This window comes from Ornithodoros turicata, unplaced genomic scaffold, assembly GCF_037126465.1.
Source record: "Ornithodoros turicata isolate Travis unplaced genomic scaffold, ASM3712646v1 ctg00000914.1, whole genome shotgun sequence".
Taxonomy (NCBI): Eukaryota; Metazoa; Arthropoda; class Arachnida; order Ixodida; family Argasidae; genus Ornithodoros; species Ornithodoros turicata.
In genome coordinates this window covers 259,516-403,694 of record NW_026999416.1, presented here as the reverse complement: position 1 = coordinate 403,694, position 144,179 = coordinate 259,516, and the positions used below count along the sequence as shown (strand labels likewise).

Here is a 144,179-nt window from a genome sequence, read left to right as displayed (position 1 = left end):
AACCGGTAACTGTTCCAGGAACCGCACGGTGGCCAAACAGACAGTCGAGAGCTCAAATACTTGCGTTAACCTATGCCACAGCAAAACGAGAACGTGGCAACGCCTAAAACAGTGCTCGACCGTTTCACACATCCTTCAAGACGAGCAACCGTCAGTACGTGAACAGGAAGACGGCGCAATCGCTGATAAAGAGGAAGAAGATCGTGGGCCAACTTCCACTGACTGGCCCGGCGGGAATCTAGCCACCCCGCAGTGATTCGACGAAGGCAGCTTCGTCGGCACCAAAGGGGCTGGTGGACTGGACTCCAACTCCTGATAGCTGTATCAAAATAGCTGACAGCCCCTAACTAGCGTTCGGAAGTTGGAGTCGTAAAAGTCTTACAACATCAGCATAGGTACTGTATTGACGAGGAAGGACTTCAGAGCTTGGCCGAAACCTAGGGCTGTGAACGACCCAACTGGTGGTACATCGCAGAGAGCACTGCACTAATGTGCACGCTGGGTGTTTGGGAGTGTGCAACGCCTCGCAGTAAATGCGCGGCTAAAGTGCAAGGCACTTGTCGGGCACCAGCGGCAAGGCTAAGCCGCCCTGGTCTCGTGTCAGTGATCCTGCTACCGTGTTCCATTACAGCCTGCATTGGTGGCTGCGCCGAAGAAACATGTTTGGAGTGAAGCCTTCGGGAGCACCAGGCTTCATTCTCAGGATTATATTTTGCCGCCAAGTACCTCACTGGCTCGCACTGCACTTCCATCAGGAGTGCCAGGCAGAAGAAAATGTCACACCGGGAAGAAACCCAGTGTCGGTTTACTGAAGTTGACGCAGATGTGCCTGGACTTTGAATGTCAATGCACGCTTCTCGTGGGCCTGTTTCTGGCCCTCGGCTCTCCGACAGTTCCATGTGTCATGTTTGTGCATCTATAGCCTCTGGCAACACTGCAGCTCCAGAAACATTTTTGTGTACACCCGATGAGATATCTTTCGCATCAATTACACCGTTGAAGACACGTCCACTATGAAACTGTAAGCTCCAATGAAACAGTAAGGAAGCTCATATCAATAAAACTCCCCCGACTCATCTGCTTTATTTGGCCTATATGTATTGGTAAGTCTAAGCAACGTGCCATCACTATCTATGCCTACGGTTACTATTCTCCCGTGCAGGTCTTCCTCAAACTTGATAACTTTTACCTCTCTTGGTTTTAAGGAGATAATGCCGACTCCTCTTGAGTTATGGGTTCCGTAACTTCAAAAAGACAGCGCGTTGAAACATCCGTCAACTTCTTTTGCCTCCAGTTGTTTGCGCCAATGCGATTCTTAAATGAATATACAATTCACGCCTAAAAGCCTGGCTAGGTATATGACTTCGTTCGTTTGACTCTACTTCTAAAACCCCCTTAAATTAAACGCTAATAATTTGAAAGTCATTGACGAAGTCGGGGTAGGTTTCATGGAAAACGTAACAGACCGGGGAACAGCAATCTCATCTAGACACGCACCTTAGGCGCATTTACTGTCTTTCTTCCTCCTCTTCGGTATCCTCCTCCTTTTTCATTGCCATGCCTCTATCATTCCTGTCACAGCTGTTATTCACACGTCCTTCACTTGTTTATTGATTCTTTTATTTATTTAATTAGTTACATCAAATTACCAAATATCAAGGCTTTACATGAGGGGTGGGAAATAAACCGACACAGAATTACACAAAAAGAGACACCACATTACACAAATACTAAGAATCACACTGAAGAAAAAGCCGACACAATTACCTCCAGAACTGTTTTCTCTCTGACAGGTTCACAATATGATCTGGAAGGCGCTCCAATCTCCGATTGCGGTGGAAATGCACGAATGGAAATGAAGACCAGAACGTTCTTTGTGTGGTCTATGCGGTCGGAAACGTAGTCCGGAGAAGAGAGTAGTTTGTTGCCAAGAGTGGGGTTTTATGAAGCAAACTTAACTTCTAACTCTATTCTACGTCTAATGGAGAGAAGAGGAATATTAAAGTGCGACTTCAGACGCTAACCTCCCACGAGTAGGATGAAAAGATGATGCGGACAGCTATGTTCTGAATCGACTCTAGTGGAGCGATCACGTAATGCTGGTGGGGACTCCAAATGGTCATAAGCATATTCAACCTTCGATCTAACAAAGGTTTCAAAAGCCCTCTGACGTATACGCGAAGCGCAAAAGTGAAGATTATGCTTTAAGTGATCCAGGGTTTTGTTGCCTTCGGAGGTTACGTTATGTATATGGGTTGATCACTTCAAGTCTGATGTGAAAAGATACCCGAGAGATACCTTTCAGATACCGGTGTAGCTACGCTCTCTCCACTACCCGACGTCTCGTTTTTCCACTGAGGAGACGCACAGAGCGTTGTCGTGTTTGATGAATCCGACATATTCCCACGGTCACACTAGAGCGATTTTTGAGCACCTCAACCATTCTTGATGCCCACCCTACAACAGCGTTCCATATCCTCCGGCTCCTCCTCTAACCTGCTTTTCGTCATCCTCAGCTTGTCCTGATGCTAAACCTTGCGGCATCTTGTATGTAACGCTGCTTGGCATCCTGACAGTCAGGATCAGATAAGATCGGCTGCGGCCGTCACAGGGGCGGTGGTTTTGCTACTTAAGCAGGTCCTCCTGCTAGCTTCGCTCCCTTTGTCCTGTTGCTTGTCCTGGAGAGGACTGGGTGCTCTTGTCAGAGGTGAATAAACCTATGTTGTTTGTTTGAATCTGCTTGTTCCTTTGCGTACGGAACGGACGGGCTGACGCCCCGAGATTGTGGAAACACAGGTTTCCACAACTGGCGCCTACTGGGGGGGTTCGAGCTCGTCCGCCCCGTGGCGGGGAACACGCGGCACTGTTCGCTTGCGTTGTTTGTACTAGTGTTTAGGTTAATTCATAGTAGTTGTTTTAGTTCGCGGTTCAATTGTTTGTGTTTCATTGCTGTTTCTTTTTTGTGTTTGCGCGTGTGTTTTTTCTTCGAGGTTTTCAGCTCCCACCCGGTGGACAAGCCCTCGGGACTGATGGCTGACAAGCCGAAGGTGCGCACGCCGCAGTCAGACGCCATCGCAACGGCAGAACTCATGTCACGCATGACGGGGTTGTTCTCGTTGGTGGTTCAACGCCTGGATGCCGGGTCGGTGTTGCCGCCGCAGGAACAAGCACCTCTACGACTCAACTTACCGGTGCCTACCTTCTCAGGTTATACCGATAAGAAGTTTGTTGCCGATTTCCTGGACGACCTTACCGCCTATCAGACGGGTATGGGAATTTCGGACGAAGTTGTAGCACAACGCATCCTGCAGGTTGCTTTGGTCGGAGACGCCGCCCGCTGGCATCGGTTGCAATCGGAGTTTACGACTTTCAGGACTTCCAGAATCTGGGACTTCATCCTGTACGCGTTGGTGGTACCTCCTGATTCAGGACACCAGACTCCTTTGCAAGCGCCCAAAGCCTTCGTTCTGAGCACAGCCAGATTTACTCAGGATGAGTATACGGTAGCTGTTAAGGCTTTGTGAGCTGGTAGGTCTCCCGGCTCTGATGGTCTCCCTGCTGAATTCTGCAAGTGCTTCTGGGGGGTACTTCGACGCCCCCTGACCGAGTTATTTAAGCTGCTTGGCTGCTGGCTTCCTCTGCCCTTCCATGAGACAGAGTATAGTGTCTATGCTTTGCAAAGATCCCACACGAAGTCGCGACCCTAATGCCTTCCGACTGGTATATCTTCTAATTACAAATTACAAGATCATTTCTACCACAATTCTAAATCGAGTTTCTCCAGTCCTGGGTTCTGTCATCCCTGTTTCACAGGTTGCGCCGTCCCTGGGCGGTCCCTTGTGCTTCACACTCAGGCTTTCCGAGACGCGATTTATTGGCCTCATGGTCTCCACCAATCGGCAATGCTGATTTCTTTTGACCAGAACAAAGCTTTTGGGGGCTGTCGGTTTTGATCTTGCGGCGGTATCTTGGATAAGAGCTCTCTATGCTGAGGCCTTCGCCTGCATTGGAGTCAATGGGGCAATATCTGGTACCTTTTCCACCAAATCGGGGGTGCGACAGGGTTGTCTCTTATCTCCTGGTTTGTATGCCATGGTCTTTAGCCCGCTCTTGGAAGCTCTGGCAACCTCGCTTTGTAGTCGTATGCTATAGCTGCCGGGTTCCGTGGCTCTTCCGTTGTTTGCATATACAGATGACTTATCCTTAATCCTTAGCTGTGACGGCCCGATATGTCCAGTGTTATCCATCCTGGGTGTCTACGGTGGAGCATCGAACGCGCGGATAAACAGGGATAAGAATGCAGTGCTCTTTATAAATTCTGTTCGATCCCCCCCCCCATGTGGGTCTCCATTCAGGATACTTGTTAAACTGAATTACGCATACTGGGCTACTATTTAAATAGTCGCGGCGTATCATCGTGGACGCGCATGCACCAGCGTACCATTCCTGTTCTCCGTGAACTGAGGGTTCTGGTTCTTCCACATACTTGTATCGCCCACTTCCACTTCTTGGGCTAGCGGCGTCGTGGTTCTTAAGCAAGTACTGGTACCATGGTACCATATCACTTCCACCACGTCAGGTCTGTCTTACTGGGACCGGTATTGCTTTTCAGTTCATATAAGGTAACTTATGTGAAATGGGTGTCACGCGCGCGTCTGTACCAGTCTGTACCAGGAGGTTGGTGGCTTGCGAATGCCACATGTACAAGTGAAGTGTTTATAGTCTAGTTGCTCATGCGCCATAAAAACTGCAATCATCATCATCATCATCACAAGTGAAGTGCTTTGCTTTAGGTATAAATACCATTTTTGATGCCCTGAGTGACCCTAACCATCGTGCACACGACCTTTTGCACTACCTTCTTGGCCCGGAGATTCGTTTCTTTTGTTCCTTTCAGCAGAATAGGCCGCGCTCAGAGTTTACAACTCCCTACTTAAAGGAGTACGTGTGAGTCAGTGCCCGTCCGTCGCCTCCGCGAGAGCCACGTGGACGCTGATCTTTCTCTTTCAGTGAGGCCGTTCTATGTGCTCCTGCTAGGCTTAGTTCCGGCACCCACGGGCATAGCTGGGCAAACTCACTCATGAGGGCCCTCATGAGTGCCCCTCACCCTCACATCACGCCTTTGAGGTGAGGGTGAGTGAGGGCAAGCCCGCGATCAGGCCATCCGTGAGTGCACTCCTGAGGTTCTTAACCCTCACGAAGTCTCCTGTGAGTGCACTCATGAGGTTTTGCCCCTCATGAGACCTCCTGTGAGTGCACTCATGGGGTCTGAGGGGCGCCAGGTGTGTGTGAGTGAAGTCACTGGTGAGGCCTGAGGGGTGTGAGGTCAGTATGAGTGCATTCATAAATGGGATCAAATGACGCTTACGAGACGTGGGCAAATTATGAAGGCACTAGTGATATGGTTTCAGCGATCCAGCTAAAGGCTGAGGTTCCCGTTTTTAGCAATTTCGTCTACGTCGCGCTGGGTACACAGCCAAGCGTCCTGAGCTCACGGTTTAGTTGGTGATGTGGTTCCAGCGACCCAACTACGCGCAGTGTGCACTTTAAAGAGCTGGTGTGCCCGTTTTTAGCAATTTCGTCTACGTCGCGCTGCAACACAGCCAAGCCTCCTGAGCTGACGGATTAGTTGATGATATGGTTCCAGTGATCCATCTACCGGCAGGGTGCACTTTAAAGGGCTGGTGTGCCTGTTTTTAGCAATTTCGTCTGCGTCGCGCTGGGAACACAGCCAAGCGTCCTGAGCTGACGGAGTACTTGGTGATATGGTTCCAGCGACACAGCTACACGCAGTGTGCACTGTAAAGCGCTGGTGTGCCCGTTTGTACCAATTTCGTCTACGTCGCGCTGGGAAGACAGCAAAGCGTCCTGAGCTGACTGAAGACTTGGTGATATGGTTCCAACGACACAACTACACGCAGCGTGCACTCTAAAGGGCTGGTGTGCCCGTTTTTAGCAATTTCGTCTATGTCGCGCTGAGAACAGAGCAAAGCGTCTTGGCTAACTGATTACTTGGTGGCATGGTTCCAGCCACCCAACTACCGACAGGGTGAACTTTAAAGGGCTGGTGTGCCCGCTTTTAGCAGTTTCGTCTACGTCGCGCTGGGAACACTGCCACGTGTCCTGAGCTGACTGATTACTTGGTGATATGATTCCAGCGATACAACTACAGGCATGGTGCACTTTAAAGGGCTCGTGTGCACGTTTTTAGCAATTTCATCTACGTCGCCCTGGGAATACAACAAAGCCTCCTGAGCTCACTGATTACTTCATGATATGGTTCCAGCGACCCAACTACCGGCAGGGTGCACTTCAAAGGGCTCGTGTGCACGTTTTAGCAATTTCGTCTATTTTGCGCTGGGAACACAGCAAAGCCTCCTGAGCTGACTGATTACTTCGTGATATGGTTCCAGCGACCCAACTACCAACAGGGTACACTTTAAAGGGCTCGTGTGCACGTTTTTAGCTATTTCGTCTATGTCGCGCTGGGAACACAGCCAAGTGTCCTGGGCTTCGCTGTGTTCCCAGCGCGACATTGATGAAAATTCTAAAAGCGGGCACACCTGCCCTTTAAAGTACACCCTGCCGGTAGTCGGGTCGCTGGAAGCATATCACGAAGTAATCAGTCAGCTCAGGAGGCTTTGCTCTGTTCCCAGCGCGACGTAGACGAAATTGCTAAAAAAGGGCACACCAGCCCTTTAAAGTGCACCCTGCCTTTAGTTGCGTCACAGGAACCATATCACCAATTAATCAGTAAGCTCAGGACGCTTTGCTCTGTTCCCAGCGAGACGTAGACGAAATTGCTAAAAACCGGCACACCAGCCCTTTAAAGTGCACCCTGCCGGTAGTTGGGTCACTGGAACCATATCAGCGAGTAATCAGTCAGCTCAGGACGCTTTGCTGTGTTCCCAGAGTGACATAGACTAAATGTAAAAACGTGCACACCAGACCTTTAAAGTGCACCCTTCCTGTATATGGGTCGATGGAATCGTATCGCCAACTAATCAGTCAGCTCATGACGATTTGCTGTGTTCCCAGCGCGACATAGGCGAAATTGCTAAAAGCGGGTAACCAGCCCTTTAAAGTGCACACAGCCGCTAGTTGGGTCGCTGGAACCACACCACCAAGTAATCAGTCACCTAAGGACGATTTGCTGCATTCCCAGCCAGACGTAGACGAAGTTGCTAAAAACCGGCACACCAGCCGTTTAAAGTGCACCCTGCCTGTAGTTGGGTCACTGGAACCATATCAGCGAGTAATCAGTCAGCTCAGGACGCTTTGCTGCATTCCCAGCGAGACGTAGACGAAGTTGCTAAAATCCGGCACACCAGCCCTTTAAAGCGCACCCTGCCGGTAGTTGGGTCACTGGAACCATATCAGCGAGTAATCAGTCAGCTCAGGACGCTTTGCTGTGTTCCCAGAGTGACATAGACTAAATGTAAAAACGTGCACACCAGACCTTTAAAGTGCACCCTTCCTGTATATGGGTCGATGGAACCATATCGCCAGCTAATCAGTCAGCTCATGACGATTTGCTGTGTTCCCAGCGCGACATAGACGAAATTGCTAAAAACGGGCACACCAGCCCTTTAAAGTGCACACAGCCGCTAGTTGGGTCGCTGGAACCGCACCACCAAGTAATCAGTCAGCTAAGGACGCTTTGCTGCGTTCCCAGCGAGACGTAGACGAAGTTGCTAAAAACTGGCACACCAGCCGTTTAAAGTGCACCCTGCCGGTAGTTGGGTCACTGGAACCATATCACCAAGTAATCAGTCAGCTCAGGACGCGTTGCTGTGTTCCCAGCGCGACGTAGACGAAATTGCTAAATGCATGACCTCACTTCTGAATGTCCTCATAGTGACCTCACACACCTCAGGCTTCACCAGTGATTTCACTCACAGAGACCTGGCGCCCCTCAGACCTCATGAGTGCACTCACAGGAGGTCTCATGAGGGGCACAGCCTCATGAGTGTACTCACAGGAGACCTTATGAGGGTAAGACCCTCATGGGTGAGGGCTTTCGTTTGTGAGTGCCGTGAGGGTGAGGGCGAGCGAGGGCATGTGCCCGTCAGGGTCGTGAGGGCGAGGGCGAGTGAGGGCCTGTGCTCGTGAGGGCAGTGAGGGTGAGGGCGAGTGAGCGCATGTGCTCATGATGGCGGTGAGGATGAGGGCGAGTGAGCGCATGTGCTCGTGAGGGCGAGTGAGGTTTCACCTTCAATCGTTATGTTATCGTTATCGTTATATTCCTTAACTTGACGCAATTTCACAAGCATGAGTTGGTATTGCACAAGTTCTAGTTTTAGTCCTAGCTTGTTGAGATAGTTATATGGGAGCCAGTATTGACTGGTCGTTTGCCTCAATGCCAATACACACACTTTAGTGTTTCAGTGGTTTCGTTTTGGCACTTTTGTGGGACTGCCTCGCACTAGATTCTTGCTCTTCGTTCTTAGGGCGACTGCAGTACCATGTTTGAAATGTGATGTGGGCGAGCTTTCACTTGTCCCATCCTAGGGTAGGCGACTTATCTTTCGCCACCCAGGCAGATAACTTGTGGAGAACTTGCCTTACGTGTGGGCAGTCAGCGCATTTTAAAAAGTCCTGCTCTGTGCCTGCGTGCTCTAGATGTGGGGAGGTAGGTCATGCTACCTGTGAGAAACCCTGCCGTAGGTGTGGAAGAGACCATACTGCTATTGCGAAACAGTCTCTCCAGCTTCTGGTGAAAGAACCTTTAAGGGTGAAGGCGCGGAGCCATGTTTATGTGAGTTTTATTCTGGGAAACAAATTGCACACAACAAAACCTTTCGCGATATTCGGTAAAATTACACACACGCACACACTTTCTTGAGACGTATTAATCAGATTTTTTTTATGGCCCTCTGTACTCACACAGTCAATACAATAGACTTTCTTTACAAAATCATTTCATATTTTAGTAAGGGATGGGTAGTCCAGTCATGTCGCATAGTCCATTCCCGCACTTGGCTCCTGCCAGACATTGGCTGCACGGCTTGCCTTCCTTGTACACAGCTTGCTTGATCAAGTTTCCACTGGACAATTAAAAATACGTTATCTTAGTGAACATCCTTACGAGTATAACGCTCTTGTCAACGTATATTCCCGCACAAACTCCAATGACATCTTTCTTTGTTGTTTTCATTACCTTATTTGAGATCATACTTATACCATTTTGCATCGTAGGATATTCAGGTGTTTCTAGAGTGCATCGACATTAATTTTGGTGTCGATACTGCTTTGGGGAGAAGCAGAATAATGCCCTTCCTGTAGCCCCGTGCGTCGCAGGATCGTAAAGAAATATGGCTTGGAATGTAAAAAAGTATATATGATTTGCGGGTATAGCGATGGCGATTCTGAAGGTCTTTCTGCGTCTCACTTTGCTCGGTTGATAGATAGGAAGAAAGTTAAGTGTCGCTCGCCAGCGGCGACAGTTGCGATGCATTCTCCAACTTAGAGGTAACATCCATCATGTAACCGACTCCTCCTTCTGTTGATCTGTATAGGTTTCACTGTGTATCACCTCCTTAGAGACTTTTTTTTCACGCTGTCTTGTTGTACAAATCTGTAAGTCTAGTTCCAAGGAAATGGCCTCACATTTTTGCGTAGTTGCAGGTGTACAGCTTCTTGTAAGGTAGATCCTGTAGGTAGTTCCTGTAAGGTTCCTGTAAGGATCCTGTAAGGTTCTTGTAGGTAGTAAGGTAAGGTAGATCCTGCATTGGAGCTATAGCTATTATAGCCACAGCCCACGAAACGAGTCTTGGCCCAGACAACCTGTGATAGAGAAAACACTTAGGCTGTTAATGAAATTGTCCGTTGTAATTGGCTACCCAGCACTCTGACGGTACCTGAGAAAAGTGTCCGATGGGACGTCCTTGCGTCGGAAGAAAAGATTGGATAACGCTAACTGGTGCGTATTTGTACTCCCTAAACCACTTCTTGATTACAGCGGGCCAATCAGACGTGTCGTTGGCTCTGGTACTCGAACGTGTAGCTAAATTCTGCCCAGTCAACTTGAACTGTGCTGCAACGTTGAAGTGACATTATGAGGGTCGATATACACTTCCCCACTCCCCCCCCCCAAAAAAAAAGAAAGAAAGGAAACGAGGGGAAGCGCCATACTTGTGAATCTTTCCTTTACATTGTCGTGTGCGTAATTGCACAATGCAGCGTGTGCCTGAGCTATCGCAGCCAATTCATCGTTCCATTCCTGTGAAAGGAGAAAATGCGCAACATTTGAGTAACACCAGATGATGGCAGATGGCCACCGCTATTAAAATACTACAAAGATTATGCGCGACATTAAACTGGCGGTTCGTTATAAATGCTCTCTTGCTTCTGCACATTGTGTCGTACTGTTAACTGTCGCGACGTGGGAATGATAATCTCGTTCAATTTGCATATTAGCAAGTTGCTGTACGTCAGGCAACTAAAAAAGTATACGCAACGCAAGGACCGCTCCCGATTCGCGCGTATGCACTGCTCTGGCGTGAACTCGTAGTGTTATATTTTGAAGTTTGTGCATCATTTCAACGACATACCTTGCGAGGTTTCTCACGAAAAAACGCATGCAGACACCCGATACCCCCTAATATATCTGTTATGTCGTCCGAAAAGGCATTCCGCTGACGATAGGCATGCCTCTCTTCTTCTCTATAGAAAAATACACGTCAATTTAAGCACGGAGCGCATAGTTGGCACGTGTCGAGCATCTTCCGGGCTTTTCTTTTTCTTTTTAAGTTAATCTCCGTGAAGCAACTGTGGCTATGAGCGGCAGTAAACCGTGGACACAGGAAAGAGTGAGAGACTTGGGCGTGTTAGTATGTGATGCGGGGCCAACTTCATGGGCAACGTCTGCTTTCTGAAAGATCTGCCGGGACACAGGAAAAACCTGAAACAGCACGAACGAACCCAGCAGGCGTGAATCTGGGGGGGTCCAGGAGTCCGGACGCCCCCCTCAATTCCAAACTTGAACATATAGGGTTCAATGGACCAAACCCAGCATGTACCTGCCACATGTCCATAGAGGACCCCCCCACCCCCTCTGGAAAATCCTAGATCCGCCCCTGGAACCCAGCACCTCCCACACTCCTAAAAACGAACTTCACCGCATAGCACGTTCCTAGCCAACCATCATTTCGAATGATATCGTTAGCTGCCCTGATTTGTTGAAAACGGGAGGTGTACGCCTTTTTTGTGACACTTATGCTGGTCATCATTGTCACAAAAAAGGCGTACGCCTCCCGTTTTCAGAAAATCGAGGCAGATAATGATATCATTCGAGATGATGGTTGGCTAGGAGCGTGCTATGCGATGAAGTTCGTTTCTAAGAGTGCAGTCTTCAGCGTGACCTCGGAAGCAGTTCTACCAACAAGCGGATGTTGTTGTTGTTGTTTGTTTTGTTTTATTCTTTTGTTTTTAGACAGATAATGAAGGATAATCCAGATAATAAGATAAGATAATAATTAGAAAGATAATCCATTCGGCCATGCCGCTGGTATGTGTACGAATACGGGTCACCAATAGTTGCATGGAACCTAAGAGCGGTACCTGGGCCTATACCTTATACTTATACATGAAAAATCGTATCAATCAAGCGTAAATATGACGCGAATAATCGTTGTGTACTGAAGTTTGTTCTATACTCTTTTTCCTTCGAGGACTAAACGCAAGGGCAAAAACCTCCACGCAGATGTGCGGTAACGCCAGAGTCCAACGTTGACTGATTGATAGTTACAGGGGAATCACTTCTGCCAAGACAATAGAGAAAGTCTGTTCGCACACCGCTCAGAAACGGCGTAAAATATAATAAAAACAGAGGTACTGGCGTGTTCTCCTTGCTTTACCCTCGTCAACGGCACATTTTGTAGAATTCCAGGACTATCCGTTGATTTGTATTGAGCCCGAATTCGCAAATATTTTAGAGCGCGACACTCTATCGAAATCGCACCGGATGTTCGAGACCCACCAAACCTTAATTTATTAAAAATCAACGGCTCAACCTTCTCCCCTGAAAAATACTTCATTGACTAAAGCTAAGAGAACACTTCGATACCAGTTTAGAGCTAGTTTAGAGTGCTCACGTGTGTTGTGCGAAAAAAAGTAGCCTTTAGATTCCTGAAGAAGTGATTTCCCCTTTAAAAAAAAAGAAGAGAAAATACACGCCTCCGACAGTCGACATGTTCTAAGTAATACCCACCAGCTTTATCATGTTCGCTGCCTGGGGGAACTGTCCAAGCTGTCCTCGAGCGATATTGCTTCGTAGTTTGTTATGAACTCGTAGAATGGTCTCTTTCTCCTGCTCGGACACTCCAACCTTTCGCTTCTGACAGGAATCGCTGTCGCTGCCAATAATCTATGTTTCCTTCGGTTTCAGACTGCTTGTTTCAGACTGTTCTTTTGCTTGGCTCCGGTGCAGGTGTAAATCGGGCATTAGTCACTGACCACGCGCGTCGGTTAACGGAATGATCCCTATATCTTGCGAAGACCGGATGAACAACCGGGTCATCCCCGGAGGTTTCGTTAAATACCCCTGAGTACGGTCATCGACGCTCGCACTGACAAGACGGTGCAACACAATCGCTTATATTGTTATTATAATTATTAATGCATTATTTTATTAGTATCGTGTTGTTTATTATTACCTCGTTGTCTGTTAGAAACAGCTGTTGTAATGTTAGAATAGCAAACCATTCAAAACGTCTTACAAGTCGATTACGATTATGCTTTTTATGGGTTTGGTTTACCAGTTTACCCTGTAAGGTTACGGTAAGCGGCGCTAGCTGCTGGCTAGGTGCAGAGCCATTTATAGAGAGAGTTTGGCTATTGGGAGGAGCCTAACTTAAAGCGCGTCATGTGACATCACGGCTGAACGACCTCCCTCGTCGCGCTCCATTGTTATCCAGTCGTCAACCGGTCGCGGACGCCGTACTGATGTGTACAATCCAAGGAGAGAAGACATGTGCGTACTTTTTGCTTCCAAAGCCTTTCGTCTTTGGACTCTTTCTGTTTGGCAACAAAGCCCTTTTATCATTGGTGCCAGTGGGTCGTCATAAGCGGGCTATTCCTCTAGATTACATTCAACGCGACCATGAAGGTGTCGACCAGCTGGCGGACAGCATCAATATGACGCGGATTAGATGGCTGATAAGCGGATTCCGCTCGGATTCAGGCTTTTTGGGCGGCGCAATGACGACTCTGACGTCAAAATAAGCTCCTCCCATGAGGCGAGTAGTAGGGACCTATTACGCACAACGACATCCTTTTTCTAATCCAAGATGGCCGATTCTAATCCAATTCTAAGCCAAAATCTAATTCTAAGCCAAAATCCAGTTCTAAGCCAACACAATCCGCTTGTAATCCAACACAAGCCAAATCCAGAGCCAATCTGATTAGCCGCCATTAGCTCCGCCCACTTCACGTTGATTGGCCCATGCTAAGCCTACTGATCTTTGATTGGCTGACCGTAGCTCCGCTCCTTTATGCTAATTAGTTGGCTGGGCTCCGCCCAGTTCACGCTGAATGGCCCGTGCTAAGCCTTGACTGATCATTGATTGGTTGACTGTAGCTCCGCCCCTTTATGCTAATTACTCGGCTCTCTATTACACGCAACGACGTCCTTTTTTCTAATCCAATTCTAGGAATTCCTGTTCTAATCCAATTCTAAGCCAAAATCCCCTTTTAAGCCAACAAATCCAGTTCTAAGCCAATCCAATCCAGTTGGAATCCAACACAAGCCAAATCCAAAGCCATCTGATTGGTCGCCATTAGCTCCGCCCACTTCACGTTGATTGGCCACCACGCTAAGCCCACAGATCACTGATTGGTTGACCATAGCTCTGCTCCTTTATGCTAATTAGCCGGCTCGGCTCCACCCACTTCACGTTGATTGGCCACCACGCCACTGATTGGCTGACCGTAGCTCCGCTCCTTTATGCTAATTAGTTGGCTGGGCTCCGCCCAGTTCACGTTGAATGGCCCATGCTAAGCCCACTGATCATTGATTGGTTGACTGTAGCTCCGCCCCCTTATGCTAATTACTCGGCTCTTCACGCTGATTGGTGCACACGTATGGCTGAGCACGCCCCCGTTATGCTAATTAACCGGCTCCGCTGATTGGTCCATTCTAAGCCTACTGATCACTCTCCCAGCCCCCCATCTGATTGGCCGCCACCGCCGCCGCCCGCCGCTGAAACACACCGCTGCGGCCTCAAACTTACCCGGGCTAGCGGGTGGCCCGCCGCCGCCAGATGGTGCGCGGGTCGCTCGGCGGCGGCTTCAGATGGTTCTAACCTATCTCAGATAGCTCTACGAGAACAAACAGACAGGGGAAAAATACCTTTCAACGTTTATTGAGTACATGTTTGAGGAAAAGCATGGCAGTCTTGGAGAGGTTGATTTCCTTGATGCTGGGCATGGTTCCACGGAAGTGACGGATCATGTAGACGTCTCCGGGACAGCGGCCGAGAAAAATTTCGTCCTTCGTGAGTTGGCACTTCCGCATGCACTGGATATCTTCGTAGCTGTCGCTTACGTCCAGCGAGTGAAGGCACGTACGCAACGATCCAGTAGCGTTCCTGTCCAGGTTAATGCCGGACCGCATAGGTACCACGTGCCACTCCCTGATGGCCAAGATGTCGCCGGGGCATTCGTGCGCGTACGTGTGCTTATCCTTCTCCAGCTTGATGCTCGCCGTACAGTTGCCGGCGTCCAGCGCAAGTGCGCACGAGACGAGCGAGAAGAGAACAAGGTGCCACATCCTTCCAGTGACGCAGGTCAAATGACACTACTCCTACTCATCCTCTGCATTATCTGTGCGGTGGGGGAGAGAATGCCGGGTGAAATCCCGCTATCTACGTCATCCACTCGAGCTTACCATATTCGCAGCTTCCATACGGGTAGGAGTCTACGTCATTGTAGAGGTATCGTTTGTCGTCGTACGCCATCAGACTTCTTTTTACATTTCTGATGGTGTACATGCACTGTTTCTTTCCCACTATTGACACCTGTTCGTTCGATACGCTAGCGTGCTTGAATAGGGTATCGCGGTACGTATCATGGAGGAGGTGTTTGCGCACAATGTTCTTTTTGACCCCTTTAGCTCTTGCAATTTGTTTTCCCCAGGCTAATTTGATGGAATACATTTTGGCTTTCAGGCATATTACTTCCTCGATGGGTACGCTACCCGTTTCACTTTTGAACGCGCCAAGCCTACCGCGATTCCTCTCGCTGTACAGTGGATGATCACGATCGAAGGAAGACAAGTCTAAATGGTCGTCGGCGATCGCACGTAACTGATCTTCGTAGTCCTTGCAGAATAGGCCGAGGATCAGAGAATCCATGTCAAAGTAGCAGGTAATCACCGGACAAGTGAGCTTGCTCAGCAGGGTTTCATAATAGAACGAGTACATGGTTAACTTACTCAGTTCTAAAATCGTGAAGCCAATCTGCAGGGGGAAATCGCATCGCACTTTTCGCTTGCGCATTTCGTACATGACACAATCAGGGGACAAAATTTCCATTCGCGCGCATTCCGCCCGACTCCCGAGGCGACTCGCCGTCTCCTCATCGAAGGCTACTCGAATGTCCCGCATATTAAATTTATTTAGCAACGTACGCCCGAAGACCGCATTATTTGAGATTTTATAGAAATTTTTATCGAACGTCGTGCTCGAGGCGACGCGTCTGGAAACATTGTCCTCGATGTAGGGACGCAGGAATGGTGCCTGACGAAATTTTAGAATTCTGTGAATTTTTGTCACCCGCATGCCCAGTCTACAATAGAGCGCGAGTAGCGCGTAATGAACAACGTACTCGACCTTGTCCTTGCACGGGAGAAGCAGCTTTTTGCTGTTCGCCGGCTCATACATTAACTCTTCGAGGAGCCCCCGCTGAAATGGTGAGAGCCATTCCTTCGGGACGACCGCCTTCTCGGGAGCCAGGGGGAAGTACCGCGTCAGCGCGTGGATAGATTTTGGATACTCCAAGTCGCACACGTACACGTATCCCACGTCCGAGTCCGTGGGGTGACGCATAAAATCCACGGAGCTAAAATCCTCGACCCATTCGAAATCGCCGATGGGGAGGTGCTTTATCATACTGAATCCGTAAAGATTGTTGCAATCTATGTACGATATGTACACCTCCTCTTTATCGGGATCGTAGCCACTGCACAGCGGATTGTTAGCCCGTAAATGACGTCTGCTCGCCTGACAGAGCCCGCCTCTAACACCCGATTCGATGGTCCGGTACATGTCCTCGTCGATGATCAGTTCCAATTTTGCCCGCGTGTAATTTAGAGCGCACTGCCACGAATAGGATGCCAGAGAAACGCAATGAAGCAATTCCAAACCGCGCGCGTCGTAGCACAGGCATCGGAAGTGCTGCATTACGTCAGCATGTAACAGGGCATCCGTTTTCAGGTACAATGCATTATAATCCCTCAGATTCGAGCATCCAAAACGTTCAAATACGTGCAGCGCGTACTGATAGTCTTCGTCGCTTATATCCTCCCCTGTCAGATCGTTTCGGAAGGCGGATTTTGCCGGCAGAGCCAATTCGTCGTAGACCGCGAACGAGCTAACGTGGCTGTACGGGAATACACCTTTACGAAGCAAAATTTCGTAGTCGTCTCCAAATACCTGCTTCAGGCATTGGAACGCCTCTGCGCCCCCCATGGATTTGACGGTTTCCACGAGCTCTCCCAACGACGAATTTAGGTACTGCATGGTGTCTCTGAATAGGAAGGTGCCAATTTCGAACGATCGGATGTTTCCATGGAACTGGCCACGATGAAGGGAGCTCGCTTCCACCTGAGAAGGTGAAATTCCCGCAGCAGCCCGGCCAAATCGTAGGCCAGATTGTGCACCATGATGGGCAGTTTTTCCCGCGTCGTGCACGCCACGTTACAGGGGTTGCACAGCGTCGCGATGTAATTTGTCTCGCCGGCAGTACAACGCTTGGAATGGTCGTGGTGCCGGACACGGGGTAGATCTTGCGCGAACTCCCGCCCGCAGTACGCGCAGTGGGTGGCGGCTCTGTGCCGTGCTCGTTGCTCATCATTCAGCACCATTTCCGCGGGGCAGGCGTTCAGGGTGATCATCTCGTCCCGCATTTCCATCAAAGCTCTGACGCACTGCCTCGCGGAATCTTCACCGTGGTGCGTCCTGATGCGCATCACCTTGGAGTCGTGAGTGCGCACGAGCACAGCGCAGAAGCTCGAGGTAACGTGACGCTGCATGCCAACACCACTGGGCGCGAGTACGCTCTCCGTGTCCAACGCGACGACGTAGTTGTACTGCTGCTTGTACTGTATTTTAGTAAATTCTACAAAGTTTTTGCCCGGTTCGCAAAATTCCAATATGATTTCGTTTACGTCCGCGCACAGGCGACGATGTTTCGCCATGCTCTCTTCCTTCAGGAAAGAGCGCGTGCAACGCTCGCACACGAAACGGTTACTTCTGGTCGTCAACAAGCGTTCGAGGGACTTGATTCCAAAAAAATGTTCATCTACAGCCAATAAGTGAATTTTCTTTTCATACTCGAGTTTTGGAGGTCGCGACACGTGCACTCCCTGATCGACGTACTCGTATACGTACACGGATATCCTGTTTTTGTCTTCGAATTCGTCCAGATCGGAGTAGGAAACGGGGAAGCGACTAGGCCACCAGTACTCCGCTGCGTAGTTTTCACATTTTTTCCACGAATTCCTTTCCTGCGGGTGCAGGAGGGCAAGCGTATTGTATTTAAAACACTCACCCTCCTTACGTGCTGGTAAATGAATATTCGTTAGCACGTTCCTGCGCTTAGCCAAATGATCGGGAAGTGTCCCATTGCATCCGAATTTTTTCGTTTTCACCGCGGAAATACATATTTGAACATTTTGGACGTCGGCGGACACGAACCCACTCCCTTCCCGCTGATAATTTTCGACGCGCCCCGTGGACTCCTGAATCGCGTCCATCAGAGTATTCGCGACGGCTCCGTCGCTGTGGACTTCGCGAGCAAACGCCATAAAGTGGGCTATGTGCGCGGTTATCTCCCCCCGAGTTTCCTTTACCATTAAAACACCGGAACAAATGCAAAACCTAAAGGGTATTCTTTGCGCTCTCAATATGGCGAGCATATCGTGAAAGTGACTCATTAAATATTGTCGCAAGTCCTCTACTCCCTGATCGTGAACAGATGCCAATAGCGTGAATCTTTTGACGATACCTCTAAATGCGGCGTCAGTCTGGAAGAAGAGCAGGAAGGATGTATCCACGTCGGGGTGCGATCGCATCACGTGAGCAGACAGTGTAGGAGGTGCGCCGTCCCGAGAATCGTCGTCGTCGTCGTCTGATTCATCCTCGATATCATGAGGATCAAAAAAGCAGAACACACACCGAGGCACTGAAAATAAACGCGCATCAGTAAGAAACGTGCAACAAGTAAAGGAGGGAATAACTTACTTGTGAAGCGAGTGAAAGCAGACTGTTCCCCCCCTGAGGCGATCGCGCGGCTTATAAACCGGCATCCACGCTACATGCGCCAACACGTCGGGGCTCGCTTGTTTCCACGCGGTCGTAAATCATGTGGCACCTCGAGGATGAGGCCGCGTTGGGGCCATCTGTTTAATATCAGAACGCACGCAACCGCAATGGTGAGCTTTCACCGTCGAAGAAAATGTTGCGTCAAGGTGATGTAAATAGGTCTTCTCCGAGAAATTGGGTCACCTTGAGTCGGTTGCATGTTCCAACACGTTGGGGCCGCCTGTTTTATATCAAAATGCGCTTCATGGCCGAAATGAGTTTATACTATAGAACGGTGAGCTTTGTTTTATTCTCGGGGAAGTTGCGTCAAGGTAATGTAACGAGAAATTGGGTCACCTTGAGACAAGCCCCAACACGACGGTGCCATCTGTTTAATATCAAAAACGCACTTCCACCCATCCTGGCGGGCCCTAGCGAAAAAAATGTTGCGTCAAGGTGATGTAAATAGGCGAGAAACTGGGTCACCTCGTAAATCATGTTTTCCGAGGCCACACGTATTAAAACCAAAAGTAAACTGTTATGCTTGATGAGACAAGTCTATCTGAAGGAAAATATCCCTATGAGCCCACCCGCTCATTGCCGAAACAAGCACCAAAAACAAAGGGTTCGCTTATGCAGTTTCCAAATGTCCTTCGCGCGCGCGCATCGGACCCAAGCGAAAAAAATATTTCAAGGTTTCTCCGAGGAACTGGGTCGCCATTGGGCCAATTGTCCAATATCAAAACGCACTTCACGACCAAACTCTGTGGCGAGCTCAGTCGCAGAAAATGTTGTCAAGACGGTGTAAACAGATTTCGGTTTCAAAACCTAGAAGGCCGGCAGACGATCCACATTTTTATATCACAGCACCACATAAACAACCATCACGAACTTTGTGCGTTCAGCGTGTTCAAAACAAGTTTGCGGATTCAGACGAAACAAGGTTGTGCGAGCGTGGAAAGGAGGGGTTGCCTACAAAAACGATCTCGTGAGCCCAGACCTCATCCACTGCTCACCCGATTGCAACCACCCCAGACTGAAATCGTAAGTACTGAATAGATTACACGTCATTCAATGGGTATAGCTTTTTTTCACGTGTTTCAGATGAACTGTCCAACCTGCTCTCGGCCATTACCGGAAGGATCGCACTTCCGCGTTTTGGTCATCGGACCTAAGGTACGGGACACAACATCACCACCACCGCCACCACTGCAGCCCTCGCCGGAGCCGGAATATATATGCATTGATTTGAATGCGCTCTCGCCGATGCTGCCACCAACACCGCCCGACAGCTGAGCCATCAAGTGCACGTGCTACCTTCTTCTTCTGTGCTCAACCATAGCTGGACTATAGACCGGTCATAACATCGCTTCTACGCCTTCCTCTTTGTTCTACTGAGTGCCATCACAGCCAACAGCTGAGCTCACGTCGCCCGCTTCGAAGCCATGTATGTTTTTTTTTTTTTTTCTTTCGCGCTATCATCTACCGCTTAATAAACGTTTCCAGCCAATGCCTATAAATCGTAGTTGTCTGTTGAGGAGGGGTTCACGCTAAGTGGAACGACGCGCTTGATCCGGAAAAAAAAGAAGAAAAAAGAAAATTCCCCTCGCGAAGTTGTAAATCTTTATACTCGGTGGGGGTGGTTCGCGTTACCCGCCGCAGTCTCACCATCGAAAGAGCAACCGTGAGTACCAACTTATTTTCACTCCAATAGCTATAGACTTGCGCACATATTTCAGATGCAATGCCCAACCTGTGGTCACCGTTTGCCGGAAGGGTCGCATATCCGCGTTCCACCTAGCTATTTTGAAGAGCAGCGCGGAAGGGGTCGCGGACGCGGTTTGCTGTCTGTCACGCCGCAAACGAACGACCAACAGCAACCATTTGCCGTCGCTGGTCGAGGCCAGCGACGCGCCTTGTAAACAAAAAGTTAATAAAACACGACGATAAAAAGAGTGTGTTCTATGCGTTCGCGTGGGGGGAGAATAAAGGACACCGGGCGTTTTTAAGCGACAAACAACTTTTCTAGCAGCTTTATTGATTTTAGGTCATTAGCGGCGAGATTATCGGAAAACAGGGATACAATGCTCTTCAGTGATTTCCCTTTCGCCAACAATGTCGCCGCGATACAACAGTACACACCACACATTGGAGAATACAGGCTTTGGATACAGACATCATTATATTCGTCAACGGCGAGGCGTTTCAACTCGGGTTCGATGGGCGGCAATCCGAAGGAATCAAAGTAGATGAGGTCATCCTTCATTTTCGCGTACAAAATCCAGTGCTCCCCAGCTTGCTGTCGCCGATCGGTGTTCACCACGATTATACCCGGTCTATCCAGTGCGGGCAGACGGCCGTCTCGAGCGTATACACCGCGAAAGAGCGCCGAAGTGTAATCGTTGTACTTCAGGAGTCTCTCGATATCTTGCTCGAACATTGCTAATCCAGTGTGACGTTCCTGTTCTTATCGATGGACATAATTCGCACACTCTCGGACAGTATCAATACGGTCGTGTGTTCGGCTAAGGCACGTCGGAACTTGAGTTGCAGACGAACGTTTCCACGCCTGATCGGTGACAGGTGGACGGAGGATTGATCCGGATCCAGGTCGTAGTACAGTAGGAACTTGTTTCCAACGTAGTGGTCGTATTCGTAGGAGACGTGCTTCTCACACAGCTGCTCCAGGAGGTTGAAGTAGCTTCGGTGGTTCAGGTTATTGTTGAAGTCGAACGTGTCTATTCGCTGCGTCCCGTTCACGGTGAGCGTAGCCGACTCAATGTCGCAGTTCTCGAATCGGTGCGGGTCCCGATTGAATGCTCCCTGGTAGGCTAGGGTGGGCACGAATGCGACCACCACCTTAGACGGTATCTTCTCAGGAAATAAATCTTCCAGGCATGCATCCAGGTTGCCAACTGGTAGCGAACGAATACGCGATTCACTTCCGGCCAGTGTGTAGAGAGCCTTGCGCTTCTGCAATTCCGTTTCGTGTCCGAGGAATAGGCTGGGAGACACGGTGATTTTCTTTATGTACAAGGTGGCACTCATGATTTCCACTTTATGCGTGTGCTGCTCCTGACCGGTCTTCATAATGCGGAACGCGTCAGAGCCTTGATAAAAAACAAGCCTAATTTCCACTCCCGATATGAGTAGCTTAGGCTGCAGGAAAATGTCCGAGTTGATCTTGGAAACCAGGTCGATGGTCTTGCCGCCGCGTGTGAGGTTGTATGGTTCGGCCGGTCCACGAGCGCGAATGTTGTTTTCCGTATGACGCGCTTCTTCTTGCGTGTACAGACCTGCTTTATGCACGGTATTTTGCTCCGTGGTGCTGGCGTGAAGCAAAATATCCAAGTAGCTTCTATAGCTATACAAATCATTATTCGTAATCATGGTCTGATTCAAGAAGACGGCTACGTTCTTGAAAAGCGAGCTGGCGAACGCGTTGACGGGGTAGACCTCGTCGTAGGTCGTCCGATCGCCAGCTTGTGTTTCCGGTAGCGAACCATCGTCACGTACGATGCGGACTTTCGTCACTATGTACGCGGAGTTCAAATCGAGATAGTGGTGCCCCAAATTCGAAAGCTGGAACTCTATGATGGAGGATATGTCAGCGACCGGGTAGAATACCTCATATTCCCCCTTCAGTATATGCCACTGCGTTCCCGGCACGGAAAATAACTGTGTTTCCGACTTATCCAACAGAGGAGTGTCGGGATGTACGACGTTAATCATGTCCATCTCGCAAACTAAATTGTGGCCGCGCAACCAGCGTGATTTATGCCGTCGAAGACGTCCGGTTTTCTCCTCTTTCTTCGCACGCCCGCCCCTCCGAGGTCGCGGAGAATTTCACGGCCCGTATCTTTCGCCGATCTCTTAAGCGCACTTCGGAAAGAGTCTCCCTCCGACAGATTTTTGGCCACGCGCTTAGCGGCCGCAACAGCCGTCTTTTTTAAGTATGGCGATACGCGTTTAAAGAGTGGAATAGCGAAACGCCCGAGCTGAGAAAAGAAATTGCCTCCCCTCTGGTACAGGTGCGACCTGTATACCGTTGGAACGCCAAATCCGTAGATTGGTACCGCTTTAGTGTACATGCTTAAAGTGCAGCGTCAGCGTCGATCTACCGCGATTTTGTAGCGGTAGCTTGCGACCCGTGTCGTCGCGTATAGAGACGGTGATTGAGGAAATTTCGCGCTGCACTAACTTAAAATACTGAACGGGTAGAAAGCTGAAACTCAGTTGTTCTTTCGTTCTATCGTATACGAATGGAATTAATTTCAGTATCGGATGCCGACCGTTTCCCACTACGGAGGGCGTGACGAGATCCGTGTATATCATAATACAGTTAATGGGAAGATCTATGGTCACTTCGTCGACGCCCGTATCGTTTTCCGTAAATACGGTTTTCGCGCCGAAACCCAGTAGGTACGCAAAGTAATTGGATAATGTAAGCGACACGTTTTCCCGCAAGCTCAACGAACACTTCCTCGCCCACGCATCGTACGTGAGGGAAGCCTCCGGCTGCAGACGCTCATGGATGGCGCTTCGGGTGTTTCGTAGTAATTCGGTGGAAGTGAAATGCGCCGACTTTCCGTCTCTTGAGTGTTTATGTGGACGCGGTACGTCTTCACTATGGGATTACACGTGATGCGCTTTCGGGATCCTTCAACATGGATGTGCTTCACCTGAATGAGGTCCAGGAACTCGGTCGACAAGTTGAAATTCGTCGGGAGAGAAAGCGAGTAAGTGTTGTCTTTGTATTCCACCCGTGATTCTGTATCGTTCGTCGCTCTGAAGAATTCGTTGAATGTGTCGGTAATGAGCGATCGGGGTTCTAAAATTAGATCGTTATTGATCACTATCACCCGGCGAACTCGCATCATAACGGCTCTTTCCTCCGCGAGCGGTAACACGTTTGGGACGGCGCGTACTTTACCGCCCTCCCGGTGATCTCCATCGATGTCGACGATTCCAAAGGCGAGATGCAGCGGTCTGTCGATTAGTTTCGCCGAGCGCACGCGCGACGGTAGCTTAAACACGTAGTGATCTTCCTCGTAAGTCCACTCTATCCCATATTCGGGGAATATTTTATTCAATAGCGTGTCCGTGTCTTCGAACGTGAGCTGTTTTGTTTGCCACTTCTCCGTTGATAGCGTTATCAGGTTATCAGGCGCTTGGTTCACGTTCAGGAAGCTGTTGGGAATGGAAAATCCCTCTAGACCGACGACGTACGAATCATCCAGGTGTAGTGGCTTATCTAACGCGATCGTGAAGTCATTCAGCGTGTTGGACGGGTACAGGTCCATGCTAGCGTTCGAGAGCAGATACACGTAAAATTCATTTTCTGACATCGCTGGCGGGCACCCAAGAATCGTGATCTTTGGCGTATCCAAACCAACGAACCAAGTAGTGCAATACCCCGTTAATTTTCTTCTTTCTAATCACCGCGGATATGAGTCGCTTATCGTACGAGGAAAGATGGTGGACGGGCTGCAGCTCCTGCTCGTAGAATGATCCCAGTATTTCTTTTCCCGTCGAATCTTTCACGTACACTACGGGCGGATCGGTCTTTCTCGTTCGCGACACCTCGAACACTTCGGCCGTCCACCTTTGATCGTAGCCTTTGGCGAACACACCGCGATCTAACGCGAGCCTCACCTGGTCCCCTGATTTATACTTGCTCTCGCGCGGGGTCGTCTTACGATTCAATCTGTTGAACAGAGCTACTTCATTTCCGGCGTTCACGTTTTTCGGCTTTTCGCCCGTGACGGAGTGTACCGAGTCGTTATAGTCGGCCACTATCTTCGGCAGCGCGTTGATATAATTAAACTTCCCCGTACTAGTGAAATGCCTGGCTATTCTTTCTCTAATTGTTCTCTGCACGCGTTCACAGGAGGCCACTTTCATTCCGCTTTGTGTGCTATAGTGATTTAGTAGCGACTGAAAGTACTGACGAACGGGGGAACCCCAAAATTCGCTCCCGCGATCAGTGAGCAAATTCTTCGGAATTCCGTGACGGAAAACTCGTTGGAAGGCTTTCTTTACGTCTTGCGGGCGCTTTGTGCGAATGGGGACCATGTACAGGTACCTCGATAGCGTATCTATGACCGTTAGGATGTACCTGAAGCCCTTGTTAAATTTCTGATATTTGCGCATATCCAGAAGGTCTGCCTGATATAAATCCCGCACGTGAGTTGCGATGATGGAGCGCCGCTTAAATTTTTTCTTCACTGGCTTGTGAAGGGTGTAAGCATCTTCTTTTTTCAGCTGTTCCACGGCTTCTGCGCGCGTGAGCTTGTGATACCGTCGGTACCGATCCACTCCACCTAACCCTTTCTCCTTGATCTTTCTATAGGGCCCCATATTTGCTCCAGCGAGCAATGCGGTGTATTTTCAGAGCGCTTATAACTTTCGATACTTTTTTGTACCAGCGGGGTTTCTTGATGAGCGCGCTACGACGTGCTAAGTAGCTCACGAGAGCCACAATGTTTGAGCGATTGATTCGCTTCCCTCTATATACTAGCACATTATCTGCCTGCCAGGTGAAAACTTTCTTCAATTCTTTTAGCACAGATTTCGCGCGTGCTTTATCAACGCCGGAGGGTAGAAGATTAAAATCGAATGGATTGGGTTCCGGTTCGGGCTCCGAATGGACAGGTTCCAGAGGAGGAGGAGGAGGAGGAGGAGGATGATAGTGAGCTCGCTTCAGCAAGTAATAGAGGGCTTCCAGTATTTTGCCCACTTTTACATCGTCCGAATCGTTAGATTTCAGAACTTCACCTATTTCTATTCTATGAGCCATGACCGATGGCTTTGGATATCGCTCGCCCGGCGACTCCCGCCACGAGACTTGATAGCCCTGAGAGGAGCAGTGGAAGTATGGGAATGAGACCACCTCGTTGTCCCCTAATATATTTCTTCAACTGCCGGGGGCACTTATGAAGTGACTTGTAGGCGAGGAAGCGGAGGATTTTTTTGTGTTTCTTCAGGTTTTTATGAAGTTCCGTCGAAAGTGGGATATTTCCGCGTAGAATATTCAGACAGATTTCCGAAAGGATTCGAATGTCGTCGCAGCTGAGCTCTTTAAGTAACTCTGCGCGGTGCGTCGGTTTGCTGGCGGCCAATACTTTGAGGAGCGTGAGATGTCTTCTAAGATCGGCCGTCATTTCGCGGGCGTAAACAGGAACTGCCGGTCGTGCGGTAAAATACCCGTTCGCAGGCTACGAGAGGGAGGTGTTTGCGCGTGCAGATCCACAACTAAATAACCGTGCGCCTTCTCCGTCGCCTGGTTATATGCGTCGAGAAAATAGGAGAGCCCCTGTTTCCCGAATACCTGACGTCCGAAGGTTTCGATCTGTTGTACGGACCGCGCGTTCCGGAACAATACGATATAACTGGCGTTCAGCGATATCGTTCGAAAAGCGGCATTGTGATAGAACAAGGCTTGTGTGATCAGGATCACGGACGCATTCTTATGGTGGCTACCACGTACAAACAGCGACTCTACCTCCGGTAGAACCCCCTTTTCCGTGATTTGATCGTCAATAACTATGAGAGTGGGATATCGCTCATCCCAATCTGCGGGTATCCTGTCCATAAACTCCACACCGTCGAAATCCTTTTCCAAGCCGGCTGCATACTTTCGTACGTAGAGTATCTTCTGCGGTGGAATGCTAAATAATTCGGGATGTCTCATTATATTCTGCGTGAGCACCGTCTTCCCACACATGGACGCGCCGGAGATGAGAATTCGAGCAGGGTGCTGGAACTGCATGCGCATCGTGGAATAACTCGAGCAGACTGTGTAGCGAGGTGTGATGCATCTTTATTTTCATCCATAGCTCCTAGCGCGATTGATGATCGTCTCCAGGACTGTTATTTCTTCCTGACATAGTTCCTGAAGCTCGCACAGTGATTGCTCCCTGTAAGCCGACAGGTACTCGTCCAAGATTTCGCGTATGATTTCCCGCAACTTATTTGCGGTGATACGGGAGCGCAATATGTGGCAGCACATCTCGACGAAGTTCTCTCGCTCGTGTGACGCCTCGAAGCGGAACAGCGCGGAGTTGATGCACCTGAGTCGCGCCATCTGGTGGCACGAGGTAAGTTTGGATGTATGAGATAGAGACGTTGGGTTAGAACCATGCACCTGAGTCGCGCCATCTGGTGGCACGAGGTAAGTTTGGATGTATGAGATAGAGATGTTGGGTTAGAACCATCTGAAGCCGCCGGCAAGCGACCCGCGCACCACCTGGCGGGCCACCCGCTAGCCCGGGTAAGTTTGAGGCCGCAGCGGTGTGTTTCAGCGGCGGGCGGCGGCGGCGGCCAATCAGATGGGGGGCTGGGAGAGTGATCAGTAGGCTTAGAATGTACCAATCAGCGGAGCCGGTTAATTAGCATAACGGGGGCGTGCTCAGCCATACGCGTGCACCAATCAGCGTGAGGAGCCGAGTAATTAGCATAAGGGGGGCGGAGCTACAGTCAACCAATCAATGATCAGTCAAGGCTTAGCACGGGCCATTCAGCGTGAACTGGGCGGAGCCCAGCCAACTAATTAGCATAAAGGAGCGGAGCTACGGTCAGCCAATCAGTGGCGTGGTGGCCAATCAACGTGAAGTGGGTGGAGCCGAGCCGGCTAATTAGCATAAAGGAGCAGAGCTATGGTCAACCAATCAGTGATCTGTGGGCTTAGCGTGGTGGCCAATCAACGTGAAGTGGGCGGAGCTAATGGCGACCAATCAGATGGCTTTGGATTTGGCTTGTGTTGGATTCCAACTGGATTGGATTGGCTTAGAACTGGATTTGTTGGCTTAAAAGTGGATTTTGGCTTAGAATTGGATTAGAACAGGAATTCCTAGAATTGGATTAGAAAAAAGGACGTCGTTGCGTGTAATAGAGAGCCGAGTAATTAGCATAAAGGGGCGGAGCTACAGTCAACCAATCAATGATCAGTCAAGGCTTAGCACGGGCCATTCAGCGTGAACTGGGCGGAGCCCAGCCAACTAATTAGCATAAAGGAGCGGAGCTACGGTCAGCCAATCAAAGATCAGTAGGCTTAGCATGGGCCAATCAACGTGAAGTGGGCGGAGCTAATGGCGGCTAATCAGATTGGCTCTGGATTTGGCTTGTGTTGGATTACAAGCGGATTGTGTTGGCTTAGAACTGGATTTTGGCTTAGAATTGGATTAGAATCGGCCATCTTGGAATAGAAAAAGGATGTCGTTGTGCGTAATAGGTCCCTACTACTGAGGCGGTGAAAGATAAAAGAACGGCCAAACTCTCCGTATAAATAGCTCTGACTAGGTGGTGCAAGTAACGCCTCATCGCGGTTGTCAGTACAGAAATGTCTGCCCTCTTTTTTTTTTCTTTTTTCTCGGCCAATGCAGTCACTCTTTCCTATCACCGAACATAATTTGTCTTCCTTATTTTATTTATTTCTATTATTCTTTGTAGTTGATGGACAGACCAGGTAGGAAGGACAAGACCGCTTTTATACCTCTTGCCACCAACTACCAGGAAAGGGATGAATAGGGCTCGCAGGCACCGGTGGTCTGCAACATGCCCCCCTCCCCCCCTCCCCCTTGGAGACAGTGCCAAACTGTCCAACCATGTAATGGGCCGACGTCGTTGAAGGGGGAACGGAACGTCGGGGAGACCCACGACGACTGGAGCAAGCTTCAGCGTAGACCGGCTTCAGACGGTCGACATTCAAGTCGTCAAGTGTCGTTCAAGTGTCGTGAGTCCCGTTGAGATTGACACGGTAGTCCTTGCCGGCGCGACCAAGTACAGGATGAGCACCGGAATAAGGCGGTGTCAGGGATTTCCGTATAGCGTCACTGCGAACGAAAACGTGGGTGGCGCTCTGGATGTTTTGTGGTACGTAGGGCCTGTATGATGAGGATGGACGAGGCCACACAGGGCGAATGGAGCTGAGAAAGTCGTGAAGGTGTCACACAAAGTCTGATGCGTTAGGTTAGGGGACACTTTCAAACTGTCTGCCGCGATCAGTAGTGACCTGAGACGGAACGCCGAATCGGGAGATCCATGCCGACAGGAAGGCAGCGGTGACAGTTTCGGCAGTCATGTCGGGCATGGGCACCGCCTCGGGCCAGCGGCTGAACTGGTCGATTGCTGTCAGTATGTACCGAAAACCGGATGACGGAGGCAAGGGGCCCACTATGTGCAGATGCACGTCGGAGCGAGTGTCGGGAAGGGCAAACTGGCCATGGGGGGGGGGCGAACGTGTGGCGGTACACCTTTGATCGTTGAGAGGGCAGGCAGGTGCTGACCCAAGCCCGAACGTCGGCACGTATCGAGGGCCAAACATAACGTGCGCTGGTCATATGCTGCGACGCGCGAACGCCGGGATGCGCAAGGTTGTGCATGGAATTGAGGAGCGTTCGTGCGAAGACCGGCTGAAACGAAAAGCCTGGGCTGGGCCCCTTACGTATCGCAACACAGCGTCAGCGCAGAGTCGGGAATGGCGACGTCGGTAAGCTTCAGAGAGGTGGTGTTGGAAGCGCGCAAGCGGGTGCGCTTGTCATCGGAGGTCTGGGACTGGGCGATGAGCTCAGGGGAGGGTTATGGGTCGATGGTGTTCAGGTGTGCAAGCCTGCTCAATGCGTCGGCCGGAGAGTTCTCCGCCGTATTGGATGTCCGTGGAAGACTCCGCGATGTAGGAGAGATAGCGGATTTCTCGGGAGGAGTACCGACTGCTGGCGGAACGGAAGGCATGAGTCAAGGGCTTGTGGTTGGAAAGGATATAAAAACCGACGGCCTTCCAAGAAATGCTGGAAATGCCTGACGGCAAGGCAGGGAGACAGCAGTTCAGGTGCAAAACTGGTGTAGTTTCTCTCTGAAGGTTGGAGGGCTTTGGAGAAGAAAGCCGTGTGCCGCCAATCTCCGTCGATCTGCTGTTGGAGGACTGCCTCGACGGCGACCTTAGACGCGTCGACCATTGGTACTGTTGGGGCGCCATGCTGTGGGTGATACAGTAGCGTCGACTGGGCGAGGTCGCCTTTGATCTTGCTGAACGCAGTTTTGGTTGTCGGTAAAGGAGACGTGTTAGATTTACCGCCGGCGAGCAGTTCTTCAAGAGGACGTAGGGTCTCCGTGCAGTGCGGGATAAAACGCCGGTAAAAATTTATAAGGCCGAGAAATAGGCGCAGATGTCGGAAGGACTCAGGACGGGGGAAGTTGGTTATGGCCTCGACCTTGCCTTCCAAGGGGGCTATGCCTTGAGAAGTGGCTCGGTGGCCTAAGAACTCAGTGGAGGCGACACCGAATCCAGACTTTGCCAGGTTCACCACGATGCCGTGGTCAGCCAGGCGCCAGGCGTGGTCAGCCAGGCGAAGGTGGCGTCCGTTTTATGCAGGTGAGGAGCTTGCGACCAAAATATCATCTATATTAGCGAAAACAAAAGGAAGTCCTCGGACGACGCAATCGATGAAACGTTGGAACGTCTGAGCCGCATTTCGTAAGCCCAAGTGCATGCGCGGAAACTCAAACAGCCCAAACGGTGTCGTTATAGCTGTCTTGTTGATGTCCTCTGGAGTGACGGGAATCTGGTGGTACGCTTTCGTTAGATCTATTTTGATGAATATTTTGGCGCCGTGCAGGTTTCTGGTGAGATCTTGAAGCCTGGGAAGGGGATACGAGTTGGGTGTTGTGACCAGGTTCAATGCACGAAAGTGTAGTGTATCTGTTGTATGTGTTGTTATCTCTCGGTTATCTGGTAACCCACACGCGCGGGAGGCATCGACCTGTCTTATTTTATTGCGTAGTGAACATCGCGTGTAGTCGGGTTGTTTTGCCTTGGCTGATTCTGCGCAGAGCAACTTCCTGTGCGTTATTTAAGGAATGCATGATCCGCATAGAGGAACTCAGTTCTTGCCTGCATCTTGACGTGACCACGTCGGTCACAAGTTCTTGCCTGAAAGACGGAATAAAGTCGTTCCGTATGTTACCACCCGTTGTGAGCTTTCTCCCGTGAGGAAGCAACATGTTTCTGGCGACGAGGATGGGATGCCTGGGTGGACTAGCCTGCAAGAATGGCTACGGGAAGCGGAACGAAGTCTGAAGACCATGATTTAACGGGTAAGCCCCCGGTTTTGCAAAGTGGGGAAGTGAGAAAAGTCAAGATGACTGTTATTGGACAAGTCGAGGCATTCGATGAGTCGAGTTTGGATTGGGAATCCTATGAAGAAAGGTTAACGGCCTTTATTCGCGCCAATCAAATTCCGGAAACTAGTAGGGTGGACGCATTTTTGAGCATTATTGGTCCAAAAACCTACAAGTTGTTAAAGAACCTTCTAGCACCCGAGTCGCATACAACTAAATCTTTAGAAGACCTTCAGAAAGTGCTTCGGGAGCACCTGTCGCCGCGTCCCTCAGTAATAGCTGAGAGGGCCAAGTTTCATAAGAGGGTGCAACAAGAGGATGAGAGTATATCCGACTTTGTAGCCGAGTTAAAACGTTTGGCGGAAACTTGCAAGTTTGGTAACAACTTACAGGAAGCCTTACGGGATAGGCTTGTGTGTGGATTGCTAAGACTGGATATCCAAAAAGCTCTCTTCATGGAAGATGAGTCTCTTACCTTCAAGAAGGCGACCGAAAAAACTCCCTCTTTGGAAATGGCTACTAAAAACGCCACAGAGTGTCATGCGAATAACGTCACGCAGCCGGTTATTCAGACACTACACTCTTAAAAATAAGGTCGGTACGCTTACTAACTAAAAACTAAGCACTTACTTGTCACACCAGCCACTAAGATCTTAGTAACGGTAGGTAGTAAAAGTGGCAGTAGTAACATTTACCAACTGAGGAGGCTAGTAAAGAGCACTACCTCCATCAGTCGGTCTTAGCTGATAGCACTGACTGTGGCTAGTAAAAGCGCGACCTTCACCTAGTGAAAATAACAAAGTGTACACTGGTTAAAAAAACAAAAGAAAAAGCATACACGGCTTCCGCATAATTTCGGAAAAAGGGAATGCTAAATTTTTTCAGCGCCAATATATTTCTCAACTTGTATATAGAAGTAGTCACAAACATAGAAGATCTGTCACCTTTACATGTGGGTTGGGGGGGGGGGTACGCGGGGGAGACTGCGCCTGCACAAACTCACATTCCCAAAGCATGGGCGTGAACGCAAAAGGACAGCTCATCCTAGCAGACTGCCATTTGTTGGAGAACAGATACTGATATAATGCATCGCAACTTCTCAGATTACGAAGCCGCCACCAGCCGCGAAGCGACTTCTTGGGTGTGGACGCGCACATACGGTTGTCCCAGGAGTAAATAATACGCTACCGTAGGTCTCTCCCGTATTGCATAAAATGCTACTCTACTAACACGTGTGTATTTAAATCAAATTACCGTTGAACTCGGATAATATTGCCTACATCACAAATTAACGGGCACAGGAAAGACATAGGAAACATAAGTATCGATCTAGTAACAGCTACTAAGCAAAACTTTTTGGCTAGTAACGACAGCATTTACTGCTTCCCACAACTATTAGCTAGTACTCAGCTAGTGACCAACTAGTAACGCACTTCGTGGGTAGTAACTGTAGTCGTTACTACCTTTTTACTAGCCATTTTTCTAAGAGTGTAGCACGGAAGAAGCCCTCGAAGAAACAGAATTGCTATCGTTGTGGATCAGATAAGCATATCAGTAGTGCGTGTGCCTTCAAAAGTGCTGTCTGTTTTTCCTGTAGCAAAACTGGTCACATCAAGGATGTTTGTCGCAGCAGGAACAACGGGCCTCCGCCGGCACAAGGGACACAAAGACCGACGGAGAAGAAACGTTTTCATTTCCGCAGAACGCAACCCTTCAAGGCGATGGCTGGAGTCGTCGACATTGAGCCCCCGTTGTGGCGTTTGGATAGGCCACACAAGGATGAGCCCATCAGCTTCACGGTGAATGTGCAAAACGTTCCATTGAACATGGAGTTGGACACCGGAGCAGCCGTGTCGGTGATCTCGCAGCAGGACTACCAATCATGTTTTCCGGAACTTCAGTTGTGCCCCACCTCCGTTACACTCCGTACTTACACAGGACAGTGTGTTCGTCTGAAAGGCGTTATAAACGTCGAAGTGCAGCACCACGGCCAGAAGTGTTGTCTGCCCCTGTACGTCTTAACACAGCAGGGACCACCGCTCATTGGGAGGAACTGCTTTCGTGACCTCCATTTGGACTGGAGTACCCTCCACTACATGCGCCAGGACGGAAAGGGCCTCGCAGATCTCCTAGAGAAATGCGCGCAAATCTTCACAGATGAACTCGGCGAAATACAAGGTGAGCAGGCCACTCTAATCCTTAAAGAAGGAGCAGTTCCTAAGTTCATGAAAGCAAGGAGTATTCCTTTCGCGTTAAAACCTGCCGTCGAAAGGGAATTGGAGAAGCTCGAAAAGTTAGGAGTCATTGAATCAGTGACATTGAGTCGTTATGCGTCTCCTATTGTGCCCGTCGTGAAAACAGACGGATCAATACGCCTGTGTGGCGACTACAAAGCTTCCTTAAACCCGTGTTTGGAAACGGAAGTATACCCATTACCGAAGATTGACGAGATGCTTGCGGCCTTGGCAGGAGGGAAGCGATTTTCAAAAATTGACTTAAGTCAAGCGTACCAGCAGGTTGTCGTTGACGAACAGTCAAGCCAGTATCTGACACTTAATACACACAAAGGCCTGTACAGAGTAAAGCGTCTCCCGTTTGGAATCTCGTCTGCGCCCTCCATTTTCCAACGTGTCATGGACAACATGCTAAAGGACTTAGAGGGAGTCATCTGCAACCTCGATGACATATTGGTAACTGGTAGCAACGGGAAAGACCATCTGCAAAATTTGGAAAGAGTACTGCAACGTCTAGATGAACGAGGTGTCAGAATCAAAAGAAAAAAAATGTGGCTTTTTTAAACAAGAGCTTCGTTTCTTGAGCCACGTTATCAGCGACAGAGGCATCTCGACGGCACCTGATAAAGTGAATGCCATATTGTATGCACCCGCTCCAAAGGATAAGAAGCAACTGAAGTCATTCATTGGCTTAGTGACGTATTACACGAAGTTCCTCGCTGATCTATCTACTGTTATGCACCCACTAAACAATTTATTGTGCAAGAATGCTCCCTATGCATGGTCTTCTCAGTGTGAGAGTGCCTTCGTAAAGGTGAAGCAAATGTTGGCTGCAGCGCCGATCTTGGCACATTATGATCCCACTATGCCGCTCGAAGTTGGATGTGACGCTTCGTCATATGGGTTGGGTGCAGTATTGTCAGTCATACAGAAAGACGGAACAAGAAAGCCAGTCGCGTACGCATCACGATCACTAACGCATAGTGAAACTCGGTATAGTCAATTGGAGCGTGAAGGACTAGCACTCGTGTTCGCAGTGAAAAAGTTCCATTATTACATTTATTGACGGAAGTTTCATCTCGTTACAGACCATAAACCCCTTGAAGTGATTTTTGGTCCCAAAAACGGGATCCCCACGATCACCGCTGCTCGCCTCCAGAGATGGGCTACAGCTAAGGATTCCATCCTAAGTGTTGTTCTGAAGTATGTGCTCTCTGGCTGGCCTCCGACGATGTCAAGGAAGACATTAAGCCCTACTGGAGCAGCAAGAACGAACTCTCGGAAAGTCGTGGCTGCATCCTGTGGGGTATGCGCATAGTCATCCCGACCTTTTTGCGCACAAGTGTTCTTCAGGAACTACACGAAGGTCATCCTGGGATCGTACGCATGAAAGAAATTTCACGGAGCTACGTCTGGTGGCCTCGCATCGACGTGGACATCGAGGCTGTAGTGAAAGGTTGTCCAGCATGCCAACAAGGAAGAGCTTTACCTACTCCGGCTCCTCTCCACCCCTGGGCTTGGCCAACGAGACCTTGGTCCCGTCTGCACATCGACTTCGCGGGTCCTTTTCAACAGAGGTACTTCTTCGTGGTGGTCGATGCACACTCCAAATGGCCCGAGGTATTCATCATGACATCTACTTCTACAGAACTAACTATTGCAAAATTAAGGGACATATTCAGTCGATTTGGATTACCAGAAGTTTTGGTATCTGATAACGGCCCCCAGTTTGCCAGTAAGCTCTTTCAAGACTTTGTCAAGCAGAATGGGATCAAACATATCAGGTCAGCGCCATACCATCCTTCGTCAAACTGCCAGGCGGAGCGTTTTGTGCGCACAATGAAGGAAGCAATCCGTAAAGACCACGGATGCAGACCCCTGGAAGCCAGACTGAATAGTTTTCTGCTTGCCTACAGGAACACTCCACAGGCCAGCACACAGCAATCTCCGGCAGCCCTCCTTTTGGGAAGACCCTTACGGACCCGACTGGATCTATTAAGACCAGACTCCGAAGCCACAGTTCGGTACCACCAGTTCAAGGGAAGCCAACGGAGAAGAATGAAGGACAGACAGTTCGCAGTTGGAGCCAACGTTTTGGTGAAAAACTTTAGGGAAGGACATAAGTGGCTGATGGCCAGAGTGTTATCCCGTTCGGGCCCTGTGTCCTATTTGTTACAGGTTAACTCGCCCAGAGGACCACAGCTGTGGAAGAGACACATCGACCACATTCATGCCAGATCTACGGCATCAGGAGCTGACGACCATCCAGAGGAACAGGACAAAGAAATTGTGCTTGTCGCCAGCAATTCGGGAAACAATGCCGCCAGCTGCTCACCACCCGTAGAGGAACTGTCTTCCCAGTTTTCAAGTCCAGCACGTCGAACATCGCCTAACGACTGTCTTCCAGAGGGCAGACTACCTACACCGGTTCAGAGTGTTTCTCCAATTCAGGTCCGATATCCCCAGCGAGTAACAAGACCGCCAGATCGGTATCAACCATAAGTGTGTGAACCAACTTAGGGTAGCCTAAAAACTCTTGTTTTCGATGTTATTGTAAAATCCTTTTATTCTAAGGGTCGAAAGGCATAGACTTTTCAGTGTTATTATTGTGCAATTATATGAACCCTTATCTTGCACTCAAGGTAAATTCTATATGTGCGGAGGAATGTAGTGTATCTGTTGTATGTGTTGTTATCTCTCTGTTATCTGGTAACCCACACGCGCGGGAGGCATCGACCGGTCTTATCTTATGGCGTGTAGTCTGGTTGTTTTGGCCTTGGCTGAGTCTGCGCAGAGCAACTTCCTGTGGGTTATTTAAAGAGTGCATGATCCGCGTGGAGGGACTTAGTTCATGCCTGTATTTTGACGTGACCACGTCGGTCACAAGTTCTTGCCAGAAAGACTGAATAAAGTCGTTCCGTATGTTAACACCCGTTGTGATCTTTCTCCCGTGAGGACACAACAGTATTGGTACGTGGAGGTAAACATAAAGAAAATGAAACATTTCCGTTGATTTGATGAACAATGAGATCGCAAGTGTACAACGTGGAGTTTTCAAAAATGGCTATGCAGCTCAACGGTCGCATAAATATTTCTTACACTGATTGGCGTCGGTAATCGAGGTCATGGTACCAGGAAGGCGGTTCCAGTCCAGCAACATACAGGGAGTCTCAGTTAAATCCACGGGCTAAATAATTCGAGAACTGGTGCACCAATCGAATCACTTTCTCCTTTACAAGTATCTGTCCAATACCGCCTACAAGCTGCGCACCGTGTAAGTGAACGAGAGGCGCTCATTATTTAAATAACAATTCAAATATATTTATTGCAAAACATAACTTCTAAAGCAGGGCGTCATCGGCGTTAAAATGGGTACTACCCCTTTTGGGACCTTCAGTGTACACCTTCTAGAGAAAAATCTGCCACCCGTTTCGGGTCATTTGTTGCTGTAATTAATTGGTTTCGGTTTACATATTTTTGTCGCGACTGGTCGTGATGAAGCGCAAAAGGGCACTCTTCCACTCCATCATCCACCAATGAAACGTGTGTTCTTGAGCTTACTTCGCAATGGGGAGTGCTTTACGTGAGTACGTTCCAGTACCTTTGAGGTACTCGCTTCTTTGAAGCGTTATAGATGACTTCAAAGTGACGTGCGCGGGGACCATTACAGGTATTTTTCAATGTGTATTCACAGTTTTCGGCACCTACGCGAAAATAGGCACAAACGGCGGCATTGATGAAAACGATATAGGAGGTTCCCCATTCAATTCGTGTTCCAGTATGTACAAGGCATTATTAAAACCACACGAAAACAATGGGCGTTTGCACAGTAATCGCGTTCTACTCATATAGAAGTGACGCTGGCCGTGCGGTTGTAATTACCGAATATAAATCGGGCTGACCCGTTATGTACCGTTTCTGCTGACTTTCTGCGGAAATTGTGCTTGATCAGTACGTCAACGGGAAGCTGCATATGCCACTTCTCTTATTCTCTTACATCTCTTACTCTTTTACATCGCGCAACTAGGTTGCGATATAGTTATGTGTGCTACTTAAGGTACTCATTGCCAGTCAAAAATGCCTTCACGCCAAAGCCAATTTTCTTCACGCCAAAGCCGTTATCGCGCGTTATCCTATTGCATTTGACCCATATCTGCGAAGCATTACGCGCAAGTTAAAATTATCCCCGCATTTTCTTACAAGTCGAGCGAAATTACTGCCCGTTGCACCAGCAGGGAAACCGCAAATTTTCTTTAGATGTCTAAATTCATAACCCAATCGACACCCAACGAACACTGGACATGTAGACAAGAAGCAGAATGGGACATAGTATTTGCAGGCGACAGCACACGTTTCGAAGACAGAAGGCTGTTGTTTCTGTTAGGCAAGGCTGTCGTTTATGAACCCCCGATATATATCCGAGAGGAAGTTTGCAAACGCTGAGCTAATTGGTTAGAGAGGACCAACTCCTACCATATCCGTTCTGATACGCTCGTGAACACTACGCCGGTTTATGTAACGTTGACAGAAACCACGGATGGATGCATATACACAGAAAAATGTGGGCATATAAGCTTCAGAATGTCCAGCCTAATCGATTTTATTGGCTAATTGTACAAATTTTTCAGAACTCACATATAGAAGACCGACCATTGTTCCCGGTATACCAGATATACTCCAAATTGAAGATGATTTTAGAAAACCCATTCCTGTACTTCTCCGCACATGTTGCTGAAAACACTAAAGATCGATGCTCCCTCAGGAACCAGAAAAAATAGTTCTGGAGGCGTTCTGTGGGGACTTTACATGGAAGAGGAGGATTTCCTCTCGGTTCCCAAAAATATACCAAATGTACCATTTCGGAGGGGACACCCAGAACCCCCCTCTGTCTATACGCCACTATCTAACTTTACCCCACGGTTCGCTCTGCCTTTGAACAAGGCTATCTTCTATGACCAGTTCCTTCGCCTTCGGCGCATTTCGGTGATTTTGTTGAACGTGAATCTCCTGAGGACTGCACGACAAGGTATCCATTAGACTGACCTTTTGGATAAGCGCATCCATTCTAAGTCCTATACCCCAAAACAACCGGAATGGCTTCCGTAAGCAACGCAGAAATTGTTAGCTGGAATGTTACTTACGTGGTGTGGACAAGCAGGCGCTTGTCCCATCCTACAGTTGGCAATACAAATTAATGTCCAACGTGCATCGAAAAACGTACAGACGAGGAATCCAAAAACATCTCTTCCGCCACAGTGGTATTTTGTAGTTCAACCAATATCCACGGTGTACTCAGTAGCACCGAATAGTGTGCAACACGTGTCAATTGAATGACTGGTTCACTGCAATCCAATGTACAGTCAACAGGTTTTCTGCCAATATTCGGAAATCGGCGATGGCCAACTTATCACGTGTGATATATACGTGTAGATAAATTCCGCCAATGCAAACACAGGCGATGCTATAGTCTCTGTTGAGTTTAATTTATTCGATTAGAATATCAATAATTTACTTAGGTTAAGTCAAGTTACTTCGAGTAACTTTTAGCTTTGCTGTCTCACCAGGTAATGTGGTAAGCCAATAAATTGAATTTATTTGAATAATCACTTGGGATTAACAGTGTTTGAGGCCGCGCACACTTGAGTTGAGCCGTGCACAAAATACCGCACAAAATAATATACCAAATACTAAGGGCAGATTGTAATTAAATTACAGATCAAAGTACTTGAAGACGCAATTATTTAGAATGTATTATCATTATTATTATTCATCGATCTATTCCTTTCGTTTTTGTGTAACAGACGTTGTGTCGTAAAGTGGCCTTTCCTTCTCCTTACTTTCCCCCTTCCGGTGTTCCTGAAGGCTCAGTTTTGGGGCAGCTCCTTTTCAATGTCATTATTAGCGCCTTAGCTGGGCATATTCGTCATTCTCACAGTTATCCACGACGCAAGTGCCGTTCATAAGATACAAACTGACGATTCTTCTGTGGTTAAATGGTGCTCTCAAAATGGGATGGCTATTAATCCAACGAAAACGAAACATGTGTCTAACTCAAGAATAACTAACGTATTATGCAATGCGTACATGTGTTCCGATGCCATCAAGCGGGTCGATGTACTGAAGGAAATATAAAGATTATTGTCTCAGTGTCACAGCAGTGGCCTTTCATTTCACCCGAAAATTCCCCCATAACATATCAAACAAAGATCGCCCCACGTCTCGTGTGTAAATAGATGTAAATAGCATCCGAATTTGAAAAATCATAAAACACGAAAACGAAGGACCCAACATAATCCGGTAACCCCGAGTAAGCTGTATCATTTCTTAAAATTCTTCACGGTCGCATCGTTCAGTGTTATGGCCCGGTGGTACCACTTCCAAATCACTTATATTGGCCGACAACCAAGTCTCTGTCACAATGGTAATTGTGGGATCGTGTGATAGGAAACTGCTCTCAATTTATGTGCTTAATAATGTTTATTTAATAGGCTCCTAGCATTTACATTACATACGAAAGCCAGGTTCTTCTAAAAGGGCATGTCAATAGTACGCGAGCTAGTGAATGCCATGCCCGGAACCCTCTTATTTTGTACCGATTCCCAAGAAACGATTGTTAATCATGAATTTCGTAAACTGTAGAGATTCCTTGTCTCCCCTGCATTTATTAGCAATAGCACTCTCCCGCAGTTTCTTCCGAATAAAGCTCACTTTCTTTGAGTAGTCTTTGTATACAGAAATGTTAGAACCTTTAAACTTGGAACAGTTCCTTAATACATCACATTTTACGCAGGAGTTAAACAGCTTAAGAATCACTGGGCGATTTTCCGACTCTCTACGTCGATCAAGCATGTGTATGCGTTCAATAGATGTCAGGTTTACACCCCCGTCGATCCGACACGTCCTCAGTGAGCGTCTTCTTCAAGCCTTGTACAACAACAACAACAAATAAATCATGACTATGGCCTGGGGTGATTCACCGCTTCAAAGCAGTACACTACCCCATTACACCAGAAACATGAGATGTGAAATATGAAAGTTATGTGCAAGTACAACTCTTGAACTCCGCTCCTCTTGTTGGGCAACGCTACGTCACACAAGAGGGAGAAGCACATGAAAGAAGCAGCAATGGTCCTTGAAATGCACGGGAGGACCCTACAACGTCTGGAGCAAGTCGGTGGCCAAGAGGAACACCAAGAACGTCAGAAGACCTCGACGGTGTACCACATGGCTCTGACATGGGCCAAGAATTTCAGCCACGCTCAATGTCTGTCGGCTAGCACATGCCGTGTACAGTTTCGTCAGCGTTCTCCGAAATCCTGTAGATTACAAGATTATTCCCGCGGGAAAGATTCTTCAAATCGTCAACTTTCACTTCTGGGTAGTTTATCGTGCCCTTAGGGACGAAATCTAATTTTTTCATTCATCGACTGCCCTTGCAACAGCAGTTATCTCTTCCGATGTTGTTGCGATAGCAGATAACCTCCTCTGGACGTCCTCTAACGCTCTGTCGGTGCTTTCTCTGGGAGACTTGATGCAATGAATATCCTCCGCACTTTGCTTGAGGAGACCATTTGGGGGACCAGGCTTTGATTCGACATCCTCAGATAAACATAGCAGCATGCGTACAACCTCTACAACATCCAGCGACATAACAAATAACATGTCTGTGGACAATAGACTGCTCCAACAAAGAATGATCTTATAATAGCTCATGGATCATTATAATATAATAGAGAGAATATACTGAGGCACTTTCTCTACATTCGCTTACCGTTTCGCTGGATTTTCTACGCTTAAAATCTCGTGGTTGCTCGTTGATGCATTTTATTTCTAATCTATAATCAACTGCTCCGCCGTCTGCAGGACATAAAGGTAACCAGTCTATTTCTCAACAATGTCCCTGTGTCCTTGCCTCAGCAGAAGACTGACAATACGTAGTTAAACCGTGTCAATCGTTTCTCCATTGATAATAACGCGTAAATATTGTTCCCTTCTCTCGAACGCATTAAATTCAAGTATTTCAATCGCATTTAGTGATCTTTCATTGCGTTTATTTTAGATAGAAGATGTGGTCCCTTTATGAGCAATGTAGGACGACACCTGGACTGGGTACATCGCCAGCGCGAAGTTCTCGGTCAGATGGTGGATGCCGTTGAAAGATTAACAGCATCGATTCCTTTCGAAGAGTTTCGGAAACAATTTGTACGAAGTGTCGTCTACTTCCGTTTCCTTCATATGTCATTATTACTGTAGAAGGTCATGTATTGGAAGGACATCTTGTGTTAGATCGGAATGAGAAGCAGTTTGCTTTTAAAGGAAACAGATTGTATACTCCCACTACCGCTGTTCAGGTAATTGGCGCAAAATGGTGCAATGACTGCCACGTGTGCTGTATAGAGAGAGGTCCTACACCGTAACCCTCCGGCTTTGCCGTCCTATTCAAAATTATCCCCGCATTTCAGTGGACGTAATGTCCCACGTTCAATATTGTCGGTATATTAAGCTTTGCTACGTTTACAGTCCCATTTTATAGAACGCCAGTAAAGCCGCGCTGCGTTAAAATGTAGTCAGCAAGCCATTTGAGCAGCAGAAGCACCATTGCTACAAAACAAGTATCCCGCAACGTAACACATTCATCCTGTATGATGCTTGATTTCAGCCACAGAAATGCTGCATCAGAATAGCAAGCATACATGACCATGCTTGCACGTATCTCGAGTGCGTACTCAAAACACAGTATTTTAAATACTTATCCGGTATTTTATAGTATCTACTCCATACTTTTTGCGACAAGTATTTTTGAGGTATTTAAAGTACTTTCTTCGGCACTCAAAATACTTTCCTCGCTCACCATGCCCTATCCCGCCGCATTTTCAGCTCCACTAAAGAAATGAACAGGCGCCAGAAGTTCCAGGAGAGATTACGGAATTTTGGGTCAGGAATCAGAACACATCACCAAAGTTCAAAACGCATTACTTGGCACAAAGGTCTTGCAAAAAAGGTTGGTTCCTTTCGTTCGTACGGCCACGTTAAGAATACGCCTTCCGCTTACTGCTAATACTGAAGCATTATATAGGGCCCTTCCACGCCAAGTGATCCAGAGGTGCCGCTCGACCCCCCCCCCCCCCAGAATTTCATGGGATTTTTTTTTTTTTGCGGTTCGTTATGACTCTGAAAGCAACAGAACATTGGTCTTTTCTAACGAAATAGAAATTTATATGGTGCAGAGCACCTCAAAGATGCAGTTTTTCGCAAAAACCTATGTCGTTTTAAGCAAGGATTTCGGGCCTCGTAAGGCACGGAGCATGTTGAAAAGTGTCTTATTTGATAAGGGAGAGTTCATTTTACCGCATGTAAGCAATCTTTACCATCGCTCTGGACGGGCCCGACGCTTTTTTTTGTTTGTGCAAGTTTACCTCTTTTTTTTTAATATAACATTCTGGAATTTCTTCCTGCCAGTACAATGTAAGCGGCAGTAAAAAATCGGGAAGTTCTAAGAATTCGTCAAAATGCACATTTTTGACCGAAAAATTCTGTGTGAGGAGGTCGGGATAGAAACATGATCAAGGTGACATTCGATGCATGGTCTTCCTAGCAATACGTAGCCAAAAAAATCTCAGAGGTACTTTTTGTTAAACTCAAGTAATAATTTTGTAAATGAAGGTAACTTCGCGAACGTATATGCGCACTGCGGCGCACCGTACCGAATGAACAACTGAGCGGGTCACTCACAAAACACTAGACGGAAAGAAAACACTGGGCCGTGGCATTATGGAAGAGCAAATAACAGTTACAAACACATGTTTGCCTCCCTTGAGACCCGACGGTTGTGCAGTGAGCGCACATCAAGCTGGCTATCTTGCGCTCTAACGAAACTGCTAAGGGAGAGATAAGTAAAGACATGGAGATTGGGGTCCATTCGGGCTTCATGATACCGTATAGTTGGCAGTGTGGCGTCCGGCATCCGTCAATCGAGTCGATGACATGACTAGAGTAGTCACGACATGAACAGTGTATAAGTACTGCCTGTACAGAACACAAGCGGAGAATGCTTTCACCAGTAAGTTCCTTGGATGTGCCATTGTTCCTTTTATTTTTTTGTGCATGTGTCTGTTAACTCATTCTAGAATTCGGAAGATAACCTTTTAGCTGTCCACTCATCTTGCACGTATGTAAAACTTACTTCGTAGTTGTAGATGGGTAGAAATCCAGCGAACCGCTAGGGATGTAGGAAGGGAGTTGCCTCAGGACAGAAGCCGCCGATACTTCGAACAGAGACTGTTCTTCTTCTGGGCCCGAAGAAGAACAGTCTCTGTTCGAAATATCGGCGGCTTTTGTCCTGAGGAAACTCCCTTCTTACTTGGTAGTTGGGTAGTTTCACTTAGAATCGACCAAGGGGCGCCGGTGACATTTTTATTTTCTTCGGGAAAAAATAAATGACATTCCTAATCCAAAAAGAAGCAAAACAAGCCTAGTCGCTGGTTTCTGCGATATTTCGTTCTCGGTCGGCGAGGCTCCAAGTGAATGAGCGCGATTTGGGCAGTTCCAGCTTTTCCAAATTTGGCGCGCGGGACCCTCCGAACGGCTGCTTTCTTCTGAAAGCAATTTTTTTCACTGGCAGAATGGGTGGTGAAGATTTGCTTGAGACGATTAAATTCGGTGACAAATCCTGAAAACTTTTCGAAACAAAAAATCGCGAAAACGCCTCCGATGACGTTCGTAGCGAAACTTTACGAATTTCTTATGTGATCCTGTAATTTCCGAATATGACGAAACTTATATGAGATGAAAGAGATTTTTCTACTCTTTAGTTTAGTATATAGCGCGTTATCATACCTTCAAGCATCCGTCCACAGTGACGCAGTAATCGCGAAAGGCTGCCAGAAAATCGCTGTATTTAGGATCGTTTTTCTCAAAAAGGCCATCTGCAATTTTTTTATATGTTGTGGAGACATGCCTTGGACACCGCTCTTTGATATTATGAATACAATTTCTGCTTATTTTATTTCTTATGGGCGCGCAAATTATTTTTCCGCACCCTGGTCGCTTTTAATTATAAGTGCCAGAGAATGGTATTCACAATGGTGCTCCCTTGTTTTTTTCCCTTCTTCTTCTTGCTGAAGGGTATAACATTACGGGCTGATCAGATTGGTTGACGTGCACCCAAGGATCGATCAAGGATAGTTGCTGCAAACATATATGTATTTATTGTTGCCGTCTTACAGTGCAGTACAGCCCCCAGCACCAACCGCTTATGATAAACATTAGTCCCAGGCGGCAGTGAATGTTTTTTTTTTATTATTATCGAATCTGTCCCAAAAGACCGCCGCAATTAGAGTTGTTCGCAACGTACGACACCACCAACTCTTGCCCAGGTGTATGAAGATCGCAGTCTGGGAACAGGACGGACAGCGGACCTATCACTCTCCTTTTTCGCTTCTCTGAACGCTTCGGCATCCTCACGTGGCGCATGCAGCAGCCTAAAGTTCGGTAACCTCGGGGCTAGTTTGCGCACAAGATCTTCTGCAGTGTGAATGGCTTCTCCTGGAGGCGAACGGCGATTGTGCAGTGAAGCATGATGCTTGACCACTCCGCCGACTCCGTCGCAGACATTCTTCCCGTGGCCAGGCGCGCTTCACAGCCATTTGATGACATGGGGGCTTCTCTGCAGCTCCTGAAACTGGTATCCATTTTTAAAGTGTGCTGCAGCCCCACCTGACACATACGTACATACACCGTACAAAGGTGCGACTTCATACATGTGTTTATCAATGGTTGTGATGTCCGACACAACGGTGTAGCATCGGGAACCGGACAAATGGTTCACCACGCAAGTGAATAATGTTGTTTGGTCTTTCTTCCAATGGTAACCCTGTGTTGCAGAAGGAAAAACGACCTCAAATTTTCCGCATCCTTTTAGTATCTGAGAATGTCTTCTCACTACCTATCTCATTCCGTTGAATGTTGCGCACGTAGTCATGAGTTACGTTGCGGGCTAGCCACCTTCTCAGAAGATGGATAAATTGATCAATGTTGAGGACCAACTTCTTAAGTGTGCTTGGTTCCCATATGACGACCTCGATCTCCTCGGCATCGGCGCACATCTCCAACGATTTCGCCGTCAATGCACTCTCACCTAGACACGATGTGAACCTACCGAGCTCGCACTCTCTTGTTTGCGTTGGACACAAGCACAATGATTTGAGGTACTCGAGCGTAAAACACTTGTCGGACACAAGATTCAGTGCATTCAGACATAAGTCGTAGTTGGCACAGTAAGTGCAAACGCACTCTTCCGTATAGGGGCTCATAGAGACATGTGGCAGGCGAAGGGAATAGAACTTTGTCAGGCTCATTTTGACTTCGGGATGCGCCTTCCGAAACTTGTGGTATGCCTCCGGAATTGTTCGCGATATATAGCGCATTGCCACTAAGTTGGCGGCGTGTCCTCCCGAATTTTCACATCTCGAGGCCTTGGGCTGTGAATTGTACAGTCCAATTCATCGTTCAGGTAATACTGGAGGGCCAACTTCACATTCTCGGGGACGATAATATTCGTGCGGGAATGTGGAAGGAAGCGAAAGCGCTGGGGCAGTCGTTGTCGGCGATAGTATCGCCGTTGGTGTGTGTTAGACTGATAAGGTGGGATTTTAGCGAAGATAAAATTTTCCAAAATTGTTTTGATTTATTCGTCAAGAGAGACGGGAGGTCGATGGTAAAGAACTTATGTTTCACTTCCTTGATCGAGCGCCTGTACTCCCGTTCACAGTAGTGAAATTTAGCCCATGGTACGTCGTCGCCAAGATGCTTTGCCTTCCTCAATAAACGCTTTTTCTTGGTTAGCAAGATTTTGCGACTCTTCGTGAACCAAGGATTGTGGTCATAAGATTTCACTAGTATCTTTGGAACATGGTACTCGGTAAGGTAGTTTATGTTGCCACGAAAGAGGGACCAGTTATCCTCAATGGAGCGAGGGGAGGTGCCATGAAAGGAATTTTCATACAGAGCTTCAAGACCCTCGTTGATGGCTTGGAAGTTAACTCGAGCGTAGTCGTGGTTTTATCGTTGCATTTACGAACTTTTCGGACGACTTGAAGAGATATCGAAGAAAATGGCCTTGTCGTCACTAAGCCCATCAGTGACATGCAAATCAGTGATGTGCTCAGGATGGGAGGTTAAAACCGAGTCAAGGGTTTACTGTGTGGCATGAGTTATTCGGGTAGGATGTGCAACGACCTGCGATAGATTAAATGTAAGGCATAAATCCACAAACAGTGTCTCTTGTGAACTTCGGGAAAGATTGCAGTGGAGCAAGTCCCAATTTATTGACCGTATATGTATCAGGGTTTATTGAAGGTATATATTACTGTATATGTATCAGGGCAGAGTTGAAGCTTCCTGAGCGCGCACAGAAGGTGATCTCAGTTGTCTCGCGACGTAACAGACGGACAAAGACACCGGCTGTCGCCATCCCGAACGCTATGCTCATCTTTGATGCACCCACGAATCCACAGGAAGACAGCCGAAGTTCTCCCACTCGTATTAAATGCCTGTGGCTTGAACTACAGGCAGTTTGGTGCACACTCCACAAAACGAGAAGAGCTGACTGCCGATTTGATGGGCGCGGCCATGCGAGCCGAGGAGGACAGTCCAACGGGGGAGCAATTTGTAGGTGAGTTCAAACGTTGCGCTAGTCGTCGGTGCAACAATTTCCAGAGTGAACCGACCTCGATGAGCTCAGATAACGCTTTTTCATTCTTTTTTTTATTTTTAGTATTACTTATTATTATTTTTGATTCATTTCCAATTCTAATTCCAATTCCAGTTCAACCGCTCAGCGCGCTGACACTTGTGCAACGTAGAGTAAATAAATCTCTCTTTTTTCTAAGGAGAAGAGTACTTGAAGTACAACAACAACAACTTTATTTTGGCTTTGGAGAGTGGGGAGGTTCATCGCCAAAGACGGTACTCTACCCCATTGGAAGTTTGGAAGTTTGTTTTATTTTTTTCCTACATGGAATATATACATAAACTGTTAAATAGGGACTGCTAGGCAAGCCCGAGATGCAGTCCCAAAAAGAAAATTCATTTTTACATGGAACACATACAACATACGACAATCCTGTGTAAGAGATAAAAAGGAAATATTATAAGAGAAAACACGTATACACACTAAAAGTATCATCAACAGCAACCCTAACTGACCTATCATAATAGTAACCGTCGCGTCATTAAATTACAAGGCGGTTGTTGCGAATCTGCGTTATTGGACCAGTTTTAATCTCATTATCCTGCTATCTTACATATCATTATCTTATAATATCATTACCCTGCTATCTCCCTTTGACTTTGCATGCACAAAGACCTAGCTCTCAGTGGTAAAGTATTCCCGTACTCTATTTTTAAACGCTTTGATACTTTTAATGGTTTTTACATGGACAGGGAGTTGATTCCATAATTTGGAACCGACATAACAGAAAGAGTAAAGCCCGTAATCCGTTCTACACTGAGGTAGCGTTAGGCAATACTCATCGCTGCGGGTCGCATAGTGTCGGTCACTTAACTTAAGCTCGATAAATCTTAATGTTAAATAAGAATAGTACATTTTATGCATAAGAACAGTAACCTGGATTTTGACGAGAGAAAATATGGGAATCACTCCCAAAAGGTCAAATGCAAAGGTAATAGAATCGCGCAAAGGTACATGTAACATAGCCCGCAATGCACGTTTTTGTAGTGCATAAAGCGGCATCAGAGTCGTCTTATATGTTAGGCCGTACACTTCGACAGCGAACACCAAGTGGCAGTGAATAAGAGCATGGTATACTCGTAACAACATATTCAGAGGTAAATACTTTCGCAATTTATACAGTGCGAAAATGCCTTTCGCAACTCGTTTTTTTATTGTTTGCACGTGCACTGACCACTGGAGATGCTCGTGGAGGTACACTCCAAGAAATTTAACCCCTTCTGTCCTTGTTATTGGTGAACCGCTAAGATGTACGGCATTAGCATCAATCTGAACGTTCCTTTGTTGAGACTTGAAAATAACATAACAAGTTTTACTTTGATTAAGCAGCAGCTTGTTGGCTTGTAACCAAGAAGAAAGATAACTAAGGGTTGCGTTTGCCTTTGCAATTAATTCTTGTAATGTTATAGCGTCAAGGAATATATTTGTGTCATCGGCGTACATGATGGTAGTTTGCTTAAGGTGATCAGGCAGGTCATTTACATACGCTAAGAACAGAAAAGGCCCCAAAATGGAGCCTTGCGGCACGCCAAGAGTCACCGGCATTGATTCGGATGATGTTGATTCCACTACAACATACTGGGAACGATTTCTCAAAAAACTCTTAATTAAGTTCAGCACCACGCCTCGTACCCCGTACCTTTCTAGCTTCTGTAATAATATGCTATGATCCACTAAATCAAAAGCCTTCGTAAGGTCTATAAATAAACCCATAGTAAGCTTCTTTGATTCTATGTTAGACTTTAAATATTCTGTAGTGTCGAGTAATGCCGTAGTACACGACTTCCCTTTCACAAAACCATATTGTGACGGGGTGATGATATTGTGTATCTTAAAAAATTCTTCTAGTCGCACAAGAACAGCCCTTTCAATGACCTTGCTAAACACAGATAAAAGCGTAATAGGCCTGTAGTTGTTAGTTTGTAGTCTTGAGCCCTTTTTGTGTATCGGTATTATCTTACCAATTTTCAAAGCGTCGGGAAACACTCCTTCAGAGAACACTCGATTGATAAGATATGACAGAGGTAGCGAAAGAACATCAACGAATCGTTTTATTAGATCCGCAGTTAATCCATCATGACCAGCCGACTTGGTGTTTTTTAGTTGCTTTATGATATTTGAAACCTCAGACGGAGTTACTGGGGTCAGAAAACATGTATTCGGATTTGATGGCGGCAAGATCAAGGTAGCGCTTGAACTGGGTGGAATATTGAGGTGAGCAGTAACGTTACTAAAATAACCATTTAAGGTTTCTGCTACACATTTAGCTCCCTGAACCACATCACCCTGCGAGTTTTTTATCATACTTTTGCTATGCTTGCTCTTAACATTATTTATAATTTCGTTGATTACCTCCCACAATTTAGCATTGTTGTGGGCATTTTCTTTAATTCTTTGGTCATAATATTTTTGCTTGGCAAGTCGCAGTGTTGACTTTAATACATTCTTGTATGTGCAGAACCTTGCTCTTAGTGCAACATTAAATGGCATTGCACGGGCTTTCTTGTGTAAATTATCCTTTCGTTTGATACATTGTAGAAGGCTCTTTGTCACCCATGGCTTTCTTATAGTGCTACGCTTACTGAGTATTTTCGTGACGCTGTTCCTCGTGACATAAGAGTTTACAGTAGATATAAATTGGGAAAAAAGAAGATTAATATCCTGGCAATTCTGCAAAAAAAAACATTGCTCGTTTTGCAATTCATGCTCCAGCTTATCATACTGAACAAAGGAACGCTCAAAGATAGGAACGTAGGGATAAGAGGCCGCCAAGCTTTCACCAAAAAAGACCATGTCATGATCTGCAATGTCACAAATAATACTACCAAACAATGCATGGGAGGTATTCATGTTTGTAATTACGTGGTCAAGTAAGGAAGGGTTACCGTCACTCCCCCTACGTGTAGGATCAGTGATCACCTGACTATATCCATGACTGTACAAAACATTTATATACTCAGCTGCAGTGCCCGTTCTACTCGTCAGATCAATATTAATATCACCAACAAGAAGCACATTGTATTTTGGCTCATTGAGGATCGAAAAGAGTCTTTCCAGTTGCTCCAAAAAAGCTAAAATGGAGCCACGCGGCGATCGATAGATCACCCCAATAATCAAAGGAAAACTTTTATGTTCCAATGAAGTCGGAAAAACACAATGCGAGGTTTCAACAAAAAGACTTTCGCAAAGTGACCTGTCCAGCTCTAAATCGTGTCGCACACAATAAGATATGTCCTGATCAATATACAAAGCCACACCTCCGTGGTTGTCAGTGACCCGATGTTTGTACTCGTTATTAAATCCTGGTATTGAGAAAAACTGTTCTCTTTCCTCACCCAGCCAGGTCTCTGACAAGGCAATGATAGGGGTCTTGATATTAACAGGAGACATGAATTCTAACAGCTCGTCAAAGTGTTTGTTTAAACTTCGTACATTCACGTGAAAGACGCAACAGCCATTGACTAATTTATTACATAAGTCTTGTAACAACATTTAGCTAAAAAAAACAAAAAAAAAAAAGAAACACACACACACAGAAAAGAAGAAAATGGAGTAGAATGATAAGCAGGTAACTCTGCTCTCACAGTCTAGCGAGGTCATCCAGCATTTCTATGTGGATACGATCCGTGGCGTCATTTTTCTTTGTGAAAATTTTGCCTTTCCAGACCCAGACATGATTATAACTCTTTTCTTTTGCTTGAAGACGCGTTTGCCAGAGAAGCTTCTTGTTTCCTGCCGTTAAATTCTCACAGATAAAAATGCGAGAGGTCCCATCATGCTCGCATTCCCTAAACTTCCGCCGTGCGCTCAGCCATTCGTCTCTGACCAGACGGTCTTTAAAACGTATCAAAATTGGCTGTATTTTCCCTTGCTTGGCTGGAATCCTGTGGACAGCCTCTACATTTTGGGAGGTAAGTAAAGGAATGCTAAACCGTTCTGCGTACACATTAAGCACGTCAATTGGTTTTTCAGTCTTTGTGAAAGGCACTTCGTGGACTTCTAAATTATTATAACGACTGTATTGCTCAATGTTGTTAAGTTGGACTTCTAGGAGCTTGATTTTTTTATCTTTCTCTGTTAAGAGCTCTTCATTCTTCTGAACTCGCATTTTATATTCATCAACCTCAAAGGAAAGGGCGTTTATACTCTCAGCCATTCCGTCGCACCTGTTTGATAGTTCTTGAATTGTTGCTTCTATGTTATTTACTTTCTGAAGAACATTGGAGATAGTCAATCCATTCTTTTTTATCTCAGATAAGAGGAGGCCTAGTGAAGGGTCGGTATCGTCTCGTTTCGATTGACGCTGATAAATGGTGCACGTGTTACATACCCATCCCTTAGAAGTTCTTGACTGGCTTTTCGAAACGCCAGAGCATTTCCCAATATGATATAGATGTTCACACTGGTTGCACTTTAGCGACATATCACCTAGTGACACAGTTGACATACAAGCTAAACACAGTTGTTCATCAGACATTGTTTGCAGTCCAGTGGAGGCAGTAAAAAGGAGCAAGATAACAAATATGATGAACTGCACCTCACCTAAGGAAGACAGCTCAGATTAGTGCATGTTCCGTAAGCCTCCACAGGACTGCGATGCAGAGTCGACGTGATCTTCCTTATGAAGCGTTCATTACGGAAGTGTTGAGAACGTCATATCCGCTTGCGTTGAACTTGAAAACACGTTGCTATCTGTGAATTCCGTTCGCTGAAGTGATAATGTCTGGAAGGGCCGTTGGTGCAGTATCTAAGGAAGACAGCTCAGATTAGTGCATGTTCCGTAAGCCTCCACAGGACTGCGATGCAGAGTCGACGTGATCTTCCTTATGAAGCGTTCATTACGGAAGTGTTGAGAACGTCATATCCGCTTGCGTTGAACTTGAAAACACGTTGCTATCTGTGAATTCCGTTCGCTGAAGTGATAATGTCTGGAAGGGCCGTTGGTGCAGTATCTAAGGAAGACAGCTCAGATTAGTGCATGTTCCGTAAGCCTCCACATTGCTGGTGGGAATGTGGGGAATAAAATAACGAGCCCCTTCACAATAACGATCGAAGTCCGATGGTGTCCAGAAATGTCAGAAGAGCCTTGAGCGCAGAGCGTTGCTGGGCTGGATTAGGCCAGGGACCAAGCAATTTCAATAGGGAGAAGGGGCGAGAGTCCAGCTGACGAAGAGACTCGGAGAGTGTGGTTCGGGAAGGTTGGTAGTGGGAGCAATGAAGAAGAACATGCTCCAGATCCTGAAGCACACCACAGTGGCAGCAGGTGGGAGAGTCTCAAGCGGCTTATCTCAAACGGTAACGCCACTGAACTGTAAAGGCCACATTGAGGCGCATTCGGTGGATTAATGCAGCATCTTGACGAAAGGTGTTTCGTGGTATGCGGAAAGCGAGCGTTGGATCAACTCTGCTCAACATAGAGGGGGGAAGAATGTCGGTTGTCCCTTGGCGGGAAGCCAAGGGTGTCACTAGGCGTCGGTGAATTGGACGGCGGGATGATTCCCGTATGACGACCGTGAATATACTTGAAGTATATTCGTGTTTTGTGATTCCTTTTTCCTCTCTCTACGTTCCAGAAACATACGGTTTCCGAGCCAAGACAATATAGTTGCGAGCGCAGTTGACATACAGACGTATATACAGATCCCGTACCGTGAAGACCACCACGCCAAACGTGGTTGCCACGGTTTCTGTTTTGGCCCATTTGCATGTCAAAATTCAGGGATGGATATTTTAATACATGTAGTGTTTCAAAATATTTAAACGTGGTGTGGATTCTAACTAGGACAGTCTCCCATATCGGTACCTGGCGTTTGTTCAAGACGTCCTTTCTAGAGTTAATTATGAATTTAATTGATTAGTCATCCTTATTAGTCATTATAGTCTTTCCTGGAAAATGTACACGCCCGTAGAACTCAACTGTGAAAATGACGTGCTCTCGTGACTTTTTTATAAAAATTTGTCCAAGCTGAAACACACGAACACACGCACAAAATAAACGGGAACATGTCACAAAGGCATACTTCGAGGTCGTACCCATTTTAATAAAGATTCTTTTTTAAATATAACAACTAGGACTACGTGTACATTAGTTTCGCACTTACGCGTATGCGAGTGCAGGAAAACCTTATCTGCAAGGTATTTTGGCATTCTAATTTCCATAATTCACTAAGATGTATTTTTTATGAAGCTATTTTTGTTTCTTTCGAGAAACAGAAAGAGCAGAATTGCTGGCAATCTTCCTTCTGGTTCGTTTTATATATGAGATGAATCCCTCATCTGTATGCTTCAAATTATTATCCACAGAGGTGACATTTGTTTGTAGTGCACTGCTTCAGGTTTTCCATTACGGAGATACCTCTCTCGCACTAACTCGGAAGCCCATGACGGCAAGGGGGAGCGAGCCCTAACCTAACCTAACCTAACCTAACCTAAACTAGCCCAACCTAACCTAACCTGAAGGAGAGCACTGCCGCACATGGAGTTAGGGATTGAGAAGTTCGGCATATACAAAGAGGTCCACAGGGCGAAAATTCGGGGGGGGGGGGGCAAAGCCACCGTGAAAACTCGAGGAGCGGTGGACTGTTCCCCCTGCCCCAACATTCGGATTTATACCGAAAGTAACAAGGTGCAGCTTACCAAGCTAGGGCTCCGGGACGAACCGACAACAGTAAAAAACGATAACAAAAAGCAACAAAAGACAGGAAGGAAGCAGCATAAAAAGCTATATTCTCTTGAACCGCAATGGGACAAGAACCATTGCAAACACGTTTTTCTTGTGCCGGCCATCGGCATTTAGCTGCCTTTCTGAACCCTGATGTGGGTTACAGGCCCAAATAATGACAAATGAGCAAGCAAGCATCCTCGCTGCTCACTTTTTGGTGTTTTACGTCGTTTGAAGTGCAAATTGTTGCGCCCACCACTAGCGCCACATTCGCGTTCTCCTAATATTGCTCCTCTGTTGAACTGTCCTTGTCGGCTCGCATGGCCGCGCCCATGAAGTCGGCAATCAGCTGTTCTCGTTTTCTGGAGTGTACACCAAACTGTTTACGGTTCAAGGTACGGGTACTTAATCCGAGTGGGAAAGCCTCGGTGGTCTTCCTGTGGATTCCTGGGTGCATCAACGAAGGTGGCTATAGTTTTCGGGACGGTTGTGCGTGCGACAGCTGATATCTTCCCTCTTCTGTGCCTGCGTGCGCCCTGACACATATACAATAACATAAATGTTATACTACTGTGCGCAAGTGACGTATGATGTAGGTTAGTGGTCCGTCATGACACAGTGAGAAATAATGCTTCGGACCTGACGGAAAGCACGTTAGCTCGGTTCTCGAGTGTTTGTGCGCTGAACTGAGCTTCTATTTTTTTAAAAACAACTTCAATATATTGCAGTTGTAGCGAGATAGTTTCTTTGGTTTTGTCGCATATTGCATTCACTTCATCTACTTTTTCTTTTCGCCAAGTGGCCTAACCACCGCTTTGACTATTGCGGCCTCCCTAAGGTTTATGCGTCAGTTTGGAAACACTGATATTGTTACATGTGACACATTGTAGTGTACTGGAGCCAACTTCACTGTTTGACTGATAATTTGCACGGTTACTTGTTTAATATTATTTGAATAACTTTTATCTGATATGTACCATTAAATAGGATAGGAATCTATTATAGTTTAAAATAATTTTTCCTTTGCGATGTTCCCACCGTAATCTTGGTGACAAATTGTCTCTCATGAAATTCCTGTTGAGTTGTATTTCACACTGCTTACAGCATAATGTGAAAATGAGAAAATGTATGCTTCACATGTTCTCAGCATCCTCTACAGCAACTGCTCTTGAGCTTAAAATCCAGAAACTACACACGAAAAAAAAAATAAGAAATGGAGAACAGACGACACAGCAAAAAGGACACGACAAAATGATTGGGATTGTGTTATGCTATTTTTTTTTTCTGTGTGTCGCTCTGGTTCTGCATTTTTGTGAACATGTGCCATGTCGCCGGCACCCTTTCCCTCTTGTCACAAAAACAGCCTCAGACATAAAAATGCAGACAAAAAAGTTGTGATCTCCAACTTAACATAACGAGAGAGAACAAAGATGGTGACACAGGAAGCTTCCAGAGTCTTGGCACATACGCGGTGACCCCTCGGTTTGTAACAAAAACCGTGCTTCCTCCCCGAACAATACTCCCATCTCCTTAAATAGCGACCGGTTGTGCAATCTCTCATTCAGTTTGACACTGATGATGTCCGTCGCATGACGGACGAGACGTCTGAGTAAACCTTGTTATTTTGTTATGTTAAGTCGGAGTCCTCTACTTTTTTGTCCAGTTACGTCGTCTCCCGGCTTTTGGAGTGGAGGGGGGGATATACGTTTGTTTCGGAAAGGTCAGCCTAACCGAAGGTCGGCTTGCTAATCTTAAATCAAAATATATCACACAGATGAAGTAAAAACAAACATAAGACGGTGAGGGTGGCGTGATGTGTAGATGACATGAAAGGTCAACTCATAGTTTGTTGATGAGGTCTGTCGTGTGGAGAAAGTCCAGGAAAGCTCAAGTGACGCACCACCAACGGCAGTGTCGGACAAGGCCAAGTAATAAAGGAAGGTCTATGTGTGTGTGTCCCAGAGCAGTCAGGCGTCCTTTTAGGGTGTCGCGTGCAGCGTCGTAATCTCTGCAGTGCAGTAGTTGATGTGCTGTGTCTGCTTCCACCCTGCACGTTGCGCATGCTGAGGAGTTCAGATGGCCCATGGCTTTTGGAGTATTTTTGCATAAAGATGCAGGTTGTGAGAGGCACATAAACACTGCTTACATTGCTAACCTGTCTATCACAAGACATGTGAAAGGATTGCCAAATTAAAATTCAATAATACAAAAATGATTCTGAAATACATAATTCCCATAGAAGGGAGAGTAAACATTGGAATAACAGGTATCGGTAAAGCACTGAAGTGTTGGCATTCTTCTGACGTGTATGATATAATGCGCTATTTAACCCACGACACATATCTTCTCAAACATAAACTTCTTGCATTCAACATCAAGGTGCTATACCTATTCCATCTAAGCGACTCGTCTTTACACGGACACGTGGCACACCATTTTGGCACAAAGATTTGATATCTTTGCTTGTTGGACATATCAAGCAAATACTGTGCCAAACTTGTGTTACCTACATGACATGCTCCATCTGCTCAGATACGTTACGGGAGAAATACTCCTGAAGCGATTAAAGGAAGTGCGTACGAGTACATATGCTTTGCAATGTTGTTCCAAAGTTCCAAGTAGTTGTTACAAAGTATGTTCGTGTTGAATTGGCAAAGGCATTAGTGATCTCATAGCAACGTGATGAAAGAAGCTAGTGAGAAATGCAAAGCCGCAAGCACTGTTGCATGGTCATGTTCACAATGGGCAATGACGGTTTTCACTTTGCGTACCACGGACTGACTATGCTCAATGAGTGGTTTGCATTGTTTATGACTGATGTAGGCCATGGCAACTACCGATGAACTTTGCAGATTGTGCATTGATATATTTTGTGAAGAAAACAAACCTCGATATATTCCCATGTAATTTTGATCCTACAATTAATTGAGTTGAGGGTTTCAGGTATTTAGGTGTGCGCCTCTCTTCTGATATTTAGTGGAAGTCACACAGTAGTTACGCATTCTCTAAGCCTCTTAAAACAATTGTCTTCTTGAAGTGGACGCGAAAACTACCTTTCGCAGACAGTACACTGCTACCATAGAAAACCCATGTACAAAGTGCCTTGGAAACGGTACAAATGACATCATACGGTTCATCATAAAAACAAATGACCTCATACTGTTCAACAGAGCCACCAATTTGGTACAGTTGAGCTACGCTCAAAGCTAGGGGGGACGAGTTCGCTTCTAAAAGGCACGGTCTTGAGGGGATTACGGTGGTCTCTGAGAGGGCACGCGATTTTGCGTCCTACTTTTCTTTCAAGAGGAGGCAGCGAACAAGTGCCCATTCGTGGAACACAGCCCTCCCCTTCCGATTTGTTTCGGTATCAGTCTGTCTACCAATGTCATGATGACATTTATATTCTGTTGAGTTTCTTACGTGCTGTCCGGGACATGTATGTAGGTAGGTATGCCAAGAAATTTTTTATTAACTTTTTTTGTAGTTTGAATCCCTCGAAAAACCACTGCACAACACCAGAACACAAAGGCTACATAATGACCCAGTTTCACAAACCTTTTCAGCATCTGAACTAAGATGAACGGTCATTAAACTATCTGCTTCACTAAAGGAGTTATTACTGAAATATTCACCACATCACCGATGAAAAAAAAAAAGAAGTGTCTGTTAAGTTCAAGAATTAGCAACCTTTGATATTGGTTCAGTTAACCAGAGTTGGTGTAACCAGGCCTATGGAAGTCACTGAAACATTCATCACATCACAAACCAAAGTTTGTAAAAAGAATTGAGTGCTAGCATGAAGTTTTGGCAGTTGTGAGTAGCATTTGAACTGCTGCCTATGTAGCCGCAGCATAATTACAAGTAATTCAGAAAAAGTAGTACCAAGTTTGAGGGTGCTCTGCTCTATCTTCCTCTGTATGGTACTAAAAACTCTGATGATTCCAAGTCCTAATCGTCTTGGCCCAGATTCTGTAGCATATTTATCAGCCATTTGTGTTCCTATTTGTGATAGTGTGGCAAACTTGCCACTCCACCCACAGACCAGCATTCCTAGGTTACACATAACATGTAGTTGAAGTGTATACGAAGAGGGGAGTCAAGTCCTGTAGATCACATAAACAAAAATATTCAGTGTCGGTTTCTGTATTTTGTTTTTTATAACATGTAGTTATAATTGAGTGGTTTAAACCACCTCGCAGAAGTTGCAGATGTTGTTCATCAACTTTATTTTGAGATGGACAGGAAGTTTCATTGCCTGGGGCGATACTCTACCCCATAGCTGCTTGTGGTGTGAGGAAGGAAATAATGTCCCATGGAGTCCAAAATTGCCAAAAGAGCTTTGAGAGCAGGCATTCGTGGGCTCGATTTAGCCACAAGCCAAGCAATTTTATAGAGAGGGGCAGGAGTTCAGATTATTGAGAGATCTGAAAATGGCAGTTTGGAAAGCGTGGTAGTGTGGGCAATGACACATAATCTACTCTGGGTCTTCTACAGCACTGAAGTGACAGTATCTGAGAGAGCCAACTTGCCTCAGGTGGTAATGACAGTGAGCTGTAAATGCCCCATTGAGCCACAGTCCATGAGTCACAGTGCACCATCTTGGCGAGAAGTGTTTTGTGGCATCCAAAAACCAAGGTCTGGGTCAACATTGCTCAGTATATAGACGGGAGGAAAATGTCAGTTGTCCATTGACAGGCATACTATTTATACAATTCATTGATGTGTTGGTGAACGAGATCTGCTGTCTACATGACCAGTAACAGTCCTTTGCTATCTTTCACTGTGATTTAATTAAACACCTCCCTCATGTGACGGTGTTCCCGGCACGGTTGTACCTTACTGAACCACAATTCGCGGGTCTTATCAAACATAACATTAGCGGTTCTTCGTAGGCTGAGGCTTAGGAACGCAAGAGACGTTTACATGATGTTTACGTGATTACTGTCGTGACAAATGGTTGACACAGCAGTTTTGCGGTACGTTTTGTATGTTGGTCATCCTGGACATTTTTTGCTACCCGATTTCCTGTCCAAAACACTTCACCCATGAATTCCTTCATGAGTTGCACGCGCGTGTTAGCACACCAAGTCGTTACACGTCTGAAAAGTACCTGACGAAATCGGCAGAAGAGACATATGCTTTATTAGAGCTTGCAGTGATTATCCTTTTTATGCTGCAGATCCCGCAACACCATACGGCCTCGTCGTTACTAAATTTTCTCAAATAGCCTCGTCCTCAATGGTAGTCGAACGGCCGAACCGCCGAAGCGTTGTTTTCCTAGTATTCATACGCGTAGTTATTTACGCCTGTAACTTAATTAAATTAATGAATAATTGAAAGATACATTCTGAATACGACACAGAATTGCATAATCTGACTGTGAATTAATGTTATTGAGGATGAGCTGTGGGAGTCAATACTAGCCTGTGCTAATGACACCCATAATTTCATCCCTAAGCTTTGTATTTAGTCATTTTAATTCCATACTTCAATAAACAATAAACAATAAAGACTCGTTATTCTGGAGTGTGACCTTCTTACCCACACAGCCACCAATGTCCAGAGGACGTCCTGAAATAATCAGAATATCTTTGTCGGAATGTGACGTAAATAGGATGTCTTGTGGATGTCTATTTGCAATGTCCGTTGGGACAATAAAACCATACATCCTGTAGATATCCTGCAGTCATCCTGTGGCTCATGTCTCATGAAGTTCATGTCTCATCAAACGAGAAGTTGCGATTGAAATCATGTGGTATGAATTCCCAGAGTATGTGGTGGGTGTAATGCTCTCCTGACTTGCATGCCACATTAATAATACAATGTACGTATTGTATAGCAAAAAGGCAAAATAGCTAAGCTCTATTGACATGCTACACAAATATTTTAATAATTAGCCCAAGACTCATTTTGTTTCTGATTACTTGATTTAATGTGTTTTGTGGATCTCTTGGATGATCCATTCTTACTGGCATGAAGCACGGAGTCTTGCCGCAATGTGATCTCACAATGAGTGATTTCACACTAATTGTGTGTCGTCCCAAACAGCACAGAACACAAAAGGATATGTACAACAGCATATTAAAGTGGTTAATGTCAAGTGCCACTGTGGTTGCACAGTCCTTTGGCAAATTTCACTGTAGGATTTGTGCAAAAACGTCTGAGCAGACAAGTCGAAGTTACACGGGGATTGAAGCATTTCCCGCCACTCACTCTTGGCGTATTGTGTGTGACGAGACAAAAAAGTAGATGTCATAAGACTCTTCAGCGCAGTTAGAGAGCGTGGATATCAAGTCACTTCAATTTCCCACTACCTTAGAGGGAATTCAAATACTGCAGTTATTGCCCTTTGTTTGGTTTCTGTGTCTTCAATACACTATTTAGGAAATTGTCCAAAGTGTGCAAATAATTCATGCTCAAACATAAAAATAAATAAATAAAATGATAAAACAAATAAATTAATTAACTAAATAATAAAACAAATAAGTAAAATAATAAAATAAATATATCCCAAAAGTTTACAAAGTTGTGCAGACAACTCCAAATACCTGAGTATTGCAAAAACTGATTGTGCAATACGATAGTCCCTGGCTTTAGTTACGTTGCGAGACGTGAGCTTTCCCGGTCTTTCAAACTGAAACTTAACTATAGCCACAGTGCTCTCATCGTCACGTGCGACCAAGCAGCATCGGCATCAACTCGGAGTCTGTTTTCAACTTGGAAACTTCTGTTGGCGTAGCGTCTGCGCAGCCTGGCGAATTGTGTTTCCTCCTGTCCTTCAACCCTTCAGAACGTATAAAAATGTGAACGTCTTTTCATCTGTGTAGTGCGGTGCTTCCTTATTCATTTTGTTCCTGAAGCTTTGCAGAAGCTCTATAACGGCAAAGGGGAAGCGGCGTGTGTAGAACACAAGTTGCAAGTTCCGAACGAGTAGGTGTAGTAATGACCAGATATTTATCTATAGTTATCTGAACTGCATTCATGATGTGTACTCGTGCTCCACTCGAAGCTCTTAAAATATCTAGTATTACCAACGTGGTCTTGCCATGTTTGTTTGATGCAATGATGCATGATATGCCTATGTCCTGTGTAAACACTTAGAAAATACTGATTTGCATCGCATGGTTTCGGTTCGGCTCTAGTGATCCCTGGAACAGAAGCATTGCGGTACTAGTCAATTCTTTCTATCAGTCAGTTTAACTACGTATGCAGAAACATATCAAACTAGGCGTCATATAATTACATGAGCTTATGTCTGGAGCCTGAAGGTTTCGGGAAATATTTTTTTTTTCAAATTCGGGGATGAAAAATCGAAGAAATAACCATATGCTCTAAATTCATGCTAGAAATCTTCCTTTATGCTAAAGTTCAGGAGAAATCTGACTCTATTACTGAAACAAACTGTGCAGGTTGCATAGAAATGGTGATGTAGTTGCGTTTGCTGCCAAACAAGCTAGTGTGCATCTTTTCAGTTTGTTTCCTTCGGTTTATTTTTCAGTAAGTTTCGGTGAGGGCAATTTTCTTTGTAAAAAAACTATTTTCACCCTAAACAGGCAACCTTCAATATGGATTGTAAATTCGGGGAATTAGCAGGTTAAACACTTTCAGGCTCTACTCATGTTGATACAGTATATGCAGGAAACATCATCAGACCGCAGGGACACCAACAGTCTTCCGCATAGGAGACGTAAAGTCTCAATTATGTGTTGTGTTAAGTCAGTGGTAATCTTTTCCTGTAAGTGTGATGAGCTTTTGGAACATTTCCTGCTTTCAGGTTCAAGAGCTTGATCAGCTTGGCGGTAGTGAAGTAAAGCAATCTACAAGAAAGATCCTCGAGTATCTTCTGACGAACTGCGTTGCTGCAGAGTTCAGCTGGGTTGTTCAAAAGGGCAAGCGGAGGTTTGTGTGGCAAACCTGTTTCAGTACAATTGCCTACTTAACCTATGCCTCCAATATTCCTTGGTGCCAGTTACTGTTTATACTACATGTCAGCTCTGCCCTGTGATATCTTCATGTTAGGATGCGAGCAATTTTCACGTTTTTGGTGTACCAAAGTGCCTGGGCTAGCTCGCATCTATATGAACTTTATGGTGCTGGTAACTTAATTAACCGCCTTCGTTACTCAGGATACTCACCCACTTAGATGAAACACCAGTTCCCACATCAGCTGCTCATTCCAAGAACTGATGTTAACTGGATACATTGTTAGCTAGCTCATTGCCAGGTGATACACAGATGGGTTTTTTGAGTGGCAGTACAGAATATTCAATAAAATGTCTTGTTACCAGTGAACAGGCTTGTGTGATGGAACAGCTTGCATTATAAGATGTATACACAACATACGGGGCAGGGGGGCATACTGCATTAACGTTCTGGAATGTCCAGAAAAACATCCTGAGATGCCTAGAAAAATATCCTGAAAATGTCATAAAGGAAGCCACCAGGATTGCCCAAATCAAGCCCCCGGCAGCTGCAATGGTAGTACGAATGATGCCCAATAGTATGTCATCCGGACAATCCGGGATATCTTACGGACATCTGATTGTCCAGTTGGTGACATCATATAGACATCCTCAGGATGTGCCTTGGTTATGTGGGTAAACACTGACTTTCTCACGTAAAACCATGCTTAACACTGGACTGCATAGACCCATTGTGATTTATTTTGACAGCTTGGATTTCAAAGGGTTGGAATTTGAAGGGTGGATTTCAAAAGTTTTATTATTAAGCGTGGGTAACAGGGTACACCCGTGCGCAGCGCGTCCCGCGTCCCTGCGCATTCAAATATCGTGCCGAACGCTTTCGGACGCTTTCGCTTTAAAGGGCTCTGGGTCGGGAATCGTGGTTTTGCTACCCCTGTGCCGTGACTGTTTATTGTGCCTTCCTAGTGATATATGCTTCTGTGTGTACCATTGAAGATACCTCCGGAAGCCGCTGGACTTCGTGAATTGAAGGTTAGTTGTGTGCCTGTAGTGCTGTTTCGTGAATCGTTTGCTTCGTAATCTTCCTAGCATGTGGGTTCCTATAACTTTATCTGCTCAGTGTGGTTATTATTATATTGATACATATTATCTTATCCTCTATCTTATCCTCTAGCAACCCAAGCAGCAGAATATACTGAACGTCGAGTGCAATAGGGTTGGCCGGTATGTGTTTTATCAATGCCCTTTAGTTTGACAAGTCTGTTGAAGGCCTTCCACCTACCCGTCCAACCCTATTGCACTCGACGTTCAGTACATTCTGCTGCTTGGATTCAGCGTGAAGATATCACGTGCGATGCTCCAGTGACAGTGTTACTAATGTGGAAACTACCAATTGCAGACGATGTTGAGAGATGAATTTCGGTGAACAACACAGATGAGTCATCACACACACGACGTGGGAAAATGAACAAATACGTCAATAGTTCAATAGTTTATTGAAAACATCAAAAACGTACATATGAGCAAATAAAGGACCGAGAGGGCAGGTCCTGTAAAGACGTCGTGGGGATGTTGGAAAGAGATCAAGTAAGTTAAGCTGAAGTGCGTTGCAGACCTCCTTACTGACTTGTATTAATTCCAAAACAGGTAGGGCATACACTTCACCCATGCGACTGCATTATCCATGGAACGTTGTGTGACATCCGACACTACATTTCGCAAATAAATTTCGGACATCGGAAGACTGCAGAAGAGATTGTATACAACTGATGAGAAATAAAGGTATCTATACATAATTTTCGAAAGCTCAGTCTTTCAGTTCACATACTTTTAGCCAGCAACTATTTTTCTGTACGCCATTGGCACGTACAGTCTTCGCCCCTGCTGGACAAACAGTGGCGACTCTGGTTCAGTAGTGTAGCTTAGGCAGGCAGACCTTCTGCTCTAGCAGGATTTCTGCTGGCTCACTATACCAGCAGGATTTCTACTGGTCCATAGCTGCAGCAGGATTTCTGCTGGCCAACTGCTCCAGCAGCATTTTTGCTGGTCCACTGCTCCAGCAGCATTTCTGCTGGTTCATTGCTCCAGCAGGATTTCTGCTGGTCCACTGCTCCAGCAGTATTTCAGCTGGTCCAGGTCCCAAATTACGTGTCTACCGGTCCATCAGCTTCTGACCTGCTGGAATTTTTGATAGGGCTTCACAACTTTTCCTATTGTCTTCACTAGTGGAAGGAGGAAATCTACCCGGAAATGCCCAGATACAGTGTCACGGAGAACACTAAAGGCCTGCTAGCCATAAGGCAGAGGCGGCTCAACCGCCGACGGTATGCACTTTAGAGGACTCACATTGTCAGGCTGCACTAAGAAAACACAAAAGAAATGTATTGGCATCGTCAAGAAATGAACTGTGTATTGGCATCGAGGCGGAAGACCAGTCACATGGTCTGGCTCCCATATAACTATCTCAACAAGCTAGGACTAAAACTAGAACTCGTGCAATGCCAACTCCTGCTTGTGAAATCACGTCAGGTTAAGGATTGCTGTTCATGCTTGTCGTCGCCACGCAACAGACCAGAAATGAACGACTGTACAAATGCTGTGTGCCAGACAAGCGGTTTATAAGACAACAGTCTCGGCACCCACGCCAATGGTGCATTCCACACGGAAAGGGCCACAGTAGGGGCGCCCATAACATTGGGTCAAAATGCACCTCCGCTGTCGGGATGAACTCTCACCTCGCTAGGCAGTCGGTTTCCTTCGAGCATAGGAGCCGCTCGCAGGTACTCGGCATGTATCCTTATTGATCAGTATTAAACGTGTTATGTTGCTGTAACCCACTCGGATACACTTCAGCTGCCGACGAGGATGGGATACTGGTGGCGCAGCGGCAGTACGCGGCCACACGTCACTCACCGCACGTCTGAAAACATCTGATCCGACGAGACTGCGTTTCCTTTTGTTCTCCGGAGCGAGGAAGCGAGATGGCTACTTTCGGAACCGCCCCAGCCTTCGACGCAGACGTGGAACCATGGAGTCACTACGTTGAACAGTCACTACGTAGAACAGTACTTCGTGGAAAACACGATTACAGACGGGAATCAGCGCACCGGTATTTTTCTGTCGGTTGTGGGACCGAAAACCTACGGGATACTTCGGAGCCTCCTGGCCCCGGCCAAGCCGAGTAGAAAGAACTTCGTCGAACTATAGTAGCAACACTCAGCAGTCACTTCACCCCGAAGCCTTGTGAAATTGTGTAACGTTTCCGTTTCAACTCTCGTGTCCAGCAGGAAAACGAAACCGTATCTACGTTTATCGCAGAGCTGAGAAAACTATCTGAGTTCTGCGAATTCGGAACAACTCTGTATACGATGGTACGGGACAGGCTAGTATGTGTTGTCAGGGGCATTGGCATACAAAAGCGATCGCTTGCTGGGCGGGAATTGACCCTGGAGAAAGCTACTACACTTGCGTGCGCCGTTGAGGTGGCAACCAAGAATGCCATGGAACTGAGTCAGCCTCCGGACAACTCAGTTAACCGGATCATCAACAGAAAGGGTCGACAGCGTCCGGTTGGTCAAGAGCCTAAAGGTCTGTTAAAGGTAAGCTGGTCAGAAATTTAAGTGCATACGTTGCGGAGGAAGTGATCACGGAGCACCAGCATGCCCATTTAAGACTACTGAGTGCCATCGCTGCAAGAAGAAGGAACATCTTTCAAAAATGTCCTTGTCAGACTCACGACAACCAAGACCACGAGCACATGGTCGGACGAATGTTATTTCAACAGAAGGGACGACCACAGAGGCAAACCTTAACCTGCATGGCATACACGCGCACAGTGTCGACACCCAGACAATGCTGCGTCCGTGGATCATCACCATTCGTTGGCTGGACATTCCGGTCGACGTGGAAGTTGACACAGGCTTGTATGTTACCTTGATACCTGCTAGCACGTACAGGAGACATCAAGCCTCCTGGCCAACGTTATTGTCATGCCAACGCAAGTTATCATGCTACATGGGTCAGCTACCAGTGCTAGGCGTTCTGGAAATGGAAGTCACTTACGAACACCGGACGACAACAGCTTCGCTTTACGTCATTAACCCTGAGGGCCCAAGCCTATGTGGTCGTGACGTCATTGCAGCGCTGGATCTGCTTACCGTCAACATGAATGCCGTTAGCAGCGAAGGCAAAGTGACCAACCTGAAGGAGGAATTCAAATCCTTGTTTGAGCCAGGCATCGGTCTCATGGTAGGTCCACCTGCTCATCTACATTTGAAGCAAGGCATAACGCCCAAGTTCTGCAAAGCAAGATCTCTTCCGTATGTAATGCGCGACAAAGAGTCCGCGGAATTTGATCGGCTGTGCGAAGCGGGAGTGCTCACGCCGGTGACCCATTCCGAATGGGCAACACCTATCGTGCCCGTCATGAAGAAAGATGGCACAGTAAGAATATGCGGCGATTTCAAGGTTAGCTGAACCAAGTCTGTGACGTCGAACAACATCCTCTTCCGAAGATTGAAGACATGTTTGCGTCGCTTAGCGGAGTGGAGTGCTTTTCGAAATGTTGACGTACGCGACGCATACCAGCAGATTCCTCTTGATGAAGACTCCCAGAAAGTCGCGGTAATAAACACCCTTCGAGGCCTGTACAGCTAGAAGCGTCTACCGTATGGCATCGCTTCTGCGCCAGCGATCTTCCAGCGTCGGATGGAATCCTTGGTGAGAGAAATTCCTGGAACGCAAGTCTTTCTCGATGATATCCTGATTGGAGAACGGGAGGCGAACTTTGTAGAAGCCCTGCGCAAGGTACTCCAGCGTCTACAGGACAACGGTGTTCGCCTGATGGAGGACAAATGTGAGTTTCACAAGTCCGAAATTTCATACTAGGGGCATCGCATTCACAAAAGAGGACCTCACCCCGTAGAAATGAAGCTGAGGGCAATAGTAGGAAGCGCCAGCGCCGAAAGACGTGCAAGAATTGAGATCTTTCTTGGGACTGCTTGCTTACTACCGCAGCTTCATTCGTAAGATGTCCTCCTTGCTCACACCTTTGTACGACCTGCTGAAAAATTATTCCGTCTGGAAATGGGATACAGCCCAAGAGGAAGCATTCAAAATGGCGAAAGATGTGTTGGTAAATTCTGGATTTCTCACACGTTTTGATCCATCCCGAGAACTTCAGCTTGAGTGCGACGCATGGCCGTACAGAATAGCAGCAGTTCTATCACACCGCATCGATGGGCAAGACAGACCAATTGCATTCAGGTCGAGAACTCTCACGGCGGCGCAACAGAACTACTCCCAACTGGAAAAAGAAGCATTGGCACTTGTTTTTGGAGTCACGCGATTAAGAGACTACCTGTGGGGACGACAGTTCTCACAGACTCACAGACCACAAACCGTTGGTACGACTTTTCAAAGAAAGCAGGGCTATATCACCCACGGCAGCCAGCAGAATTCAGCGATGGGCGTTGACACTGAGCGCCTGCAATTACCAAATTGAATATAAACCTAGACGTCAAAACGGGGGCAATGCGGATGCACTAAGCCGTCTTCCCATAGAAGGAACTGCAACTAAGGAAGAACTCGCAAATTCAGAAGCAGTATGATCTATCCAAATCCTCGAGGAAGGGCCACTGTCAGCAAAGCAGCTAGCCGACTTGACAAACCAAGATGCTCCCTTGTCAGCACTCAGGGATTCCATAGAGCGGGGATGGCCACATAAGCTGCAAGACAAAGCATTGCAACCGTACTGGTCTTGAACAGACGAGCTTTCGACGGACCAAAGACTGATCATGTGGGGAAGGAGGATAATCATCCCAGCAAAAGCACGCCATGCATTGCTTCTGGAACTCCACTCTACACACTCTGGAACGGCAACAATGAAAGCAGTAGCAAGATGACTATTCTGGAGGCCCGGAATAGACGGCGACATCGAAAGCAAGGCACGGCACTGTTTGGAGTGTCAACAGGCACAGCCAATGCCACCATCAAAGGAACCTCTGTCCTGGCCATCGACAACTATAAGATGGTCACGCGTGCATATAGATTATGCCGGGCCAATCGAGGGAATGATGCTACTCATCATAGTGGGCAGCTTCTCACGTTGGATTGAAGCAATTCCGGTTAAGAATGCTTCTTCTGAGCAAACGGTGAAGGAACTTTGCAGCGTATTCGCACGTTTTGGACTTCCACACTGCGCAGTGTCAGACAACGGCACGCCATTCACAGGAAAACCATTCCAGGATTTTGTGAAAGCTAATGGGATACGACATATTCGTACAGCCCCATACCACCCGCAGTCAAACGACCTAGCAGAAAGGGCGGTACGCACGGTGAAGGATGCGTTGAAGAAAATGAAGACTGGGGATTTGCGCACAAATGTGGACCGCAGGTTGTATTCATAACGTCGATCTCCAAACACTGTGTCCGGTAAATCGCCCTCAGAAATGCTACTTGGGTACATCATCAGGTCAAGATTGGACCTCATCAGCGTCCGAGAACTGAACAATGAAGGTATCTCAAAACCTGACCACACACAACCAAGCCCAGAAAAAGGTTCAAGTTCGGAAATGGGTGTGCTCCGGCCAGGGACGCACGTGTTTGCTCGAAATTACGGGCGACGACAAAAATGGGTTCCGGTAGTGGTACAGAACCAAAAAGGATCCCAGATGGCCGTTGTGAAAACGGCGGGCGGAGACATGACGCGGCACGCCGACCAACTGCGCCGACGACCTGCGTCAGGGATCGTCACTGAGGACGACACCTGGATGTATGACGTGGAAGTTCAGAACCCGGGTCTCCTGACCCCGGTTCATCCACCTAGAAGATCAGGTCGACGCAGGAGGTCACCACTACGCTACGAACAACCGGTGACATACTAACGGGGGAGGAGTGCTGTTTGCCAGACATGCGGTTTATAAGACAACAGTCTCGGCACCCACGCCAATGGAGCATACCACACGGAGAGGCCCACATTAGGGGCGCCCATAATATCGGGTCAGAGTACACCTCCGCTGTCGAGATGGGCTCTCACCTCGCTAGGCAGTCGGTTTCCTTCAAGCATCGGAGCCGCTCGCTCGTACTCGACATGCATCATTATTGATCAGTATTAAATGTATTGTATCGCCAACTGTAGGATGGGACAAGCGTTAGCTTGCCTATTAAATGTGTTATGTTGCTGTAACCCAGTCGGATAAACTTCGCAAATGTTACTTTGAAGATCACTGCAAGGACACGGTCACAGAGCGACCACTGCTATATACAATCACTGGCAGTTATCCAAGTTTGCCGGTGTGGCATAAGCTTTAAGAAGGAAAGTGTTCGGCACTTCCGGCATTTAGTGGCACGCAGTGACGACGACGATTCAGTTTTAAAACTGAAATAAATCTCGACGATGGTCATATCACATTGTGAAGGCGAAAAACGGCAAACTATGGCCTGTCCTCAGGCAACTATTCAGGTGTTGAAACTGTTAAGCTACTGATTGCTTACAACGAACATTTAATTCAGCTTCCCAGTAAAGTCGTAAAAGTCGACATGCATGAGAGGTAATGATATCACAATGAAATCAACAGTTAAGAAGTTAGCTGATGTTTCTAACAAAGCGATATACTGACACCAAAATGCTTTACTGAGTCATCGCCAACCAAAATGAAAAAGTAAAAAGTGCGTATAAAATTTGACAGCAAGAAGAACAAGACAAACAAGAAGGTGGCTAGAATGTGAACGAAGGGAAGGTGGCCACAGTCGGCGCCACCTACATAGGGAAGATTGAAATATGATGCATTGAATTTATTTATTCCTTATTATGAATCAACTTCCCGAGAAGATTTGAAGTGCAAAATTCGTCACCGGAAAACCGGCCTTTCCACGAGTTTTCGAAAAGAACCGGAAAATTCCATACACTCGGATTTTCGAAGTATACATCACGTCATTGAGGGTAGCTGTTTCTCTCCTAGCAACAGCGTGAGCGTCTGCGCCCTTCGTTTGAGGACCTGACTTCCAAAATTAGCTACTCATATTTTTCGTAACTGACTCAACAACATTTTACCTGCCATAGTTTTACATCCCGATTCCACGTGGCAAATGTGCTCAAACCAACGTTGAAGACCCGAATTTTGTCCCATATGTACACGTTTGCGTTACATCAACACCATATTGGTGTAGGTTGTTTCATCGTGAGTCTTGTTCAATACCTTTTCGAAACTTTTCAAAACAGGATACCTGCCTCTATGATCATTCACAGCATTGGTCATGTTGTTACATTACGCATTAGTCAACAGTCGTTGTCATACCTCTGGAATGACCGTGGACATTCCGAACGAGTCCAGCTTTGTCAAAAATACCGGGAAAGCGCCTGTCGATACAACATCGTAAACTTAGCGTAGAAAATGCGCTTGCAATCGGCAAAGTAAACGTTTAATTAACAATAGCTGAGAACGCCTAATTAAAGGAGCATGGAAGTGACCCTTAACATGACTCGAAATCCTGCATCATTTGTGAAGCTGTTCACAAGGAGTCACCATGCAAAGTATTTCCGATCTGCGGCGTAATGTCACTGCGCAATACACTTTACAAAAGACAGTCGGAGAACGGCAGCCGCGGGAGAGAGACACGAGCCCCGCGTGACGTAGAAGCTGCTAGGCGCCTTTTTTCTTTGTTTTTTCATCTCGGCTCGCGCGCCGCTTATACATGTTTCAGCTGTGCCGTTGGACGTCACTGGTCACGTGCCGTAGCCCGTGATACGTCACGCCGTCTTCGGCTTCGCTTCGGCGCTCTTCGGATGTTGAGAGCGTTCTCTAAAGCTGTGTGGAACGGAGCCTTGCGCGTGCTCTCTGGGTTACCTGCGCTCATCGTTCTTTCGCAGCAGCTCATTTTATTTGTTGTAGAAGACGTTGCAGCAAAAAACTAAAAATATTTTTGTGGTCACTTCCATCCTCCTTTAATGTAGTAAATGTGGCCCCGAAAACATGTTAAATTAACGTTATCCAACTATTGCATACGAACGTAATTCATGCGTGAGGTTGCGTATGGGGTTTACATATATGTATAGATGCAGGTTGCAGTAAGGCCGATGACCGTAAATTTCCGTCAAGAAAGTGACGTTGCTTCCTCAACTTTGACGGCACAACATGATGCAAATTTAATATTGAAATCCTTTTGAGCAGTGAACAGCTGGTATGCGGAACCGATATGTCACTGTCAATCGACCTCACAAAAAAGAAAAAAAAAGAAAAGGTAAACAAACGCTACGCAACACGGTGTTGCGTTTCAGTCTAATCCTCAGACTCAGAGACGTTCCCTTCACCGTCATTCCAGCTCGATTGCTTGTCTTATTTTTCGTGATTGATATGATAATGAAATTGCTTCTTCCGAAATTCGCTGTTTCGTACCTCCACTCTAAGGAGGTGGGTATTCTTATTTGCGGCTGTTTAGTCACGGCTGTAATAGGGGTAATATTGTTCTCCTACTTTATGACATAGGACAGGACAGAGAGGAAGGACGCAGATGAGCTGTTAATTCTCCAAATGTCGATCTGAGATTGAACGCGAATCCGTCGCGTGCTGAGCGACCTTGACCTCACCATCTTCGTCGACGTAAGTATTGTCGACATAACATTCAACACCTACGCTTCGTAATTCTGTTTACAAGTTCATGTACAATACTTCTCTTTCATAACGGGTGCAGTGTCAATACAAATACACTCTTTTTCGGATACGGATCCAGATAACTCCACTGCTACGTCATTTGTATAATTGTAACACACAATCGGACACCAACGTGGAGGTACATTAACGTCATCTGCTCTAGGTCGGCGGAGAGCAGTTTGGAAAAAGTGACGAATTTACTCGAGTTGGTAGGAAAATGTCAGACAGAAAATGTGAGATTCTGCACTTTAGAGTCACTAAATAAGCTTTGCTTCAGAGTATCGACACTGAGGCAAAAGGGTGCCATGTTGTTTCCGTTTGACCTCGAGCGCCATCCATGGATTCGTCTCCGAAGTGTTGTCTTCTTACACTGCCGAACCTGATCTTCATCTATTTCTATTGCCTAAGTATAGGTGAGGCAGGAGTGCAACGGAAACAACATGGCGGCTCGAACTTGCCAATTTTGCCTCAATGACGACACTTTAAAGTGTAGCTTGTTTAGTGACCCTAGTGCACTTCGTATAGCTCTGCGCGTCATTCGTTTGTTTTCTGCACTGTGCATACCTTGTTTCCTACTATGTGGTACAATTCACTTTCTCTCTGCCTCTGACGACGACGACAGCGCACAGCGTAGGCGTAGGCAAATCACGCGGGCACCTTTCTGTATTTCGGCATATACTTTATGGTAAAGCATAAAATTGGAAGATACGAAGAAATGCGTGCTCAAGTTGACAAGCAATGGCGGACCCAACAACCGCCGAACCGAACCGCAAATTTTGTGTTCCATGGCATTGTAAAAGTAACATTACTTTGTTGCCATTTTGATATGCGCCAACAGTGTATGCTGCGGCAGAGGTAGAAAACTTTGCGTCTACCAGAGCTTAAAATGGGCTCGAAGGACTTGAGGGGGAACGTGATCTCTACGGTCGTGGAGGTCCGGAAGACGTGCGAAGGTGGGTGGTGCAGACAGAGAGCAGTGGGCGTTCGGCGGCGTGACATCGTTATATATGAAGCGAGTGAGAGCTTGGCGTGTCGTCTGCACTGCACGATGGAAATCACTTTCAGGACGGTATCGAATTTTCCTGAGGAGCTGCTGACGGGGAATGCAAGCACGGAAACGTAGGAAGTGTCGAGCAGCTTCCCGCTCGCGGAGTCCCTCCACCACCTCCCAGCCTAGACCAGCTTAGTTGTTCACCAAAACCCATCCAAACACAGGACCCATCAAAAGCCAGAAAGATGTTGAATACACGAAGCCATCCCTGCAATTTGGTTTCAAGGTGCTTAAGAGGCATGCCAGTCGGGGAGCAACTCCGATGCACGATTTTCCCGATTCTAGATGGCGCCACGATTGCCGTCCTTATCGCGCCGTTCGCCTCAGACTCCGAAATAATCCCCATTGTGCATGATTGACGTCGCGAGTTTAAGGCGGCCCGCACCCTCTACGCTGTTTGCCGAGGGGTAAAGTGTCGGACTTTGACACGAAAGGTCCGCAGATCGATTCGAGACATTCACGTCTTTTTCCTTGTCGCCTATTGCTACATGAGTACTTTGTTATTTGTATTTTGTTGTTATATATTTATGCTACAGTTATTTTTTCCAAGAGTCACTGCCGTCGGTGCTGGCTGATTATGGAATTTTTAGTTGCTCTTCGTATTGTTTTACTAGTGCATAACTACAGTATGCCGATGTGTTTATTACTGCGTAAAACTGGCTTGCACAATAGATAAAAACAACGATAAAACAAGAAAAGGACGTTTTGACGCCTATGCGGGCGTCCTCATCAGCTTTAAAAACGTGAAGGAACTGTTCATGACAAGGGGAAACCCTTTAAAGCCTATTGTCTAAAGATTATGGCCTCCCAAAGATACACAAAACAAATGTTCCTCCTCACCCTATAGTGTCCTTTATAGGAGCACCAACATACCAGCTGTCGAAGTTTCTAGTGGAACAGTTGTCCCCCGTTTTGAACAAAAACGGACACTCTACAAAAATTTCCAAGACTTTTTGTTCCTGTGTAGCGACAATGTTCTCAAATGTATCAGGCACAATGTAAATCAAACTCTTTCTTTTTTTTTACATGCTTGACCCATTCCACCCCCTCTAAAATGTATCTGCAACAACAGGCTCAATGAAAAGAACACTGTAAGGGGTTTCCTCTAACTAGCATTGAATGACAATGACAAGGAAGTCGACGTTAAACGAGTATCATTTAGTGCACTGTATAATTACTATGCGCTTGAGAGAAACAGCCCCCAAAAAGCATGCTATTGAATTGACATTCAGGGCCCTCAACGAAGCGAACATTGAACAACAGAATGCGAAGGTAGCGTTTAAGATTCCCAGCACCGCATACGTTTGATGTCAGTACCGCTCTTTATGAACCGTAATTCGACATGTTCGGCGTGAGAAAAAAGACAGCAATCAGAAATTCCTCTCCCAGAATAATGAAAAAGAGATATTCAGCGTCATTGCTCAATACATTCGGGAGGAAGAAGATAGCAATAGCAATAGCAACTTTCGTTTCAGCACGCTCTAGCTGTAAACACGCTGTTGAACAATACCACCAAGCTCATAGATCAGTTGCGCAAGCAACTTTTTTAGAAACAAAAGGTAAAGATATACAAGGTGAATACTAATAGTGCTATTTCATCACGGGTGCCATTCATTACTTAGTCAATGTTGCATCCTAAAACTGTAATTGTACGCTTCAACGTACAACTTTTACGCGTACGTTGAAGTATGGTGCTGACAGACCGTTCTAGAACTGTCTCTGACGAAGCATTCAAAGCTACACGAGTCCAAACGAGTAGTAAGGCTGTTCAACACGCCTTTGTCTGTGCTTTCGTGTACTCATAACAGAAGAAGCTGTAAGTTGCTCGGCTTGCCGCTGTGTACGCAATTATTCCGTAGGTTATGGGAACAACCACTGCAGCAGGATCCTATTCTTTGAAATACACGCTCGTTCGCTGTTTCACATCAAGAAAACGCGTGAATTCGTCTTCGAAATAGCACCTCTGCCGAACACAACCAAAGCAAGCGGATGTCATGTTTGGCTTCCCTACGGACGGCATAGTGTGACGTCACAGAGCTGTGTTGGGAGCCTTGTGTACCTAGGTGGCGTTGGCTCAAGCATGTATAAGCGGCGCGTGGCCCGAAAAGAAAAAAAGATCAAAGAGAAAAGGCAAAACAAAAGTTTGCATGGTGACTCCTTTTAGACAGTTTCACAGATGAAGCAGGGTTTCGAGTCATGTTAAATCCCACTTCCATGCTCCTTTAATGTGGGCGGCGAAAAAAGTGAGCTGCGCATATCGGAAGCATGTGTGGCGTCCTCTCTCGAAGAAAGCTGCCCAGGAAATCCCTCCATCGATGCTTAGTTGCACCGGGAAAGCGTTGCACACCGTGCCATTTCATCAAAGGTCACTACGTAGCTCACGTACTTTCTGAACACAATCCGCCATTGTTCATTAAACCGTCGGCTGACAGCAGCTCTCCTCGTTAATTTGCGTGATGGAATTGTCTTGGAAGTACTCTTTCGCATAAACTCTGTCTGGGTAACGCACACAGTACATTCCTTTCGCAGTCGCGGGTATAAGAGCATGATTGCCCTCACGATCATCGTCGTCATTCTCACGCATTCGCAGCTATGTGAGTAAAAGCCTCCATTACCGTAGATTGCTCCGGCTTAACCTCGCGCCTGCATCTTCGCACCTCTATAATATAGTGCGTGACGTTTCGGAGCCGTTAAGAGGACGGTCGCATTCGTTTCCCGCCGGCTTCGAAAAGCATAGTGCCATTTCGTGCCTCGCGGGCAAATGGCCACGCAATCGGAAGTCGCACGCGAAATCATGGCGTAACTTGGCTTTTGTTTGATGGAGCAGATGGGAAGAGCAGACGCTGATAAGAGCGGCCGTGGAGAGTACGTCGAAAATCTCTTTAAAAAAAAGAAAACATTAGACACTAGGAACTTAGGAGTGCGCGACATCCAGAATAGGAATGTCGCGATGGTGTGAGAGTGGGGTGACGCAGCCGGAGCTCATGAGGCCGCAGCTGCAGCGCTGATGTTTAAGATTTGTTTAGTAGATTATTCTCGTGCTTTATCCGCATTTTTCTGGTGACAGAGCTAGCCGGGTAGACCGCTGTCCGAGCACACTAGTATCGGTTTGAAAGATGTGCTTTCGGACACGACAGTCCCTTTAAAGCATCACCCGTTTCTTCCTCAGTAAGGGTCACATGGGACACGTCGAGAATAAAATTGACCTGACCGAGACAAACGCGAAAATTGGCCAATGAAGAAATGCGCCGTCATGTCGAGCAGTGGCGTAGTCAGACCTCCAAGGTAGGGGGGGCTCGATACGAAAACTCCCCCCCCCCGCGCTGATTCTGTGTGTGACAACACACAGATACTTGTGCACACTGCAAACTGCGGATGAAAAAAAAAACAAGAAAATAACTGATTTGGACGTTCACAATATGATTAGATGTATGGGCTCTCATGACCAATGAGGTGGTGTCACGAGATTGGAAGTATTTTGAAAAGCTCATACTTTGAAAACCATTCAAGAGTGCCGCTTAGACGCCATGAAGTGCAAGAACTTTCGCGATCGTCACACTGATCTACCCCCCCCCCCCCCTATGTTCGTCTCCTCGGATTTGCACGATTTGTGTTGGTCGGTTTGTGACAGGCAGGGGGGCGGGGCTCGAGCCACCCCTAGCCCCCCCGTGACTACGCCACTGATGTCGAGATATCTGAGGTAAAGGCAAGCAGCGCTGGTACGAACGCATGAGAATCGTCACTGACGATATTCGTACAAAGTCTTAAAAACAGTGCAGTTTCAGATTACCCGAAGGGTTGACGCAGCGACCACTCTGTGTTCGTGTGCGACCTCAGTTGCCTACATTTCTGATTTTACGCGAAATTCAGTGCCTCCAACCTGATTTCGAGTTTAGCACGAAACCACGGATGTGGAGTAGCTCGCAAGCAGGCCATATGCAGGGCGTTTTGTTTTTATTCGTTACGATTTTTTTTTATGGAAGAAGGAGAAGAGCAAAATAGATGCCATTCTAACAGGTGGGTTATACGGCCAACGAACATCCTGTAAGGCATCATATACGACTAATCAGCTAGAATTTATTAATGAACTTGTTAACATGATGCTTTCTGAGAAAAGTTCCTGTGAAATAGCGGTATTGGAGCCAGTCTTTATTCAGTTCCGAATTGAATTGCCAAGAGAAAAAAAAAACGACCATAAAACCTGAGGTACGGAACAGAAGCAGACGACACGACACGTTCTCAAACACACCAACCCATTTAGGGTGCGTTTTCTTATTCCACTCGAGTAGCCAGGGAGTTGGGTAATGACGTCAGAGACTTTATCATCACGTGGCTCGAGAGTAGCCACCTCTGACCGTTATTTTCGAAATGCTAGAGTTACTCTGTGCTCAAAATGGCGGACTGGCCTGACGGGCTAGACGATGTGGAAGTGCTGGTAGACACTCGGTTTAACAACTAACGCAGATGCGTGCACTCCAGCAGATTTAGAAAATGCTCGACAGTTTTTAACCAGTCCTACATTTCGAAATTGAGCACCACCCATATTGTCTGTCAACAGGACGGTTGGTAGCAGACGACGATGCGTCGTCTGCTAGCTTGCGTGTGTCGTCAGAGTAACGACTACCCTTCTTCAGAGCAGAGAGAAGAGTTGCTATTCCTTCGCTACTCTGGCTCATTTTCGCCGCAGAGTTATGACGCCATTTCCGCTAATCTGGCTATTTTTCGCCGGCTGAGAGTAACTCGCAGTTACCAGAGTTGAATAAGAAAACGCACCCTTAATGAGAGCCTACACTCCCAATATCCTCGTGATGGTTGGAAATGGGGAATTAGAGGAAACACTAATTGCCTGGTGGCTTAATCTATTTGTACTCAGCTAAGAGTCGCCCAAACTGTCATATTTTTACAACGTAACAGGCTGCCTGCACCCTTGCACTTCTATCAAGAAAAACATAAAAAATATCCTCGCTCAACTTATTTTGCTGTTCCACCGGGCCGAAACGAGAATTCCGCGCTTTTCGACCGCAGTGTTGTGACTGATACGACAAACTGGTCTGGAGACGAAATCGCCTTTAACATGAACGAATGGCCTTGAAGCCAGAGCCGAACTAATTACTATCACGCCGGAGGCGCGTTGCCTGAAGGATGGCGCGGGACCAGAATTGGCAATGGGACTGCCACATCGTTCCCCCTCCCCATGAAAAACAAAAAAAACAACAATAACAAACAAACCAACAAAACCCTCAGAAGCCAGGGCTGCCAAAACGGCGAAAGGTGGGGCTCCAAGATACCGTTTTGGGAGGAACGAGTCACGGTATAGTAGCCGCTGCGACGGCTGGCGGTTGGAGGGAGTACCGGGGTCCAGGTCACCTGGCAAGGTGAAGGTTCACCTGGCAAGAAGAAGGTGACCAGTGGCGACCAGGGTGAACGGGGCCCTGGATGGACAATCGGTGCCACTTGACGTTGTTGTTCTAAGCCAAGACAGTGGCTCTCGTAGTGCGATTACTACTGGACAGAGCCGTGCCGAACGAAAACGTGTGTGGATGTCGCAAAGTCCGGCGCGACGAACGTATGGCTTTGAAGATGACGGCGGGTCGGTGTCAGAGCTGCCGTAAGCGTAGCTGTAGGGGCGTAGTAGGGACGTAGCCGAAGAGGCAAGGGGGCAGTTCCCCCGCCTGGCCCCAGGCTCCCTGGCTCATCTCACATGGTCGTTTGAATACAATCACGTCTTCTTTCTTTTCTTTTTTTACGTGGTTAGCTTGGGGCGGTGCGTAACGAACTTTCTGTTCCTCTTTAATTTAATGACTGGCTTTTCGTGTGAACAGTTACAGGTGAGTGGCATGGCCTGCTGTACATTACGCTGACTAAGTATATTTATCTTCTATATATAATCGCTGACGGAAAGGGCAGCGGGAGTGGCGACAGCAAGCGTAGTATGAAACAAAAAATCAGGAGCGAGCCTTGGCGCGGACAAGTGATTGCGTTGCCGAGAAACGGCAAAACGTAAGAATTCCGAAGGCATGGGGTTACTGAGCCATAACTCAGCCAAAATGATATAGTTGCGGGCGCATTCGACACCCAGAGCTAGATTAATATCCCGTACTTTGAGTAGCATCCCGAACACTTCGGCTCCCGCCCTGCACTGGCGGCACCCATACGCCCCCCCTCCCGGCCGAGGTTGGTTTGCCCCCTCTCCCCCCATTCTGGACAAAATCCTAGCGGCGCCCATGGACAAGACCCACGCTGAACGCCGACCTCGTACATGTACTGCTGCTGTTGCGCTGCAGCACCGTCGTCTTCATCGCGTATATAAGGAAGGCGTACCTAGAAATCAGTATTCGATCGGATGATAGAAATCTGCTCCGCTTCCTGTGTGTGTGATGGATTAATGGCAGTTGAGGAGTGGTCTCAAAGAACTGAGCGGTAAGGGTAGGGTTGGTGCCGTACCCCAAGTAGGCAGCGGTGCAGCCTAAATCCTCTTTCGACGCGGTCCGAACCCCCGGGAGGACTAACCGAAAGCTGTCGTGCCATTTGAATGGATTGCCATAGGCCATGATGACCGCCTTCATGTGACTATGAAAACATTCGGCGATACTGTTGGCACAGGGGTGATATGCTGTCGTGCGACAAGTGCTGGTACCGAGGAGATCCGTCAGTGATGTGAATAGTCGAGATTCGAATTGCTTGCCTCCATCAGTGGTGATCTGAGATGGGACAACGAACCTTGCGATCCAGGTGGAAACAAAAGTGCGGGCGACCGTGACGGCGGTGGAATCTGAGGCCATCTGGTGCACCGGTCGGTACAATCCAGCAGATACAGGTGATTGTTCAAGGGCGGCAGGGGGCCGACAATATCGATGTGAATCTGCGTGAACCGGGCGCTCTGCAAGGTAAACAAGGGGCGAGGTTAATGACGGAGTGCTCCAAAGCCGATATGCGACTTAACACCTCAGCTGGAACATTGTCCCTTTATGTGTTTGATCTCGGCATTGAATTCCGCTAAGTACGCGGGATGCCGTACTTCCCTGGAGGAACGCCGAGAGCTACCTGAACGATAGCCGAAAACAGAGTGCTTGTGATCTGTGAAGATGGTGAATGACCTGTCCTCTAGGTAGTATCGAAAATGCTTGACGGCCGTGAAGGCAGCGAGGAGTTCAAGTCCAAATGTACAGCGGCGCTCTTCTGTGGGGGAGAGCTTTTTCGAGAAGAACGCGACAGGTTGCCACTGACCCTCCAAGAGTGCGCCGATGGCGTGGTTAGAGACATCCACTATTAGAGATGTAGGTGCATCCATGACAGTGTGGATCAAGGTAGTTGCCTACGCCAGTGCTTGTCTGGTGTCGTGTCTTGCTCAGACCGCAGTCAGTTCCAAAACACTTTATTGATGAAGATGACACTCGACCTTTACACATGCGCCACAGCGGCGACATCACGTCTGGCTTCCTGAAAGACTTGTAAGATATCGGAGGACCAGGAAAGCGTCGTGGCTCCAGACCTGGTCTGCCTCAGGAGCGCCTCAAGGGATCTTAGAATAACGGCGCAGCCTGGAATAAAACGCCCGTAAAATCGATCATTCCCTAGAAACCGCGGAAATGGGTGATGGACGACGGCAGTAAACAGGACTTCTGGAGCCGTTTACTGCTGTGAGATACATTATGGGCGTTCTGGTTCTGTCGGATGGTGAGGCTGGAAGGACGCCGACCTCCTCTCCGTTGTCGACAAGAAAATTGTGCTTGTTGCAACAATTCTTGATGAAGAAAAAGTGAAAAACCCGTATGCGGTGGGGGGTTCCGGTCGCCAAGCTAGTAACCCCTGGCGTAGTTTCCCTGCCATGCACACGGAGATTCGAATCGCCGTGCTTTGCGACCGAAACGGCTGTGGAGCCAACAAAGGTGGCGTCGGCGCGTTGACGTTGAGTAGAACAGTCGGGGCCTCAGGAAGTGTGGTCGTGGGGTCCGGACCGCTCGAGGATGTCTGCGATGCGGCAGACTTCTTCACGTAGAGAGGCTAGGTCAGAGCTTTCCGCTGCTGACACAGAGGGTGCTCGCTGTGACTGAAGGTGCTGAAGGAGCACTTGATGAAGGTGAAAAGCCATGCGTGCCTTCAAGCGCTAACAGCGCAGACAAGCAGCACGAGTCGGAGCACACTCTATTGCCTTATACCCTCGGATAGCCAATCATGCAATATTGGTCTCTTCCGGAACAAAAAACCAAAGGGGCTGCCAGGCACACGTACACAGAGAGAAAAGGGGGGACTGGTGTACCGAAGGGGGGAGCAAAGGGATGAGGGGTGACGTTTCGAGCGAAGGCTCTTCTTCAGACTAGTAGGAAGGAATGAGGGGGATATCGGGAAACATGTTGTATATATCGCCCAGCCCGCTAGGGGGCTAACACGAGATCCGTGTCACAGGGCGGTATGTTACAACACGTGCCGACAAACTAGAATCCTAAAATGAGTCTTTCATTTAGGCCTCCGGGATGAGTCGAGTTGACGTGGTAGATAAGGCGGCTTTCTTCACGTTTACGGGAATTAGACATGTCGCTCGAAACGTCACCCCTCATCCCTTTGCTCCCCCCTTCGGTACACCAGTCCCCCCTTATTTTCTCTCTTCCGGAACAGACCGTGCCAGCTGGACGGCAAGAGGAGGTTTTGAGAGCAAGAGCTCACGAAAGATCTTGTCGTCAAAGGGATCCGTTCCGAGGATTTGTTTCATGTGTTTGACGAGCTGTGAGGGCACGCGGTCCCCCAAGGGCTCCTTTGAGATGAGCTCGTGATGAGCTCGGAACAACTCTGCTGATGATAGCACGCTTAAGGGTGTCGTAGGGACCTTGTAATGGAGGGGAGCTGATGACGTCGCTGGCCTCGGGTGGCACGTCCTCGCAAAGGACGGAAAAGACGGTACATGATGGTACCTAGTCAATTGGGTAGTGATGCCGCCTAATGCGAATTGCGATTCCGCCTGTTGAAACCATAGGTCGGGTTGGGTCCGAATAAATGGCGGCAGACAGACAGCGAAATGCCCAACGTCGGCCGCGTTAGGTGAACCTTCCATGTTAAAGTTCGAATCATTTCCGGGTCACCACTTTACAGACAGAGAGCCTGTAAGTTTCGGTGAAGCGTCAGCGAAGAACTGAGCTCATGATTTATTGAGCGAGCGGTTACACTCATTAAAGTTACACTCCAAAGGATTACCTGGAGCGAGTTACCTCCACTACCCCCACGCCCAACATTTCAGAGAGCAGGGGGAGTTACCTGACAAAGGGGCCAGAATGTCTCGTTCGACTCGAGTAAGCTGATGTCACCCGGAATGGTCCCTTCGTTTGAGCTGACACAGACTCTAGCCACATCACCGCAGATAGCCTAATATGCAAAGGTGAAGCTGACATCTTAAGTAAAAGCCGCAGCGGCTTTTGCTCTTATGCATGGTGGAAAGGAGGACAAGTAAAACCGAGACGTGGGGGGGGGGGCACTCAAGTGACAACACCTATCGCTTTCGGGTATCGGTTACGTAGATCGCTATGTGGACCCCACCGCGCAGTTTCAGAATATTTGGAGAAGTGTGGCGGTAACGCCCGAAGTAACACCCAAGGTGGCATGTGCAAAGCGACCTCATTGGGATAGTCAGGTAACGCAACCCCCGAGTGGCTCCGAAGAAGCTACAGTTCATCTTCTATCCTCACCTCACTTGCTCCGTCAATTCCCTCTTGTGTCGAAGAGCTGTTAGGGCGCCTCCTTTCCTTCTTTCCTCCATGCTCTTATATCTTCAAAAGGACGGAAACTGCTACCTCGTCTATCACTAAGTGAAATGATCACCTTGTAGGGGATCCGGTCAACGCATGCATCAAATATGGATGCACAGAGGATGAGATAAACTTCCTGGAAAAACGCATAGAGGCAAGTAACATTTTGCACATACTTTGCGAATGAGCACAGAGCAAGCACGGAAAAAAGCACAATAGACGAGTTCAGAAAATCACAGAAAATCACACTTAGCGTTACTTTGACCTGTGGCAGTTTACTAATACGAAAGAAACGGGTGCCCTCCAAACTGTTCCGATTTCTTCTCTACGGGTGCATTGTCCACGACGTGTCAAGGTCAGCAAAAGCGAAATGCGAAGGATTATGCTTCGCTTCACCGCTCGCAAGTAAAGAAAAAACGGTTGAGATCATGAAACCGTTCAATTTGCGAAAAACCACTTCTTCAAGTCTGACGACCTGCTACAAGTGGTCAAGAAGATATCAAACACAAGCCACAAATGAGTAGAGCGAAAAAGGTTGAGAAGAACACAAACAAATATACTACAAAGGAGATAGCTAGACAAGATGCCTAGAACAACATATGAATGAACACAGTCAGTTACAGAGCACAAAAATACCCTTAGGTGTTCCGAGAATTAGGGCTCGAGGACGAATGATTCAGAACAAGGAGCAGCACCTGCCTGGTAAAGAGCTGCTCCGTGCCCCCAATCCTTCATCCTTAAGCCCTAATTCCCCGAACGTCTAAGGGCCTTTTTGTGCTTTGTACCTAACTGGCCGCTGTGACCATTCATATGTTGTTCTACGGCATTTTGTCTAGCCACCTCCTTTGTAGTACATTTGTTTGTATTCTTGTCAACCTCCCTCCCTCTACTCCTTTGTGACTTGTGTTTGATATATTCTTGACCACTTGTAGCAGGTCCTCAAACCTGAAGAAGTCACGAAAGTCTCGTTTTTCGCAAATTAAACGGTTTAATGTTCTCATCCGTTTTCTCTGGTGAACCTTTATCGCCGGAAAATTGCCCAGCATGCAATGCGTGTGCAAAGAGCACCGAGATTTTCTGAGCTCGTCTATTCGAGTGGGCAAATACGCCGCCTGACTCAGATTTTCAATGTAAGTCAGGAAGTAAAGCTTTGAGTGATTGTAAAATAAACAGGAAGCAACCGAGTGTAGTTCCCACAGTGCGCAACCTTTACGTGTGTCTACTTTTGACACGAATCGAAGGTTCATTGTCATTCACGGAGAGATAAGCTACTCAAAACCATCTCCCAACAGCACAATGTACTGAAAGTCGACTTCAATGGGGGTGGACGGTACGTGTCTTATCAATGCTCTTTAGTTTCACCAGTCTGTTCAAGGCCCTCCACATACCCGTGCACCCCCATTGCACTTGACTTTCATCACATTGTGCTGCTTGGGCTGTTTCCCAACAAGCTGCTCCACTTCCAACCTGGGTTAAAGGTTTCAAAGGCCTGCTCACGTGGTGCGTGTTTCTGTGAATATCGCGCTGCGTAAAAACCCCTCATGCCCACGCAGCGTGACAAAAACAAACAAAAAAAAAACGCCCCAAACGGCATGGGGCGCAAATACCGCTGCTGCGTGCACAGTGGATTCGGTGTATGTGCTTTACGAAGTGTTGGCAACATTCCCCTCTCCTTCCCGTTTCCTCCTGAAATGGTTGTTTGTGTGGGCGTTCGTTGGTAATTGATTTGCACTTGCTAAAATTGACCCTTACGAGCGAAAGTTGTTCTACTTGGAGAATGGACGTGATTGGTAGCAAAGATATTGCTTTGTATATTGGTTGCTATTAGTTGCCCGTGAACTGACTGCTGCGTGAATTATCAAACCTGCTCTGACACAGTAACTCACGCACGACGGGCAGCTGCGACGTACAACATTTCGCGCTGGGCGTGAAAACTCAGCTTTTAGGCAAGAAAAACGCAACATGCGGGCCGGCGTTGCGTTTCGCGGATGGGAATCAACCCGACGTATGCAGGTTCGTGATGGCACGGTACACCTGTGTAGTGCACAGTATACGTTGCGTGTTACTCTTTCCTTTCCCAACATCTTTTTCTTTGCCACTGTTGGCACATGGAGCACAATCGGAGCGTATGGGTTCGAATCCTACTGCTGGTACATTTCTTTCTACTACACCCTTAGTAAATTAAGGCCTTTAGTCCACGTGTGGAGCTGACGGAACGTGGGGTTGCCGCTCAGTCATCGAGACCAGAGAGGCGTACTATGCGCCACCAGGCACTTATCTCATTATTTTCGGCAGCGCCGACATTCTCGCTACGTGCTAAACAGCAATAATAACGTTTTACACGTTGTTTTCTTCCTTTTACAGTACGAGGATCGCTTGCTCACCTGCAGCTTCTTTCGAAAACCTGGGAGGGATTGTCCGTGCTGGGACACTGAGACAAGAGGGTCACAATGCTGGGTATGTTTCATTGCTGCTGCTCTCTGAATATGCAGGCAGGGACGGTTCTTCACACTTGAAGTGCGCGCAATTTAGTTCATTGGGTAATACTACTAATACTACTACTACTAGTAATACTACAGTGCCTACAAACAGCGTACGCCTGCACAGAAGTGCACCTTCGTACATTACACCAGGCTGAGGTATTGGAGCACTTCCTGTCTAGAGTGACTAAAACTTGGATGAAAGAAATCAATGTCATTGGTGGAAGCATTAAAAGATGGTTGTATTCGTCAAGAGGGTGACCGTCAAGCAGGCATTGCTTTAACATAGGACCGAGCACTGTGTCGAACAGTACGAAATGGTGCATGAAAACGTAAAAGGTAAATGATAGACTCTGTTTATTTGTTTATTTATTAGTGCTACAGAAAATCAGGAACACACTTGAGATAGGGAATCGTGAGGGGAAACCCTGTTAAACGGCCCCGCATGGAAACATATTATTCAAATACATCTTATGAGGGAGAGGCATTACAAAGGTAGTTGCCCGCACATAATGAGACAAGGAAATATACAAGATGACACACATCAATACATACAATATGCACAAAGGGTGTATGTTGCTACAATGAAGTAATGAACATGAAGACATGAAGAAATGGACATATCATTGACCTATATAAAGAGATTAATGCCGCTATTGAAAGTGTAATTCTCACGAGCGCTTGAAAGCGAGAAAACTAGTCATCACAAGTTCTAGACTAGATATCACAACTTAATCTTACACAGAAAGCGTTCAGATGCGCGCTGCATATCAGCAAGTGGGAATCTTCGAGAACAGATTTTCAAATAACGTTTAAAAACTGCATATAAACGTATAACATTACTTTGCCCAACACAATTCCATGCAACTGACCCAAATTCTAAGACAGGTAAAAGAAGGGATACAAAAAGAGTCTGCAAACAACCTGGTCTGCTCAAGTCACGAGTCATTCTAGAGATAATACCAAGAATTCGGTAAGCTTTTTTTACAACGCGTTCCACGGGGACATTAATTGAGAGACGATGACCGAACCAGATCCCAAGGTCTCTGATAGCGAACAGTCTACATAGCTCTGTGTCATACAGTTGATAAACAAAAACTGTGGGGTTTACTTTGTTAGTGAACGACAATACTTTAGACTCTCCTGTGTTCAATACGAGCCCGTTGTGAAGGCACCAAGTAGCAATGGCATCAACATCGGCTTAGAGCAATACACAATCCGATATATCAGATACAGCAAGAAAAAGTTTCAGGTCATCGGCAAACTTGAGAAGTTTAGCCGAGCATACTATGTGATCCACCTCACTGATGAAGACATTGAACAATAATGACCCTAAAATGGAGCCTTATGATACACGTGACTTTGCAACGTAATTTGTAGAGAAGCTGTTACAGACCACTCACAGTATTCAATTTCCCCTCTAAGTAACTGACAAAGCATTGACAAAACCTGAGCGCATGCCATAATGCCAGAGTTTGCGCACAAGAAGCGGCATAGCGGTATAGTGGCATCTGCTTAATTGCATGCATTGAACTTGGCACAAGACTGCACACGAATGACATATTGTCGAGATGGAACTGTAGGTGGCGCTGGGGCAGAGCTCAAGAGGAGATGCGGAATGATCCGGCGCGACAGGCGCCTGCTTTCCTACGTGGGAATCGCAAGATTCCTGAATAAATACCGCTGTCTGTGTCTCACATGTTGGGGATGTGTTAAAATGCGCTGCTTAGAACGCTGATAAGTAGGGCCCGGAAATTTAGGTTCTTAAAAACGATAGAAACAGGCAGGCAATTAGGCCCTCAAAAAGAGATAAATTGTAATAAAATACTAAAATAGGCAGGTTAATCTGGTGCACTCTTTGATTTTCTTGGTACTTCAGATTGCTACGGTACTGTACATGCTTTGACTTGTACACGGATACCGAGGATACTGCGGATACTGCCTAGAACCACGTGATAATGAATACTACTTTTAGTTTTCCGCCCTCAAAGATCTTGAAAGGCCAAGAAAGGCCCAATATCTTGTTCAAATATACATGAACCCCTTCTAGCAAACCAATGTGCTGAAGGACACCAAACGAGAGAGAGAGACAGAAAAAAAAGGTACAAGCACGCAGCAACGAAACACAAAATTCAGCACTCAGCATGAGACTAAAAGATGCGCTCGCATTTGAACATCTAAAAGAGGTTCTTATGGCATCTAAAAATGTTCAAAAAGGCCACAGTTCAATAGAGTCGATGAAAAGACGCGCAACCCTGAAAAAGTCGCATTTAGGCATTTTCAGGCAAATGCCTAAAATCGCGGGCCCTACTAATAAGGTGTGAAAGTTGGCAAAGCCTGCTGCACTGCGAAACGCCCAGGTCGCGAAGTTGTGAAAAGAAAATCTCCTCTGTGGGCTCGAAAGGGAAACACTGCCTCCTTTGTTCCAAGCGAGATTTTGGTTGCTCTCATTTGAATATTAATTAGGCGCCGGTATAGCTCTCTTACCCCCTATCTCTTCACATTACATCGAGGAAATAAGGATTAAAAATGAAAAATAAAAATTCCTGCCTCCAGAGCTCTTGGCTATCTGAACGTGCAAGTGTGCAAGAACGCAGCATTAGGGCGGGATAGCCCAATACGTATTGACGCCCTTCGCTTATTCATTGGCATAACCATTACAGGAGTTTTCCACCAAATTAACAGGTGCGAGTGATGTGGTGTTGGCGGGCCTCACACTCGTGACAGCGAAATCTCTATTTTTTTTTCTTAAAACCAACCAACCAACAATCCCTATAATTTTTGCGTTATATAAACGCGGTTGTCATTCAGATCGTGTGAGTCTGGGAGAGGTTTCGAGGTTTGATTCGTCTGCTGTGCAGGCATTCATTAAATAGTAACCACAGCTGTGTGGCGGACCTGACTCTATGTGAAGTGATTTCGTTATGACTACATATAAACTAAGTTTTTGGTCCACATGCTTTGTACCCCAGAAAACACGCGTGTTTTACAAAGAACGTTCGTAGATGGTGGTAGCATTTTGACTTGAAATCACGTGTTCCAATGACCACATATGTGAAAGATAAAAGGCAAGCCGGTCGTACGGTCAGATGAAATGAGAGGAAAGCTTGAAATTCACACATTAGGAAAAAAAATTCCGTGTCATACAGACAACAACAACTTTATGAGAAGTGGGGAATTTTATCGCCGGGGGCGATACTCTACCCCATTGCTGGAGGTGAAGCGGGGAGTGAAGTAATGAGTCCCGTCACTGTAAGGATCCAAGTCCTGTGACGTCCAGAAAGGTGAAGAGAGCCTTGAAGGCAGAGCGTTGGTGTGCTGGATGCGGCCATGGATCAAGTAATTTTGTGAGAGAGGGGGGACGGGAGTCTAGCTGGTTGAAGGATGCGGAGAGTACGGATCGGATTCTACGCGTTCCATATCGTAACCTCCATTCTATACTACTTCTGTTTAACTCACCGTTCAATGACTTCGAATTGTTAGCACAAAACCCATTCTATAAATAACTGTGACATCGTGATACTTGTGATAAAAAACTGTTACAACATTGACCTCATCTCTCGGTACGTCTTGTTTGACATACAGAATCGCAGTGACAAATATGATATCACAGAGGCGGAGTGGGATCCGAATACCTGAACATATGCACGTTGCCCTGCAAAGAACGCTGGCGCACGAACTAGAGAAGTCCCAAAGTCATTTTCATTCATTTTGAAGTCATTTTAAAAGCTCAAATGTTCAGAAAATGAGCCTTCCAATAACTTTTTCGAGGACGATGACCACAGCGAAAGCACGCGCTCAAGCCGCGCATCCCCACATAGGCAGTTTACTGTGCAACCGCATGGTAGCGACCTGTTTGATCTCGAGGCGAATAGAGTCCGTAATAAAACGAAATCTCATTGTGAAATTTCTCCAATTCTATCGTCATCTTAATGCGAAGCGGAAACCTTTCTTACCGTCTCCCTTCTGCGCAGTTCTAGTTCACGTGCACATACAGCGCTTTGCTCTGAAAGCTCTGAAATGATAGACTTCACCGCTGTTTTGCCGCCCCGCTGTACGAGGAAGCAATGAAAAACAACACCGGTTTGCGGTGCTGTATCTCTCCGCGAGGTCAACGCGACTCTCCCGCAGCCGGTCAAGCGCGAGCTGCAGCTTGTCTCAGTGGGCTCCATTATTGGCTAGGAGAGGGAAATCTCCCCCACCTCCAGCGCCTACTGTTGCTATACGCTTCCGTGTTGCTATACGCTACAATACAATGCGATACAATACAATTCCGTGTTGCTATACGCTGGAATATGGCGACGTGACCCGATTTCACGGACAAGGAGAAACTCGTGCGAATTATACTTGACTGGCGTTGTTTCGTGTTAAAGTGCGCTTGCTAGAAGCAAAAAATAAGTCATATTTGAATATCGTGGGTTATGTTATTTCATCTAGCACAAACATTGAAGTATGTTCGTCGACCTGTTCTGCGCCCCTTTAATTATGCCACTTACGTAACACAGGCGTAAGATGAAATGCCGAACAGTGGACGATACGTGCTGAACTCAAACTTTGTATTCGCAGCAATAACTAACAGCGTATCCAACTTTTCGAAGACAGGGGCGTGTCATAGAATTTTCTGCCGTCCGCAGCGCACCACCCAGGGATTTACGGGGACGACCGCAGCCTACATATGGCTTGCTAGTGCATGTGGCGGCGCCAAGGCACAGCCACTCGATCAAACTATAGGCTGGTATACTGTCCGACGTAGTCTTCGCCCGTCGCCGCCCGTGCTCCGCTCTGACAGCTAGTATTCGCTGGGCCACACTTCCTTTTCTTGCTGCAATCCGCAACGAAGATACTGTGGCGGCCCGTGGACAAGGATGACGACATGCCTCTGCTGCCACGCGCTACGGCGCTGTCACGGCAGTTCTACCGGCACCGTCCTAGCGCGAGGCCACGACCATCTGCCCGCTGGGACATTCCATCATCGCCGGTCAGGTCTCATGTAGAGGAAGACCACCTCCTCTACATTTGGCGACCCGAACAACGAACACCATGTTCGGAGTAATTCGGCCATTCACCATCCTAAATTTTTCGTCGGCAAACCAGCAGCGAACCACACTCTAGCAAGCACAGCGCACCGGGACCATTGTTCCACCGGGGACCCGCAGGGAGACCACAGTAAGCTGACTTTCCGGCCTCCACCTGCTTCACGATGGTCCTCTCCGGCATTCCTCTGGCGACAAACAGCCTTCACGCTTCGTACCGGTCGCGGTACTTTCGCCCACACAGGAAATAAACTCACCCAGCAACAAACAGCTCTCAACAACGATCACTCAACGCACTCCCTCAGCAACAAGCAAAGCAGCAACTCAACGCCACACAACGCACTCAAGCACCCAACCACTCAGCACTCATCTCTGGAACCCGCACGGATCGCAGCGCTCTCGCCATCCCGCTTCTGCTGCATCAACAGCTACAAACACAAGCCGTGTGCCCAGTTGTCCACCATCTACGAGCCGTCATCAGTCTCCTCTTCATGGTATCGACGCGGACCTCAACCGCATGCACTGCTCCGCGTCTGAAGGGGAGTGATGTGGCGGCCCGTGGACAACGATGACGAAGTGCCTCTGCTGCCACGCGCTACGGCGCTGGCACGGCAGTTCTGCCGGCACCGCGTGGCAACGACCATATGCCCGCTGAGACATTCCATCATCGCCGGTCAGGACTCATGTAGAGGAAGACCACCTCCTCTACAATACTAATGCATTTCGTACTGGGGAAGCAGTCTTATCCAGGAAGGACTCACACGCCTTCCCAGCTGTTTTCGTCATTTTGCTTGTCTCAATAGTGCATTCATTAGTCCTGTATTATATACGCACGTCGCCACACCAGCATTGGACAGCTGTTTCGGCCTTATTGGGCCTTCATCAGCAATGCGTAGGCGGGCTACGTTTGAGCGAGTGGCGTTGAAAGGTCACGTGGAACGTGATGTCCTCCCGTCAGGGTGAGAGACTCACCTCTGAAAGCCCAGTGCGAAGCCAGTGCAGTATTAAGGGATGAAAATTAGCAAAGGCTTTTTGGCTGCACATTACAAAAATGTTCTAAACCATTGTAAAGCAATTATTGATGAGCAGAAACATTCGTCGTTAAATGTCGTTCGCAAGTTGCTCGCTGATTACGCCTGACATTGGCACCCCTAAAACTCTGGAGGCAGCATCACAAAAGGCAGTGGCGCACCAAGGCGAACCGGCATTGCTTGTAACTCGATGCACTAAGTGCGACCCGGTACATATATCTAAGGCGTGCACTAGGAACTGATGTCACACTTCGATGGTCTCCGATACAGGGACTCCCGTAGGAGTTCATTCATGTGCTGTTGTACCACCGCCACATATGCGTTGTTCACATCATTGTGTTGTTACTGTGTTCATATTACTGACTGCGCAGGACATGACTGATGCTCGAGACGGCAGGTGCTTCAATGGGCGATGTTACGACAGGCGAACGTACGAGTCTATGGAAAGAAGCCAAAGTAAGTGAATGAAAGATGAAAGTCACTGAAAAGGTTAGCCAGCTGTAGGACTCGAACCCTTTTTGACGCTTTGTATGCGTTTGTCCTTCTGTGCAGTGGCGTCGGAACAAATTTTTCACTGGGGGAGCGAAAAAAAAGTGCTACCTTAAACATCATCATCATCATCATCATCATCACTTATTTTCCTTGAGGGCTCATGGTGGCGTTATACATGGTTGCTGCACGAACAGTAAACGTGCACCTAGCAAATGACATGTGCATATTTGTACAGTAGATCTAAAGTAACATTGCAGTAGTACTGTAATTAAATAGCACTTGGTGGTGAATTAGTTGGTAAGAGTTCAGTGCGTCCGGCTTTTTTTTACTTCTGCGCAGTGCCTATAGACCTCTATGGCAAGTAATGTGTAGGGAACTTCGGGTACTTGTCCCCGGAATCGCCGTCGCGGCATATACATGTGCCGGGACTGGAAGCGAATATCGTCTGATCCGCAAGCCTTCTGCGAATAAACCAGACTTTCCTGGGCCGGTCTGGAGCTCAGCAAGAATGTGCCCTTTGACACCCAGCCTTTTGACTGGGTGTCACGCTGTCGTTATAACTCGTCGTTATATAATAAGAAAAGCCGGATAAATGAAAACAGCGGGTAAATTTTGGACATCGGTACGACGGAAAGCGAGGGGCCACCAATCAGGTTAACAGTTAGAATATTCTACTATGACGGGTGAAGATATACACAATATATATAAGACAACAAACAAGCTGCGATACATATCTCATTCCAGAGGTGTTGCCTTCTCCGATGTCTATGGCATTTAATAATCCTGTAACGCTGCTGCAGTCGAGGACTTGGTGGCGCTCCCCCGACGTTGCCACTGCCGACACATGAACACAACACCGGTGCGACGTTTCGTCTCAGTTCATCGCACTTGTCTACTACAGGTCTTACACGCCAGCTCGAAGTGGGCACCCTGTCCACAACCGACTGAAATCTGTGGCTGCGCCCCGCAAACCGCCATTATAACAACCCTCTGTCTTCAACTGGGCGGTTTCTTCGTATCCTTATTTCCCTCAGACGCCTGGTGTCTTGCGTGCCTTTTGCGATTCCCGTTTGTGCCTCTGTCCCCCCCACCCCACCCCATGGATTGAGTCTGGGAGTGCTCGCCCCCCCCCCCCGTTACACACTTTCTGACTGATTTATTGCACTTCGTACAGCTTGGGACAAAAGTTTACAGAACACGCGAGCCACCTACTTTTTCTTCGGTGCGACACCCTAGCGGCTGCCGGAATCGGGTGAGTCCACTGTTTCGAAGGGGTGGACGGATGCGCTATTAGCGACACACAGTGGTGGTTCCAGTGTCGCTTATGCGTGCCTGGGAAGTACAAGTTACCGCTGTGTGTCGCTAACAGCGCACCCTTCCACCCCTCCGCAACAGTGAACTCACTCGCTTCCGGCAGCCGCTAGGGTGTCGCACCGGAGAAAGAGTACGTCGCTAGCGTGTTCCGTAAACTTTTGTCCCAACCTGTACCACAAACCTTGCCATGGTCAACTCCAGAACCCTGTGAACCTGACACCATTGGTATGTAGCTCTTCTCAAACGGTCTCCGCACACAGTGACAGTGGTAGGATCTCTGTTTATTGTTCTCTAAATTTATGGCCACCGAAAGAACACATGCACGCACGGGCCATTCCGTTAGACCGTAGAAGATTACGACGCTGGGCTGACACTGGGGGAGCCGTGCTCCCCCATTCGTAAATGAGGGGGAGCCGTCGCTCCCCCTGCTCCCCCTGTTCCGGCGCCCCTGCTTCTGTGTGTTCCAGCCTCAGAACATTTGTTCTCTCATGTAAGTGGATGTTATATAAACTTGTACCATCTGAACACATCGTTTCTCGGCGTTGTGGGGGCGCTGCAAGACAGTCGATATGTTATACAAGAGAGAACTGATGTTCTGAGGCTGGAACAACATAGAAAGGACAAACACATACAAAGCCACAAATTGCCTAAGAAATGAACGATGAAAGATGAAAGTCACTGAAAAGGTTAGCCAGCTGTAGGACTCGAACCAGAACGTGTGGACTAATCCAGGACTAATCCAGAAGACGTGGGTTCGAGTCCTACAGCTGGCTAACCTTTTGAGTGATTTTCATCTTTCATCGATATGTTATGCTCTTGGGCACGTACGGGGGCGGTGCACGAAAGGAATATAATGACATGCAAACATAGCATTTGGCAGTCGTCGGTCGGGAGCCTTGGTGGAGAGAGGTAAAATAAACCTTGGGTGTGTTATAACGCTGTGTTTGCTTCTGTGTTCCTTCACCAGCGGGACGTGTTGGGTGGGCAGCGTTCCTGGGTCGTGGGAATATTTCCCACAACTGATGCCGTGACGAGGATTCTGCTCGTTCGGCCGTCCACGTGGAGGACACAGAAGGTCTAGATTTTTCTGTTTTGTTTATTAGTAGGTTTTAGCCAATCAGTTTTATTTTCCTTTTTGTCGGAATTTGATAGAGAGTTGTTTACAGTTCTATTTGTTGGCCTTCCCATGTGCTTGTGTGATAGGCGTGGGCGTTTGTAGCCGCGTTAGTTTATCACATATCTGTTTTACTTTCGTTGTTTTTTCGATTTTGGTGATTGGAAGATTGGCTGTTAGAAGACAGCGCGTGTTGCTTGTTTTCCGGCAAGTATTGTTTTGTTAGGGTTTCCTACTCCCCGTCGTGTTTTGCTCCCGCATAAAAGCCGATTGATGATCAACCTGTGCCAGTATCAACAGGCGCTAGGGTTAGGGCTAGGGTACAGTAGTAATGACTGGACACAGACTGCCGCCAACGCACAACTAGCTTAAACACGATTAATTAATCAATTAGAGCTAATTGGGACCCCCACATTAATAAGCATCATCCAATGAGTCATCACACTAATTGGGGAGCATCTAACTCGTGTTCAGGCCAGCTGTGCGTTGGCGGCAACCTGTGTCCATAAAAAAGAAAAAAATAGATAGAGATAGAGTGGAGAGAAGGAGTTTAGTTGAAGATCAACGCTGCTATCTTGAAGAAAGCAGTCCAGAACGGCCGCTGACCATCGGGCGACTGAGCACCAACGGGCGACTGAGCACAGAGCCAGGTTGCAAAGCATCGCAGCTATGACCACCAGTTCCGGACATCCTGTGACGTCCGCTGTGACGTCATCATGACATGTCTGGGCAGGTTAGGACAGCTTTGGACATGCGAGGAGAAAAATACTCATAATACAGAGACTGGGGAAGCAAGAGTAAATATGCTAACCATTATAGCTAACAACAAAAAGAATTAGATACACAACAAATGAGCCCACCACGACAGGAGCGCAGAACGATGCGACTGCTCCATCTGACAACCAAGCAGAGAACTGACTCGTAATGTTTTTTTTCCAGTATAAAGTCCCGCAGCTACACCCCCTAGCGGTTACTTTCTCAACTAATCTCACGACAAAATTATTAAGAATCACGCCTGTGCTACTCTCATTCCCAAGGCAGAAGGAGATAAAAAATGGCGGGGATGCCCGGACAACAGCAACCAGCGCCCAACGTGCACGCGAATGAAAATCGCAAACAAAGCGGGAGCAAAGTTGGTGAAAGCATTAGTTACACAACAAATCAGCTCACCACAGCAGGAGCGCAGACCGATGCGACTGCTCCATCCGACAGCCAGCCAGAAACTGAGCGAACGCAAGGACTGCGGAGCGACCGAGCGCATGTCTGCTTTCCGTGACAGCCAGCGAGCAACTGACTGGGGCGCCACTCCGCGGCTGCTACGCAAGCGCGCGCGCTCTTAGCGCCCTCTGCGGCCACCTGCGAGAGGCTAAGAGAGAAGAGCATTCCTTCGCCCCCTGCAGGCCGTTCTCATTGGTCGTGACGTCATCCTATTGTCTCAGGGCTACACTGTTTTTTCCACTAATGCTCCTTTGGACAAGGTCAATCTACAATGAAGCCATGGCATGACGTCATCATGCACCTGCGTGGCTCAAGGACGCGTACGCTCTAGACAGAGGACCTATTTTACTGAATCACTATCCCAAGATTATTTCCTTTATTCTTCTATAATGATTGCATAGGAAACTATTGCTGAAGAGCACCATGCATGAAAACTAATCGTAGGAATTCCAAAGTCTTACTAAATGAGACTTGCAAAAGAACAAAATATCCTAACACGTAACTCCATCAACGGCTAATAAGAGGACTAGGCACTCAACAAATCAACACAGAGTACGGGTAACAAGGAGCGCAGAACGATGCATCTACTCCATCCGACAGCCAGGCACGGAACTGAGTCGTAATGCTTTTTCTCCTCTATAAAGTCATGCATCTGTCCTTCTTGCAGTTGATTTCTGAACTAATTTAATCGCGAAATTGTTAAGAATAGCACTATTCTCATTCAGGGCAGCACTATCGACATCGTCAACACAAGAATGTTCCTTGTCAAAAAAAAGAAAAAATACAAAGCGTCAACAAAGGAAAGCATGCATGTTGGGGCATGTCAGGACAAATCGCATGACTGTTGGGCAACAGAGGAAAACAAACACTTGTACAGAGTGAAAGAGACACTCACCATCATTTTTCACATTCACAGCATTCCCTGATTGCAAATCCGCTCGTCACAAAATCCACCAGCATCGTCGAACACCATTCACCAGTGAAGAACCACACATCCGCACCCCATCAGAGGCAGACAGAACCCCAGCGAAACTAAGCTCTTCCACTGACGGCCAACGCAATTGCTAGGAGCAGAATTAATGTGTCCAGACCCGCCAGTGTCCAAGAGAGAAGTGAATCCTTGCGCCCCCTGCAGGCCGTTCTCATTGGTCGTGACGTCATCCTATTGTATCAGGGCTACACTGTTTTTTTCCACTAATGCTCCTCTAGACAAGGTCATCCTGAAACAATAGTCTCGCGGTATACGTCATCATGCAGGTGCGTGGCTCAAGGATGCCTACACTCTAGACAGAGGACCTGTTATTTATTCAATCACTATCCCAAGATTATTCCCTTTTTTCTACTATAATGATTGCATCGGGAACTATTGCAGAAGAGCACCATACATGAGAGAAGATTTAAGAATTAAGCATTTCATTCCGAAAGTCTTACTGTACAGGAAAAAACAAAATAATGGTTCAGCAAAACATGTCCATCCCATCCGAGAGCCAGGCTGCTAAGTGAATAATAACGCTTTGTTCCTCCTGAATAAAGTCACACACCTGTCCCCCTCGCAGTTACTCTCTGAACTAAATGAATCGCAAAATTATTAAGAATAGCACTATTCCCATTCAGGACAGCACTATCGACATCGTCAACAATGTTCCTTGTAAAAAAAAAAAACACTACATGTAGAGGGAAAGCATGTCAGAACAGGCCCAGGCATGTCAGCGCATGTTTGTCAGACAACATGGGGGAAAAAGCGAAAAGAAACACTTGAACAAAGAAGAAAACCAGCATCAAACTATTTCTAAGGACACGCACTCCTCTTATTCAAAAACAGTGCTCATCATAAATCCGTCCAGGACCATACACACCATTTTTCTATTGCTACACTTTTTTCCAGTAACGGTCAATGCATTGCTACAGACTGCGTGACATCATCACATCCTGTCTGAAGAAGACAGTCTCCTATTATTTATTGAATCGCAAGATTATTTCCTTTGTGCTACTCTTAATGATATTCATTCTCACATTAAAAGTCAACAAAAAAGCACCGTGCATAATAACGATTTTCACCCCAAAGGCTCATCATGGTCATTAGAATCACAGTAAACTACCACTGGGTAGTTTCATTTTAAATCGAACAACGTGTGAAAGTCGTATTTTTTAATTCGCCCAGAAAAAATATATATGTTAGAGGACAGCTCAAACGACGCAAATCGCGCCACGTGCGACGCTCGTGCGTGTAGTAGTTTCCGCGTAGGAGAGGGGGAAAGTCTGATGCTGCTTGAGCACGCTTTCTTCTGGACCGACTTTGACGGGATCTAGCACCGCTAATTTTATGTCTACGAACTGGAGGTTTTTTGTGATTATAGGCTGCACCATAGACACTGTCGACAGTTACCCACAGAACTCTGAGAGCCACAGATTTTCTGTTAAAAAATGACAAACTTGGCGTAAACGTTCAAAATGGCCAAACTTTGTTACCAATTTGCTTCATGACGGAACCTCTGAGAACATCGAGCTTAGTGCCATTCGATAGGACATTGAAAGAGCTTTCGTGCTGTATAGAGCTCATTTTTCTCAGCCAGTTGTTTCTGTGTTATTAGCTTGAGAATCACACATGGTAGGCGAAAATTGCCAATGTTGCATCTCAGTTTTCTCAAAAATGCCATCTTCGATTTCCTTTATTATTTTTGAAAAGGTGGCGTCATGTCACTACTTTAGACGCCAAGTGAGACAATCTTTTATTTTTGCCTGAGAGACGCGCAGCGATTTTTTTTGTCAGGCAAGGTGCACGAGGCCGCGGCATTGCGCGCCCCACCCACGAGCACGCGTCCTTCAACCTCTTCTTTGCTACAAGTGTGCCGCTGACGGAGAAATCAATGACCACACTGCGTGAGCTTGTTGTAGTGTCCCCAGAGCATCACTTTACGTTTACCCGATGGTCTCCCAGTTCCGTCAGGCTCATTCAAACCGTGGGACAGTACATGAGTTGCCTGTGCGCCCTTGACGAGAAGCCCCAGTTCGACGAACATACCGACAAAGCAGTGAGAAGAAACGAAGCGCTTCGTAGAGATCTTTATCCACTGGTAACATCTTAGCTTTTGTTTCAGGTTGGCGCCAGTCCCCCAGGAAGTGTGAAAGTCACATCCTTTTCATTGGTAAAAGAACGAAAAACGGAAGTTTCGAAAAACGTAAAATGTGCCCATTGCGAGACCCCTGCAGGCGGTAGCTGCCACCATTGGATTAGCATCATCCGATAGCTTTACACATGTCCTGTCACATGATATAAAGTGAATGGGTTCAAGCGCATGGGTGCCAGAAGGACTACTGAAGACCACACCGAGGTTTTAAGGTACCTACGGCTACCGGAAATGAGGGATTTTAGTTGTGTGTTGTTCTGTCGGAAATTTTGATTCCCACGGTGACATTGACACATCTCGGTGAGGGCGAACGTGTTATACTTGAGAGCAGCAACTGTCATCACAGTGGTCTTACGGGTTTTGTACCACTCGTCGTGGTTCCGAAATAACGCTACGGAGCATAAAACTAATTAAAGCGAGCATGCACACCTTCGGAGCTATCACTTATTGCGCCCAAGCTAACAGGCGACTGCAACCACGCGACCATAAGTTTGTATTCTGAGATGTTGTAACTTTCTGTCCCCTGTGGCCGTAGTTCTGTTTTCTTAATATTAACCCGCACGACAGCCTCATAGCGTGCGTATGTGCATTGCCTCAAGCACATGTGCGGGAGAATAGTGAATATGCGCACGTGCGTATACGCACAAGTCGTGCGTGCGACTCCCATGAAAGTGCGTAATAGCAAGTTCAAGTCGCCCACGAAAGTATTGCCCTGTGTCTCCAAAGGAAAAATAAACATACGTACCATAAGTGCAAAATAAGTACATAATGCAACATCTGGGCATTAAATTACACAGCAAAGACTATGAAGCAAAACGCGCTCGTAAACATACGAAGAGCGCCTTTCTGTGGAAAAATCGCTCCGCGCAAAGGTAGACCTACGTCTCACTCAAAAAGAGAAAAGGTACTTTACCAGCAGCGCAAAGTACCAGCATAATTCTGCCCCTGTAGAATAAATCGTGAAAAATATTCCTGCTTTTTAGAAATAATTAAGATGGAACACTCAAAATTTTCGCGTACCACTCGTAGTTTTGCGATACTAAGCGGACAAAGAATGCGCTTGAACCAGTCACTTTATATCATGTGAAAGGTCATGTCTAAAGCTATCGGATGATGCTAATCCAATGGTGGCAGCCACCACTGCAGGGGTCTCGCAATGGGCACATTTTACGTTTTTCGAAACTTTCGGTTTTCGTTCTTTTACCAATGAAAAGGATGTGCCTTTCACACTGCCTGAGGGACTGGCGGCATCCTGAAACAAAAGCTAAGATGTTACCAGTGGATAAAGATCTCTACGAGGCGCTTCGTTTCTTCTCACTGCATTGTCGGTATGTTCGTCGAACTGGGGCTTCTCGTCAAGGGCGCACAGGCAACTCATGTACTCTCCCACGGTTTAAATGAGCCTGACGGAGCTGAGAGACAATTGGGTAAACGTAAAGTGATGCTCCGGGGACACTACAACAAGCTCACACAGTGTGGTCATTGATTTCTCCGTCACCGGGACACATGTAGCAAAGAAGAGGTTGAAGGTCGCGTCCTCGTGGGTGGGGCGCGCAAGGCCGCAGACTCGTGCACCCTGCCTGACAAAAAAAATCGCTGCGCGTCTCTCAGGCAAAAATAAAAGATTGTCTCACTTGGCGTCTAAACTAGAGACATGACGCCACCTTTTCAAAAATAATCAAGGAAATCGAAGGTGGCATTTTTGAGAAAATTGAGATGCAACATTGGCAATTTTCGCCTACCATGTGTGATTCTCAAGCTAATAACGCAGAAACAACAAAATTGGTAACAAAGTTTGGCCTTTTTGAACGTTTACGCCAAGTTTGGCATTCTTTAACAGAAAATCTGTGGCTGTCAGAGTTCTGTGGGTAGCTCTCGACAGTGTCTATGGTGCAGCCTATAATCACAAAAATCCTCCAGTTCCTAGGCATAAAGTCAGCGGTGCTAGATCCCGAAAGTCGGTCCAGAAGAAAGCGCGCCCAAGTAGCCTCCGGCTTTCCCCCTCTCCTACGCGGACACTACTACCCGCACGAGCATCGCACGTGGCGCGATTTGCGTCGTTTGAACTGTCCTCTAACATATATTTTTTCTGTGTGAATTAAAAAATACGACTTTCATACGTTGTTCGATTCAAAATGAAACTACCCCACTGCTCTTTTAAAATAATAAGCGAGACCACTCTACAGCATCACCAGGTTTATGTAATACATGACCCTTCCTATGCTCATACATTCGTTGTCTGAGGGTACACCTCAGCAACACACCTGCGAGCAAAAAGGCGCAAAAGCCTGGGGGCAAAGTTCCATTCACGCATTCCGAGCAAAAAGGCGCGAAAGCCGGGGGGCAAAGTTCTATTTGCGCACGCCAAAGCACAAGACAAAACGCCTTTACGGGAACATGATGGCATTCCCACCATATTAATGATTTTCTGCCTTGCATTGCAGTTTAGAAAAACTACTACAAAACTATAATTTTAGGAGCTTATTAAAATTCTACTTTCTATGGAAACTATAATTGCCCTATTACTTGGATCGCCATTAATGAAGCGCTCCAATTTTTTCTCTCTTCCCATTTCAGCCATGTCATGCAGTGAAGCAGACTCCCATCCAAAATAATTAAATTAAACTGAGGGTGCCATACTTCAGGAATTCCTATCCTGCGCTCAGATGCAAGCATTTCTGCACGGATACCAATAACAGCTTTCTTCTTCAACATACCGAGCTCCTAACAACATCTAACAAACAAGCAGAGAAACCCACTTCGAAGCTTTACCATGCGACTTTCTTCTGCGTAAAGTCGGTGATTTGAGGAAGAGAGCAGCAAAAAATTGCACACACTTGTGCTTGACTTAAAAAACCTGAAGCATATGCTAATAAACTAAGAAAAATACACTCATGTCTGGTATCTGATAGCGCCACATACACAGACGCATTGCCCTTGCGTAAAGAAAGCACAGGACAGGGATACACAATTTTTCTTAGGTGAGAAGGGAAAAAGCTTAAGACCTCAGGTCACCACACTTCGCCACGTGGCTAGCACAACATGACACCAACCAGATACTAGCAGCGGGAAGAACTGCAACACTGCTAAACAAGTCCAGACATGTCATGATGACGTCACAAATCAGGAAAAAAGCACACGCATGCACGCACAGAGGGCAACGCATTAAACACACGGAGCGCTCAGGAATAATCGTAGCGTTACCGCACATCGCTACGAAGCTCAACGTCTAACAGAAAACGACAGCAACAAGATATTAGCGAAGGGTAAAAATTGCAACACTACTGAACAAGTCCAGACATGCGACATCGCATACAAAACACTGCTCATCGGGGAAAAGGGCTAAGCCTGTGGCGGATCATCATAGAGCATACACGACTTCATTTTTCTAGTTCGCATAAACTAAACGCGGCCTGCTTGGAAAACGATGTACACATTTTATTAGTAAGCAGAGAAATATAGAAATTTCTACTCTGTGCTCAGATACCAGCATTTCTGCTCAAAAACCTGCAAAATTAAGCACTGCTTACTTCATCAAGATATCGCACACCCAACAAAATCAAACAAACAACCCCACTTCCACTGATAGAACACTATTCAGCTTTTACGCAGGAGGCTTTCCTCTACATAAAAGTAGATAAAATAAGAAAAGAGCAGCGAAAAATTACACGTACTTTTGCTCGCATAGCTATAAGACAAAAAGAATATAATGACGCACACGCTAATAAACTGTGACAAAGACACCCATTTCTGCTACCAGATAATTATTGCATAATGCTAAATACTCATTTGCATTGTCCCTGCGTGAAGAAAGCACAGGACAGGGATACACAATTCATCTTAAGCGAGCAGGGAAAGTCACTTCAACTCGAACAGCTTAATACCATAAAGTCTGAATTTTTGCAAAGAAAATAAAGCTTGAACAGCGCTACGAACGTGACAGACACATACTAACAAACAAACAAACACTACTATTCATTTATATTGATAAAGGCGTAAACCACACTACAAGAACAAAGCACACTGCTTCAGGAAAGCGTATCAAATGCACCGCAACAGGACCGGCTCTCATAAAATAGCCTGCCCAAAACAAAGACTTCACCAGGTTGGCGAGGCAATTCCATTAAAAACGCTCTCGGTCTATCCTACAGATAGCAATGCAAGCACTGCTACCATTATTTTTTTAAACCACTATTCCACGCAATAGTACATAAATGTATCACTCGTGTCACATGAAAAGGGACACACAAAGAACTTACTTTTCAAGTGGGATCCCTGGTTCAGAAAAGCCAGCGCGCCCGCGCGCACACACAGACACAAACTCACATTTTCACACTCACAAACACAAAGTCCATTCTCACAACCACATAAATCCATATTATTCCTCAGGTCAATAATTATCCTACCATCGTCAAAAGATGGCGCACTCTTGTATGCGATCGCAAAGCGATAGGTCCTCGTTCCGTATGTAATCCGATAGGTCCTCGTTCCGGACCGACGCGAACCAAAAGAGAAAGAAAGGAACGTTCGCTATACCTCCACGAAGAAAACGGTGCCGTGCTTCTATGCAAGTGATAAAACAGTGCGCCCGACCCGCGGCCCACGCGAGCCGCACGCGGGCCCGTTCTCGCGGTTTGGACACGCGACGCGCGCGATTTCCCGTGCGAGCGCAACGCGGGCCCCACGGTTTGAACGCGCGACGCGCGCGATCCGTTACCGTTTCCCCGAGCAGGCGCACTGTTTTATCACTTCAACGGAAGGAGAGCTGACATTGTTGTACCCTGGCGATAAATCTTTTTATTCCAGCGCTAGCAGAATGTATTCAGAAAAGGCTTCGGGTGTGTAAGTTCAGCCCAAGGTGTGTTGATGGGAATGCACTGCTCTGTTGGGTCTCTATAGTATTCTTGCAAAATTTATGGGTGCAAGAAAATAAAAGGAAAACGAAGAAGTCAATTCACTCCTGCATGATGATCGCTGCGTAGAAGCACGGCACCGTTTTCTTCGTGGAGGTATAGCTCTAGGTATAGAGGTATCTTTCTTTTTTGGTTCGCGTCGGTCGAGTGGCGATATCCTATTACATCCGGAACGAGGACCTATCGCTTTGCGATCGCACACAAGAGTGACCCATCTTTTGGCGATGGTAGGATAATTATTGACCTGAGGAATAATATGGATTTATGTGGTTGTGAGAATAGACTTTGTGTTTGTGAGTGCGAAAATGTGAGTGTGTGTCTGTGTGTGTGTGCGGGCGCGCGCGCGCGCTTTTCTGAACCAGGGATCCCACTTGACAAGTAAGTTCTTTGGGTGTGCCTTTTCATGTGACACGAGGGATACATTTATGTACTATTGCGTGGAATAGTGGTTTAAAAAAAGAATGGTAGCAGCGCTTGCGTTGCTATCTGTAGGATAGACCGAGAGCGTTTTTAATGGAATTGTCTCGCGAACCTGGTGAAGTCTTTGTTTTGGGCAGGCTATTTTATGAGAGCCGGTCCTGCTGCGTTGCATTTGATACGCTTTCCTGAAGCAGTGTGCTTTGTTCTTGTAGTGTGGTTTACGCCTTTATCAATAGAAATGAATAGAAGTGTTTGTTTGTTTGTTAGTATGTGTCTGTCACGTTCGTAGCGCTGTTCAAGCTTTATTTTCTTTGCAAAAATGCAGACTTTATGGTATTAAGCTGTTCGAGTAGAAGTGACTTTCCCTGCTCGCTTAAGATAAATTGTGTATCCCTGTCCTGTGCTTTCTTCACGCAGGGGCAATGCAAATGAGTATTAACATTATGCAATAATTATCTGATAGCAGAACTGGGTGTCTTTGTCACAGTTTATTAGCGTGTGCGTCGTTATTTTATTTTTTTTCTCTTATAGCTATGCGAGCAAAAGTGCGTGCAATTTTTCGCTGCTCTTTTCTTATTTTCTCTACTTTTATGTAGAGGAAAGCCTCCTGCGTAAAAGCTGAATAGTGTTCTATCAGTGGAAGTGGTGGAAGTGGGGTTGTTTGTTTGATTTTGTTGGGTGTTCGATATCTTGACGAAGTAAGCAGTGCTTAATTTGGCAGGTTTTTGAGCAGAAATGCTGGTATCTGAGCACGGAGTAGAAATTTCTATATTTCTCTGCTCCCTAAGAAAATTTGTACATCGTTTTTCAAGCAGACCGCGTTTAGTTTACGCGAAGTAGAAAAATGAAGTTGTGTATGCTCTATGATGATCCGCCGCAGGCTTAGGCCTTTTCCCCGATGAACAGTGTTTTGTGTGCGATGTCGCATGTCTGGACTTGTTCAGTAGTGTTGCAATTTTTACCCTTTGCTAATATCTTGTTGCTGTCGTTTTCTGTTACACGTTGAGCTTCGTAGCGATGTGCGGTAACACTACGATTATTCCTGACCGCTCCGTGTGTTTAATGCGTTGTCCTCTGTGCGTGCATGCGTGTGCTTTTTTCGTGATTTGTGACGTCATCATGGCATGTCTGGACTTGTTTAGCAGTGTTGCAGTTCTTCCAGCTGATAGTATCTTGTTGGTGTCATGTTGTGCTAGCCGCGTGGCGATGTGTGGTGACCTGAGGTCTTAAGTCTTTTTCTTAGTTTATTAGCATATGCTTCAGGTTTTTTAAGTCAAGCACAAGTGCACGCCATTTTTCGCTGCTCTCTTCCTCAAATAACCGATTTTACGCAGAAGAAAGTCGCATGGTAAAGCTTAGAAGTGGGTTTCTCTGCTTGTTTGTTAGATGTTGTTAGGAGCTCGGTATGTTGAAGAAGTAAGCTGTTATAGGTATCCGTGCAGATATGCTTGCATCTGAGCGCAGGATAGAAATTCCTGAAGTACGGCACCCTCAGTGTAAATTAATTATTTTGGATGGGAGTCTGCTTCACTGCATGACAAGGCTGAAATGGGAAGAGAGAAAAAATTGGAGTGCTTCATTAATAGCGATCCAAGTAATAGGGCAATTATAGTTTCCATAGAAAGTAGAATTTTAATAGGCTCCTAAAATTATAGTTTTGTAGTAGTTTTTCTAAACTGCAATGCAAGTCAGAAAATCATTAATATGGTGGGAATGCTAATATGTTCCCGTAAAGGCGTTCTGTCTTGTGCTTTGGCGTGCGTGAATGGAACTTTGCCCCCCGACTTTCGCGCCTTTTTGCTCGCAGGTGTAGCCTCAGACAACGAATGTATGAGCATAGAAAGGGTGTATTACATAAACCTGCTGATGCTGTAGAATGGTCTCACTTATTATTTTAAAAGAGCAGTGGTAGTTTACTGTGATTCTAATGACCATGATGAGCCTTTGGGATGAAAATCGTTATTATGCACGGTGCTTTTTTGTTGACTTTTAATGTGAGAATGAATATCATTAAGAGTAGGACAAAGGAAATAATTCGATGTGATTCAATAAATAAAAGGAGACTTTGTCTTCTTCAGACAGGATGTGATGATGTCACGCAGTCTGTAGCAATGCATTGACCGTTACTGGAAAAAAGTGTAGCAATAGAAAAATGGTGTGTATGGTCCTGGACAGATTTATGATGAGCACTGTTTTTGAATAAGAGGAGTGCGTGTGCTTAGAAATAGTTTAATGCTGGTTTTCTTCTTTGTTCAAGTGTTTCTTTTCGCTTTTCCCCCCATGTTGCCTGACAAACATGCGCTGGCATGCCTGGGCCTGTTCTGACATGCTTTCCCTCTGCATGTAGTTTTTTTTTCTTTTTGACAAGGAACATTCTTGACGATGTCGATAGTGGTGCCCTGAATGGGAATAGTGCTATTCTTAATAATTTTGTGATTCATTTAGTTCAGAGAGTAACTGCGAGGGGGACAGGTGTGTGACTTTATTCAGGAGGAACACAGCGTCATTATTCAGTTAGCAGCCTGGCTCTCGGATGGGATGGACATGTCTTGCTGAACCATTATTTTGTTTTTTCCTGTACAGTAAGACTTTGGGAATGAAATGCTTAATTCCTACAATCTCCTCTCATGTATGGAGCTCTTCTGCAATAGTTCCCGATGCAATCATTATAGTAGAAAAAAGGAAATAATCTTGAGATAGCGATTCACTAAATAACAGGTCCCCTGTCTAGAGTGTAGGCATCCTTGAGCCACGCACCTGCATGATGACGTCATACCGCGAGACTATTGTTTCAGGATGACCTTGTCTAGAGGAGCATTAGTGGAAAAAAACACTGTAGCCCTGATACAATAGGATAACGTCACGACCAATGAGAACGGCCTGCAGGGGGCGCAAGGATTCACTTCTCTCTTGGACACTGGCAGGTCTGGACACGTTAATTCTGCTCCTAGCAATTGCATTGGCCGTCAGTGGAAGAACTTAGTTTCGCTGGGGTTCGTCTGCCTCTGATGGGGTGCGGATGTGTGGTTCGCCACTGGTGAATGGTTCTCGACGATGCAGGTGGATTTTGTGATGAGCGGATTTACAATGAGGGAATGCTGTGAACGTGAAAAATGATGGTGAGTGTCTTTTTCACTCTGTTCAAGTGTTTGTTTTCCTCTGTTGCCCAACAGTCGTGCGATTCGTCCTGACATGCCCCGACATGCATGCTTTCCTTTGTTGACGCTTTGTATTTTTTTCTTTTTTTGACAGGGAACATTCTTGTCTTGACGATGTCGGTAGTGCTGCCCTCAATGGGAATAGTGCTATTCTTAATAATTTTGCGATTAAATTAGTTCAGAAATCAACCGCAAGAGGGACAGATGCATGACTTTATAGAGGAGACTGCATGACTGTCGGATGGAGTAGACGCTGGTTCGACGCTCAATCGAGTAGACGCTAGAGTCGTTCTGTGCTCTTTGTTACCCGTACTCTGTGTTGATTTGTTGAGTGCCTAGTCCTCTTATTAGCCGTTGATGGAGTTACGTGTTAGGATATTTTGTTCTTTTGCAAGTCTCATTTAGTAAGACTTTGGTAAGATCTTGGGATAGTGATTCACTAAAATAGGTCCTCTGTCTAGAGCGTACGCGTCGTTGAGCCACGCAGGTGCATGATGACGTCATGCCATGGCTTCATTGTAGATTGACCTTGTCCAAAGGAGCATTAGTGGAAAAACAGTGTAGCCCTGAGACAATAAGATGACATCACGACCAATGAGAACGGCCTGCAGGGGGCGAAGGAATGCTCTTCTCTCTTAGCCTCTCGCAGGTGGCCGCAGAGGGCGCTAAGAGCGCGCGCGCATGCGTAGCAGCCGCGGAGTGGCGCCCCAGTGAGTTGCTCGCTGGCTGTCGCAGAAAGCAGACATGCGCTCGGTTGCTCCGCAGTCCTCGCGCTGGCTCAGTTTCTGGCTGGCTGTCGGATGGAGCAGCTGCATCGGTCTGCCTGTCGTGGTGGGCTCCTTTGTTGTGTAACTAATTCTTTTTGTTGTTAGCTATTGATGGTAAGCATATTTACTCTTGCTTCCCCAGTCTCTGTATTACGAGTATTTTTCCCCTCGGATGTCCAGGGCTGTCCTAACCTGCCCAGACATGTCATGATGACGTCACAGCTGACGTCACAGGATGTCCAGAACTGGTGGTCGTAGCTGCGATGCTTTGCAACCTGCCTCTGTGCTCAGTCGCCCGGCGATGGTCAGCTGCCGTTCCGGACCGCTTTCTTCAAGATAGCATCGTTGCTCTTCAACTAAACTTCTTCTCTCCACTCTATCTCTATCTATTTTTTTTCTTTTTTATAGACACAGGTTGCCGCCAACGCACAGCTGGCCTGAACACGAGTTAGACGCTCCCCAATTAGTGTGATGACTCACTGGATGATGCTGATTAATGTGGGGGGTCCCAATTAGCTCTAATTGATTAATTAATCGTGTTTAAGGCTAGTTGTGCGTTGGCGGCAGTGTGTGTCCAGTCATTACTACTGGGGACATGCAGTACCCCACCCACAGGGTACTTTGGCACCTGCGGGGCTGTTGTCACACCTTGCTGTTACGACTGTCATGTGCGACTGAGGTAAGCACACTAATGGCAGAGCGACTTCGTGCCGGGTTGGCCATACCAACCACAAGCGCCAATGTGGTTCAATACACCAGTACCACCCTATTCGGGGTACACGAACAAGGAATATATAGGCCGGGTTAATCCCACTATTCCAAAATCGTAAAGTGTTCATCGGGTACCAGCTCACAAAGTGAGTAAACAGCTGCGTGCAACAGTCCCAAAATTAAAAGCTACCCACGCAGGCGGTTTGACAAAAAAAAACTCTTTTGCTCCTCTTGGTTTTTCGGCTCCGAATAACATCGAGGACAAGGAACCAAACAGAATTTTGGGGAGAGATTACATCGCCCTTATCGACACCGGAGCTAGGGTCTCGATCTCGGCGATTCTGTTTCCGAGCACTGCGCATCACGGAATGTGGAATTGCAATCCACAGACGTCACTCTACGTCGTGCTTGGAATGACGTGATTCCAGCACAAACTGCAGTTCTGCTCTAGCTTCCCAAGCAGCACAATGTACTGAAAGTCGAGTGCAACAGGGGTGGACGGGTAGGTGGATGGCCTTGAACAGACTCGTAAAACTAAAGAACATTGATAAGACACATACCGTCCACCCTTATTGCACCCTTATGTACTTTCGGTACATTGTGCTGCTTGGGTTCGCTTTGATGGGAGACGACGAAAGCAGCGCTTCGCCTACCTTCCTGGCCTGGCAGTGCCAGTTATCCTGGGCACGGACTTCATCACCCGCCAGAAATTGGTGCTGGACCTGCCCAATAGAGGATACGTTTACTACGGATCTAATGCCTTTAAGGAAACGCACGATACTCTTGTGAGCTTCTTTTTCAGAAGTATTGTAACCTCGTGCAGCTGACGTTTGATGTTTTCCAGCGCCGAAGTCACCGTCAAGGATGACACTGCTGTCAGGTTCAGCCACAGAGGAAAGACCGATTACCTGTGCATAATCGTGAAGATCATGGAAGGGTGAACCCTGGCAGGAGAGGCAGGGAAGCCTCCCACAAAACTGGCGTATAGCTACTACGGATCGTCAGGATTTCTCGCCATGACACAGGACAGCAGTTCAGCTAAGCAAACTGCAGCGACATCCGTCGAATCTTCCTTGCTCCTGACTGTCTTGGGGTCATTCCATGGTCCTGAGGATGAGCGCTGTCAGCTTGAACAAGTACTACGGCAGTTTAATGGTATCGTCACAGAGAAACCCGGTAAGACTTCTGCGTTACAGTATAGCAGAGACATGTGCTGCAGAAAGAAAGGCATGGCTTAGAGTTCCGCAGCTATGGATGAAGTATGATGCGGAAGGCGATGGGATTCCACTACGCCATCTGACGGGATGATGAATGTCGAGGCGGACTTGACAGTCTGAGATGCGCCATCGGTGTATGCTACGGCAGAGGGAGAAAACTTTCCGTCTACCAGAACATAAGATTGAGCTCGAAGGACTTGAGGGGAACCCTATCTCTGCAGTCCTGGGGGCCTGGAAGACATGCCAAGTTGTGTGGCACAGGAGGAGACAAGGGCGTTCGGCACTGTTATTCGATACGATTGGATACGAGACGAATGAGAGCCTGACGTGCCCTCTGCGCTGCGTGATCGAAATCACTTTCACGACGGTATCGAATTTTCCTGAGCAGTGCGTGACGGGGAATGTGCGCACGCAAACGGACGAAGTGTCGAACCTTTTCACCCTCACGGAGGACCTCCACCGGGAGCTCACCAGCTTCAGCCAGGGTTTGCTGTGTTTCGGTAGTTCGGTAGGTAATTTACACATATCAGAAATAATTGGTGGGCGAGAATGGACCCTTGAGGTACCCCAGATATAATAAAATATTTTGCAGATGCTGGATTCCCCCACTTAACCTGCTATGTTCTGCCCTGCAGGAAAGATGTTCTTCACCTTGTATTATTGTGATAGACTGGTGCATGAACATGATGAACTTTTCGCAAATAATCTTATTTATCAAACGCAAATGAGTAAGATGATCAAAAGAACCTAAATCAAAAATTCCTAAAATCAGTCATCGTTTAATAAATCGTTCAAAAGAATCGTTCTGTGACGTCATGGCACCAGGTGATGCACTGTCGTCATCAGGTCACATGACCGGTGAACTCTCACACATTTATTACGAAGGAGGAGGCCAAAAGAAGAGAGGCAAGCTTCCGGCAGCCGCATGTTGCTATGATTATCTGCTGCGTCTCTGCTTAATTAGCTCTTCTTATGGCGGACTCCCTTCTTAAGAATGTGTGTCGGGAATTTTCGCTCGCAGGGTTCTCAAAAACCTAGCTAAATTTCTACATGAAGCAGGTACAGGCGTGTTCCCCTCGAGTTTACCTAGGGAATGATATATTTGTGGAGGCCTGAAGCGTTCCACTGATTTTCGACGAATTAAAGTTTGTCCGATATTGAATCCATGGGAGTCTATGGAAGAAGCAACGAAATCGCTTCTCTCGGCCCGCCCGGCTGCGATATTTGGGCCAAAATGGTGTCATTCCCTACAGTAGCAGTCGGGAACTTGATTGCAATCAACAAATTCGACAAGGTTACTGCAGTTTTCCAGATCCCTGCGAATGAAAATGTCTTTTGCGTTTGCTAGCACGTTCTGCACGCTGGCGTAGATTACGTTGCTTCGTTAAAGTGTGGAAGAAAAGCAAAACGAAGAAAACAACTTTGTGATGTGCACCCAACTCACTCCGGAAGCAAACGTAAACTAGACTGCTGATCAATCCCAAACGTGAGCAAGCCAATTCCGCTCCCGTTCACAGGGTCAGTAGGAGCTAGATCATCCTGTGGATCACTCCATGAGGAGTGAACGAATGGCCCCAGAATAAACCAAAGAGAACAAACCACATCATGAATACGCAAGCCAGACGGCCATACTCAGAACTATTTCCCCGCCAACGGCGCGAAAAACCAACGAATCAGAGATATGAATCAGTGAGCCATACGAGTACAGCATACATACGAACCAACCTCCATCGCAAACGGAGCCCTCGATGAATCTGTGAGTCCCACAAGCACAACTGTGCAACGACTCTCGATTCTTCGTCAAACAGTCCGAAGTGAACGGAGCGCTACATGACACGCTGAATTCAAACACACTGTGAATGGGTCAGTTTGACTCAGGGACTGCAGTATCCAGCCACTTATCAGCTTGGCCGTCGGCAAAACTGATTCATACTACTCAAAGTGTGTCAAAAGGTTCAGATTGATGCAAATGATTCACTGAGTCAGGCACTCTGTCTCGCTTGTGTGCTGCCCTCATGATACGTTCCACATGTGGCACAGCCCATAACACCCCTACCATCTATCATATGCGTGCATGCGGACGCCGCTGGGAATGTGTGCTTTGATTACGGTTCATATTCAGAGATGGCTCCGCCGACTGCTGTCAGATGTTTTGAAATCAAAAAGTTTCCTTTTTTCTGTGGTTTTTGAGGACCCTCGTTGAAGGTGAAATAATGAAAGAATCTTTTTAGGGGAGGTGAATCGATTCACTTAGTTCACGCTGCTGATTTTTTCACCGTCGATGGATCATTCACCCTTGGCTCATCTCTCGACAGAACAGACTGATGGACATCCATCCATCAGTCTGTTAAAGCAGCAGGTCTCCCTGTTGAGTGAGCCATGAGACGTGAGCAGTGAGACGAGTGAGCCATTTTGTAGTAGAATTATGTCAGCAGTGGAGAGCGAAGGCTACTCTACAAGGTATCTCTGGCCATCGATACACAGACAAACTCTCGATACTCCTGTCGCTGTACCGCACACTGCACATCAGGCATACACCGGCTGCTTCTTATCGACCAGCATCATACGGTTCCTATGGAAATGTAAAGGTCGTAGTCTGAAGCTGTTTTTGATCTGGCTGAGCTTTTACTTGTTTGTCCTTTGCCATCTTTACACAGCACTGGTGTTTTATCGTTTTTGAATAGATTACCAACCTGCCCAGATTTTTATGTCATTCAGTATGGTATATGCTTTGCATTACCACTCACACTCCCTAATAGCCCTAGTACACCATGTTGTCCCATAAAATGTTGACCATATCCTGTACACACATTTGGGACATGATGAACCCTTGCTGAAACATGCAGTATCCAATTTCACTTGACCACTGTTCTATTTTACAGGGGTGAACAAGGCAGTACGATGTCCAGCAGCACACGATTACCTGTTTGTAAGTATTGGCTTACTGCACTTTTCTCAGATTATGTACCATTCTGTCGAATAAGCATTCAGCTGGAGGACAAGTAACAGAGTGCACATAACAGACACCCACAGGATTATCAGGCTCTCTTGGAAGCACAGAATTTTGGTATTGTAATTCTGAAAAAAAATAAAATTGCATAGAAATAAATACAAATTAGAAATATAATAAATAAATAGAAATATAATATAAATTATATACTCTCGAACAAGGGAAGTTGAAGTTGAAGTGGCACAGGCAAGCGACATATGGTGGTCTCAATGAGATGCAGGCCCCATTGGAAAATTCCTTGTGTAAGTAGTAAGCACTGACCGCTAGCTGACGACAACACACAGGGGTCTGGACACCATCAAATTAGCAATTACTACTACTTAGGACCCCCACAGTAATCAGCGCCCTCAAGGGAGGCACCTCACTAATTGGGGAGCACGTAACTCGTGTCCAGACCACTCTGTGTGTTGTGGGCAGCTAGTGGTCAGTGCTTACTAGTTACACAAGAGAGAACCAAGACACGACCACCAACCAAGATGACAACCACAACATGCTAGACACAGAGTGAACACCATTAAGCGTACAATAACACAGAGAAAAGGCTTAGGACGCACAATGCTACAAAACTCAATGGCATGGCAGTCACTGGCAAACAGGTCCAGCATGTGGGGTACGGCAAATGCTAAACATGCAACAGCACGAACAAAAGGTTTAACACGAGCACAGTAGAAATGTGCAAACATTGGGAAAAACTATCTCACTGATAAAACACCACCTTTCCACCGTTTCACACCTTTCCCTTGTGGCGATGCTATGACTGCTCCTGTCCACAGCCAGACCTCAACTGACAAGCACAGTGACTGAACATACATCCTCACTCCACAAGAGTCAGCGTCTTATTTATGCAACGATAAGGAACAATTTTTCAAATATTGGATATGTAAAGCAAGTTGCGAAAACTGGCGTTCCTTCTGGAACACAGTCGAAACTGGGAGAACTTTCGCGCTTTTGCAATTTAGCATTTTTTTAATATAATAAATCGCAATACGACTTCACCTTACCCGAACATTTTACTTTAAAAATGTACTGTAATTCCCCCAAAATAATTTATGTGTATACGAGACTCCTTTCTCAACGAGGAGGCAGTGTATTGAGCAGCATATCCAAGTTTACCTTTCCCGTCTGGTAGCAAATAAAACTGATCACCAAGATAGTGCTGAAATGCTTGGCACGAAATTTGGTTGATGGTTAAGGAATATCGAGCACAGTAAACAGAAAGCCATAGAAACAGGAAGATACATTCTGGATTCTATACAGGGCTCCGGAAAGAACAAAGGAAACAAATATCACAAAAGACATCAAAAGGCACTGACACATGATGCAGCAACATATATCTCTGGTTCGCAATGAGGGTCACACATCTGCTGCACTCCGGCTATGACATCAACGAAAAAACGGTTGTGACGGTCTCGCTTTGCCTGACGAGTGATGTCATGATATTCAAACCCTCTTGTGTTCAACACAGAATGGAAGATACATTATACCAACTCTTTTTTTCTGGTCAACGGGATAAATAATACCATGATTGAATTTTCAAAATTTGCGAAGGGCACACTTGGATCCCTACGATGAAGGAACAAATAACCAAGAGACATAGGACACGAAGACAAGCACAAGAGTTGCCAGACACCGTAATGGTTTAATAACACCAAGCCTCCTATAAATACTTAACAACTTCCGGAGGGGAGGGAGAGGGAAAAAGGGTGGCCTATTTACACAGTTCCCGCATGGCATTATCTCGACCGTCTCTTTCAAAAGTCTTTTGCACTTATTCCTTTCCCTAGACAAAACCACGGTTTTGTTGAAAATGGGCTCAGAGTTGCTGCATTGACGAAGATGCTTAACTAGCTCACTAGAGATATGGCTCTTTTTTAAGTTCAGCTGGTGTTCTCGAAGGCAGTCATTTAAGCAATATCCAGTCTCCCCCACATAACAAAAACCACAACTTCAAGGAATAGAATAAACAACAGCACATGTGCATGATACAAGCGCAGGCAGTCCAACCTTTGGGCGTTCATCAGAAACTACACTACTATAACCAAGTGCCTCACACGGCTGACTCGAAAGGATGTCCCTTTCACCTGGTCTCCAGAGTGTGAAGCCGTGTACCAACACCTTGTCGAAAAGATATAATCCGACTTTGTACTCACTCTGCCGGACTTCACATTACCGATGAAAGATGGAAATCACTGAAAAGGTTGGCCAGCTGTAGGATTCGAACCCACATCTTCTGGATTACCGTTCGAGTTAAAGGCAGATGTCTCCCATTATGGGACTGGCACCTTATTATACCAGACGCACGTTAGCAATTCTCTGTGGTTGGTTACCACTCGTACACTTTCTGTAACGCCGAAGTTAGATATACCACAACTGAGAAAGAAGCGTTAGCAGTCGTATGAGCTCTGGACTATTTCTGCTCATATTTAAAAGGCCGCAAGTTTCAACAGCTTACGGACAACCAGGTGCTCTCTCATCTCCTCTGAAGGGTTGCAAGGTGGATATGCCAGCTGCAACACTTCGATTTTGAAGCATCTCATCAGAGTGCCTCAGAGCTCACAGATGCGGGTGCCTTGTCTCCCTGATGCAGTATCCCTGGTGCAGTCATGCTGATACCGAAGATCCTCCAACTGTATCATGAGAACCAGGCTTCCGGTGGGCGCAACGGCTTTTGGCGGGCATACAATAATCGTGCCAAGCGCTTCACTTGGAAGAACATGAGAATAATGGTACAAGAATACGTGTCTAGCTGCCATGAATGCTAAATACACAAGGCCAAATAGAGACAGTCTACCGATTTCATGGTCCTACCCAACACTCCGCAGTACCATTTGAAGTGATTCACGTCGGCGCTGCAGAAATAAAGCAAAGGGGAAGGAGTGTCCAGGACACAGGCATCCCTCCTTGCTATCGACCAGTGCACGCGGATGATCGCAGCCCGCCCTGGATGGGAAGATGCCCAGCGCGTAATGAGCCTCCTCGAACGGGATATATTCAGAAAAACGAATGTTATAATATTCGTACGACGATCCAGCTTTCAGAAGCCCGAAGCTCGGGGTGTGGGCACAGCAGAGAGGAGCAGAACGAGCCATCAGGGAAGGGACATTAATCACAATATCTCAGTTTATCCAGAGTGCAGAGGAGGGTGGAAATGTGTTTGGGAAGGAGCGGTCAATCACCACAACATGTTACACACAACCGCGCTGTGTCGCATCCCTCACTGCGCTGCGTCCAAAGTGGTTCCATTTCTCCCTGCACATCATGCACTCGGTATCACACTCCGGATCCGATTGGAAGAACATCTAAAGTCTACACAGCAGTGCGAAAAATATCGCGTAACTATGAAGCGGAACTTGGATAAACGATACAACAATTCCATAGTGAACATTCGAGTTGGCAACCACGTCCTAGTTCGACCAAGCCTACCTTGTACGCGGGCCCAATATGAATTCTCGAACGTCGTTCTCGAGACTGTCTCGAGGTACACGCGAAACAGTCGCCATAGGCAACGTCATCCCATACCATGGGATGTCAACGTCATCCCATCCCCTTGTGGATCCACGGGGGGATGGTCAACAAAACGGGAGAGAATGTAGAGGATGAAGAGGAAAAGAAGAGGAGGGAATAAACATTCTTGGGGGGCGTTCTCCAGGAGAACGGTTGCGGATTTCCGATGCTCCTGTGCCGTACCAGTTGTGCAGTATAAGTAAATTTGATAGCACTACATGGCATGTCAGTGGAAAACCATAACCTTTACTTCGTGTCGAGACTTCTGCCTCCTCTGGCAGTCTTACCCTTCTGAGAAACAACGGAAAAATAGCAGGAGCTCCTTGGATGCACGTATAGAGTATGTTTGTAAGTCAAACGCCGCCAAGCCACTACTGGACAGCAATGAGAGAACAGAAAGGCTGCTGCCTCATAAGAAAGTGAAGTGACCAAGGGTCCAGCAGGAGTCCAACCAACAACCAACCGACCTTTATTAGGTTCCGAACAAAAAGACATTCGCGTGAGTTTTGCACGCCACACGCGCGCTCGCTCCAGCTACTGCGGTACTAACCGCGGGATGTTTGAACACATACATAACAGTCCTTCCCACTTAGCCAGAGACACCTACACCGTAGAAGTCTGGCTTACGCCGAGTTCTCTTTGGTCGGCACACAGGAGACGAAGGGCTGTCACCAGAATCCCTGAACGTACTGTCGATCTCTTGTTCTAATGGTGAAGTCGGTAACCACAACCAGTCGCCCTCAGATGTATCGCTCTCGGTCCGTTGCGTGCATCGTTTTCGTATTTGGTTGATGTGAGCTCGTTGAAGGCCACCGTCACTACGTCTCAGCTCATGGATACAGGCACCCTGGGTACGCATTACTGTCGCAGGTACCCACTTATTGCCTCCAGTGTAGTCTCGCACGAAGACTTCGTCTCCCACTTGAAACTTCGGAGTGTCCTCCTTGCACCGCTGCTCTTTCATGGCATTGGTAACCGGCTGAACCTGATGAAGGTAGTGTCTTCAATCGTCGATTCATGAGGAGTTCCGCTGGAGTCTTCCCAGTGGTCGCTGATGGCGTCGCCCGCAGTGTAAACAGCAATCGTGACAAACGACATTCAAGATTGTCGCGCCGTAGCTGGCAAAGCTTATTCTTCACTGTCTGCACCATTCGTTCGGCCACGCCGTTCGACTGCGGATGATATGGTGGAGAGAAGACGTGTTTGATGCCATTCCTTCTCAGGAAGTTTGCGGTCTCTAATGCAGTGAATGAAGTCCCATTGTCGGATACGACAATATCCGGTAATCCGTGAGTCGAGAAGATCCTTCGCAAATGTCTGACTAGTTCTGCTGCGCTCATGGATCTGACTCGTACCACCTCCGGCCATCTTGAAAAGGCGTCCACCAGGACAAGGAAGGTCTGGCCCTGGAAGGGTCCCGCATAGTCCATGTGAAGTCTTGTCCATGGCTTTTGTGGTGGTATCCACGGATGGGTCACGTCCTTTGGTGGCATGTTTCGTGTCATCTGACATATTGTACATCGGCTCACCATGGCCTCAATATCTGCGTCAATACCAGGCCACCATACAAAGCTTCTTGCTAGTGTCTTTGTGCGGACGATACCAGCATGTCCTGAATGTAGAGTCGTGAGAATCTCCCGTCGAAGACTCTGAGGGATGATTACTCTCGTGCCCCAAAGTAGGCATCCGCTCTGTATGGATATCTCTGAGCGATGTGTCCAGTATTGCTTGGCATCCTGCTCTCCGGGTGCTGACTTTGGCCAACCGCCTAGAGTCCATTGTCGTATCAGAGACAGCAACGAGTCCTTTTCTGTCTCTGTAGCAATATTCCTTGCATGAATATCCGCTTGTGGTACTTCTTCAATCAGGAAGACTTCGGGAGGATTAGGATCCTCAGGGTCTTCAGTCTGGACATGTAGGGGCAGTCGACTCAAGGCATCTGCCGATGTGGGTGAAAAATCCCAAGTAATGGCTTGTGGTCCGTATAGACTACAAATTCCCGTCCGTAGAGGTACTGTCTGAACTTTGTGACCCCAAAAATAATTGCCAACGCTTCTCTGTCAATCTGGGCGTAGTTCCGCTCACTCTCGTGCAGTGTTCGTGAAGCAAACGCGATCGGTACTTCCAATCCAGCGTCGTTGACATGTGACACCACGGCGCCTACACCGTACGGGGATGCGTCACAAACAAGAACTAAGTCCTTCGTTAAGTCAAAGTGGCAGAGGAGAAGTTCCGAGCTCAGAGCATTCTTGATCTTTTCGAAACTTGCTGTGTGCGCCTTTGTCCACTTCCACTTGGCATTCTTGTCCAGCAGTCGGTGTAAAGGTTCAAGTAGTGTTGCTTTGTTCGCTATAAAACGCTCGTAAAAGTTAACTAGGCCAAGAAATGCTTGGAGCTCTTTCTTGTCCCTCGGTTCTCTTGCGTCGTGAATAGCCTTTACCTTGTCGGCGCATGGACGTATCCCTGCGGTGCTGATATTGAACCCCAAGAATTCCATGGAAGGTACGGCAAACAAGCACTTCTTGCCGTTGAGTCGCAGTCCTGAATGTTGTAAACGTTCCAACACCGCCTGAACTCTCTGGTCATGTTCTTTAACACACCTGCCGGTGATGATGATGTCATCCAGGTATACCGCAACACCTGGTATGTCTCGCAGTAACGTCCCAATAAAACGTTGAAAAATTCCAGGCGCGGCTGACACACCGAATGGTAAGCGCTTTACTTTGAAAAGGCCCAATGGTGTGTTCAGCGTCAAGAGCTTCGATGATTCTTCATCAACTGGCAACTGCAGGTACGCCTGTGCGAGGTCGAGCTTACTGAAAACCGTGCCATTTGCCAAGATGGCAAACATCTCCGTTGCCGTTGGTAACGGGTACTTGTCTGGTTGACTGACGGTGTTCACCGTACACCTGTAGTCTCCACATATTCGCAAAGTACCGTCACGCTTGTGCACGGGAACTATCGGTGTGGCCCACCTCGAAAATGCTATAGGCTCCAGTATTCCTTCAGAGACCATCTTCTGTATGGCAGTGGCCACCTTGTCCCTCATTGCGAACGGAATTGGACGACATTTCTTGAACACTGGCGTTGCGTCCTTTTCGATGTCAACAGAAACTGGTGGTCCTGTAAACTTCCCCAGTCGTTCACCAAACACTGGGTTGCTCAACCATGCCCGTCTCTCGTCGGTGACGGCGTGAACTCCCTGGACCTGAATGCCTAAATCCTTGAACCATGAACGCCCCAGCAAACAAGGTCCATCACCAGGTGCTACTAGAATCGACTGTCGGGTCTTCACGTTCTTGAATTGTACATCGACGTCGAGTGACCCCAAGATAGGTACCTGCTGATGAGCCCACGTCGGCAGATGCCTTGAGTCGACTGCCCCTACATGTCCAGACTGGTGGCGTGGGTTCGAATCCCATCCTCGTCGCCAATTGAAGTGACCAAGGGTCCAGCAGGAGTCCAACTAACAACCAACCGACCTTTATTAGGCTCCGAACAAAAAGACATTCGCGTGAGTTTTGCACGCCACACGCGCGCTCGCTCCAGCTACTGCGGTACTAACCGCGGGATGTTTGAACACATACATAACAGTAAGTACACTTGCACATGCAGGTGAAGGCAAACGAGAACCCCCACATGCACCTTGTATTCCGTCCACAACAGTGTCACAAACATTGTTGCCAGGAGAAGGGTTGCAACGCGTGCATATAGCAAAATAAATGTAAATAAAGGTAAATTACGGTGTCCTCGCTGATACGGATCAGGCATTCTATATACCGTTTTGCTATGGAATATTGTTATGCTTTGTTTCGTCGTTAACGTTTGAACCATCTCATGTAGCCAAAGGTGGGATAATGAATGTCTAATCGACGTCTAAATTTGGACGACTGACAGGTCTAGTAGATGTGCCCCAATAGCCTTAGTGTCTAGGGGAGTTCCTCTAGCCTTCCTCTAGCTTAGCTAAAGTTACACCACCTAGACGTCTCAACTTAGACATCGAACGTCTACCAACAGCCCAACTTTAGACCTTTTATATTTCAGGCCGAGACGGCTTCTAGCCCTGTACTAGCCCTTAATTTGCTATAATGTCTAGGATTATACCCTCATTAGCCTTTACTTAGACCACACCAAACCTCTTTTCTGTATACGTGTACTGATTCAGGAATGTGTGCTGTGCACGTAAAAGTGGCATGCAGTAGCTCACACATGAAGCAAACTTTGACAAAACTTCAAATGTCACCAGCGTGTGCACTTTACTTTGACGTGTCATTGCGACAAGACAGTTATGGGACGGCGCTTATCAAGGGCTAGACAATGACTATATAGTAATGTTCACAATATCACAACACAATCACATATACCTGCAATATGAAATGTAAGGTTATAAAAATGTGTGCACATCTAACAAAATTCAGCACAAAACACTTTGATCAGCGTCAATAAATGATGCTAATGAGTTACAATCAACAGCTTGCTCTGGCAAACAATTCCAGGTGGCGATCGTGAGAGGAAAAAACGAGTTCCTTAAACAATTAGAACGAAAATAATAAGAATAAATGTATTTAGTGTTTTTGTTTCATGAGCTTCCCCTGTTAATCATTATAGCGTAAAATGATGGATCAGTGCATGACTGACCGTTAATGATTAACCAGAGTGTCTTTAAATGCTGAACTGTGGGACGTGCGCCAGTCTAATGCCATTAATTGTTTAATTACACTCCAGCATGATTTTCTTCCTGGTAATTGTCATCTTAACACTCCTTTGTTGATTGATAACTATCTGTCGTTTTTTAGACCAACCTCCAATGGTATACAGAGAATCTTGTAAACAGGTTTGGTGAACTGTCGAACGTATTTCTGTATATAAAACGCAATATGCAAAAACCTTAATGTTAGCGCTCACACTGCTGGCCGTATCATTTATAAGTAAAAGAAGCAACAAACGCCCTAGAACCGATCCTTGAGGAACCCCAGATCGTATTGGTAATTGACTGGATGGTGTCTTGTTGATTTCAACGAATTGGAAGTGGTTACTCAGGTACGACGATAAACACCGTACAAGCTTATCATTTTTTGAATATGAAATGCATTTGTACTACATCTTAGTGTGCAATACTTTGTCAAACGCTTTTTCCATATCCAAGACCATAACATCAACCTGTTTCCGCCTGTTAATGGATTGCGATAGATAGTGAACAAATTCAATCAACTGATAACTAATACAGTGGCCCCTTCGAAATTCGTACTGACAATCACGGATTATATGATGGTCACTTAGATATAGAGATATATGACTACTAAGGACATGTTCGAAGAGTCTACAGCATGTTGATGTTAAAGAAATGGGTCGGTAATTTCCAACGCATGACAAGTCGCCCTTTTCGGTATAGGGCCAACCTTAGCTACTCTCCAAGTCCGACGAACTAATCCAGATTCATTCATCTTTGTATATATGACTTGAAGGTACAAAGGTACCTACTCAGCATATCGCTTAAGAAAGGCATTCAGAATGCGGTCAGGCCCCCTGACTTTTTTTTTTCATCAAGCTTCAACAATAATGACAGTATCCCAGACGATGTAAATTCAGGACCTGGTATAGCCGGCACATTGCAATATAATTCAAACGGGTTTACCATGCCACCATCGTTAGTTAAGACTGGCCCAAAATAATTGTTGGAGTCGTCAGCAGTCAGCTTAGCGGCCGCGATACCGACTTTATCACTCATCACTACGCTACTACGCCAGAATTTACGTGGTGACTGAGCTATAAACCTACTTAACGTTTGACTATAAAAATCGATTCTATACTATCGCGAATTATTTCTCTTAATCCTCTCCGACTTGCAGTAATTTGGTCTGTGTTAGAACACGATTGCTTTGTGAACCTATCCAGTCTACGCTTCAAGTGAATAATATCACGGCTAATCCAAGAGCTTTTCGTACCGATCTCTTTCTTTTTAACAGGAACTGGAGGCATTATCTTGGCATCAGCATGATGGCATTGTATAGAAAGGCCATGGCTATGCAGTAGAATCCTCGAAGTCTGCGTAACAAGCTCCCTGATTTTAAATCCCATCTACAACAGTACAAGTTGCCTTTCATAGCTGTATGCGAACACTGCATGGATTCTACACATCGCCGCTAATGGATACACAATCTATCGATCTCATCAATCCTCTGAGAGCAGAACAGCGCTATACGTTCGTAATGACCTCGTTGCTGCGCCCATCGGGTCAGTTTGTCGTCCCTCTTATGATTTTGTCACCTGCAGGATCCGCCTTGGCCCGATGCTGTTAACGGTCGTCAGTATCTATATACGTCCCGCGGTACATTACGCTTGCTTGAACGCTTACTTGGTTCTCTGGAAGCCCCGGCGCTCGTGCTGGGTGCCTTCAATGCGCAACACTCGGCCTGGGGGAGCCGAAGGACGGATGGTAGAGGAAGAAGGTTGCTGGAGGCAATGGAGAATAATAACATGTGCCTGCTCAACAATCGGGAGCCAACTTACATGCGATATCCAACGTCACTCGATCTATTGGACCTCTCGTGGCGCTCAACCGACATAATTCACCACTTGTCGTGCGATACGGACGTCGACACTAGAGGTAGCGACCATTTTCTTCTATATATTTGGCACGACAGACTGCCCCTCTGAGCAACTACTGGACTGATTTCTTTCACAAACTGGAGACTTTTTCGTGAGGGCCTCAGAACATCTGTGCACACTGGTATGCCGCAAGAGGCTCTCTCGCAAGCAATTAGCCGCGGTATTCAGGACGTGGTGGTCATGTCTAAAAGGGTAACAGGACATGTCTGTCATTCCCCAGCAATTAACCACCTTAGGGCATTACGTCGCCGAGCAGAAAGAACGGCACGTCTGAAAAGGCGACTTACAGACATCGTGGAGTACGAACGGATGAAAGCCAAAGAAACACGATAACTTAAGAAAGAGGACAGGAAGCGTTGGCGTAAGTTTTGTCACCATCTTTCACCGTTTGACCCTGCCACGAAGATCTGGCGGAATATCATATCTCTGAACGAGGCGCCCCCTCAAAAGAATCCTCTTGCGGACTTGGCTATCGTTAAGGGTGTAGACGAAAACACGCTACCGACGGACTTATGTGTGCTACTAAAGACACCGGCGGCTGCTTCGACGACACCGCTACACCGCATTTTTGTCCACAGTTTGACGGCTGAACTTCACTAAGATTGGCCCCGTCCACCGGAAGTTATGGACCGTGACTTCAGACTAATCGAGCTAATGGCAGCGTTGAAGCTTGTGAACGCCGGCTCCTCCCCACGACCCGATAAAATCAGCAGGTGCGTTCTTTTCGGCAAAAAAAGTGCTGCACCTAAATCCCCGGTTTTCTGGGTTGGGAAGACCGCGAAAACTAGTTTAGTGAAAGGTGCAAAGGGACTAAACCCTTGAAAAGAATGCAATTGTGCGACGGGGGAGGGGGCACTGTCGTCTGCTACGAAGCAGGGCTGTAGCTGCGTAGTTTTGAGTTTTCGTAGAGCATGCAGTTTTGTTCGTACGTGCAGTCGCACATTCTTCTGGTTCTTGTGACGGTAATGGCGTGTAACGCGAGTCTGGTGGCCTTTATGGAGCTAGTTGATTCGGACTCAGAAGACAAGTGTTATGAATCGCGCTTGGTTTGTGCTACAATCGAAGTTCTCGAGACGCATGAACGCTGTCGAATTCCTCTGTATTATGAAAGTGTCGTGCCGAGGTACATGGAATTCGAGTACAAACGTTTGTTCCGACTGTCTTCACGCCGTGTCCAGCAACTTGCCAACATGTACGAGGCCTCCGTGTTCTACCCGTCGAGCAGGGGCCAGATTTGGAAGACCGACGTCGCAGCCGTTTCATGATGTCGTCTGCTTCCACACTTCTTTACCCACGTACGGGAAGGTGCAAAGGTTTTCTGGTTCAACGTGAAACTGGGGCAGAGGGAACTACGAAAAGAACGCAGGCGGAGCAAGAGTGCGCCGAGGAGGGGACGAAAAGAATGAAAATGTGGTGCACCCTCCGAACCGGTTTGCTGGGTGCAAGGAGGTGCAAGCGAAAAGAACGCACCTAGCTATGCCGCACTGCGAAACCTTGACGGGCGGTCACTCCAAGCTCTCTCTGATTCATGTGTATAATATGTCTTGGCAACAAGGATCTTTAGCACCTACATGGAAGGAGCCATTGGTTGTTCCCACCTTGAAACCAGGCAAGCCTCCAAATGCCCTATCGTCCTTTTGCCTTGTGAGCCTGACGAGCTGTATGGGAAAACTGATGGAGAGAATGGTTCTGCATCGCCTCGACTGGTGGCTCGAAAAACAAGGTGCGTTCCCTCAAGTTCCCCTCGGCGGCTCGTCCTATCTGTTTTCCTCGAGATCAAGCGCGCATGTGATACCGTCTCACACATTTCTGTTCTGCACGCCTTGCGCTTGGGGGTACCCGGTCGGCTCTTCATCTGGCTCCAAGACTTCCTTACGGACCGAACTGTCGCTGTCCGTACGTCCCGAGGCAAATGCCCTCAGCATCCTGTTCCTCAAGGAGTCCCCCAAGGAAGTATTCTCAGTCCGACACTCTTTAATGTGGTGATGGCCGGCCTACAATCAGTAATTCCTCTCAAAGTGTCGTCTTCCATGTATGCAGATGGCGTCGCCCTTTGGACAGTAGGAAAATCACGCCCAGCCATACAGCGCCGCCTGCAGCTCGCTTTATATAATGTACATACGTACCTGACACACCTTGGCATGGACCTTTCTCCCGAAAAGTGCGTCGAGCTCCCTTTCACGCGCAAAGCTATGACCGATTTCCCTCTTTGGGTTAGCGCCAAGAAGCTTGACCGGTACGCTTCCACCGCTTCCTTGGCGTCGTAGTCGGCTCGGACTTGCGCTGGGCTCGCCACATTAAACACCTTGACACTAAAGTGCAGCGATGGCTCCCCGCAATTCAGCATCTTTCTGGCTCAGGATGGGGCTGTGATCAGCGTTCCCTGCTCGCAGTTCACGCGGCGTTTGTGAGGGCGACTGTGCTTTACAGCCCTCATGTTCTGCACAGGATATCAACAACATAATTAACACCCTTCGGTCCCTGTTTGCTCGAAGCCTATGTCGCTGCCTCGGAGTTTCAAGAATGGCTGAAACACGGCAAGTACTGGTTGAAGCTGGTCAACTCCCGGTTGAGGTTCTACGTAAACGTGAAACAGCTTGGCACTTCCTACGTTTGCATGCTCACATTCTCCGGAAAATTCGACACGGCCCTGAAAGCGACTTCTATCGAGTAGCGCAGAGGACACACCAGACTCTCACTGACTTCACAACTAAGGACACTATACCGCTGGAAGCCCCCTGGTCTCTAGCGGTACCGCCCACTTTTGTACGCCTTCCAAACCTTCTGGAAAGAAGAGATCACGTCCCCCCTCAAGTCCTCCGAGACCATTTTCATGCTTTGGTAGACGAGAAGGTTTCTACGTTTACGGTAGCATATACAGATGGCGCATCCCGAAACAACAAGTACGCCTCAGCATTCGTCATACCATCCGAAGGCGTAGTGCAAGGACGACGCCTTTCACATCCAACCTCTTCTACGGCTGCGGAACTCTATGCCATCCTTTTCTTTCTAGGACACATCGCTGATTTTACACCGCGCGAATGGACAGTCTTCAAAGACTCCAAATCTGCACTTTAAGGTATTGGAAATTCCGGCGTACGATGCCCATCCGCACCCCTAGTTACAGATGTGTTAATGGTTTACCACACTCTCTACACAGCAGGCCACAGGATAGTTCTCCAGTCGGCTCCAGCCCATTGTGGTGTCGTGGGGAATGAGCAGAACGACAGCGCCGCAGAAGCAGCACTTTCGTAACGGCAACGGTCCAGTATTGTTCTGCTGAAAGGAGACCGTCGTTCCATTCTGCGACGCCTCGTGACACCCCGGGCTTCCCGCCAATGGACAACCGACATTCTCCCCCCATCTATGTTGAGCACAGTTGATCTAACGCTCGCTTTCCGCGTGCCACGAAACACCTCTCGTCAAAATGCTGCATTAATCCTCCGAGTGCGACTCGATGTGGCCTTTAAAGCTCAGTGGCGTTACAACTTGAGTGTTACCCACCTACTGCCACTGTGGTGCTCTTGAGGATCTGGAGCGCACTCTTCTTCATTCATTGCCCCCACTACCAACCTTGAAGAATGAAGTGGTCTTACAAGCCACTTATTGTTTCACAAGATAAAGGATATATATTCTGGCTTATAAACATTAAATCCGAAAGTGACGCCGTGCTGGAGGTCACCCTGCTATGTCCTGCAAGTAGTGTGGGATCAGCTCAAGTATCCAGTAACTTACACAGTCATCTGGACGTCATTAATTAGCAATTAGAGCAATTTGGAATCCCCCACAGTAATTAGGATCATTCAGGGAGTCATTACACTAATTGGGGAGCATCAAAGACGTGTCCAGACCACTGTGTGAGTTTCCGGCTACTTGAGACGGTTCCGGGGTGACAGCGCTTGTTGGCGTCGGGTAGTTGAAGAGATCGACGACAGGTGGCCACCTAGTTGCAAGCATCACACCAGATGGCGCCCCCATCATAGCTCTATGTGAGAAAGACAGAGAACAACAAGATACAAGCGGCGGGTAAAAAGCTGCCAACACTGCTGAACAAGTCTAGGCAAAGGTCTAACCACCACTGCTAAACAGAATACAGTACACATCGAGGAAAAGGCAATCACTTAGGCCTAACCACAGCGCCTCAGCACTATACACTTAACACAAGGCGGGAACCGCTAAACGTGCATCAACACGGAGAAAAGGCTTGGTCACTGCTGAACAAGTCTGAACATGCGCGAAAAGGCTTAACACGAGCGCAGTCAAACATCGGCAAATCACTCGTTGATCATCGCTAAACAAGGAGGAACGGCAAACATGCGAGAAAAGGAGCGCGGCAAATCACTCACATTTTCCCCCGCGGTGACTGCTCATCAGCCAGCCAGAAACTGAGCGAGCGCGGGGACTGCGGAGCAACCGAGCACACGACTGCTCTCCGCGACAGCCAGCGAGCAACTGACTGAGGCGACGCGCTGCGGCAGCTACGGATACGCGCGCGCTCCTAGCGCCCTCTGCTCCACCCGACCGCGCATGCGCGCGCGCTCCTACCACCACGGCGCCGCGGCGACCACCTGCGAGAGGTTAAGAGAGAAGAGCATTCCTGCACCCTCTTCTTGCGTTACTCATTGGCCATGACGTCATCCCATTGTCTCAGGTCTACCCTGCTTTTTTTTCACTAATGCTCCTTTGGACAAGGTCAATCTGCAATGAAGCCGCGGTATGACGTCATCATACACCTGCGTGGCTCAAGGACGCGTGCGCTCTAGACAGGGGACCTATTATTTATTGAATCACTATCTCAAGATTATTTCCTTTATTCTTCTATAACGATTGAATAGGAAACTATTGCAGAAGAGCACCATGCATGAAAGCTGATCGTTGGAATTCCAAAGTCTTACTAAATGAGACTTGCAAAAGAACAAAATATCCTAACACGTAACTCCATCAACGGCTAATAAGAGGACTAGGCACTCAACAAATCAACACGGAGTACGGGTAACAAGGAGCGCAGAACGATGCGTCTACTCCATCCGACAGCAAGGCACGGAACTGAGTCGTAATGCTTTTTCTCCTCTATAGGGTCAGTTGATTTCTGCTGGAATAAAAATATTAATCGCCAGGGTACAACAATGTCAGCTCTGCTTCTGTTTAAGTGATAAAACAGTGCACCCGAACCGCGCCCCACGCGAGCCCGTTCTCTCGGTTTGGACACGCGACGCGCGCGATTCCCCGTGTGAGCGCAACGCGGGCCCGGCGCATTGGACGCGCGCGATCCGTTATCCCAAGTGAGCGCACTGTTTTATCACTTAAACGGAAGCAGAGCTGACATTGTTGTACCCTGGCGATAAATCTTTTTATTCCAGCGCCAGCAGAATGTATTCAGAAAAGGCTTCGGGTGTGTAAGGTCAGCCCAAGGTGTGTTGATGGGAGCGCACTCCTCTGTTGGGTCTCTATAGTATTCTTGCAAAATATATGGGTGCAAGAAAATAAAAGGAAAACGAAGAAGACAATTCACTCCTGTATGATGATCGCTGCGTACAAGCACGGCACCGTTTTCTTCGTGGAGGTATAGCGAATGTGCATTCCTTTCTTTCTTTTTTGGTTCGCGTCGGTCGAGTGGCGATATCCTATTACATCCGGAACGAGGACCTATCGCGTTGCGATCGCATACACGAGTGAGCCATCTTTTGACGATGGTAGGATAATTATTGACCTGAGGAATAATATGGATATATGTGGTTGTGAGAATAGACTTTGTGTTTGTGAGTGTGAAAATGTGAGTGTGTGTCTGTGTGTGCGCGCGGGCGCGCGCGCTTTTTTGAACCAGGGATCCCACTTAACAAGTAAGTTCTTTGTGTGTGCCTTTTCATGTGACACGAGTGATACATTTATGTACTATTGCGTGGAATAATGGCTTAAAAAAATAAGGGTAGCAGCGCTTGCATTGCTATCTGTAGGATAGACCGAGAGCGTTTTTAATGGAATTGCCTCGCGAACCTGGTGAAGTCTTTGTTTTGGGCAGGCTATTTTATGAGAGCCGGTCCTGCTGCGTTGCATTTGATACGCTTTCCTGAAGCAGTGTGCTTTGTTCTTGTAGTGTGATTTACGCCTTTATCAATATAAATGAATAGAAGTGTTTGTTTGTTTGTTTGTTTGTTTGTTTGTTAGTATGTGTCTGTCACGTTCGTTGCGCTGTTCAAGCTTTATTTTCTTTGCAAAAATTCAGACTTTATGGTATTAAGCTGTTCGAGTAGAAGTGACTTTCCCTGCTCGCTTAAGATAAATTGTGTATCCCTGTCCTGTGCTTTCTTCACGCAGGGGCAATGCACATGAGTATTAACATTATACAATAATTATCTGATAGCAGAAATGGGTGTCTTTGTCACAGTTTATTAGAGTGTGGGTCGTTATTTTTTTTTCTCGTATAGCTATGCGAGCAGAAGTGCGTGTAATTTTTCGCAGCTCTTTTCTTATTTTCTCTACTTTTATGTAGAAGAAAGCGTCCTGCGTAAAAGCTGAATAGTGTTCTATCAGTGGAAGTGGGGTTGTTTGTTTGATTTTGTTGGGTGTTCGATATGTTGACGAAGTAAGCAGTGCTTAATTTTGCAGGTTTTTGAGCAGAAATGCTGGTATCTGAGCACGGAATAGCAATTTCTATATTTCTGTGCTCCCTAAGAAAATTTGTACGTCGTTTTCCAAGCAGACCGCGTTTAGTTTACGCGAAATAGAAAAATGAAGTTGCGTATGCTCTATGATGATCCGCCGCAGGCTTAGGCCTTTTCCCCGATGAGCAGTGTTTTGTATGCGATGTCGCATGTCTGGACTTGTTCAGTAGTGTTGCAATTTGTACCCTTCGCTAATATCTTGTTGCTGTCGACTTGTGTTAGACGTTGAGCTTGGTAGCGATGTGCTGTAACGCTACGATTATTCCTGAGCGCTCCGTGTGTTTAATGCGTTGTCCTCTGTGCGTGCATGCGTGTGCTTTTTTCCTGATTTGTGACGTCATCATGGCATGTCTGGACTTGTTTTGCAGTGTTGCAGTTCTTCGCGCTGCTAGTATCTTGTTGGTGTCATGTTGTGCTAGCCGCGTGGCGATGTGTGGTGACCTGAGGTCTTATGCCTTTTCCCTGCTCACCTAAGGAAATTTGTGCATCCCTGTCTTGTGCTTTCTTTACGCAAGGGCAATGCGTCTGTGTATGTGGCGCTATCAGATACCAACATGAGTGTCTTTTTCTTAGTTTATTAGCACATGCTTCAGGTTTTTTAAGTCAAGCACAAGTGCGTGCAACTTGTCGCTGCTCTCTTCCTCAAATCAGCGATTTTACGCAGAAGAAAGTCGCATGGTACAGCTGAGAAAAGGGTTTCTCTGATTGTTTCTTAAATGTTGTTGGAGCTCGGTATGTTGAGGAAGTCAGCTGTTAAAGATATTCGTGAAGAAATGCTTGCATCTGAGCGCAGGATGGGAATTCCTGAAGCACGGCACCCTCAGTGTAAGTTAATTATTTTGGATGTGAGTCTGCTTCACTGCATGACAAGGCTGAAATGGGAAGAGAGAAAACATTGGAGCACTTCATTAATAGCGATCCAAGTAATAGGGCAACTACAGTTTCCATAGAAAGTAGAATTTTAATGGACTCGTAAATTTATAGTTTTGTAGTAGTTTTTCTAAACTGCAATGCAAGGTAGAAAATCATTAATATGGTGGGAATGCCATCATTGTTCAGTAGTGTTGCAATTTTTACCCTTCGCTAATATCTTGTTGCTGTCGTCTTGTGTTAGACGTTGAGCTTCGTAGTGATGTGCGGTAACGCTACGATTATTCCTGAGCGCTCCGTGTGTTTAATGCGTTGTCCTCTGTGCGTGCATGCGTGTGCTTTTTTCCTTATTTGTGACGTCATCATGGCATGTCTGGACTTGTTTAGCACTGTTGCAGTTCTTCCCGCTGCTAGTATCTTGTTGGTGTCATGTTGTGCTAGTCGCGTGGCGATGTGTGGTGACCTGAGGTCTTATGCCTTTTCCCTGCTCACCTAAGGAAATTTGAGTATCCCTGTCCTGTGCTTTCTTTACGCAAGGGCAATGCGTCTGTGTATGTGGCGCTATCAGATACCAGACATGAGTGTCTTTTTCTTAGTTTATTAGCACATGCTTCAGGTTTTTTAAGTCAAGCACAAGTGCGTGCCACTTGTCGCTGCTCTCTTCCTCGAATCACCGATTTTACGCAGAAGAAAGTCGCATGGTACAGCTGAGAAAAGGGTTTTTCTGATTGTTTGTTAAATGTTGTTAGGAGCTCGGTATGTTGAGGAAGTCAGCTGTTAAAGATATCCGTGAAGAAATGCTTGCATCTGAGCGCAGGATGGGAATTCCTGAAGCACGGCACCCTCAGTGTAAATTAATTATTTTGGATGTGAGTCTGCTTCACTGCATGACAAGGCTGAAATGGGAAGAGAGAAAAAATTGGAGCGCTTCATTAATAGCGATCCAAGTAATAGGGCAATAACAGTTTCCATAGAAAGTAGAATTAGAATTTTAATGGACTCGGAAAAAATGTATTTTTGTAGTAGTTTTTCAAAACTGCAATGCAAGGTAGAAAATCATTAATATTGTGGGAATGCCATCATTGTTCAGTAGTGTTGCAATTTTTACCCTTCGCTAATATCTTGTTGCTGTCGACTTTTGTTAGACGTTGAGCTTGGTAGCGATGTGCGCTAACGCTACGATTATTCCTGAGCGCTCCGTGTGTTTAATACGTTGTCCTCTGAGCGTGCATGCGTGTGCTTTTTTCCTGATTTGTGACGTCATCATGGCATGTCTGGACTTGTTTTGCAGTGTTGCAGTTCTTCCCGCTGCTAGTATCTTGTTGGCGTCATGTTGTGCTAGCCGCGTGGCGATGTGTGGTGACCTGAGGTCTTATGCCTTTTCCCTGCTCACCTAAGGAAATTTGTGTATCCCTGTCCTGTGCTTTCTTTACGCAAGGGCAATGCGTCTGTGTATGTGGCGCTATCAGATACCAGACATGAGTGTCTTTTTCTTAGTTTATTAGCACATGCTTCAGGTTTTTTAAGTCAAGCACAAGTGCGTGCAACTTGTCGCTGCTCTCGTCCTCAAATCACCGATTTTACGCAGAAGAAAGTCGCATGGTACAGCCGAGAAGAGGGTTTCTCTGATTGTTTGTTAAATGTTCTTAGGAGCTCGGTATGTTGAGGAAGTCAGCTGTTAAAGATATTCGTGAAGAAATGCTTGCATCTGAGCGCAGGATGGGAATTCCTGAAGCACGGCACCCTCAGCGTAAATTAATTATTTTGGATGTGAGTATGCTTCACTGCATGACAAGGCTGCAATGGGAAGAGAGAAAAAAATTGGAGCGCTTCATTAATAGCGATCCAAGTAATAGGGCAATTACAGTTTAAATAGAAAGTAGAATTTTAATGGACTCGTAAAATTATAGTGTTGTAGTAGTTTTTCTAAACTGCAATGCAAGGTAGAAAATCATTAATATTGTGGGAATGCCATCATTGTTCAGTAGTGTTGCAATTTTTACCCTTCGCTAATATCTTGTTGCTGTCGTCTTGTGTTAGACGTTGAGCTTCGTAGTGATGTGCGGTAACGCTACGATTATTCCTGAGCGCTCCGTGTGTTTAATGCGTTGTCCTCTGTGCGTGCATGCGTGTGCTTTTTTCCTGATTTGTGACGTCATCATGGCATGTTTGGACTTGTTTAGCAGTGTTGCAGTTCTTCCCGCTGCTAGTATCTTGTTGGTGTCATGTTGTGCTAGCCGCGTGGCGATGTGTGGCGACCTGAGGTCTTATGCCTTTTCCCTGCTCACCTAAGGAAATTTGTGTATCCCTGTCCTGTGCTTTCTTTACGCAAGGGCGATGCGTCTGTGTATGTGGCACTATCAGATACCAGACATGAGTGTCTTTTTCTTAGTTTATTAGCACATGCTTCAGGTTTTTTAAGTCAAGCACAAGTGCGTGCAACTTGTCGCTGCTTTCTTTCTCAAACCACCAATTTTACGCAGAAGAAAGTCGCATGGTACAGCTGAGAAGAGGGTTTCTCTGATTGTTTGTTAAATGTTGTTAGGAGCTCGGTATGTTGAGGAAGCAGTCCATGAAGAAATGCTTGCATCTAAGCGCAGGATGGGAATTCCTGAAGCACGTCACCCTCAGTGTAAATTAATTATTTTGGATGTGAGTCTGTTTCACTGCATGACAAGGCTGAAATGGCAAGAGAGGCAAAATTGGAGCGCTTCATTAATAGCGATCCAAGTAATAGGGCGATTATAGTTTCCATAGAAAGTAGAATTTTAATGGGCTCCTAAAATTATAGTTTTGTAGTAGTTATTCTAAACTGCAATGCAAGATAGAAAATCATTAATATGGTGGGAATGCCATCATGTTCGCGTAAAGGCGTCTTGTGCTTTGGCGTGCGCGAATGGAACTTTGCTCCCCGGCTTTCGCGCCCTTTTGCTCGCAATGCGCGAATGGAACTTTGCCCCCCGGCTTTCGCGCCTTTTTGCTCGCAGGTGTAGCCTCAGACAACGAATGTATCAGCATAGAAAGGGTCATGTATTACATAAGCCTGGAGGTGATGTTGAGTGGACTCACTTATTATTTTAAAGACCAGTGGTAGTTTACTGTAATTCTAATGACCATGATGAGCCTTTGGGGTGAAAATCGTTAATATGCACGGTGCTTTTTGTTGAATTTTAATGAGAGAATGAATGTCATTAAGAGTAGGACAAAGGAAATAATCTTGCGATTCAATAAATAATAGGAGTCTTTGCCGCCGTCTTCTTCAGACAGGATGTGATGACGTCACGCAGTCTGTAGCAATGCATTGACCGTTACTGAAAAAAAGTGTTGCAACAGAAAAATGGTGAGTATTGTCCTGGACGGATTTATGATGAGCACTGTTTTTGAATAAGAGGAGTGTGTGTGTGCTTAGAAATACTTTGATGTTGGTTTTCTTCTTTGTTTCTTTTCGCTTCTTTCCTTTTCCTTCCTTTATTATCAATTTAAATGTAAATACAATGTAGAGATATGCCAAAAAGCGGCAAAGTAGCCGCTTGACTGGGGCATTATCCCGTATGGATGCTGTTGTGGCAGCTGCAACAGTGTAAAAATATAGAAGGAGAAAACAAACGAAATACAAGTATAAGAAAAGGTACAAAGAAGCACTGTACAATACATGTTATGCGCTGGTCAAAAATAAGCAAAAACATACATCAGTGGGTCATGTAATAACAGCCTCAGGTTGACTGGACAAATAATGCTCGCAATGAGGAACGTGAGAGTGTCTGAATATTAATATTTTGCCTATGGTAAAAATTAAATGTGCTTGGGAGAGTGTATGATAATGATTGATGACCGTAATTTGTTCGGTATAGTGGTATTTTTAACAGGTGGCTGTGACGCGAATACGGCGGAAACCACTCAAGAGGGATTAATGAGAGCATACATTCGTTGTTATGTTTAACTGCTGATAAGTAAGCCTTTAAGAGTAAGAACTTGTATAAGTGAGTTATTTTAATGAAGTTGAGAGCTGTGAATAAGTGTTGTGTGTGATGGTCGTAGGGGACGTTGGCAATGATACGTATGGCCCTCTTCTGAGTAACCAGTAGGCCCTTAACAGCGTTAGTATTAGCGGTGCCCCAGACCAACAGGCAGTACCGCAGCGTGGAAAAAATTAGTGAGTTATATACAAGTATTTTAACATGTTCTGGCAACGTATGGCGAAGGCGATTCATGATCCCAATGGGCCTAGAGATTCTGGACCTTACGTAGGATATGTGGGCGTCCCAAGATAAATTTGCAGAGAAATATACGCCTAAGACTTTGACCGACTTTACGACGTCTATGTAGTTCTCCCCCAGTCGGATATTTACAGGACAATCTGCTAATTTATTTTTGGGTCTGTAAAGTACGGCCTTAGTCTTTTTGGAATTTATTACTAAGTAATTTGCTTTGGTCCACTGGTGAATAGCTCGGAGAACAGTGTTGGCCTTAGCAATTACTTTTGCTATATCAATATCCGACACAAACACAGTGGTGTCATCGGCATAAATATAAAAATTGGCATCGCTGGCAATATTTACTATATCATTTATATACATGTTAAACAGTAACGGGCCGAGGATGCTGCCCTGTGGAACGCCAGTATGTACTTTAAGTTTGTCAGAGGAGGATGTGCCAATCGATACATACTGTTGCCGCAATGTCAAGTACGAACGAAAAAAGGAGAGGGCAACACCTCGAATCCCGTATTTTTCTAACTTGGCTAAAAGAAGTGAATGGTTGAGAGAATCGAAGGCCTTGGAAAGGTCTATATAAATCCCTAACGTGAACAGTTTGCGTTCTATATTCTGTATAATGTGCTCCTTATGATGAAGGAGAGCTATTTCTGTTGACCGAAATTTTCGGAACCCGAATTGCAAATTAGTAATGGACTGGTGCTTCTCGAAAAATTTTGTTAATCGTTTGTTCACAATGACCTCCAAGCCCTTCGAGAGAATTGGAAGCAAAGATATCGGTCGGTAATTTCCAAGCACATTGGGGTTGCCACCTTTACTTAAAACAATAACCTTGGCAATTTTCATATTTGATGGGAATACGCCAGTTGCCAAGGAGAGATTATAAATGTGTACCAAAAAAGGAGCCAAAATGTCGATAACAAACTTGATAGGTCCTATCTGCAGGTCCTCATGATCTCTGGCTTTGCTGTTTTTCAAATTCACGAAGGAGGAGCAGACTTCCTCAACTCTTTCCCCCTTGTTGTCTGACAAACATGCGCTGACATGCTCTGACCTGTTCTGACATGCTTTCCTTCTACATGTAGTTTTTCTTTTTGTACAAGGAATATTCTTGACGATGACGATAGTGTTGCCTTGAATGGGAGTAGAGTTATTCTTAATAATTTTGCGATTTATTTAGTTGAGAGAGTAACCGCGAGGGGGACAGGTGTGTGATTTTATTTAAAGCGTCATTATTCAGTTAGCTGCACGGCTCTCGGCTGGGATGGACATGTCTTGCTGAACCACTATTTTGTTTTTTCCTGTACAGTAAGACTTTGGGAATGAAATGCTACAATCTCCTCTTATCTATGGTGTTTTTCTGCAATAGTTCCCTATGCAATCATTATAGTAGAATAAAGGAAATAATCTAGGGATAGTGATTCAATAAATAACAGGTCCCCTGTCTGTCCTTGAACCATGCACTTGCATGATGATGTCATACCGCAACACTATTGTTTCAGGTTGACCTTGTCTAGAGGAGCATTAGTTGAAAAAAACAGTGTAGCCGTGAGATAATAGGGTGACGTCACGACCAATGAGAACGGCCTGCAGGGAGCGCAAGCATTCACTTCTCTCTTGGACACTGGCGGGTCTGGACACGTTAATTCTGCTCCTAGCAATTGCGTTGGCCGTCAGTGGAAGAGCTTAGTTTCGCTGGGGTTCTGTCTGCCTCTGATGGGGTGTTGATGTGTGGTTCGTCACTGGTGAATGGTGTTCGACGATGCAGGTGGATCTTGTGACGAGATCTTGTAACGATTTACAATGAGGGAATGTAGTGTACGTGTCCGATGATAGTGAGTGTCATTTTCACTCTGTTCAAGTGTTTCTTTTCCTCTGTTGCCCAGCAGTCGTGCAATTTGTCCTGACGTGTTCTGACGTGCCCCGATATGCATGCTTTCCTTTGTTGATGCTTTGTATTTTTCTTTTTTGACAAGGAACATTGTTGTCTTGACGATAGTGCTGCCCTGAATGGGAATAGTGCTATTCTTATTAATTTCGCGATTAAATTAGTTCAGAAATCATCCGCAAGAGGGAGAGATGCAAGACTCTATAGAGGAGAAAAAGCATTATGACTCAGTTCCGTGCCTTGCTGTCGGATGGAGTAGACGCATCGTTCTGCGCTCCTTGTTACCCATACTCCGTGTTGATTTGTTGAGTGCCTAGTCCTCTTATTAGCCGTTGATGGAGTTACGTGTTAGGATATTTTGTTCTTTTGCAAGTCTCATTTAGTAAGACTTTGGAATTCCAACGATCAGCTTTCATGCATGGTGTTCTTCTGCAATAGTTTCCTATTCAATCGTTATAGAAGAATAAAGGAAATAATCTTGGGATAGTGACTCAATAAATAATAGGTCCCCTGTCTAGAGCGCACGCGTCCTTGAGCCACGCCGGTGCATGATGATGTCATGCCGTGGCTTCATTGCAGATTGACGTTGTCCAACAGAGCATTAGTGAAAAAAAGCAGGGTAGCCCTGAGACAATGGGATGACGTCACGACCAATGAGTAACGCAAGAAGAGGGCGCAGGAATGCTCTTCTGTCTTAGCCTCTCACAGGTGGTCGCTGCAGGTGGCGGTAGGAGCGCGCGCGCATGCACGGTCGGGTCGAGCAGAGGGCGCTAGGAGCGCGCGGGTATGCGTAGCTGCCGCAGCGCGTCGCCTCAGTCAGTTGCTCGCTGGCTGTCGCGGAGAGCAGTCGTGTGCTCGGTTGCTCCGCAGTCCCCGCGCTCGCTCAGTTTCTGCCTAGCTGATGAGCAGTCGCCGCGGGGGAAAAGGTGAGTGATTTGCCGCACTCTTTTTCTCGCATGTTTACTGTTCCCCCTTGTTTAGCGATGACCAACGAGTGATTTGCCGATGTTTGACTGCGCTCGTGTTAAGCCCTCTCGCGCATGTTTAGACTTGTGCAGCAGTGACCAAGCCTTTTCTCCGTGTTGACGCACGTTTAGCGGTTCCCGCCTTGTGTTAGGTGTATAGTGTTGAGGTGCTGGCCTAAGCGATTGCCTTTTCCCCGATGTGTACTGTAGTCTGTTTAGCAGTGGTGGTCGGACCTTTTCCCTTGCATGCCTAGACTTGTTCAGCAGTGTTGGCATTTTTTTACCCGCCCCTTGTAACTTGTTGTTCTCTGTCTTTCTCACATAGAGCTATGATGGTGGCGCCATCTGGTGTGATGCTTGCAACTAAGTGGCCACCTGTCGTCGATCTCTTCAACTTACCGACGCCAACAAGCGCTGGTCACCCCGGAGCCGTTTGTTCGTCACGGCATCGTTGATTTTCGAATAAATTGTTTCTCTCCACTCTATTTCTATGTTTTTATTTTATTTTCTACCTATTTTTTATTTTTTATCAGCTCAAGTAGCCGGAAACTCACACAGTGGTCTGGACACGTCTTAGATGCTCCCCAATTAGTGTAATGACTCCCTGAATGATCGTAATTACTGTGGGGGGTTCCAAATTGCTCTAATTGCTAATTAATGGCGTCCAGATGACTGTCTGAGTTTCGGGATACTTGAGCTGATCCCATACTACTCCTGCACACACTTCTCCATTAGCGGAGTGATTGTCCCGAGCTCTGTCGTCTATTTCACTTCATGTTCCGTCTTGTTCCAGCAGATCTTACCCCGCTGTTTATGTCAACACGCATCGCAAATTTAACCATTTAATAAGGATGGTGCTTGATTGCAACAACTTTAGTCGTCAACATTGTATCGATATCTTCGCTGATACTCGTGTTTCTGACCATTGCTACAGAGGTTACTCAGGACCGACTTATTTCGTATAACTCAAGCTACTGTATATGTTGCTCGTATTGAATATTATTGTTCGCAGCCTTTTTTTTTTCCTTCCTTTCTATGTCATCCTTTTCTGTTTTCGTTGTTTCTAGTGATTACGTGTGCACTGTTATGCAGGCCTTTACCGGCTGCTTACGGGCGCCTCAAAAATAAATAGAAATAAAAAAGTAAAAACAGCAATTGTTATTGAGGTCATCAGGCTCTAAATACTTTTCCAGACTTGTAGTTGTTGTCGAGTGTCACACGCGCTCTCTTCGTATTTCTTTCTCGTTCCTTCGCCTTGCTTCGCTCAACTCTTCAAACACTGGATGTATACACCTAGAAATCAACAACCAAAGAAATAATGCAAAACAGAGGGGAAACAGGGATGCTTCACTCCAGTACTGGAGTCAAGCATCCCTGTTTCTTCCTCTTTCCGAGCCCCGGTGACGTCACCGGGCCCCCTAACCCTAAGATACTCTAAGATATCTTTTGGATGTCATGGGGACGTGTTTTGCACGGAATTCCTCATATTGAGGTATATTTTCATATTTGGTTGCAGAAATTATTTGAATTCAATGCATCGCTCAATAAATTTTTTCTTTTCAGTTATGAAATCTGAAAAGGCCTTTCACTTGCATGTGATGCAGTAAGCACCACGAGCAATACATACATTTTGTACTCTTTCAACTTATAATGCCGAAATCGCAGACCTTCACGACAAAATGAAAATATTTTTATTGTGCTGTATAGAGCAAAGGAATGCTGAGTATATGCCAAGGGAAAAATGTCATGTGACAGTCAAAGTTCAACGTTATGTATTAATATGGCATGGTTGTAAGTATCACAAAAGTTGAACCAAAAAGGAACAAATTGTTCCAAAGCACAGGAACTGTATGTATATGACACGGTTATGAGAATCACAAAGATGGACGGTAAGGCGAACAAATCACTCCAAACAACACAGGTTGTACAAGTGCAAGGCTGGCCAGCTTCTGGTTCAGTTGCCTGTCACTGCTGTATTTGCATTTCAGCGCCCCTTTAAGATGTAATGATGAATAGATTCAAAATCCTTGCATAGGTCAACGAGCATAGCGCTATCTTGTATGACAAGTTTTATATTATCTGTTAACGGGTCTGGCAGGGCAGCGCAGCGCAGACGTCTGGGGACCGCAGAGCTACCTAGAGCCTTCCCCGAAACTCCCGGGTAGAGGGAGCATTGGAAGGGTCGCCTTGGCGTTTTCGGCTCTCCGCACTGTGAAGTTTCTGGGAAGTTGAAAGTTGTTAGGTGTCTGTGATGCCCTCTTTTGCTCTTATCCTGTCTGAATGTTTTATTGCTTGACGCGACGGATATTTTGAAAAGTAGCAGCGCTTTGCTAGTAAGTCTCCAAATAGTCTACTAGAGAAAATTATCGCATAGATTACACTTCCTATTTTGCCGGATTTATCTTGACACTATTGAACCAACACTGTCCGTGTGCCCAAGGTTTTCGGTCTCTCAATGTCGTAAGAACACACTTTTATCGAAATATGGATTAACTTATTCGCCATTTCATTTTCATTAAGCACGTTGACTTTGGCTGTGAACACACTAGAAATATTTCAAGTCTGTCGAAAGTAGCTAAATAAAGAATGTCAGGATGGCTCATCATCAACTCGGGCGCGAATATGGCACATGATACGTGCACAGGTGTCCCTCCTAGCATAACATGCCTCATTCTCTTGCATGCAGAACGAAAGGGGGGCTTTCGGCTGTCAGTATTATTGCCAGAGGAAGCCTCACGTGATCGTCGATCGTCCTGATGGTCATCAGTGCCTGGTAAGGTAGAATGAATCTTTCAGGATAATAATTGAAGCGTGACAGATTCACAAGCTGATAACCTCATAGCGCGTCAGTTCTCGCTCTTCAAAGGAGCCTGGAAGTCACCCTCAAAATATTTTTTGTTTGTTTCTCGGTGCGACGTCTTCTGCAAGGAATTCAGTAAGCCCCTGCGAAAGAACGATGAGCGCAGGTAACCCAGAGAGCACGCGCAAGGCTCTGTTCCGCACACCTTTAAAGAAAAAAACTCTCCACGTGCAAAGAGCCCACCGGCGAACGAGAAGACGTCGTGACGTATACGGGTTCTGACACGCGACCAGTGACGTCCAACGGCACAGCTCAAGCATGTATAGACGACCCGCACCCTACGTCATTGATTACTTTGGGCCGCCGGGCAAAGTATGCTGGTGGGCACCATCAGTCTTTTCAGCCTATCAGCCGACTCGTTTTCTCCGCTCCTTGCCCACCACAGCAAAAGATAACCTCGAACCAGTCTTCTTCTGAGGTCACGTGTTTGAAAGCAGAGGGTCGTCTATAAACGGCACGGGAGCCGGGAAGAAAAAAAAAAGGCAAGCAAAAGCGCCGAACAGTTTCTACGTCACGCGAGGCTCGTGTCTCTCGTCCGCGACTGCTCTCTCCGACTGTCTATTGTAAATTTCATTTTATTGCGCAGTTACAATAGACGACTTGCACCCGTACGTCATCGACTGCGTTTCGCCGCCGCGCAAAGCATGATTGCGGGCACCTATAAAACTCATCAGCCTTTTCGACCTATCAGCAGACGCATTTTTCCCGTTTCGTTCCCACCAAAGCAAAATATAACCTCGAACCAGTCTGATCGTGACGCCACTTGCTTGTAAACAGAGGGCCGTCTACACAGCGTGGAGCGAAAATATTTTACTCGGTGACTCCTGGCGGACAGCTCCGCAAGATGAAGCAGGATTTCGAGCCATGTTGAATGTCACTTCCATGCTCCTATAAGTTGCTGATGAAATATGGCGACACCATGCCCAGTCGTCTATGCCGTTTGGGATGAGTAACAGTGAAATATGTACCTAATTCCCCCTCAAGTCGGTACCAGGCCCCTTAATGACGGGCGGCAATCCCTCATGAAAATCTGCAGAAGGGACATTTGTTTCAGGACAGGCAGCCACGCAATGCGCGTAGATTGAAGACAGACAGAGGACAAAAGACCCAAAGAAGGGAGAAAAAAGCGTGGATTAGACTGGCATCGATGTGATCCGTTGGACTGCATTCATTGCACGGGTCATTGCATTCATTGCCGTCACTCACAACTAATGTATGTAAAGATAATTATGCAGATGGCTACCTCATGAACAGAGCTGTCCAAAGGGCGCATTTTCCGAGGTCTTGTCAACATCCCCGATTCAATGCTTGTGCGAACCAAAGGAACGGGTGGCAGTACTATCCTCATAGCCCCACGGAACACCTCCACCGGACCGATCGACTTTTCATTTCGCAGCTATCGGACCCGCAAATTTATATCGTGCATCACTGTTATCAGAAATGATGTGTATACTTGGTATTGGATCCGGCAAATGGCTGTATATGTAAAACGGGAAGTGGCACAGTATACGTGAAGGGTGTCATATAAGTGCAGCTTCGGGAAATGGCACCTACTTGCTGCTTTCCTTTAATCTGTTTGTAGATGTAGTTATCAACACTTTGCACAGTAACCTTAATACAAGTATACGGAGAGGAGAAGATAGGGAAATAGATCATGTGATTAGACGCAACCTGTCCAGCAGTTGGCTATTCCTCCGAAGAGATCCAATTGAAATGGCTGCTGTTGTAGCATCTCTCCCGGGATTTCTCTAGGTCTTGCAGCCAAGCCGTCGTGGCTTACAGTACTGACGCAAGCAGCGTGGAAGCTCGACCGACGTTTCATATCAATAATATTTCACGAGAATGTGTTCTGGAATACGTTGTTGCAATCTTCCAGGAACACACAGAAGGGACTTGGGCACAAAAGGGGGGAGGAGGGGAACAACTTGTGGGTTGCAAAAAAATAAAAGAACAGGAATATATGAAACAAGTTACACAGGCACCAAATGAAGGCCAGCGACAGAGCTCTTTATTTGAGCTAGCCTGTCGCCACGTGCGCGGTTCGCTCTGTCGATTGTGGCCCGGAGCAATATCTTCCCTAAGTTCGTGTCCCAGGACGGCTCGATACAGCGCGATTACATGCACACGCAACACCACATCCGCTACTGTAACGGGTGACGAGAATGAGGTACGCATTCTTCACGTGCCATGACACGGTGACATGTGAACCGGCAGCCGCCGTCGCCGCTGCCACTTTTTCTCTGAGGCACGTGACGCCAACGTCACAGCCAATGTGAATCTCCGAAATGGCCAATCTTCATCGCAGGCTTCTTTTCTCGTTTGTTAGCTTCATGTCGCACCAAGAGAGGAGGAGGGTTTCCCGCGATGCGACGTACGGGAGAGGATCTTCACGTAATTGACCCCTTAACAACTGTCGCCTAAAAAGAATAAAATTGGCGGTGAATGACTCGATCACCTGCTCTTCATTGGAAGTGGGAACTAATGAATCATGTAGATCGAGTGTGCTAGGCATTCCACGCAGGCACCTGGTGGATGCATCATACGAGCTGAGGGGACAGTATGTGTGACGTACCTTGACTAAGTTTAAAATCCGGAAACAAGTTTATCGTTCAAGCCTCTAGAATGAACTATGCTGCGCTAACGAATGAGGCACACCAGAACGAAGAAGGCCATGCGAGGGTTATCAGTGGTGTGATTGGGGATGGAGAAATGGTGGGAGACCAGGGTAATTTGATGGGATCTGATACCGGAAGTATTATGTAACTGCACCAAACGCTTACCGCGCCGATGTTTACGTAAAAGTTCTTGGAGCCCAACGCTCAGTCTCACCGATGTACAGTAGTCTGAGGCAAATTCAATAGACCAACCTGGCAGTTTTACATGTGTGACAGCCGGTCGTATGTATATTGCTGCCATGAAGGCGAACAACTGGTTGAGCGGCCGACGCCACACAGCAGGGCGTGAGGTACGGGAAGGTACCTAGTTCATCAACTCGGGGAGCAGGGGAATTCCAAACTGTTAACTAGAGATAAAATAAGACAAACCCCAGTGCCGAGGGTATGCGAAAGGGCGTACGGAACAGAGGCCGAAGTTCAATATATTGTGCGTCCTTCTGTATGTTGAGGTTACATTGTTTCTGATAAGCGGCTGAGGTTCTACATTGGTTAGAGGGGAGAAGTCGATTGCTGGATGTTTATAAGGAGAGAAAAATAGGCCAGGACTCCACTTAGGGATAACACATAAATGCATATAGACAGTCGAAATGCCCCGCAAGCAGTGCAATAGAAACTTAGGAAAATCAGTTTGTGCAAGGGCAGGAATTTAGATCTGAATTTAACCGAGACTGAGTCTTTTCCGTTGAACATCTTTGTCCGTGCTATAACATGTCATGCGTTGCTGTATAGAAACAAACCTGAAGAGCATTGACTGAACGGACCGGCCCCTCGTAACTAAAACTACTATTCCATTCAGAGTATTGTACAAGTGTGATGTGAAGATGAGATCTCTGACTGGAAATAAGGGTGGTCTCGGCTTATGCCGTTGCCTGAATTACTTGAGGAACATGTGTATTTTGTACACATATTCTGCAATATATAAATATATTTTGCTATTTCAGGACCCCAGAACGGCACGTGCTGGCGGATGCTATGGAGGTTATTGTCATAAGAACTATCGCAATGATGTCTGAAGATACCAAGAGAGACATCGAGAAATATCTGGTTGTTTTGGTTGTCAATGCCTCTGTTGGATCGATAAAACCTATTTGCATGTTTGTGCTCGCTTTACGTGCTCCTCTTCCTCTGTGGTATCGTAATTTTTGCCCTTAACTGGATGGAATTTTATTATTTTCTGAGAAAGAAATGCGCTTCCCATATTGCAGACCCAACAGGGATGCATACTTCTTCAACAGAGTCAGCTCCAAGCCACGGAAATGAAGAAGTAGAGGACGCGCTACGGAATACTAGCCACCTCTGTGTAAAGTTGAGGCACCCTTTGCAGAAGCAAGTGCCGCAAAGTCGCAATGTTCACACCCACGCAGTGGCGGATCCAAAGGGGTTCGGTTTGGTTATCGCCCCCCAAAACGTCATTTTATACATGTATTTCCCTCTCCCCCTCCCCCACTACGCGCTCCGACAAAGAAACCCCCCCCCCAAAAAAAAACCGAGGGTCTGGGTCCGCCCCTGCGCCCACGCTTAAGATGCGTGAATCTTGTGTACAGATTTAATAAACATTTTCAGACCTCATTTGCTATGTTTTTGCTGAACTCTAAAATGTAGCGTGTCGCCAAGCGTATGGCTTACTTTCGTGAGGGCATCGCGATCTGTGCATGGGAATCAAAATGACGGCAATTGGTAGCAGACGACGCGGATGTGTTCACCCTATGCAGAGGGAGCAAGTACTGAGCACCCTATAGGCGCCTCGAATGTCAAAATCGCGATCTGTGGATTTCTTATCGGTGACAAATCGTGAGATGCAACATGCACCCTGCTAAAATATCTGACAGAATCGCACACATCTGTCTAAGTGGGTGTCTGAAGAAAATTATATGGGTTTATTTGAAAATTCCTCATAAAATTTTCTCAGACAATTCATCCGAGGGTTCCTACAAAGATTTCTGTTGCGGGGGGGGGGGGGGGTTCTTACAAGGATTTCGTGTAGGGGTTCTTGCAGAACTTTTAAGAAACTCCTCTAAGGTTTTCCGTGGAGTTCCTCTCAATATTTCAAAGCATTTCGTGGAAAACAGCAGCGGCTAAATTGTCAAGACAGTTTAATTGCTTTAACTCTCTACTGGTGCCATTGAGGGTGCTCCGCATATGCAGTACAGACGAGCCCAGTGTCTTTGACGAGTGAATGTCAGATATGGCTTTTCTTTGACGCACTTGTGCTAGGCATCTGGATGAAAACAATCTGGCTGCGTAGCAGGAAAGAGACCCAATTGAGTCTGAAGGAAGAAAGAC

The 144,179-nt window shown here is 46.7% G+C and overlaps 1 protein-coding gene across 2 annotated transcripts; it reads left to right on the top strand.

Moving 5' to 3' along the window:
* Window positions 1–74,379: 74,379 nt before the first annotated feature.
* On the top strand, window positions 74,380–142,993 carry LOC135375660 (uncharacterized). 2 transcript variants are annotated; one of them, XM_064608324.1, is made up of 7 exons: window positions 74,380–74,500; window positions 81,724–81,797; window positions 84,008–84,100; window positions 90,559–90,643; window positions 111,522–111,568; window positions 139,048–139,134; window positions 142,838–142,993. In XM_064608324.1, exons 1-7 carry the CDS (start codon window positions 74,452–74,454, stop codon window positions 142,907–142,909), a joined length of 507 nt encoding a protein of 168 aa, XP_064464394.1. In that variant the 5' UTR covers window positions 74,380–74,451; the 3' UTR covers window positions 142,910–142,993. The 2 variants fall into 2 exon arrangements, with proteins under 2 accessions (XP_064464394.1, XP_064464395.1); XM_064608325.1 differs by lacking the exon at window positions 139,048–139,134.
* Window positions 142,994–144,179: the final 1,186 nt, after the last annotated feature.

Excerpts from the sequence above, each read along its gene's own strand:
- LOC135375660 (XM_064608324.1), top strand. The coding sequence starts at position 74,452 with ATGATTGCCCTCACGATCATCGTCGTCATTCTCACGCATTCGCAGCTA. Across the intron at positions 111,569-139,047 it reads CAGCACACGATTACCTGTTT|AACGAAAGGGGGGCTTTCGG; the intron begins GTAAGTATTGGC and ends TCTTGCATGCAG. Across the intron at positions 139,135-142,837 it reads CTGATGGTCATCAGTGCCTG|GACCCCAGAACGGCACGTGC; the intron begins GTAAGGTAGAAT and ends TTGCTATTTCAG.